This window comes from Lampetra planeri, chromosome 37 (genome assembly GCF_965212315.1).
Source record: "Lampetra planeri chromosome 37, kcLamPlan1.2.h2, whole genome shotgun sequence".
NCBI classification, from domain to species: domain Eukaryota; kingdom Metazoa; phylum Chordata; class Hyperoartia; order Petromyzontiformes; family Petromyzontidae; genus Lampetra; species Lampetra planeri.
In genome coordinates, this window is record NC_136143.1 from 8006743 (window position 1) to 8150921 (window position 144179).

Sequence of the window (144179 nt, forward strand, 5' to 3'; positions counted from 1 at the left end):
TTGACTTTCGTGCGGGACTCATCGTCAACCTCGTTTGTACATGTTGCTATAAACTGGTGGACTGTGAGGTGCCATCAACAAGAAACGCGAATGCCAATGGATGGAAGCGTTGCGGCTCGCGCTCTCCCCCAGAGTGCCCAAATGATAACAGCTGTGCTGCGCCGTTCTGGAACGCCAGTATATCCCGTTGAGTCCATTATTCCGAATTCTAGATCTGAAGTTTTCGTGACTGCAAGGATCCACACTCTTTGGTTCTTTCGGTAAAGTCACGTAGATGAAATTAATCATAATAATCATATGAAAATAACTAAATTAAATCACGACGTTTCGGAGGCAACACAAGCTTCCGTCATCAGGTGGAACAGCCACAGCAAAGTTACTGTAGTGAATAGAGAGAGCTATTTGTGACAAGCGATTATATAGGTTAAGAGGGGGGAGGAGCCAGGGATGAGGGATGTGGGGGGGGGCGTGCGGAGTCAGGGGGGGGGGGGAGTTAAGCTGAGACAAGCTGATTCCGAATTCTTCACCATCACCACAACCTCCATCCTCATTATCATCAAACCGTCATCATCAAAGGTAATAAAAAAAAAACACGTTGTTCTTTATCATGTATTTTCTTAAATTTCTTATAGTAATTGTTATTAAACATTTACCATTCGCCCCCTGTGTTCACTCGTGACATAGGGGGAACGTACCCCAATTTTTTTCCAGTAAAACGACGATTCGACTTTCGCGGATTCTGCAAGAGCATACAACCTCGCGGAGAGAGGAGAGGGTTAATTGCACAATCTTCTGGCCCGCCTGTTAATGGGTGATAATTGGTGATTCGATTGAAAAGGTCAGTACGACACTTAGAGAATTTGGTTAAATCGCAGATAGCTGCCCAGATTTAGGTAGCGTTTGCTCGGTGCTCTGACAGAAATATCCCCCCCCCACTCACCACCACTCCTAAAGGCAATGTTAATTAAAAATGATCACATACTTAATGTGTCCAAGGTGGCTCAGGGAACAGATCACTTAGCCGTCACTGTTGAGGTCCTGCATCGCATACCTGTCAACACATACGGTTTATCCGTATTCTTGTACAAGGAAATTTAGTTTTCAGGTCCATACGGCGTACAGCCGTTTCAATACGGGCAAAATATATATAATTTGAGTAATAGAATTTTGTCTATTTGTTTGTGTTTCTCCCTTGTGATGGGACTTTGTGAGATGAACGCTGAGATTGATAAGGGCACGGGGTGACCAATACGGTCTGAATTGGTCTGTAATCAAGTAGGCACTGATAGGAGGTTGACAGCTTTGGGTTTGAATCTACCTGGGATTTAAAGCCAGAATCTCATTTATCGGGAAATGATGGTTTAATTTTGGCCACCAATGACTTGCACATTCGACCAACACGCAGAGCATACTTGCACCTGTCCCTGGCTTTTGCTGGCACCTAATGCTCCCACATTACATGTGCTCTGTCTTGTTTCGATTTGCATTTAAATCACTGTTCAACTGAAGTATAGAGCTTACTTGCACACGTATCTAACTTTTACCGAGCACTTCTTGACTCTCATATTTGCACCGTATCCATCCATCCGTGTTTTGTTTAGGACCGTTAAATACCGTGTTAATTGTGCAATAATCCTTTAGGGAACGCGTACTCTTTCCCTGCCATATCGACGTGTGTGTCTTTTGTTGCTGCTGCAGTGCATTACACCACAGATCCCCAGTGTAAAATAGCTAGGAAACTACATTAACGGGACCACCCCGTGTAATAAATAAAATAAACCCAAACTCATTCAATACGATTTTCACTTAATTTCGTGAAACGCCTGATCTCATCATGAGCGATCACAATCCTCGTACTGCTATGCAATTGGTATTTCTCTGGAGTTGGGCATGGGAAAGAGTGAGCCCGGCAAGTGTGTGGCAAAATAATCTCAATGGAATGGATCTCAGAAGCAGTTCTGTCATGTCTACTTACGCGAGCCAAAGTTCAGAGTGGACGCAACATATTTTGTTTACGAAGTCTGCACAGCCTGCGGCTTACGCGTATTTACGTTTTTTTTGGGGAGCTATGACAAACAACCACGAAGATTTCTCCCACCCCAAAGACACGCGCAGCGAGGTGGCTTTGTTGGTAACCAGAACGTGGAGGAAAAATGTACAACACCGGTGCAGTTTCGGGCTGTCATCTCCCAGGCCAGTTCTCCTGGGGAGCTGCCCGCAATGTTTTTTTTGTTGCTGCCATCTGGTGGAGTGAGCGAGCTCGGATGAAGCCACACGGCCTAGTTGTCCCCAAGTAAAACTCGCATCACGTGCCTCGCTTGAAACCGACAATCTTGATGCCGAGTGTCGCTAACCACTCCACCCCGACTCCCCCCCCCAATACCACTCCCCGCCCACACCACTCCCCCCCACCACTCCCCCCCCACCACTCCCCCCCACCACTCACCCCCCACCACCACTCCCCACCAGCACTCCCCTCGCACCACTCCTTCGCGCCACTCCCCGCCCCCCCACCACTCACCCCCACCACCACTCCCTCCGCACCGCTTCCCCCAACTCCCCCCCACCACTCCCCCCACACCACTCCCCCCACACCACTCCCCGCCCCCACTCCCCCCCCCACTCCACCCCCCCACCACTCCCCCACTCACCCCCCACCACTCCCCCCCCACCACTCCCCCACCACTCCCCGCCCCCCCCCAGCTGCTAACAAACTGCAGCCTCCACCAGTTGGCGCGCCGATCGCAGTCACTTGTGAACTTTGACCTCCACGGCGCGTGATCCCAATGTTCGGGTGCGGACTCAGGGGAGACGGGGTGGATGCTCCGGTGGGCTGGTACACGGGGCTCCTTTAAACGCACGAAGGGCACAGGGGGGAGGGGGTTGTACCGTACACCTATGCTCCGGCACACTCAACACCCCCAAAGGCGCTCCACTCTCCCACCCCCCCCCCCAAGTCAAGTGAGTGAGAGAGAGAGTTTCCACGTTCTGCAACTCACCAGACGCTTCGGCGCAACGCCACGAGCCCACTCGGTGCACAGAATGTTGGACGCTCTTTAAAACAACGGACGAATGCGGACAGCCCCCGAGATGTTTGTCCGCAGTGTTCCACTTTTGTGACCACCGTTTGCGTTACTTTTTTTCCTTTTCTGTTGCGTTTCATATATATAGAGAGAGCCCGCCCCCCCAGGTATTGTACACATGTGCACATTTCAACAGTTTTCACTCTCTCTGTTCAAAAAGTGAAAATATAAAGCTCTATCTTTAGTTCATCCGTAGTGAAAATTTGATTATTGCACTCGAGTGCTAGAGAGAGACAGAAATCGCATGGGGGATGAAACGAATGCGACGTTTGGTTTAATCCAGGGAGTTTTTTTTTTTTAAAGGTTGTTTCTTTTTAACCCGAGGAATGTAAATTGAGCTCCCTATCGCATGGAGATATGTTGGGCTGAGGATCACAGAGGGGAGAGTTTCCAGCGTGATGCCGGGGCCACAATGCGTCGCATTTACGTTCACTGGCGTTGCCGTAAATATGGGAAGAGCTGAAACAAAACCTCAACATCATTCACTCTGCTGTCGGTATTTGTCTTTTTTTTAATTGCGTTATATGTTTGCAAATCGTTGCAAACCATAACGTTTGTGGCCTTCCAGGAGTAATGTTTCTACGGGATGTCCCCTTCACGCCCCCCCCCCCACCGTCAATTCTGGATAGGAAATGATTTGGTGGTTAAGGCGACTTGTTTCCGTGTGTGTCTGTTCGATCCGTGCGCGTGTGATTCTGTGCATGCGGCTACTCAGTCAGTCAACCCATGGCACCTGGGTCTGTCCCGTGACCTCCTGTCAACGGGCGTTCGACACTTCACGTGGCTATAAGTGCACCTAGCCTGGCACAAGCGCCGTGGGGACCGCCACTTAGTGGCGAATGGCGGTTGTTGCTGTTGTTGTTGCGGCTACAATTTGACAGCCATTGAGGCTTGAAAAACTGCTCTGGGAGTGTTTGAGCACATAAACAAATCAATGAATAGATCGAAAATGTAATTGTGATGATAACAATGATGAATGTAATAGTTTCTACACATTACTGGAGAAACATAGTTCACGTATTGTAAATTAGTAATTGCACACTTGTTTGGCCTTTGACTCTCATGTTTGACGCTCATGTTCGAAATGTCACTCGCGGTTTCATTTTCCCACCTCCGTAACATTGCCCGGTTACCAGAGGTGTGGACTCGAGTCATGCGACTTGGACTCGAGTCAGACTCGAGTCATGATTTTGATGACTTCAGACTCGACTTGGACTTGCCTCATCTTTGACTCGACTTGACTCGGGACTCGAGAGCAAAGACTTGAGACTTACTTGTGACTTGCATAACAATGACTTTGTCCCACCTCTGCCGGTTACCATCTTCGTTGTCATGTGTCTCATGCCGAGCCACCGGTTCGTGTCTTTGTTGTCAATCAGAGTTGATCACTGGAATGCATCACTTGCTGTTGCTTCTACGAATGTAATTAACCGACCACACAGTGTGTGCAGAACTCGGGTCTTCTCGGGGGTCAACAAGAAGCCCAATCCTATAACTCCTGCGCGTCTGGCATCTTTGCATTGGTTGTGCATGAGATATAGGATTAGTTTTAAGATTATTGTACTCGCATGCAAGCCCCTTGTATGTTTTCCTGCTATGCACCAGCACGTGCCCTTCGTTCTTCAGACTCTGCTGGACTTTTACTGGGCCCTAAAACGGACTTTGTTCCATTGGTGGACAATGCACATTCTTTTTCGATTTAAAGCTTTCGTGACTGCAGGGATTCATCTTCTTGGTTCTTTTGGTAAAGTCACGTAGAAGGGAAATAATAAAATAATAAAAATAAACATAATAAAATAATTCTCACGACGTTTCGGCCACAACGCGACAGACCTGTTCTTCACCTGAGGACGGCTGCTTGCGTTGTGGCCGAAACGTCGTGAGAATTATTTTATTATTTTATTATTTCCCTTCTACGTGACTTTACCGAAAGAACCAAGAAAATGCACATTCTATTAATCTGCTCCAAGACTGGATTTTTTGCCCGAAGCTATCAGATACTTGGATACCGTTGATATCTTAAAATCTCATCATCAAATACATTTGAAATAACTGAAATTTAGACATTATTCGTTTTGCTCTGGAGTCGTCGTTTTTTTTTTGCTGCAATTTTATTTTGTTTTAGATTGTAGAGATTTTTGAGACGCGGGATTTTGTGAAGTGAAATATACGAAATAAATATTGTTATTAATCCTCAAACAATAATATTATGAGCTACACAGAAGAACATACATTTATATTTTTGGTATTTTACCAGATCAGGCCCACCGAGATATTTAGCTCTTTTTAATAAGCGCCCTGGCCACAAATGATATCTCCACGAAGCGGTATTATCATGTAGAAATGTATAGCAGCCAAATCATCTAAACGCACGTTTCTAAATGTGGAGGGAAACCCCAGTTGACCAGGATTAAAAAAATCCACGCGACAACGAGGAGAGAAAGAACACGCAAACTCCAAATATACAGCAGCAGCAGGCGTCAGGGTCGTGATCGAACCCACGACCTCCTGTACACCAGGGCGAGGTAGTAAACATCTCCTAGCCATCGCGCGCGCGAGAGAGAAAGAGAGGGAGAGAGACACTACACCAGAGGCGACCAACACCCCGCCAATTACTGGTAATTGGCTAAGAGAAGCGAGGCACCTGGCACAGGAAGCAGCTCCGTCCCCAGCTCGGGGCAGCAGCCGCAGCAGCGGCAGCAGTCGCCTTACTTCGAGCCAACTCGCTCTTCGCCTGCCAATATCTGTCGCACAATCCATGCAAATGCTACCGACCCCCCTCTCCCCGGATCACGGTTTTTTTTGTCGCCGCGTGAGGGCATCGAAAGCCGACAGCCACTTCAGAGGGAGGCCTCTCCGCTCCGGGGCCGCTTTGTTTTTTCTCACACTCCAAAACAAAAAAATGGAAATATGAAAACGACAAAAGAAAAATGGGTTCGAGTCGGTTGGGCTGAAATGTTTGCGGAATGTTTTTGAAAAGTTCTGCGGCAAAACGAGGCGGCCCGTGTCACCCTTTTAAGGTTGCCGCCGTCCGCGAGCCCTCGTTTAAGTGGCAGAGTCAAGCTGTCGCGTTTAAGTGGCATTCACCGTTATCCGCAAGGCTCGCCGTCAGTCAGCACTGACGAGCAACGGGGAGTGCTCGACGGCAGTTGGTTGTCCTCGGCAAGCGAAGGACGCTCCTCCGCATTGCCCCGTGGACATGAGACGCGTCGAAAGCTCCTTCGTGACATTTGCCGAGAGGCAGCGTCACGAGCGGACCTCGCACGAGCGGACCTCGCGCGCGTTAGAATGAGACGTGTTTACTACAAGATGGCCCAAACTTGACTTGAAGCTTTCGTGTGACTGCAGGGATTCATATTCTTTGGGTCTTTCGGTAAAGCCACGTAGATGGAAAAAAATAATAAAAATAATAACAATATCACGACCCCGTGCTCTCATACTCTGATGGTGCATTGTCTTTGAGTTGTGCGCCTTTTGGCGTCATCTGGTCCAACACCATGTGAGACTAGGCTCTAAGGAAAGCTGTCTCGGGTGTGGACCAATCAACCTCAAGGACAGTGCATATATTATCAGAGTTATGTTTTTTTTTTGCATTATGGCTGCAGGTATTGTGGTCTATGCAAACATGACTCCTTGTAAAAAAAAGTGTCAGTTTTGTTGCCAGAGAGAAGGGTAAAAAAACCAATTATCATATTTTTTACTGGCAAATGAGGTTCCAATGGTGAATATCACGACGTTTCGATCGCAACACATGCAATCGCCATCAGGTGATATTGTTATTATTATTTTTTTTATTTTTTCTATCTACGTGGCTTTACCGAAAGACCCAAAGAATATGGCCCAAACTCCCCATTACCTATCCCCGCCCTCTCTCTCTCTCTTCTTACATTCATGACACTACGTTTGGGATTGTTATTTAGAATATTTACCGGAACCTAAGCAGTCTAACGGCCATATTAATGTATTATGTCGTTTCACATGCTGAGAACAACATACTGTGTAACGTCCATCATGGAGGTTTATGGGTGAGATCGCGTATACATAAATGTGTCGTCAAATCCACCACCACCGGACACAGCCATTTAGAGAGCAAACCCACAGACTTAAAAAATTCTAGTTTTCTCTCCAACACACCGGTGTACTGAACTAGTAACGAATTGACATGTTTTCTTTACGCGACAAACCGTACTGATTGGCTGTGTCGGGGGGTGGTGGGTTTAACGACACGTGTTGGTCGCGAAAGCCTACGTGTTAAACAAACTGTGTAGCGTTATGTTTTTCAGAATGACGTTGCCTCTCTTATGCTGCTATTTCTTTTGCAACAAGAATTGCACTATATCTCTGGTCACGTTGCCATCACCTCTTATCAATAAAAAATAAACATCTTGACAACCAACATATACAAAATTTAATCCAGCATTCAAACGCCACCATCCTCTCTAAAGTGCTGTACCCATTGATCAAAGCTCGCAGACGTATTTCGACAGAGTTTTTAGTTTAAATCTACGAGTCATTATTTTTTTAATCTACGAGTCATTATCTCATGCCTGTTATTCACTCTCCGTCGTCATGAACTTCATCTGTTTTCCCGGCACACCCCCCACAAGTCATTCAAAAACAAAATTCCCTCGGGGGGGGGGGGTAGGTGACCCCTACACGCTTGAAGCCCTTCTCAATGCTTGCGACCTTGTGACCTCTGGGGCCCGGTCCCACAGAAGCTACGCGAGAAAGTTGCGTGTCAGCCCCTGCAGACCTCTTCTGATCAAATGAGAGAGCTACGTGAATGATTGCGATTGATGATTGCGCGCTGCTGTTACATTTCCACGTAATCGTCATCTCGCCACGGGGCGCCCCGATGTTATCTCCTCTCGACCGCACGAGGTTTGTGGGTTCGATCCCGACCCTGACGCCTGTTGTGTACGTGGAGTGTTCGTGTCTCTCTCTCTCTCTCTCCCCGTGGTCGCGTGGATTTTTTTCCACTCCGCTTCTTCCGGATTTTCCACCTCCACATTTCGAAACGTGCGTTTAGAGTTTTTGGCTGCTGCTTTAATGATGAGAGGCCACTTCGTTGAGCTGTCATTTGTGTGGCCAGATCGCTTCTGGTAATTTTTTTTTAAATAAAAAAGTCAATAGTTAAGTTTGTGCCCTCCCTGTACCTGGCAATTTAAGTTTGATAATTATCAGCGACGGCAAACATTACTGCCGAGTGCTACCTGAATCTGTGTGCCTATGTTTGTTCTCTCTCTATGTATCTCTGTGATATCTGTCTGCTTACATGTCTGTCTATATGTCTCTGGTTCTGTGTTTGATCTCTCTCTCAAATTTAGCATTCTCAGGAAGAACGTAATCAACCAGGTAGGGTGTTTGACTGTTATGTTATCCGACTCTCTGTTGTATTACATTCCATTTCTAAGTATACTAGATTTGTGTTTCTATTTCATTTATACCTGATGATGACTGCTTATGTTGCAATCGAAACGTCGTATGCTAGTATTTAATTTATTATTTTATCTTTATACGTGACTTTACCGAAAGAACCAAAGAGTAATTCCTGCAGTCACGAAAGCTCCAAATTAAGACTGTTCTAAGCCTTTACCAGGTTGACTTGGCTTTTAATCTATAAACGGTTCCCCCTGCACATCGCTTAAACACGGGCAAAGTTGTTCTCAATGTGGCACATCCATTGCTCACCGACAACGACGGATCTCTCAAATGAAATCAATTTACCGCGTTGCATCTTCCCGCGACGTACTCTTTCGAGCAAATCTGAATAAGTTCCTTTCAACTTTCCTTTCGGATTATTGCGAGAATTTTTTTTAAAACGTCATGTTGCGTAAATTGTTTATTTAATTATAATTTGGGTTACATCGCGCTTATGATTGACTTCGTTGCAGAGTGGGGGGGGGGGGGCTCTATGAGGACATTCGTTGCAGGATGGAGACAGAATCGTCGCACCTCTGATACGGCGGCCTCCCCCCCAGGTGCTCGGTGCAGCCAAGACGTGGACTATTTATTCTAGATTTGAAGCTTTCGTGACTGCAAGGATTCACATTCTCACTTGATACAGCTATCGTGCTGTGACGGTTCCACCTGAAGACGGAAGCTTGTGTTGCCTCCGAAACGTCGTGATTTTTATTTTATTTTTATTTTACTTTTATTAATTTAAATTTTTTACCTACGTGACTTTACCGAAAAAACCTAAGAATATGATTATTTATTCGTTTTCTCTTCTCCCCCCCGCCCTTCACTGGGACAAACTCCCCCCCCCAAACCCCGTCCACATTAAGCGGTCACCTTCGCTCACTCGTACCCGCTCCTCACTCAAAATTAATTTACTGTCCCCGAACTCACCCCACGACCCCCCTAAATCTCCTCCTGCTAACCGCCACCGTTACTGTCCCCTCTTGATATTCTCACTGTATGCCTTTCACTCATTCCCCATTCATTCAATAATTAATCATCATATTCTCAGTCATCATTCTCATTCAATAATTCATCATCATATTTTCATTGTATGGCTTTCACTCATTCCCCATTCATTCAATCATTCATCCATCATCATATTCTCATTCATCATTCTCATATTATCATTCAATCATTCATCATCATATTGTCATTATATGGCTTTCACTAATTCCCCATTGATTCAATCATTCATCATCATATTCTCATTGTGTGCCTTTCACTCATTCCCCATTCATTCAATCATTCATCCATCATCATATTCTCATTCATCATTCTCATTCAATCATTCATCATCATATTGCCATTATATGGCTTTCACTCATTCCCCATTCATTCAATCATTCATCATATTCTCATTATATGGCGTTCACTCATTTCCCATTCATTCAATCCTTCATCATCATCATTCACTCTCATCAATTTCGCTTTCACCGAATCCACGCATCACCATCATCACAGATGTGCCCCCATTGCTTCCTCTCATCTATTGCCTTCGCCTCGTCTCCACTGTGACACACTCACACGTTGCTGTTGTACCGTTTGTTAATTCGTTATAAAGTGCCCTGGTTAAGGCGCTACATACATTCCTTGCAGATAAGATTAGATCAGGGCTATGGTTAATCCTTCCGTTACATCCTATAAAATCCTTCATGTATTTCCAACGTTAACTGTAACTTTTATCCCTATCCCACGCTATTTTATCTCATCCTCTAATCTCGATGCTGTTGCCTGCAGGCTCATCATAGACTTCTGTTCGCCGCGTCTATCCCCGCACCTCGAGATGCCCACAGCCTTTGATATCTGTAGACTTTCCGCAGGGAACAGATCTTAATGTTTTTTCGACTCGTGCCCTTGTCTTATAGTTTCTCCAGAAATAGTGTCGACAAAGTGTGGAGCAGTTTATCATCGGAGCTTTCACTTTGTCTCAACTCGCGAAAGTTTCACATTACTCATTCTCCGTCTCTGCTCGGCGGAGACCCGTTCGCCCAGTTGATACCACTCAAAAGTACAGATTGCGCTTTGGAATACAAGGAGTTGCAAAACGCACTAATACTGGTAAGAACCTCCTGGTTACACCAGCCCCACAGGGGATTATTGTGTCCGTCCATCCGTCGTGCATCCAAAAATGGGAGGGGTGGGGCTGGGTGGAAAGGGGCTGGGTGGGGAGGGGCTGGGTGGGGAGGGTGGGGCTGGGTGGGGGGTGGGGAGGGGCTGGTCACCCCGTGGTGCCTTTAAACGTTTAACCTACTCATGCCGGCTTGTGCCCGCCCTCACAGTCGGCCATATTTGCGGAATACACCATGCCGCCGTTGACCCTGGCCATTGACCGAGCAACCCAACGTTCCTACCAGCTCCCTCCGCAGGAATGTGTTAATCATGACGGAGTCAAAGGTGTCCACAGAGCAGGGGGGCAGCGTCAAGCGTCACAATCTGCCGGAGGCGCTTAGGGGCCGTCCATAAATGACGTCACGCGATTTTGGACAATTTTTGACCCCCCCCCCCTCGTTACACGGCGTCACAAAAAATCAGACCCCCCCCTCAATTAAGACGTCACAAAGCTCTGCCCCCCACCCCCCAAAAAAATAAAACATGCTTCAAATCGCTTTAAACTATTGTCATTGTAGTGCGTATTTAATGTGCCGCTGCACTCTGATGTTGTAGGAGAAAACATTTATTAAAAAATCTATTTCATTAAGCAGAACGTGCTGTTTATATTTATTTAAAGTTGCGCATTTTGATGTGAGGTCACATTTCTCCAACCCCCCCCCCCCCTCGTCACACATCGTCACAAATGTCTGACCCCCCTCCCCCCCCCCCAGATGCGTGACATCATTTATGGACGGCCCATTACCAGCAAGTGCTGCACCGCAGTTCCTGTGCCCAATTCGTTGCCGTTGATGAAATTGGCGAAGCTCGCGACTTGGGTGGCAAAATCTGCGAGGCCGCGAATTCAAATCACCTGCAAGCCTCGCGGACACGGAATGCGGCTTTCCCAGAGTATGCAGCGCGCAGTGGAAATTGCCATTTGAAGATCCCCGCGTGATAACATTTCCGGGAACATCATCGCAACGCTCACCGGCCTCGTATTCAGCTTGCAGCTCACGTACGCCCCGCGGGGTCTACATTCGTGCACGTATTTGTACTCCATGAAAAGGCATTAACGAATTTAAGTGGTTACACAAGTTTTGAGCAAACAGAAACAATAGTATCCTATTGATTATTTTTCATTGAACATTTTGACATATGCCAGAACGTCCCCCCCCCCCCCGGGGCGCATTTCACCAGAACGGCGTGGGGACGCGTACGTGCCTGCCGCAAATGAACCACAATACCTCGCTGGTCTCCGTTCAAGGAGCATAAACCATCATCACGCGAGCTCCGCGCAATCCTCGCAGCTCCACCTGACGGTTCCACCTGAAGACGGAAGCTTGTGTTGCCTCCGAAACGTCGTGATTTTTATTTTATTTTACTTTTATTAATTTTTTTTTACCTACGTGACTTTACCGAAAAAACCTAAGAATATGAATCCTTGCAGTCACGAAAGCTTCATATCTAGAACATGGACACTGACGAAGAAAATGGAATAAATTTTTTTTTTATGCACAACGAAGGAGCATGGAGAGGTTTCGCTTCGTATTAAACGCTCACGAGAGAGCAATAGGGGCAACACGTGGGTCAGGGACCAATCACAATGCAGGGAGGTGCGTGAGCTTGTGACGACGATGGCCGATGGATGCGACTGGTGATGATGGAATGGCAACCGGAGGACGGAACGCATCCCAAGGGACGACCGCTGTGGAGATGGAGCGACGAGATCGGTTCGGATGCGCAGGAGTGCGATGGATGGTCAAACAGCAGTGGACAATATGGGATGACGACGGTATGGGGAAGGCGTCATCCAGCGGTAGATAGGCGATGCCTGATAATTGCATGACAAATCTATTTGAGTAGGAATTTACCGATAACTCCCAATAAAAATGAGGTTAGCGACAAGAACACCCACATTATCTGGGAGGGTTGACAGCACAAGTAGGTCAGTGTTAGCTGTCAAAATTGCTGCCCCAAATTATCCAAAAATAGTACCTCTCTGCGAAGGCTGCAGGTTGGCATGGGTGATGAACAGCAATCCGACAGAATAGATTTAAAATAAAGATCGTTATTTTGCCTCCAAATTTTATCCTTTTTTACTGTAATTTGCTTTGTGATGCAACAAAACCCAATATATGAATACTGTATAACTACATAATATAAAATATATTATTTACTTATTTATAGGACTCTTTTTCAGGAGGGTCCTGCATAGGATGTTTTATTTTGCAATGTTTTCAGCCAATTAATGATGAGTGGAAACCAGAGTACCTGGAGAAACCCCACGTGGTCGAGGGTTTGTGTGTGTGTGGAGTGTGGAATGTGACACCACCTAACAAACGAGCGTGCCAATTTTTTTTGTCACAAACCGATCTCATGCATCTGGGACAAATTAATTTTGCAGAAAACCCAGGCCGGTGTGGGATTTCTGCAACGAATTCGCCGTAATTCTGGAGTCCAGTCATTCTTCTTGTAAAGTTTCCGCCAAGTGCCCTTGATCAAGAGTCAGAGAAGGCACCGCTGCCCGAGTTATCCACACGTTGCATTTTAAGCATTACATAATTACATGCGCATTCCTCTTCATTCATCACAACAGGGGCCAAGAAGTCACCTTTATTACAGCCACTCCCCTTTGCGTGGCAAGCGGAATTGACCTCTCTTCACAGAGGTGCGATATCAACAATTCAATTACTGACAGCAAGAGCTGTCAGGGTCAGGGATCGAACCCAGGACCTCCTGTATACCAAGCGAGGTAGTTAACATCTCCTAACCACCGTGATGATGACGAGAGGCATAGAGAGATATACGTAAACTCCAAATATGCAGGAAACATTGTCAGGGTCGGGGATCGAACCCATGACCTCCTGTAAACCAGGCGAAGTAGTTAACATCTCGCCACTGCTCACCGTTAGACCACGAGCGTGCAGCGTTTTCGTTTCGCTCTCCGACACGGGCCGACAACGTTAACTCCGCACCCAACTCTTCACAAAATCCTACCGCGGTACGTTTCCAATATTGTTCGGTGCATTGATCTGTTGCACACTCGAAATGAAGGCCGTGGGCAGGTGCTCCTAATCGAGGGGTAAACACATTTATGGTGGTCAATCTGTGAGATGCAACAGCACGTGTGTCACACACAACAATTCTTCAACCGAGTCGCCATTAACCACGTGACTGGTGTACACGTGCGGTTATTCAATAACCCTGCCAGCCACCTACAGGCCCAACTCAGTCATTACATGCTGCTGTACACAACGTGCGTTGATGTACTGCACAGCAAATCAGGACTTTCACAGAACCACACTGTACTCCCTTGCTGCTCAAGGAAATAATTAAAAGAGCGATCCATTCCTAATGTGTCACACTACTATTAATGTGTATAAATTTGTATAAAAAAAAGCTCAAGTTGCGTGTCCTCGCTATTTGCGAATAGGCGTGCAAACGATCTTCTCCCCAAACGATTTGATCAATTGTCATTGTTGGGTGCATTCGAGCACCGCGTGTGGCCGCAGGGAATACACGCGGCACCACTGCAACATTCGCCAATTAAACAAATCTATTCTTCTCACACACTTTCGACGCGTTTAATGTGTAAAGTAAAGAATCACTTTTTAATTGACGGCCTGAATTAGCAAAAACGATGCGGTGTTATTTTGGTAAAAACATATCAACAACACGCGCTGCTGCTGTTGTTATTGCGTTGAACGATTATTAGTTACAGCCTTCCTTTGTTCATACTCCATCGAGTACGCAAATGTGTTGACATTACACAAAAACCCGTCCAACGATTCTAAAAAGAAAGACCACATTTTCTTGGTTCTTTCGGTAAAGTGACGTGGAAGGGAAATAATAAAATAATGTGGAAAATTTGTTATTTTATTACTTCCCTTCTACGTGACTTTACCGAAAGAACCAAGAAGATGAATCCCTGCAGTCACGAAAGCATTAAATCTATAAAGACCACATTCTCCGCTACTCTCGCAAAAGTACGGGGTTGGCATTGGAACCTGCAAAACAAACTCACCATGAACTGAGGCCTCCCGATTCACCTCGGATCTCAGACGCCACAGCGAAAGCGATGGTCACGGCGCAGTGTCGTGGCCTCGATGTCTCTCAGAGAGCGGTGGCGCAGTGGTTGAGTGAATTTTTAGCCGTGGAGCCCTTCGCCAGAGTTCTGGCCAAAGGCTATCGTCACTGCTGAGCGATATCCGATTCGCTGCCTGGGCCCCCTCGCTCTGACCAACACGGAAAATCAGTTTAAAGTACGAATCAAATGACCATTGTGAGCAACAGGCTTATGTTGAGCAGTGGATTGACGATTGGAGTTTGTAAATTATTACACTACGCCCTGTTCAATTTTAAATTGGGGCGATGTTAACTACCTCGCCTGGTAGACAGGAGATCGTGGGTTCGATCCCAATCCTGGCGATGCCTGCTGTATATTTGGAGTTTGCGTGTCGATCTCCCCGTGGTCGCGTGGATTTTTCTCCGGGTCCTCGAGTTTTCCCCTCCACGTTAGAATCAACACGCTTTTAAAGTATTTTGCTGATGTAAAGGCCCCACATGATGATAAGTCACTTCTAAGAGGTATAATTTGTGGCCAGGTCGCGTCTAAAAAAGAGCTATATAGCTCGGTGGGCTTTATCTGGTCAAATAAATAGTAAAATAAGTAGTAAACAAAAAATGCACCGCATTCTTTGGTTGGAAGACGTGGACAGACGACGGGAGGTATAATGCCTGGAGTTAGACAAGACTTGCTCTTCAGAACTTATACTCAACTAAGGTGAGTTTTATTCAGTACAGCATAGCAAAGAGATCGAATGCCCAAATACAACTCAGCACACAGCTGAGTCCCCGCTTCTGTCAGTCGGCCACATTTGCTCAAATGTATTTTGCCGGTGATCAAAGGCACGAGGAACACAGTGTAGTTCTTAAGGAACTTTTGATGTTTTTTATTTATTTGCACAGACACACAAATGACCATGCGCCTTTAACACACGTGTGCGTCTCGTTTGAAACGTTTCGTTAGATGGGCAGAACATTCCTTTACAATTTATAATGGCCAAAAGCTACATTATTTGCAATTATGTTTCATGGTAATTTAATTAAGCGCATCGTTCATAGTTTTTTTTTTAAAGGGCATGTACTGTGCTGCAGAGTACAATGCAGCAATCACTTTGCCAGCGTGTTGCAAACATTGTGAACGTATCTCCAGCACGCAATGAGTTCGGTAGCTAATAAATAAATAACCCCACGTTGCACTTCAAGTGTTATGAATCATACACCCAAACGCACACTGTAGTTTTATATTTTTAAAACCTCGTAAAACGATACACATACGTTGGTTCTTCGTGTACCCTTGCTTGTAAACGAAGAGCATTGTTGCAGTCCGAGCTCTGCCCGTGCATTTGTGCGGGGATATAACTTGAGTTACCACCACCACCACCACCACGATCGGCTGGCCTGCTTTCCAACAACAACAACAACATTAACATCTATTATATGAGAAATCAACGACATGCGCGGCATTAACAGCAATGCTATAACATATCAACACGTACAGTGTGCAAACCTGGTGGCCAACTACAAGAAACGTCTGACCTCTGTGATTGCCAACAAGGGTTTTGCCACCAAGTACTAAGTCATGTTTTGCAGAGGGGTCAAATACCTATTTCCCTCATTAAAATGCAAATCAATTAATAACATTTTTGACATGCGTTTTTCTGGATTTTGTTGTTGTTATTCTGTCTCTCACTGTTCAAATAAACCTACCATTAAAATTATAGACTGATCATTTCTTTGTCAGTGGGCAAACGTACAAAATCAGCAGGGGCTCAAATACTTTTTTCCCTCACTGTACAATAATTTGACGTATCAACAACGACAATAATTGCAGGATTCGCTATTTGTAGCTGTGGACCGAGCGAGCGTCCTTGTGAACACACATCGAACTCTTGAATACCTGCCAGGTAGTTGTGCATGCTGGTTCTCGTCTGATCTATAGCCCATGGATGTGTTGATATACAACACGAGGCTTGTGACAATTCAGTGTTTTGATTTGAGAACATCGTAGTAACAAAGCATCGTCTCACGTTTGCCATCTCGCTTATTTTGTCTCCGGGTTATTCTGTCTTCGTTTGCTACACTTTTGTCCACTCCATTCGCCTAAATGTAACAGCGTGCAATTTAACAGACGTTGCAAATCATCGATTGTCAGGCCCACCACTCCAGACGCGCGTTATTAGTGTAAAGATGAATGTGTATCGACGGCTTGTTGCGTGCTTTAACTCCGCTGACACCTCCACCTGGGCAAGTCCACGTTCAAAACAGGGAGAGGCGGGGATGTCTGTCTGTCTGTCTATGTAGAAACTCCCGTCTCTCCACGTCTCGCAGACATTCATCGAAGGTCAGTCAACAAGTCAAACGAGCACACAGGCGTTCGCTCTCCTCCATGCGGCTTCTATCCAGAGGGGACAATTCAACATGGACTCTGGCAGGAACCGGTGCATGCACAAGATTATCACGATTTGTGCCCCACTAATGTGTCTTCATTTCATCAACCTACGGTGATGAGAGGATGATGGGACGACAGACCCCCAACTGGGATTTGAATTTCGTCCTCCACACGACCACACTGGCTTGAGAACTCTAATCGCAAGCACCACCTGACTACATACGCTACAGCATGTACGTAAAAGACAACGCCGTACAAATGTGTATGAAACATTTGGAAAAAGGACACTGAAGTTGCACTCACGTGCAATGTACGTTGAAAAACACACGAAGATGAACGTTATGCATTGTACAAAAGCTCTCAGCCTTATTCAGACCACCAACTCAAAAGGAACTGAACGTGTGGCCATCTTCTCGTCTGGACCACCAACTCAAAAGAGACAGCTGCATTTTTTGAGTGCCAACACAGTGATTTAATTCACCATGAAGCGGCTGCCAAAACGCAATGGGAAGTCTCTGTGGGTCCCATCTGTCTATTCATTCATTTAAAAAAATGCGTCCATTCTGCTGGTCAGTGTGGCATTTCTCTCATAAACAACCGGACAACAGCGTGCTTAACCACGTAGCCGTGTAAATTTGGATCTAAAGCTTTCGTGACTGCAGTGATTCATATTCTTGGTTCTTTCGGTAAAGTCACGTAGAAGGGAAATAATAAAATATAAAACAATAAAAATTATCATGCCGTTTCGACTGCAACACAAGCAATCGTCATCAGGTGTGAAATCCACAGCAAGAAAATGTTCTTGCTGTGGATTTCACACCTGTCGTGAGAATTTTTATTGTAAAAAGGTGTCAGTTTTGTTGCCAGATAGAAGGGTAAAAAACCAACTATCATATTTTTACTGGCAAATGAGGTTCCAATGGTGAAATTTTTTATTGTTTGATATTTTTATCATTTTATTATTTCCCTTCTACGTGACTTTACCGAAAGAACCAAGACCACAGAGCCGCGGTTTATTGAATCGCGCGACAGTCCAGGGACACAACGAGTGTCTCCTCTGTCGGGGGGGAGACTTGAGAAAAATCCATTGACCGTTGCTCCGCCGCGAGTTACGGCCTGTGCCGAGTGGCGCGTTAATGAGTCACACGTTCGCCCCTCGCGTGACGCCAGAAAACCTCCCATCGGTTGGGGCTAATGCCGCTTGTCATCGCCGACAATTAGCAGTTCCATTCGAGAAGAAGGCATCTCCCCCCGCGTTAATGGCCCCTTGAGACCCCCCCCCCACTCCAACCCCAGGATCCAGGATGCACCACCGGCGGTGATGGATGGAAATCCACGGTAGTAGCTACACGGCGCTTTCAGAGCGCGGTCAAACTCTGCCGCCGCTGTCGAGGGGACTGGCCCGGTGACGCCTGTAACCCTTCCGCCGACAGTGGTGTGACCAAGCAAGCAATTGCAGGGCTGCACCTTTACCCTTGAACTGAGAATGCATTTAGAGGATGCTTCAAAACATTTTGTTAACACTTATATGGGACTATCGTTGTTAATGGAAAAAGAACGGATAATACACTGTAACATGATAACAAATCTTGATTTGAAGCTTTCGTGACTGCAGGAATCCATACTCTTTGGTTCTTTCGGTAAAGTCACGTAGGTTGCTTGTGTTGCGATCGAAACGTCGTGATCTATTATTTTTGTATACCTACGTGACTTTACCGAAAGAACCAAAGAGTATGATAACAAATGCATGTTAATAGCTTCAAAAAGTCAAGGAGTCTCCCACTTAAATTTTGATTTAAAGCTTTCGTGACTGCAGGGATTCATATTCTTCACGTAGAAGGGAAATAAAATAAAATAATAAAAATATTAAACAATAAAAATTCTCACGACCTTTCGACTGCAACACAAGCAATCATCATCAGGTGTGAAATCCACAGCAAGAAAATAAAAAAAATGATGATGATGATTGCTTGTGTTGCAGTCGAAACGTCGTGTGAAATTTTATTGTTTTATATTGATATTATTTTATTATTTCCCTTCTACGCGACTTTACCGAAAGACCCAATAATAAGTCTCCCACTTGTTCGCCATCATTGTCAACGCGTGCCTGGAATCTTCTCCAGGTGGTCTCCAGAGCCCTGGAGGCCCATTTCTTGTGGTGTCGTTGCAATTCTCAGAAGCGTTCACATTATTTGGAAGCACCCCGCATTACTCAAATTGCCAGAAAGGTAGTAAGGCGACACGCAGACTAACCTCCATCAGCCCCTTCTGAATGGAATAGTGTTTCCCCCTCACACGCGTGTGTGCTCCGGTCTCCTTCCACACGTGGACGCACTCACGAAGTGGTCGATCACACCTTAGTATATATGTAGAACCGCAGAGCTTGAGGAGGAATTTGGCATTGGCCTGGTGGCCTGGCTTCCTTTCCCGCTTTGCCAGCTTGCGAAAAACTGTGCGACATGTAACGAAGTATTTATTCATTTCTCTGCCAGATATCCATTTTGTAACTTTTAGATAGAAAATATTTTAGTTTAAGACCCGGCCTATTCATTGGCACAGGTAAAAAAAAATACAAAATAATCGCGAGCGTCATTGTGGAGAACACGAGCAACACATTCAATAACACAGGCAATCTTCTTAGTTTTTTCGGTAAAGTCACGTAGAAGGGAAGTAATAAAATAAGAATTTTTATTTTAATTCTTGTGTTACTTCCCTTCTACGTGACTTTACCAAAAGAACCAAGAAGATGAATCCCTGCAGTCACGAAAGCTTTAAATGGAAACACAGGCAATGTACCCTCCACTCAAACTCAATGAGTAAATAACGGCAGCCTCACTCACACATCCCATCAGCCACACGACCCCTCTGGGAGCGCATAACTTAGCAACAATTGGCTCGATGCAAGCGAGCTCTGGACCCGCCTCGGCATTTACAAACCAACGCGGCTGAACTTGCCAGAAAAGCACCGTCTCTACGAGATATGGGCCCGAGTTTGACACACACACACAATAACAACAACACTAAACAACTATTGTGTTACAGGGCCTTAATTAAAGTTCCACCGAGACCTTCATTAAAGTTTTACCCACGCTTCACCAACCACCACCGATGGGGCATAAGTGCAAGCCCCCTATGTGCCTGCGGGGTGGAGCAAACCCATGAACCACATCCTAGAAGCCTTCTCAATCCACAAACACAGCGGAGGCCTACGCAGCCTCAACACGCACAGCACCAGAAGCAACCGCTTGCCCGAGGGACTTTGCATTCGCTAAATAAAAATAATAATCAGTAGATCGAACTGTGGCAGTTGAACCAATGGGTGCAAGTTTCTTCAAATCCTCCCCCCGGTTGCCCTTGTCCAGCCAGGAGTGTCAACGGGGTTCACCACAGGTCAAGTGTGGTATGGTAAAGTGTCACCTGCTCCCACCTGCCGTCAGAGATGTCCGGTCAGCGTGGAAGAGGAGGACAAAATAGCCACGAAATAGCGAGGCGCTCTCCAGCTCCCCCCCCCTCCCCCCAGTGGAGGTCTCTCTGCCAGCAGTGGTGGGAGCAAGCAATTGCAGGGGCTGCACTTTTACCTGTCTATGTACTACGTCCTTCATAAGGGCACAATCTGTAGATGTTATTCTGTTGTTGCAGAGAAAATAACACTGCTGAGGCAGGAATGGAACTGCCGCTGCAGTTGGACTCAACGTTGATGGCCATTTGGTGAATCACGGCCTCAGGTTGAGGAGGCTAAAAAACATTCCACCGTCGTGGGTGTTGCAGTCCGAGGTGGTCATTGCGTGCGGGTGGATCCACGGAGTCGTCGTGATACCGTGGTGAGTGGCTTCATGGTCAGCTCTTCTCCAGTCGGCGGGCGAGCGTACCCAGTCGATCATCGTCGTCGTCAGATGCTGTTTTCCAAGTTTCAATCGTCGATTGCTCCAACGAGCACGTGGTCGCCTGGAACTGACCGACGGTGAAGGTGTCCTTTGTCTGCATTCTCAACCTGGAGACATGGTCTTCAACGGGACGGTGTTCTGACAACTTGATCACCGCTTGAATGAGTGAATGGCTCAACGTTTATCGAGAGAGAGAGAGAGAGGGAGGTTGGATAAAATAAACCAAGTATGTCTGCCTTTCATGCGGAGTCGTCGGTTTGCTTAAGCTTGTCTTTACTTTGTTTCAATTATTAAAGTGCAGTTACAGTTGTATGTTCGCACAATGTGTGCAGGGTGCTGCGATACTTTAAAAAGGCACTTAACAAATGTTGAACAATGATTAAAATCAATACTAGGGTTAATATGAACTGCTATTCAAAAGTGTTACACAAGCAGTGCACGGGATGTATTTAATGCGTTATTATGTGCCGGTTTTACACCTGAATAATCTAATTTATATTGAAAGAGTGCCTTCACTCAAGGCGCTTACGGAACGGTGACAGGATGGAATGATTCAGGTGGCAGGGGGCGCGCTAAGAGGTATCGAGGATTGGGTGACAGCGATAGAGGGGCGCATAGGGAGTACTCAAGGTTAGGAGGAGGGAGATGAAGGGGTGGGAGGGGGGCGAGGGGAGGGATGAGAATGGGCAACAGAGAAGAGGTGAGGCTTGACGAGAAGGACGGAAGGAGGTTAAGGAGGGGGGCTGCTGAATGTACAGGTGAAGTGTTGAGTCTATGGGCAGTGTTGAGTCTATGGGCAGTGTTGAGTCTATGGGTAGTGTTGAGTCTATGGGCAGTGTTGAGTCTATGGGCAGTGATGAGTCTATGGGTAGTGTTGAGTCTATGGGCAGTGTTGAGTCTATGGGCAGTGTTGAGTCTATGGGTAGTGTTGAGTCTATGGGTAGTGTTGAGTCTATGGGTAGTGTTGAATCTATGGGCAGTGTTGAGTCTATGGGCAGTGTTGAGTCTATGGGCAGTGTTGAGTCTATGGGTAGTGTTGAGTCTATGGGTAGTGTTGAGTCTATGGGCAGTATTAAGTCTATGGGCAGTGTTAAGTCTATGGGCAGTGTTGAGTCTATGGGTAGTGTTAAGTCTATGGGCAGTGTTAAGTCTATGGGCAGTGTTGAGTCTATGGGCAGTGCTGAGTCTATGGGCAGTGCTGAGTCTATGGGCAGTGCTGAGTCTATGGGCAGTGTTGAGTCTATGGGTAGTGTTTAGTCTATGGGTAGTGTTGAGTCTATGGGTAGTGTTGAGTCTATGGGAAGTGTTGAGTCTATGGGCAGTATTAAGTCTATGGGCAGTGTTAAGTCTATGGGCAGTGCTGAGTCTATGGGCAGTGCTGAGTCTATGGATAGTGCTGAGTCTATGGGCAATGCTGAGTCTATGGGTAGTACTGAGTCTATGGGTAGTGTTGAGTCTATGGATAGTGCTGAGTCTATGGAGAGTGCTGAGTCTATGGGTAGTGCTGAGTCTATGGGTAGTACTGAGTCTATGGGTAGTGCTGAGTCTATGGGTAGTGTTGAGTCTATGGATAGTGCTGAGTCTATGGGTAGTGCTGAGTCTATGGGCAGTGCTGAGTCTATGGGTAGTGTTGAGTCTATGGGTAGTGCTGAGTCTATGGGTAGTGTTGAGTCTATGGATAGTGCTGAGTCTATGGGTAGTGCTGAGTCTATGGGCAGTGTTGAGTCTATGGACAATGCTGAGTCTATGGGTAGTGCTGAGTCTATGGGCAGTGTTGAGTATATAGGCAGTGCCGCTTCATGTAGAGGGGACGTTTGTTCCAGTGGCGGGGTGCGAGGGGGGAGGGTAGATCTAAAACGAGATTGTGCACAGGGAGAAGGAGGGACAGAGAGAGAGACAGAGAGATGATTGGGAACCAAGAGGACGAGAGGAGGGGACATGGAAGGAGATGACAGAGGCGGGATGAGGTGGGGCGGGCGCCATGGAGCGATTTAATGATGAGCGTCAGAATTTCTCGCGAACGCAGATCAGGGCATCCAGGGGAGCTGCCGGATGGCTATCCTTCACTGGTTCTCCCAATGCCTCCTTTATGCACTGCACCGACCGGCTCTGACCAGCACGGTGAAGTATGGATAAGCACCTCTAAAGATAAAATAATAAATTAAATAATAGCATATTACGACGTTTCGATTGCAACACAAGCAATCATCATCAGGCATAAAAGAAATAGCAACACAAATCTAACTAGAAAACTATAGACAGACATACAAGCAGACAGTCTATAGTTTTCTAGTTAGATTTTTGTTGCTATTTCTTTTATGCCTGATGATGATTGCTTGTGTTGCAATCGAAACGTCGTAATATGCTATTATTTAATTTATTATTTTATCTTTAGACGTGACTTAACCGAAAGAACCAAAGAATAATTCCTGCAGTCACGAAAGCTCCAAAATTAAGATATGGATAAGCAACCTCCTGTGGCCCTACACATATAGAGGAGGTCTTCATCCATCAGCGGATTGACTGTACATTCTTGTTCTACACAGTGGGTTTGATTTGGCCACAGTCAGAAGGCTGCGAGGTCAAATCCGAGTCAAGAGCCAACTCAGCCCATCATCTTTCAGCGTCATTAAAGCGGTTACCACTTTGTGGGACGGTCATCGATGGATGGACACGTGTCTCGATTGGGGGCCCATTCCTTGGTGCCACATTAATGTCAACCACTGTCTCAGGCTGGCAGGAGAGATAAGCACAACCCAGCACTCGCATGAGCATGGAGACGCCTCCTCACTCGAATATGTTGGTTTTACAATCATCCAAATAACAGAGATATCTGTAGGAGCTGTGCAAGAATGATAGGGTTAGCTGATTCAATATTTCACAGTCATCAATTCTGACGTTTTTTCCCCCCCAAAGCAATCTTTTTTCAAACGTCACAAAAAGTATGGGTTTTACAAACGGAGATTGCGAGTCTGTGAGTGGGTGATATTTGGGTCATAAGGGCTCTAGGGTGGCGAGATGTTAACTCTTTTGCCTGGTATACAGGAGGTCGTGCGTTCGATCTTGACCATGATGCCTGCTGTGTATTTGGAATTTGCGTGTCCTCCCCGTGGTCGCGTGGATTTTTTTCTCCGGGTCCTCCGGGTTTTCCATCCACATTCATGAGCACGCCTCTAGAGTATTTGGCTGCTGTACATTTCCACACGATAAGCCACTTCGTTGGGCTACTACTTGTGGCCAGATCGTTTCTGAAATAGAGCTATCTAGTTAGTGGGCCCAACTTGGTAAAATAAAAAAAATTGTTACTTAAAATAGTTAACTGTATAACATGTGCCCTGTACCCGGAAATTTATGTTCGATTACCAAATAAGGGGAGCAGGTCCATTGGAAGTTTAGGGCATCACTCTTTCTGAATACGAGGAACATTTTGAGCCGTCAGAGGGTGCTGGCTGGCTTTTTGAGCCATTCGAGCTCATTGCGTCTAATTTTTTGGGGGTGCTTTTTGTGACTTTTCATTGTAACCTTCAAATGCCGGTAAATGCGTTTCGACAGGCAATGCGAATTACACGTGCGAAGTAATTTGGCGTGTACATTTAGTGCATCGCAGTTGCATATGTAAAACGTAGCGAAGCATTAAACAACAAATAATTTTTAATATTACGTGGGAAGGGGAAATTTTTTAAATATACAATTGTTCTAACTAGATTCTAAGCTTTCGTGACTGCAGGAATTACTCTTTGGTTATTTCGGTAAAGTCACGTAGAAAATCAAATCAAATAATTAATAGAATACGACGTTTCGATTGCAACACAAGCAACCGTCATCAGGTAAGAATGAATGAGAAAAAATAAACATAGTCAACTTAGAAACACGATGCAACACAACACAGAGGACCGGCCAACACAACAGCCAACACCCCGTCTGGCTGACCACGCTCCTCCAAAGAATGACGACAAACAGAAAGACAGAGCCACTGTAATGTGTTCTCTTTAGCAAAACAACCCGTGTCATTCTACATGTCACGGCGAATTCGTCCGACGTGGAAGTAGAACATCGTTCTAAGCGTCGGTAAGACAAGTGCGTGACAGAAAGTATGTTTAAGCAGAATAGGTTTTCCCCCTTTTTTCTTGTTGCCAGAAAAAAATAGGAAGACCTATTCTCATATTTTGGTACTGGCAAAGGAGGTCCCATGATGTGTTTTAGCATTTAAGATTACCCTTGAATGATTGGAACGGTGTATGACGAACAGCCCACAAATTACGCGGCTGTATTTAGCATCGTTGCTGGAGGAAATATTTAAATCCCTGGCAGTGTACGTGATGAGCCTTCAGCTTAAACAATGCGGAGGATATCTCACAACTACAAACTAGAACCCCAATTACGGCACATTACCTTGGTGTGTTTGTGTGTGTGTACGGGAAATCACACGCGAATGTTTAAAAGGCGTGCAAGCATTCTGTGCGCATATGTGTATCATAAATCGGGCAAGCATCCCCAGTGCACTACCCTCCTAACAACAAATCTTGAGACTCCGTGATGATTTCACAGATAAATAAGGGACATTACAGTATTAATATTGCGAATCGGTTTGTGGCTCGGGTACCAACATATACACACAATTGCGATTAAAATCACAGTACTCTCTACTCATTTGAAGGCATAGTTTATATTCTGAATTGTGTGCGATTAGTTGATAACACGCGTGTGTGTGTGTGTGTATTTACTTATGTGTGATGATGGAGAGCGGTGGTATAGCGGTTAGCGCGCCGCCCTATGAACCCGGCGACCCGAGTTCGATTCACCGCTCACGGCCAACACCGGTGATGGTTATTTGAACCAATTCCTGAGCTGCCCTTAGGCCGACACAGCTTCAAATGAGTACCTGGCTACGATGCATAAACATCGCCTCGAGGGAGACAAATGCGGCTGGGCGTTGTTGCTGGCCCACCCCCACCACCTCTTCCGTGGTGCCGGGGGTTCAAAGGTGCTGCTCGCTGACAGCGCTTGCCCCGGCTGTCCGCTCAGACCACCACGGGGAGATCTTTTTAAATCCTTTATATTAAGTTCGCTTGCTTGCTTGCGTGCTTGCGTGCTTGCGTGCTTGCTTGCTTGCTTACGACCGTGCAAATATTTCGGTCGTTTTTTAACCCACTTCCGGTGATCCAATCGAGCTGACATTTTGCACACAGACTCGTTGTGCGTGACAATTAATTTTCGTGAAAAAATTTTGTTCAGAAATTTTACACTGTTTAGGGAATTTTTTTAAATATTTAATTACCAATTGCTTAATGGTGCCAGACAATCATCTGACCCATAGGTGGCAGCCATCTCAAGCCAGAGGACGAGAGGACTCTAGCCGCCCGTTTCATGACGACGCAAATGTTGACTAACCACATGGCATGAAATCCCTGCCCCCACGCTGTACAATGGAGACTATTTATAGAGCAGTTAAATTGAAGCCGCCAGGTTCTTGAAAGTGGTAAAACGGGTCAAAACCGATGCCACGCATGTAAAGGATTTATAGTGAAAAACTTTGTTTTTACGGGTTATTTATTTTTTCTTTGTGCGCGCGCGTGTGTGTGTGATTGTAAGACAACAGGAGGTGCCTGGTCATGGAGGCTTGACCACACACCTCCACTCCCTCGTGTGCCCCCCATCAGCTGCTCGCGAACAACACTTTGCCTGCGGGGGGTGAGGGGGGTCGTTGTGTTTGATTACGGCCGTGTGGTCATGTGCCGTGCTGGTTCTGGCTATTGGGGCTGTGTGGGTTGCGAGGGTTCGCTGGTTTGGTGACCGTCAGCACATCCAGTGATCCTGGCGGGGCGGGGGGGCGTTGAAGACGCCGTATGACAATAGTTTGCAAGCGTTAGCCACCTCGTGTGCGTTGTCGTGCCAAATTGTTTTGTTGCGGTTGCACCCGAGTCAAGAGCCGCATGGCTCACAGGGTTATACCTAATACATGAAACTGAAACAAGATCACACATCGTAATGGGGGGGGGGGGGGGGGGACTGGTGGCACAGCGGTGAGCGCACTTCACGGATAACATGGCGAACTGAGTTTAATTCAAGGACCGAGGCTGACATCAGTGGCGAGTGATATTTGAATCGATCTTGCCTCTCCCACCTCTCCCCTTCACCAACATGCATTGACCGGTATGGTGAAGTATGGTCAAACAGCCCTCATGACCGACACGGCGTGGGGGGAGCCTTGATTCAGCGCTGAATTAAAACAATAAGTGCAGTGAATTCATAATTATTTTACTTTCAACCTAATCATCAGTCACGCTCAATCCACCGCTGGATGAAGGCCTCCTCAAGGTGCCACACCACCTCTCACGAGCCTGCGATCCACCCAGTCCCCCTGCACACACAACACACCGATCTCATCTCCTCCATCTCTGAGGGTCATCGTCCTCTCGGACGCGTTCCGTCCCTCGGCTCCAATTCCTCTATTACTCTTTGGTGATAATAATAATAATAGGGGGTTTCCCCCTTTTTTCTGGCAACAAAACTGAAACCTTTTTACAAGGATTCATGTCTGCATTAACCACAATACTTGCGGTCAAAATGCAAACAAAAAACACACTATGATAATGTATGCATTGTCCTTGAAACTGATTGGTCCACACCAAGGGACGGCTTTCTTTTGAGCCTCGGCCAAATTTTTATATTATCATAGTGTGTTTTATATTATCATAGTGTTTTTTTTGCATTTTGAATGCAAGTATTGTGGTTAATGCAGACATGAATCCTTGAAAAAGTTTTCAGTTTTGTTGCCAGAAAAAAGGTGGAAAACCCCTATTATTATATTTTGGTACTGGCAAAGGAGGTCTAATGATGTAGATACTCTGTGGTTCGTTCGGTAAAGTCACGTAGGTATAAAATAAAATACATTAAATCACGACGTTTCGACACAAGCGTCCGTCATCAGGTGGGACAACACAGCAAGAAACAATTGCTGAAGTGCGCAAAAGGGGTGCTTGTATCAAGAGGCTTTGTAGGTAATTTATTTTATTTTCTACCTACGTGACTTTACCGAAAGAACCAAAGAGTATGGATGCCTGCAGTCACGAAGACCTGAAATCTAGATTTAATTCCTTTATTATTGTTGACCACCATCCATCATCCCTTCCGTTGAGGCGTCCTACCCATGCCCACTTTAATTAATAGTTTGAATTCTGGCATGAACCAACACCCGTTCTCGATTTCCACGTGTACTTCTTTTTGTCCCTCAATGTTATTCCGAGCATCATTCCACGCTTCTTCGGAGCACTTTTCAGAATTTGTTTCGATATTTTCCGTGAATAACCGTGTTTCTGAACGCATGCGTCAACCCGAGGCGTGTGCACTGATTAAACGCGTCCGGGCTGTGGACACACAATGCGATGGATTTATTCACGATCCAGTTTGCGGCTGTCCAGAAACACTCCACTCTTCTCTCGTCCACCTCTTGATTGAATAATTTTGATGTCTGCCCGCTTTCAATCGCTGCTCTAGGTGCACACACACACACGTTCCAGGAGCGTCCCTCCGATAGACATCTCCACCTGTGTAGGGGACTTGCTGTGCGTGGTCTGCGATTTTCTCATTTATCCTCAGCACGACTTTGCAGCCTTTTCTCCGCGGCTCTTCTAACATTTCCCTGAAGTTCATTCCCATTTTGACGCTATAACCGACTATCTCATCGGCGTATCCGAGACAGCTCATGTTTTCTCCGCCGAATGTGTTATTCTCCTTGTTTCTGCAGTCCAATTTCCGGAAAGGTCTTCGATTGTTGTGAATAACTTTGGTGAAAGCGCGCACGCCTGTTAAAATGTCTGTTGGTACTTTATTCATGCATTATTCGTGTGGCTGTTCTATGTTTGAACACAAGTTGTATTCTATCTAAATATATATATAGTTTTTACTCGGGAATTGATTTGTAAGAGCTTGTATGATTATGGAAATTGACCGCCATTGTTCATGTACATATTATGATCAGGAGCGCTGTGTGTGCTCCATGGTAGGGACACTTTGATGAACCCTCTTCACTGGCACATGTCCCTGCCTGTGGTTAACAGGCTTCAGAGCCTTGTACACCCCAGTAGCTGTTCTGGATTGAAGCACCGATATCTGACAAGATGGCTCACAGGGCCATACCTAAATAAATGAAACTGAAAAATGAAACTGAAAAGACGTGAGGCCAATCGTTGTTCCCTCCACCAACCCACATTCACGGGCATGGTGAAGTATGGTCAATCAACTCATCCCCAGTCATTACCGATGCACTTAAACCACAGACCCCAGTCCTCAGCGATCTCTGAATCCACAAAAATGGTGTGAGCTGTGAAGGTGAAAGAGCAAAGAGGGTGCTAGGAATCACCGGATATGAAGGAGGAGGGGGCAATTCCAAGCTTCTGAATGGTGGCAACCTTTCTATGAAGGAGAGTTGATAATGATTGTGGAGTGGGATTCTTGATTTCGTCGGAATAATTAATCTGATAAGAGTTACCAGCTCACACTAATGCTCTCAAACCACGACAAGTTGCATGGCATGCAAGTATTTGCTCCAATAACACACCACGATTAATGTGTGTGGGCCAAATGTACGAGGAAACTAACCAACTACGAACTGAGAGTGAAGCGCATTTGAACATCTTAATTGAAGACCTTCATGCGAAATAGGTCAGCGATGCAGGGACGAGATATCTCGATTGACGAGTTCGGCGCTGGGGTGGAGAGACGATGGGGGCGAGCGTCTGCTCGAGATGACATCCGTCAAAGGCACGACGAAGCGAAACATATATATGTTTCGGAGAAAGAAATAAAACTCGGAAAGGGACGTGAAAAAAAAATCTCAAATGTTGACATCAGGACCAAGATTGACGTGGATTCTATTGGCAAACCCCAGCTCTTCAAAGAGACCGTTCGTCCGTCCTCAACAAATTCCAACGCAGAAGGCGATCGGAGAGACGGGCGGCGATGAAAAGTTGGCACTTCCAAGGTGAGCCACAGGGGGAGGGTAAAACGAAGTACAAACAAGACCAAGATGGGGGGCATGATACAGATCAAGCGCAGCACAACACTGATTGGAAGATATTCTTAGGTTTTTTTCGGTAAAGTCACGTAGGTAAAAACATTAAAAAGTAAAATAAAATAAAAATCACGACGTTTCGGAGGCAACACAAGCTTCCGTCTTCAGGTGGTACCGTCACAGCCACGACAGCTGTATCAAGTAAATGAGAGATTGCAGGAGTTACCACTGCGTTTATATAATGGTTGGAGAAGGTGGTGGGGCATGGGCCGCATACTTATTATTAATATCTTCTTGGTTCTTTCGGTAAAGTCACGTAGAAGGGAAGTAATAAAATAATATTACTTCCCTTCTACGTGACTTTACCGAAAGAACCAAGAAGATGAATCCCTGCAGTCACGAAAGCTTCAAATCGAAATTTATTATTAATATGGTAAGGTGAGGCTTGAGGTGCGGTTTGTGACTCAACCTGTAACAGGGAGACCACCACTAAACATGGTAAAACAGTAATGGTTGTCTGTCAAATAAGATTGGCAAATAAGTGTAGTTAAATATTTTTTGCATGGTTAATCACATCTTTCCAATGATTACTCAGTTTGTAACCGTCATCACGGTTGAAATTATGTCTGTGTTTGTATATTTGTATGGCTTCGTGTACAAACCTTTGATGGTAGCCAGGAGGTTTGCAGAGAACCTTGGTCTCGGAAAATACAATTTCATGAGAGCCCACCGAGTTGTAGCAATGATCGGCAGCCTTTGTTATGCAGTCTATTCTTAGTCTCAAGCCTCACCTTACCATATTAATAATAAGTATGCGGTCCTTGCCCCACCACCTTCTCCAACCATTATATAAACGCAGTGGTAACTCCTGCAATCTCTCATTTACTTGATACAGCTGTCGTGGCTGTGACGGTACCACCTGAAGACGGAAGCTTGTGTTGCCTCCGAAACGTCGTGATTTTTATTTTATTTTACTTTTTTAATGTTTTTACCTACGTGACTTTACCGAAAAAACCTAAGAATATGAATCATTGCAGTCACGAAAGCTTCAAGTCTAGAATGATTGGAAGATTTTGACTTAAAGCTTTCGTGACTGCAGGAATTCATACTCTTTGGGTCTTTCGGTAAATTTCGATTTAAAGCTTTCGTGACTGCAGGGAATCATCTTCTTGGTTCTTTCGGTAAAGTCACGTAGAAGGGAAATAATAAAATAATAATAAAATAATAAAAATACTTGAGGACGGCTGCTTGCGTTGTGGCCGAAACGTCGTGAGAATTATTTTATTATGTTTTATTTTTTATTATTTCCCTTCTACGTGACTTTACCGAAAGAACCAAGAAGATCTTTCGGTAAAGTCACGTAGATAGAAAAATAATATAATTATTTAAAAAATCACGACGTTTCGATCGCAACACAAGCAGAAAGTTCGTGGAGCAGGTGGTATAACTGGACATTGTTAAACAACGGGACCCTCTGTGCACTTGTTCACGAAACATTTGCACGGAAAAAAAATACTGTAATCACAGACTGACGTCTCAAATCATCCCTTTGTTAAAACGGGGCGAAACATCAGACTTGAATAACTACAGTTAGATCAGCCTCTTATGGTACACGTATAAATTGCGCACATATATAATTGTAAACAGGTTAATAAACAAATGGACAAACCAACGGAACAAGTGTAGTATTTTACTTTAATAACCTTTGGGAAAAAAACCCCTTTATGTGCAAGAGTCGGAGTACTCAAATACAACACACGACTTAAAACAAAGGCAAGCTACTCTCTTAGTCTTATCTACTCATAGGGGGCAAGTAATGTTTGCGAGCACCTATTAAGGCCGATATACATGTTAAACTTCTTTCGCACCGTACGTAGCCATACCGTGCTAATCGGAGGTGCGGGTGAAGGATGATAATCTAAACACAGAAAAAGAGTTCTAAATAAAAAATGTTTTTCTTCAGTCTAGATATCACACACTCGAGGGTGCTGTGGGCAGCACCACGCCACACCGCCATCGTCCTTCTGAGTGCTTACGGGACGGTCACGCACCCCATCAGAGGGAAAGGCCTAATTTCTGGCCGAGTTCACCTCGGTGATGCCCAGCACAGGTTCCCAGCGGCCAGTGATATTGGCCACATGTGATGTTACCCATATCAACACGCGCCCTCCTGTGTCTTGCCACATTGGTGTACTTCCCGCAGGACTCAAGAAGTGAACTGACACAATTACATAAAATAATTATTGGTATGAAAAAATAATAAGTTTTACCCTTTCTGGCAATAAAAAAAAACAGGTGTTAAGATGTTCAAACACCAAATAGACACCCTTCGCAAGGAATCAAGGACTGCATTAACCACACATGGCATGTGGCAAACATGCAAAGAAACTGATGATATATGCATTGTCATTGAAACTGTTTACCACGTAGTCGGCTTTCGCGACCAATATCATCCATACTATAGAGTTTTATGGGGTTAGATCGCGTAAATATAAATGTGTCGTTAAACGCGCCACCACCCGACACAGCGAATTAGTAATGTTGGTCACGTAAACTAGTGACGAATTGGCATGTTCTGTTTACGTGACAACCCTTACTAAATTGGCTGTGTCGGGTGGTGGCGAGTTTAACGACACATTTATAAATTTACGCGTTATAACTTGAAAACTTGTGAAAGTTATATTTTTTAAACTAACATTTGAGCAAAAATTATTTAAATCAATGCTTGATCGAATATAAACGTTTCACTAATGTTACACGCTCAAAAATAATGGTTTAAGAAGTTACAATAATTCTGGATAAACAGATGGAGCGACAAATTCTCACTTCGTTATAGTAGTACGATGATTACAACATTAATAATTAGTATTAACTCGTAGATAACTCGTTGCTCTTTAATGGACAAAAATATACGGCTTTATCTTTCATACTCTTCTCTCAATTCTGTACTCGGAGCCGTAAGAGTAATGGTTTCAGTTAGGTCATTAAACAGCCAAGATTAACTTTTTTATATTCTCCAGGATTAAAATATTATCCGAGAAAAATTATTAAATTAATAGGACCACACATTCTTAAGGTTGAGAAGTGTTAAATGGACCGTGTCAGTCTTTTGTATTCGTTAAAGTCGCACGTTTTCGGTGTCGCCATCTATTAGATGTATTCCAAACTCCTTAAAATGTTACAAGGAAGAGGCCGTTCAGCCAGCTACCCGGCTAGCTTCGCTGGCGACGACTCACAGCAACTACTAAACAGCGACGTTATCGCCGGGGTAGACAGCCCGGAAACTCGAGGCATAGATGATTAGTATATCTCAATAGCCGTGTGAATTGTATTTCACTTCCACGGAGCTCGACAGTTTCACACCAGCGGCGCCACCGGTGATTTCTCCATTCGCTCGTTGAATGAGCCTTTATTTTAATACGAGACCCGCAATTCCCACTACCACCAACTCGACACTTGGCCCAACGACCTCTCAAATCACGGCTTTGTAAACAACCCCCAAGCATGTTCTTAAAAAAAAAATAATAATGTGAAATTGTATTCGGATCGTCTGCATGCCTTCAATATGATGGTGCAAAAAACAATGCCATTACCCATGGCTGTCACGATGTCGCCAAGAGGTGGTCGAACAATGGATTATTGAAGCAATCTGCGCAGATATTTCAGTGCTACGCCTCTACCCCCCTCCTCGTATTCATGGCTTTCTTTTGTTTCTCTGATTTCTTCGCACACGAAACCAAACATTAATGGAATTGACCGCACATCTCCCCAACGCAGGAGGAGGACCCCTCTTGCAAAAAGGAGCAATGGGACTCAGTCTGGATTTCTCGTGTAAACAAAGGACATTGCTGTAGTAGTAGTAACAATATTTTTTTTATTATCATCATTATAATAAATAGACCTCGCCGAAATGGTGTAGGTGCATTCGTGAACATAAACGGTTAAATGGGCAGCTGCTGCTCGCGCGCAGAGACAAGGTCCTGGGGCTGGTGGCAGCTCAACTCTCTCCGGCAGGGTGCCGAACGGCGCCTCGTCTGTCGCCCCCGCCCGCGACGTTCGTCTCGTCCACGCCGGTGGCGGTGACGGTGACGGTGGCAGCTCTGGAGGCGCTGAGAGTCCGCGTGACCGCGCTTCGTGAAGCTCTCGGCGGCTGTTAGCGGACGGGCGGTGCGGGCGGTGGGACGGCGAAGGATGGAGGAGCCACGCGCGCGGCAGCCGCTCCGGATTCCGGGACGATTTCTCGAGTGCATCGACGGCATCTCGCAGTGAGGTAGAGACGCGCCGTCGCGTCTCGCCTGAGCTCCTACCGCGTAACGGGGGGAAGGGGGGGGGGCACACAGAGGCTACCGAGCCGAAGCAGCAAGTGTGTGTGTGTGTCTCTCCCTCTCTCTCTCTCTCGCTCTCGTCCGCATCTCCGGGAGCGGGCGGCACAGCGAGCCCGGGACTTTAACGGACGCCAAGACGCAGGGATAATAACAGAGGGATAAGGTGAGCGTGGATCTGTCTGCGTTGCTCCGTGCAGTTGCGGTTTGCCCGCTGCTGTTGCGTGAATCTGTTGCCCGTCCGTGCGTGTGTGTGTGCGTGTGTGTAAGATCGCAGGACTGATTGTGTTTCAACAGGCGTCTCCTTTCTAAGATAGCACGTTTTTTTATTCTTCTCCTCTCCATCCCTCTCGTCTGCACGCGCCAGGCAACGAGCGTGCCTCGTCGCGTGTCGTGATGGTGATGAGATGGCAAATTGTTCTAAATTTGTAAGGGGGGGGGGAGGCTATGAAAGTGTGGATGTGTGCTTTGTGTGTTGTTCTCGTCGTCGTCGCCGTTGTTGTAGGCGTGCGTATTTATTGCATTTACGCGGACGCGTGCCGTAAGCCCCGATTGCGGTTTTGAGCGCCTGCCTCTGAGGTTCACGGACTCCGGTTCTAGTCCGGTCTGGGTCCGTTTGCTCAATTCAAAACGTACCGCGTGTACTCGACGCGCGATCCGTGTCGCTGATGCACGCGGCCGTAATTCCGTACTCCAGTTGCCGTGGGTAATTGTTAATTTCGCTGGGAGTAATCACGACGTCGAACCACCCATGTATGCTTGTCGTTACCAGGCGTCCCTCTTGAAATACACCTGGGGCAAACGATCGCAGGGCGATGCTTGGTCTACAACGAATATATATATTTACATATACAGATGATATATTGTTTGTCGGTCTCTAGGCAGGAATGAAGACGGTGCAGACTCTGTGAAATTGCTCACATCCGTAGGTACAAAATGAGGGAGCCTTTCTGTTGTGCGGCTCAGATAGAATGCGCATTGGGGCGACCTGCACAGTCACGAGCGAAGGCGCCCGTGCTGCCGGCTGGCTGTTGCCGAGGATGACTGTAGCCTGCTTGTTGTGTGTGTGCGTGTGTGTGTTCCGGACACGTGTGTGCATGTGCGGCGACACTCTGCGTGACGATAAACAGGTTAGTTCACTACTGTGCGTGCATCATCAGCATCATCATCAGCACAGTCATCGCTATCACCTACGTCTTATTATTCATCATTGTCCTCCACTTCGTCATCATCATCATCATCACCCCCTTCATCATCATCCCCATCATCATCATCATCCCCATCATTATCATCAGTAGCATCACTCTTACCATCAACACCATCTTCATCCTCATCAATTATCAGAGTTATCATCATCCTTGTCGTGACAATGAGATTGTTTTTATCGTCATTGGTTTGAGATGTTGCAATTAAACGCGCAATAGATGCAAACTCGTATGACGATGATGGTGATGGTGATGATGATGATCATCATCACTATCTCGTGGCTGTGCCGTCTTCATCATTTCTCTCCCGGCGTCCCCGTGCACGCGTTTTCCGTCCTTGGCTGCCCAAATCTGTCCGGAGCTCTTCACCACAGCTCGTCATTCGGTGCGGAGCCACAGTGTCCAGCAGCAGCACACACACATCCACGCGTTCGGTCTGAATAGTGAGCGTGATGCCACATGTTCACGTGCATTGCCCCAAGGGATGCTCCTCTTCCCGTGTCTCTTCGAGTTGTTCCGAGGGCGGCTCTCTACCCACGCAAACTCCACGAGTTTTTTCCACATATTAACGATATCTTTAGCGGAGTGACCATAATTTTTCACACGCGTGTCATATACGATTAACGTCACGTGTTGCGTACGTGCAACGAATAGCACCTGTGTACACTACAGTGATGCACTCAACTCACTATCGAATAGTCTAATGTGTAAATACAAATCTGGCGGATGCTACGCACTAGCCCCTTCCAGAGTCGACAAACATTGCCATCAATTCGTGGAAAGTCAGAGAACGTCGTCTCTTCACGAGACTCCCTTCCCTCCCCCCGGCTCCGTCGTGGGAATGTGGAATTTCCACCGTTGGCTGAGGTCCAGCAATGCAAATGAGCCTTGCCTCGCTGCTCGCGTGAGCAGTGAGACACTTGACGTTTGAACTTGACTCTGCCTGCAAGTTGTCTTAGTTATCGAATATTTAATTTAACACCACGTAAGAGTCAAATCACATTTAGGCCATCAGCGATTGTTTCAGCAGACAACCCCCCCTGCACCGGTTTTGCCTTCTCTGAGTCTCATCAACAGAGCGTGGACTGTTCAACGCATCTTAATAAGCTGTCCGATCATACATTTGTATATCGGCCAGATCAATCGAGACACGATGGACCACATTGTAAACCGCCGTAGTCTGCGCTCCTTCTACAGAAAAGAAATACATTTCGATTTAAAGCTTTCGTGACTGCAGGGATTCATCTTCTTGGTTCTTTCGGTAAAGTCACGTAGAAGGGAAGTAATAAAATAATAAAAAATAAACATAAAAAAATAATATGTTTTATTTGTATTATGTTATTACTTCCCTTCTACGTGACTTTACCGAAAGAACCAAGAAGAGAAAAGAAATAGCAAAACGTCCAGGAACTCTTTCTCCCGAAGCCCCCCTCCTCGCGGCCAAACAGACCTCGCCACTGGCATTTAAGCTCCCGAAGTTATCGCTGCCATCATGCTCAGGAAGAGAAGAGTGCCAACACTCTGGGCCATTGATAGTACAGAGTAACAGCAACGTGGCACAGGACATGCGTTTGTGCGGTAGATGTGCGTGCTGTCGTCTGGGATTTGCGTAATGCACCTCGCACTAGCCACATGCTCCAGGGGTAGCTGGGCCGATATGGGTCGGCGTTCAACGATTCGCAATTGCTCACTCACGATGCAGGGTCGCGAATTAATTTCATTAAATAAAAAAATAGATTTTAAAAATGCTGTTATTTGTGTTAATATAGCGGCCTCTATCGGCTGGAGTGAGTCACGCGAACCCACTGCGTACAACATCGATTCTCACGCTCTCTGTCCAAGGCACATATCCTTAGCTTAATAATCGTTCTAATTAGATGAATCGATGTTTTGCTCCCCTCTTAGATTCTGGTCATCACACACGCATGCATCACACATTCCTTGCATCACATCCTGCTGCATCACACGCCGATGCATCATCACACACGCGTGGAGCGTACAGCATTGGCCACGGGGTGTTCGTGCAGTCGCATATTTACCCAGGCGATGGTCGCGTGGCTCGCAGATCACGACACGGCACTAATGCGCCCTCTCCCCGTTATGGAATGTTTCGTTCGCCAGACGAGGTTACCCATTCGTGGCTCATAATTCGCACACATTTGCCTTGATGAATGAAACAATTTACGGGCCTCTGGCAATCCGCAAAACCGGGTGATGGATGGCCTCCTAACGCCGTGGTTGTTTGACCGCATACTTCATCGGGCTGGGCATGGCGAGCTGGCGGTGAAGGGTTGATCGGTTGATATGTAGAGTCTCACTGACCTTAAACCATGGCCGGGAATCAAACCCTGAGGTCGCCGGATCACGGCGCAGTGCGCCTGCCTCCTGCCGCCTTACGGCTCGAACCCCTTTTTTGGTTTTCTGTTTTACGAAATGACAAGGGCGAAGCGCAGCCCCGCAATTGCTTGCTACACAGCCCCGTTGGTGGAAGGGCCTCCGCACTAGAACGAACTCGAGCAGATGGGCGGGGAGGGGGTGCTTGGTCTACTCTTCCGCGTTCAACCAGACGTTGTTGAGTGAAGGTGCGGCGTGCTCACACTTTACAACCACCACCACCACGCGACCTGCCACCGATCGACTGCCCAATGTCAGCTGCTGGCTGGACAGAGATGCGGGCTTTGAGCAACCTGCTCGTGTCACAACTGCCGCGCCGGGAAATCGAATCGAACCGGCGACTTCTCAATTATCCAGGGTTCCTTTTTGTAGGCCAACCGGTTTGCAAGACAGCGCCCGTATGTTATCGGAGCAATGTTTTGTTTGCCTGTTCACCACACGTACTGTGTGTGGTAAATGCGGACTTGATCCCTTGCAAAATGTCTCTATTTTAACGTCTGTTTTGTTGCCAGAAAATATAAAACCTGTTCTTATTTTTCAGACTTCTCAATTGCAAGTCCGGTGTTGCTAACCGTCATAGGGACGGCAACTCCCCGTTTAAACAATTGGAAACTTTATAATAACTGGCAGAGCACCATACAGCAGGGCTGTATGTGTTTAGCCTACTTGGGATGGCTTGCTGAGTTTGAGAGTTTGCTTGTGCTGAATCAATGCTGCTGAAATAAATGTATCTCACTCCCAGAAGAGGGTCCCCGTTGGGCCGATTGGGTCGTGGAACAAATACTTAAAACGTGTCTGTGGAGAGTCAAATTATGGACATCAACATTGAGCAGACGTTGTCTGCTCACCTTCGACGGGGCGATGGCCGTTAGCTAGTCCCTCTATTGCGACGCGCACGGAGAGATGGTGTTGATCGGATCTATTCAGTCCCCAACTTTCTCTGTGACCCAGTGCTGCTGCTGCTACTGACTATACCGCAGCAGCAGCAGCAGCAGCTCGTGGCAGTATTCGGGCCGAGTCTACCTAAAGGGAGACGCGTGCTCGCTTCAGATAGCAGCTACCACGGGTGTCCGTGCCCTGGAATCGAACCAGGATCGTAGGATGAAGGCGGAGGCAGTTTCTTCCACGAATTCCCACGTTGCATGTCCCGCGGTATATTGATTAGAGACGTTAAACAATAGCCTCTAGATCGGTTAGCGTTTTTAAAATCGATTAGCGGTTCAGAAAAGCAGGAACCGGTTTTATACCGAAGTTGGTTTTTGTTATGCCGCTAATGGAGAGGGAATTTCTTTTTTCAATCAGTAGCTCGTAGTGGACCTTTTACACGTACTCACGAAGGCAAATTACTCGGTTCACGAATAATGAGGATATCTCAGCTTCTAGCCCAAGACTTTAAAGTGGAACTTTAAGGCCGACCCTGCCCCATGACTGAAACCAATCAACCTCCTGGATGGCAGTAGCGTCACTGGTTGTGGGATTCACGTGGGCAAATTTGCTGTTGTCGGGTGTCTACTGTTACAAGCGTAGAGGGTTTTACTATAAACAGGGTGCTTCAAAAAGATGTTAACACTGCTGAGAATGTGCGACAACAACCACAAGAAATGTGCCCCTTGGGGCTCTGGAGAGACCACCTGGAGAAGATTCCAGGCACGCGTTGACAATGACGGCGAACAAGTGGAGACTCTTTGACTTTTTTGAAGCTATTAACATTACATTTGTTCATAATAAACGTGTTTTGGGTTAGATCGCGTAATTTATAAATGTGTCGTAACCCTCCACCACCCGACACGGCCAATCAGTAAAAAAGTGTCACGTTGACAAAAGACATAGTTCACACCTTTTAGCCCACCGTTGTGTTGAAGAGTGAATCCACAACATTTACAATTTTTATTTTTTTTACCATTTTTTAGCATGTTCCAGTTGCATTATTACCCGTTTCTTTTCCCATAAAAAAAACGATAGTCCCATATAAGTGTTCACATTGTTTTTTTAAGCACCCTGTATGTGCGCACGTGCCGCGTGTCAGACCTCGAACCCGTCTGGGACGTTATAATTCACATTTGCATCACCCTGCGACTGCCCGCCTTATTATAAGCAAGCGTTGGACACGTGCGCGCCGCGCACCTTCACAAACCCACGTCATCCGAAACCTTTGTAACGGACACGCTATTTATAGCAACACGGAAAGTCATCACTGAGCGCCGTCGTGAGCAGGGAAGAGAATGTCGCGGGGGGAGAGGGAGAGGTTTTTTGTGAGTGGAATTAAAAGTTGATGCGGGCGATCGGTGGCGCGAGAGTGATATTCGCAAGAGTCGCCCTGATGACACGGGCGTCGAGGCGGGTTAGGGCACGCACGCACGCACGCTGGGTGTTAATAAATCACTGGTCAACAAAATAAAAAAACAGTTTTTTCTGGCCTGGACTTTTGCAGCTGTTTTAGACTAATTTCAGGGTGCTGATTCCAAATGTGATCTCAGATTTGCTCTATCACATCTCCTTTTATGCTATCGGCATACCCCATTTTCATTGATTTTACCCGAAATTAACTCTGTCACTAATGATTGCAAGTTGTTGCGAGTCAGTGACTGCTTCAGTGTTAAAACATGGTGCTGTATTTTTAGGATAGTGTGTTTATAATATCATTTTATGTAGATATCCACATTTATTTAATATTTTTCGTCTGCAGTTTTATTGAAAATGCAATATTTGATATCTCAAAAACCTGATGTGATAGACAAAAACTGATGCCAGATTTGGAATCAGCACCCCAAAATTACTTTAAACCCGTTGCAATACCTTATGCCAGAAAAAGTGTGTTGACCAGTGAAGCGGTCACGTGTCGCTTTGCTCAGACACAGATTCACGGGAACAGCGACCCGAACAGCACCACGGACAGCAGCGTGCACGTGGCACCCCACGCCCCGTGCTGTGTCCCCCCCTCCCCACCGCACCCCAAACAAAGATAAAGATCCCCCGTATAGCCTTAACAGTCTGTTGTTAGCGAGTAGCACCTATGAAGGTCGGCACGGCACACCAGGGGGTGGGTGGACGACACCACGCACGGCCGCCTTTGTCTCCCCAGTGCTGATATTTACACACCGATCCAGGTACTCGTTTAAGGCTGAGTCGACCTAGTGGGAGATCCAGGACCGATTCAGATAGTCGTCACTGGGTGTTGGCCGTAAGCGGGAATAGAAATTCGGGTCGCCGGGTTTGCAGTGTAAGCGCGTTAACCGATGCGCCACCGCTCCCCCCCCCCCCCCCACAAACAGTGCCCCCCACAAACAGTGCCCCCCCACGCCATGTCCCCTACATACCGTGTCCCCCTCCCCCCGCATCACACGCTGTGCACCCCTCCCCCCCCCCCGCTCGCTCCACATTGGGCATCTGGACACGCACTGCCTGTGCCTGTAGCCTCGCACCTAATTCAGACGTCTATGCTCGCACAATGATTGCGTCCCATGTTGACTCGGCTCGACGCCGATTGTGGATGGACTTCGTAATCCATCCCTCAAATGACACCCTGGGAGACGTTGTAATCGCTGATTGGGTGGCAGCAGCAGCAGCGGCGGCGGCGGCATTGTCTTGTGCTCACCGAATTGGGCCCGAATGCTAAGCGGTATCGAGCCTGGTTACTGTTTGGATGGGAGAGTAAGTACCTGGAATACCAAGTGCCATATTGGCGTCGGATGCGAGGTGGTCAGCAGATGGTATTACAGCAACAGCGTGGAATCTGTTTAACACTTCGCGGGGCTTTCGCGACCAATATCATCCATAATAGAGGTTTTTGTGGTTAGATCGCGTAAATATATAAACGTGTCGTGGGTTTAATGTGTCGTTAAACCCGCCACCACCCGGGTGGTGACGGGTTTAACGACACATTTATATATTTACGCGATTTAAAACACACAACAAGCTGTATTATGAGTATTATGAGTGTTCAATATTTTTTTGCAAAGCTCTGAGCGTTACGCTGGGAAAGCCGTGGGGGTTTTTTTCTCTGGCCACTCAGTTCACGACTCTCCTGAAGGGGAACCTCGAGGCTCTGGTTGGCTTCCCCGAGCGAGACAATCCAGAGCATTGATGTTATTATGTTAATTCGTGCGATGCAGTTCGCTATATATATTCTTTTTTAAGCTTAGGATTTGGAAGATTTCCACTGATGACCATAATGGTCTCTACCACCCATGTGTGTTTAGTTATTAACTGTGTGGGGTGAACGCTGAACAGGAAAGAGAGTTGTAGTATTATTATTACTACACGAATGTTAAACTAATTTGCACATGTAGATATGCTCTTTTGCAGTATCTTTATAGCGTTTGGTGGTGCACTGCTTTTTCATTAAAATGTGTGTACTGTTTTCTCTATGCTATTTGCGTAAACACAAGGCGATATACCGTACTATCCCAGATGCACTGCATAGGCAAGTCCTGTTCGCTGCACTACTGGAATCAATGCAGTGCGCTCACTAACCACTTCACCAACGCTGCCCACATTTGAATGCATCGAACGAACACCTCGTTCGAGACGCGCACATCGCACCGCCTGTCTCTGGCATCAACCGCATCAGATCATCAACAGGCCGATGTGCTCACATCTCCTTCGTGAGTGCAAAAATAAAAGACATGCGGCACAGCAGTGCGACTCTAGCCAAAAAGTCTATGGACCGTATCGTAAGCCACCGTAGTGGCCGTCCATAAATGACGTCACGCACCTGGGGGGCGGACGGGGTCAGACATTTGTGACGATGTGTGACGAGGGGCGGGGGGAGGGGTTTGAGAAATGTGACGTCACATCAAAATGCGCAACTTTAAATAAATATAGACAAGAAGTTCTACTGAATTAAATAGACTTTTTAAATAAATGTTTTCTCCTACAACATCGATTGCAGCGCCACATTAAATACGCACTACAATGACAATAGTTTAAAGCAATTTGAAGCATGTTTTTTTTAGAGGGGGGGGGGGGGCAGAGCTTTGTGACGTCATATTTGAGGGGGGGTCTGAATTTTTGTGACGCCGTGTGACGATGAGGGGGGGGGGGGGGTCAAAAATCGTCCAAAATCACGTGACGTCATTTATGGACGGCCCCATAGTCTGCGCTCCTTCAACGGAGGAGGAGCAGCGAATCCACGCGAACTCTCTCTTGAAGCTCTCTTTTGGCAAGCAGACCTAGACGCAGGCATTTTGCCGCTGCACATCATATTGCTGCCACCATACACGAGAATCGAATGTCTACATGTGGACGTATTGGGGGGTACACCGATGCAGCATAACACACTGGAACCTCATAAAACCGTCTAAAATCAGCATTTCAATCAGCAACTCTGTCGTATCGGGTCTTTAATTGACTCTGCAGCCAAGTTTGACGCGCTTCGAAGGTTTATTCAGTCTTCTGAGACTTGCAAAAAAAAAGGGGTCAATATTGACCGTTGATTTGGGTCCCGTTGAACCGAGGAACCGACCGACCAAGTCTCGGGCACGTGGAGTAAAATGTTGTCCCTGGAACTACGGAGCCAGCCAATTGTTATCAGGCTGGGTGCTGCTATACGGTAACAGACTTCGATGTAAAGCTTTCGTGACTGCAGGGATTCATCTTCTTGGTTCTTTCGGTAAAGTCACGTAGAAGGGAAGTAATAAAATAATAAAAAATAAAACATAATAAAATTATTTCATTTTATTATGTTTTATTTTAATTATTTTAAAAAATAAAACATAATAAAATTATTTCATTTTATTATGTTTTATTTTAATTATTTTAAAAAATAAAACATAATAAAATTATTTCATTTTATTATGTTTTATTTTAATTATTTTATTACTTCCCTTCTACGTGACTTTACCGAAAGAACCAAGAAGAGGTAACAGACTTGCAAAGCTTCGTGGCTTAGCCGCTCGTGTAACATTCGTCTTCCGACTGCTTCGACATCACGATAACCGACTGTGACGCACGCCTGCAAAAATTTAGCCACCGGCCTTGCGAATAGCTGGAAATATATGATATAATGATTGCGTAAAATACCGCCGATACGTTCACATGCGGTGAGATTCATATTCTTGGTTCTTTTGGTAAAGTCACGTAGAAGGGAAATTATAAAATAATAAAAATAAAACAATAAAATTCTCAGGACGTTTTTTTTTTCTTGCTGTGGTTTTCACACCTGATGATGATTGCTTGTGTTGCAATCGAAACGTCGTGAGAATTTTATTGTTTTATTTGTATTATTTCCCTTCTACGTGACTTTACCGAACGAACCAAGAATAACACATTCCTGCGGAGGGAGCTGGTAGGAACGTTGGGTTGCTCGGTCAATGGCCAGGGTCAACGGCGGCGTGGTGTATTCCGCAAATATGCCCGACTGTGAGGGCGGGCACAAGCCGGCGTGAGTAGGTTAAACGTCGAGTTTTATAAGGGCACCACGGGGTGACCAGCCCTCCCCACCCAGCCCCACCCCTCCCACCCCCCACCCAGCTCCACCCTCCCCACCCAGTCCCTCCCCACCCAGCCCCTCCCCACCCAGCCCCTCCCCACCCTCCCCACCCAACCCCTCCCTCCCCACCCAGCACCTCCCTGCACGACGGACGGACGGACACAATAATCCCATGTGGGCTGGTGCAACCAGAGGTTCCTACCAGTATGAATCCCTGCAGTCACGAAAGCTTTAACTCGAAACGCGGTGAGATGTTTTGTTAATGAGAGAGTACAATTGTAGGCACGTGACCCGATGGCCAGTGACAATCGTCGGGCAGCCGTTGTCCACGTCCCAGGCAAGGGCTCACCACCTCTGTCGACTCCGCAAGGGCGATGAACTCGATGGACAACAACACCGCTCAGCAGCGCGTCAAACAACGCTCGTGGCTGGAGTTTTTTTTTGTTTGACACGTAGGGCAATCTTTGCGACAGCCCGCCTTTGGATTTCCCCCAGGATTGAGGCGTCCGCCACCGTTTTGCGGCACGTCCTGGCGAATCTCTCGGTCTCTTTGGGCCATTCAAAGTTGCGGTTTACAGAAATTTCATTTGTGCAAAGACACACTACGTTTTGCGCCGTAGTTCATCCCTTCTTCCAATTGTGAGATAGTCTTTAATCACACGGTGCGTTCCGGATTGTTTTGTTTGTGTACCTCGCGGGGTGACCAGCCTTGTACTCAGCGATATCTCGTGTTGGGGCGATGGGGCGTGTGCACGTCGTTTGCTCGACCGAGTGGTGTCGGTGATGGTGAATGATGATGATGAGTGCAAGATCCGATCATGAGCGTCCAGTGGTCGCCGACCAACATTGGCATCCGGTTGCCGAACGAATTACATTATATAAGGGTCGCACTCATTACACACCACAAAGTGCTTGCCACAGAAGAAGCACACCACCTCGCTGATCTCGTCAGGGAGCATAAACCATCATCACGCGAACTCCGATCAACCTCGTAGCAGCAGCAACAGCGGATGTTGGCTGCTGGCCATCGAACAAAGACGACGGCCATCGAATCGCGAGGCGCTTGCAGATGCGCTTCCGCGGCCGTCTGGAACGCGCTCTTCCTTCCGATATCAGGAAGCCATTGGAGCGACGCACTTTCAAATCTCGATTGAAAATGCATTTCTTTAGAACTGCTTGTTTTGTTTAGTTTGCTGTCCTCCCCCCCCCCACCAACACGGGACCTCCGATTAGCAAGGTTGGCTACGTACGTTGAAAAAAGGAAGTCAACACATGTACATAGAGTCCGAGCCAAGCCGGGAAACGTCCCTGTTTATCCATCTACCGTGGAGGTTGCGACCTCCTGAACATCGCAGCAATGGCTCTGTGCGAGCCGCGGCGGCGCTGATGATGCGGGGACGATGAGCTGTACTGCTGAGAGAGAGAGAAATGGGGAGCCTTGCCCGTAGTGTCCTGGCGTTACGTAATTGTGCACACACAGTGGACACGTGACAGCAACGGCCCTTTGAATGTTGTGCTTTCAGCTAATAATGCACTTTGCATTTTGGAGTTGGCATACACAATGGCAGAAATCGTGGGTTAATTTACATATTTCTGCATGCTGTAATATCGCTTGTATTGAATGTGTAAATAAGGCGTGGTTAAAAATTGGCTATGCTAAGTTACAATTGTGACGATTAATCATTTGTCAACAGCAATGTAAGTGGTGAGCAGTACCTGGATTTGCATACAACGTTTTATACATTTTCTATTTTTTGTAATTTCATTTTGCTTCATAGCCAGATGAGAGGGCCTGTTGAGAGAATGCGTGTTTATTTTGGGTTTTTAATGACATGCGAATGAGAAGGGAGCAAACAAACAAAAAAATCAATGAAAATCCCTTGGTGACTCCACAGTAATGTGTTGGAATGTAGTTGTGGCCAATGCATTTCATTCACGAATAACTTGAATTGTTGAAGGATTACTTTTCTTTTTTTATACAAGATAAACACACTATTTTAAACAAGGGAGAAAAATCATACTTATGCATGGATTCTCTACTGAATTCCAACATGTGTTTATCCTCAGATTGGTTTATTTTGGTATGAATGCGTATTACCCACGGTTACATAGCTCAGAATAAAAGTATTGACATCAACAACGAACATTTGAATAAAAATAAAAAACTATGGCATGGGGAGGCTTTTCATGGAGCAATTAATGTAAAAAAGGGTTAAACATTTATTCGAGTGTAACTGTTCGTATAGTTCTGAATTGTGATGTATGCGCAACAGAGATGCGGGGGAAGGACAACAATCTAAACACAAAAACAGTTAAAAAGGAATGAGTTTGCAGTCTAGATTTATAAGTTGATTTATTTCTGTAACTTGTGGAGGATAATATATTTTACACATGTTTGATTGGTATATTTTGATGAGTGTTCTTTTTTTTAATGCGTGTGCGGCACATTGCACAAGGGGGAAAAGCCTTATCTGGTTAGATTTATGTTTTCCCTGTTTGAGGTGTCCAGAGAGTGTGTTGGTTTGTATGATGTTACGGAGCTTCTCGGCAGTTTATTGTATATTTTTAATTTAGATTTCAAGCTTTCGTGACTGCAGGGATTCATATTATTGGTTCTTTCTGTAAGGTCACGTATAAGGGAAACAATAAAATAAAATATTAAACAATAAACTTCTCGCGACATTTCGACTGCAACACAAGCAATCGTCATCAGGTGTGAAAGCTACAGCAAGAAAATTTGAAACAAGTATAACCCGTAAAAACAAAGTTTTTCACTATAAATCCTTTATATGCGTGGCGGCTAGAGTCCTCTCGTCCTCTGGCTTGAGATGGATGCCACCTATGGGTCAGATGATTGCATTGCACCATTAAGCAATTGGTAATTAAATATAATATTTTTGTCCTGAAAAGTGTAAAACTTTGGAAAACATTTTTCACGAACATTAATTGTCACGCACAACGAGTCTGTGTGGAAAATGTCAGCTCGATTGGATCACGGGAAGTGGGTTTAAAAAACGACCGAAAGATTTGCATGGTCCTAAGCAAGCAAGTGAACTTAATATAAAGGATTTAAAAAAGTGGTGGTTTTTCCTCAACGTCAGCACCACGGACAGCGATTTGGCAGTTGTTCAGATGGACGAGTCCATCTATGTTCGGAAAAGAAGTGTGCTAACCGCTACACTACCACTCCCCATTATCAAGCATAAGCAAATACACACACTGTTATCAACTAATCGCATAAAATTCTGAATATATAATATGCCTTCAAATGAGTATAGAGCAGCACACACGCAATGTTGTCCCACGTCCGACCACATAGCCACATAGGAGTGAATTCCAACAGCATATGGCAATTATTTTTCAGGAGAAATACTTTCCCCGCATATACACAAAATTGCACAAACGTAACCCGCATAAAGCGAGGGAAACCTGTTCAGAGAAAATATTTTATTTCAAAGCCTCAACATGCCACCTTAGCAAACTCAACACACTCATTAAATAAATAAATAATCGTTTCCTCTGTGGGCTATGGACCTATCACTTTCATAACATTCAATCAGCCGTTGCGCATAGAGGGCGTCATTAGAGTCCTTGAGGACTCTTGTTTCAGGAGGTCCCGTCAAGTTTTCACCGGAGAACTTTTTTTTGTTACTTGGAACATTCTAGATTTAAAGTTTTCGTAACTGCAAGGATCCATGCTTTTTGGTTTTCTTCGGTAAAGTCACGTAGATGAAAAATAAAAAAATAAAATTGAAAACAACTCAATTGAATCACGACGTTTCGGGCAAACACAGCGAAAAAACAACCGCTTAAGTGTGTCTAAGAGATGGCTGTGACGAGGGATTATATAGCTGGCGGGGTGTGGGCTGGGAGGTGCGCATGGAGTTCAAACTGAAGCTTTATGATGCAGGGGGCGGAAGTTGAGCTGGTTGATAAGAAGGCGAAGTTAAGCCGATTAATGACATCCTTTGTTATGCTGCAGGGGAGTAAATTAGAGTTGCTAGGGGGAGCTAAGCTTGCACGCTCGAAACAACGCGCGGCAAATTTCCAAATTTACTTGGAACAATTCTAGATTTGAAGCTTTCGTGACTGCAAGGATTCATACTCTTAGTTTTTTCGGTAAAGTCACGTAGGTAAAAAATGAAATTAAAATTAACGTGACGGTCCCACCTGATGACGGAGACTTGTGTTGCCTCCGAAACGTCGTGAATTTTATTATTTAATTTCTATAAATTTAAATAGATTTTTTTACCTACGTGACTTTACCGAAAAAACTAAGAGTATGAATTACTTGGAACAAATAAACAAAAGTATCCAGAGCGCAGCGAAGGTCCACGGGTGTTGTGATCCACAACTTTGAGTGGGGCTGCAAACAGGAAGGGGGCCCACATTTTGACTTTAAATTTTCGTGACTGCAGGAATTCATATTCTTGGTTCTTTCGGTAAAGTCACGTAGAATTTTTTTAAAAATAAATTTAAAATAATAAAAGTTAAAAACCCAAAATTTTCAATTAATGTTTATTTTTGTATTTGAATTTTATTTTATTCTTTTTAAAACCAAGAATAGGAAGGGGGGCCCAACGGTGAGCAGCAAAAGCGAGGGGGGCCCTCTTTTGGGAGGCGGGGGCGAGCGCGTGCCAAATGTTATCCGTCAACGCTGTAGCAATCACTCCGTACGTGGCCATTTATTCGCGCGTGCTTGTAGATCGGACGCCACGTTGAAGGAGGGTGCTCTTCAAAAGCCCTTGCCTGCTGCGTGCCCCGCATGGAACGAACCGTCCTCTGTTCAACCATAGGCTCCCTTTGTCTCTTTGTTTATGAAACCGAATGAGCTCTCGCGTGCCTTCGGGGCGGGGGGAGCGGGAGGGCGATGGGATCGGACATCGTCGCCCCGATTAAAAACGCACACTTGCGACGATGTGACGCAACGAAATGGGCTGCGCGTTTATTTTGTTGTTGTTTACAAATTCACAACAACAACAACAACAAACCCTCAAACAAAACTCGAGCCGACGAGTGCTCGAGTCCCACTTCCTGTGTTGTCACGTGCGTACTCACGGGGGAGCGGTGGTGTAGCGGTTAGCGCGCTGCGCTACGAACCTGGCGACCCGGGTTCGATTCCCCCCACGGCAAACACCGGTGACGATTATCTGAACCGGTCCTGGGCCTCCCCTAGGTCGACTAAGCCTCAAATGAGTACCTGATGCGATGTGTAAACATCGCCGCTAGGGAGACAAAGGCGGCCGGGCGTGGTGTTGGCCACCCAACCCCCTCGTGTGCCGTGCCGGCCTTTATAGGTGCTCGCTAGCAGCACTTGCCCCTACACTCTATTAAGGCTATACGGGGGATCTTTGTCTTTGTACTCACGAAGCCACCTCGCCTCCCTCCCCCGCGTGTTCAACCGCGCATCTCCTGCCACCCGTGCCTCTGGTCTCCTGCTTCTGCCATAATTAAAACAAATTCCGCGCCTGCACCATGCGTGTTTTTTCGTGTACGCTCTTGCCGATTAAGCCTCCCTTCTCTGCCTTTCCCCTGGGTCCCGAGGGGGGGGGGGTCCTCGGTAAATGCCTCGTTGTGGAACACTCGACCCCTTATCACCATTCATTCGCGCTAGCCTGGGCCCTCTCTCCACAAGTATTCATTTCAATCCGCCGATGCCACCTGCGTCCTTTTTAGCTCAGCACGGCACGCGTCTCTCATGATGCAGGGTGCTTCAAAACAATGTTGACACTTGCGAGAATTTGCAACAACAGCACAAGAAATGTGCTGTCTCCGGGGCTCTGGAGACCATCTGGAGAAGATTCCAGGCACGCGCTGACAACGATGGCGAACAAGTGGAGACTCGTTGACTTTTTGAAGCTATTAACATGACATTTGTTATCATGTTACTGTGTATTATACCGTTCTTTTCCCATTAAAAAAACGATAGTCCCATATAAGCGTTAACATTTTTTGAAGCACCCTGTTTTCGCGTGTGTGTGTGTTCCGCGCCATACTACTCTCTCTGCCTTTATTCAACTCTGTCTCTTCGTTATAACCACTATTTTTTTTATCTTTGTTTTTTACCAAATCAGTAATCGGGAGCGCGTACAATTTCTCGACAAGCCACTCAACCAACAGAGCCCGATTCTATCAATTCAATGACGGACGAGGGTTTACTCTGTGCATCGCGGGCCGTGAAAGACTCTTTGACCATACTTGACCACTCTGGTCAGTGTGGGTTGTTGTTGACGATACGGTGGAGCGCAGAGCAGCAAGGGTATTGCTGCATCCACCTCCCACAACCCCCCACCATGTTGCCCACAAGACGAGGCTTGCTTGTACGTGGTGCCCACACGACTTGCAACGAGCCTCAATTCTGCAATGCTTCCAGTAACTCTCCTGCCCTTGTGTTAGCCCGACGAGAGCCCACTGAGGTTGCAAAGTAAACTGGCACACTCGTACAATTAAGTAAAATGACCAATTTGTAGCCATTCGTTTTTTGACACGTGAAGTGTGGTTTTTCTGCGTGTGTGTGTATTGTGTATGTGGGGAGCGGTCGTGCCACGAACCCGGCGACCCCAAGTTCGATTCCCGCTCGCGGCCAACACCAGTAACGAATATTTGAACCGGTCCTGGGCCTCCCCTAGATCGACTCAGCATATAATGAGTACCTGATACGATGTGTAAATATCGCCACTGGGGAGACAAAGGCTGCCCGGCGTGGTGCTGGCCACCCACCTCCTCGTGGGCCGTGCCGGCCTTCATAGGTGTTCGCTACAGCACTTGCCCCAACAGTCTCTTAAGGCTTTTGCAGGGATCTTTGTCTTGTGCGTTTTGGTGCGACTGGAACGCGACTGAGCAGTTCGAGGCAGTCACCCTCCAACAACAACGGAGCGCAGAGGAGCGACGCTCACAACAACGTAGCGGAGCTCCGGGCAGCTAAAATACAGCAAGTCAGCACAGTGGGGAGCACAGGTGATGCATTTATCTATCAGTCATCTCAGTCAGTCAACCCACGGTACCTGGGTCTGTCACGTGACCTCCTACCAGCCAGTTTTGGACACTTCACGTGGCACTCAAAGTGCACCTAGTCTGGCACTAGCGCCGTGGTGACGTCATCGCCACTTAGGTGCTATTGAACCTGACCTGGACTTCTTCTGGGTCAGCTCGGCATACAATGAGTACTTGGCGTGCCATGTCGACGTCACCGGTGGAGAGTTAAGTTATTGCCAGACCACCCCCTGGTATTTTGGGATCTTCGTGTTTGTGTCCGGGTCATGCCCATTTGCTTCTATCGTGCGTAAGTGTCCTGGAAACGGACTCACCCTGGAAAGCATCTGATTTCAAAAAATAAAATCAGTTCTATTGCACGTATGTTGAACTTCTTTCGCACCGTACGTAGCCGAACGCGCTGGAAACTGCTCGGAGATGAATGCAATCACGATGCTTTGATTAGATGTGTGCATGCGGGACCGGTGGGGGAAGGGGAGTCATGTGTTTAGAGAGAAGAGCGCATCTTGTAATTGCAATGTTCCAAGTTTATATCATCTTTTTTAGTTAGATCGCGCAAATATGAATGTGTCGTTGAACCCTCCACCACCCGACACAGCCAATTAGTAAGGTTTGTCACGTTAACAGAACATGCCAATTCGTCACTAGTACAGCACACCGGTGTGTTGGAGAGCAAAGCCACAACATTTACAATGAAAGTATTTGCTTTTCATCTCAGCCTTTCGTTCTTCTCGGCTTGATCAAACGAGTAACAGGCTGTGGAAAGGCAACGGCAGCTGTCTTTCCTTTTTAACAGACTTGTCCTCTCCATGGAAATGTGGAATTTTCACCAGTGGCCCAGGAGCTGTAACCGGGAGATGAGTATCGCCCATTTCTCATTTGAGTGGAACGCGACTTTGGACTTTATTGGTTCGTGTCTTCACTGACCACGATCATGTTATGATTTGCTCTCTGCTAACATAACCTGGCCGGCATTGGATGTTCATACTAAAATGTATGAACTGTATCGTGGTGACTTTGCAGTCAAACTTTTGTACAAATCGAACTTGTTGCTGGTGCGGAATTCTGAATATTGCTCCGTTTTCATTCACTAGCCTTTGCATTTTGCTGCGGCTGTTCAGCATGTTTTTTTTAACGATGAACGCTTCCCGTTGCTTGATTAACATGGAAGTAACTTCAAATGTGTGTGACAGCATTGATTAATCAAAATATTTGTTTTAAAAAATAAAAACCGTGACACCGTGTTTACGTAAACATTACTTTTTTCATAACCGTAAAAAAAACCTTAAACAAAAACAAAACCCATCGTCTTAAAAATTCCCTCTCCGACGACTCGGCAGCGATTACATCTCCTCTTGCCACCTGGCAGGGAGCGGGGGGGGGGGCGTAGGAGGGGGGGCACGGTGGGGGGGGCGTAGGAGGGGGGGCATGGTGAGGGGGCATGGTGGTGGGGCGGGCATGGTGGGGGGCATGGTGGGGGGCATGGTGGGGGGGCATGGTGGGGGGGACATTGTGTTGGGGGGGCATGGTGGAGGGGGGCACGGTGGGGGGGGGGCATGGTGGAGAGGGGCACGGTGGGGGGGCATGGTGGGGGGGGCATGGTGGGGGGGGCATGGGGGGGCATGGTGGGAGGGCATGGTGAGGGGGCACGGTAGGGGGGGCATGGTGGGGGGGGGGGGGTCTTCCCCCGTCACCGCTGGGTAAGAGGCTCCGGCCGGCGTGTGTTGTTTGTTTATTTTATTTCTCTCGAAGTTCATGAGCGCAGTGCCCCGAGACACTGGCGGTGTTGACCGTGGGACCGACCGCATCAGAACGTCAACGGGCCGGCGGGCGCCACTCCTTCTTCTTAAATGGAACGTTCAAAGGCACGGGTCGTGCGATTGTGGTCACGCAACACAAACTATGGACCCATATAAGAAAAATCGCTGTACAAGGCGGTCCGGATGTCTTGTGACCCCCTCATTTAATTTTCTAAAACTTCATATATATTCTTCTTGGTTCTTTCGGTAAAGTCACGTAGAAGGAAAATAATAGAATAATAAAAATAAAGCATAATTATTTTATTTTATTATTTCCCTTCTACGTGACTTTACCGAAAGAACCAAGAAGATGAATCCCTGCAGTCACGAAAGCTTTAAATAGAAATTCATATATATATATATTTTTTAAGTTAATTTAAAACAGAAATAAATATGCAAACAGACAAAACAAATTTAGGGGTCAGTTAATTTGGCGGGGGGGGGGGGTCACAACGCATCTGGACCGACTCTGTAAGTCTGCGCTCCTTCCGACGTTATTTAGGAGCAGCAAATCGAGAAAATAAAAACTCAAACTCTCGACGAACGAAGTCCACCCGTCGTGGCCAATTCCCCTTTAGCTGACCAACATATTTTCCGTCGTCGTCGTCGAACGCGAGGCGAACTCATCAAATGAACACAACCCCCCCTCCCCCCAAGCGGCCGGCTTACAATTACCAAGCATTGTCAAAAGTACGAACTTGCAACAACAACAACAACCACGGCAACAACAACAATAATAACCGCGTGACGTGGCCCCCCGGCGCGTGTACAGGTGTGGCCGAGGTGAGGGTGGCGGCCGGCTCGGCTCGGCCCGGCGCGCGTGGAAAACCCGCACGTGTCGTGCACGCGCACCCGTGGCACGCGCACCCGTGGCACGCGCACCTGTGGCACGCGCCCCTGTGGCACGCGCGGCAGTCATGCCGATGCACCCGGTGAGCACGGGGCTCATGTATCGCGGCCTCTGCAGCATCCCCGAACTTCCCGAGGGACCGCCCGACATCTCGGAGGACGAGGTGCAAGGTACGTGTGCGTGGTGTGTGTGTGGGGGTGTGTGGTGTGTGTGTGGGGGTGTGTGGGGGGGGGGGTGGTGTGGTGTGGGTGTGTGTGTGTGGTGTGTGGGGGGTGTGTGGGGGGTGGTGTGGTGTGGGTGTGTGTGTGGGGGTGTGTGGGGGGGGGTGGTGTGGTGTGGGTGTGCGGTGTGTGCGGTGTGTGTGCTGTGTGCGGTGTGTGTGCTGTGTGCGGTGTGTGTGGTGTGTGTCGCAGGGTGGTGTGGGGGTGGCCTCAACAGTCTGTTAAGGCTATACGGGGGATCTTTGTCTTTGTTTTTTGGGGGGCACGGTGGGGGGGTGATGCGCACGTGTGTGTGTGTGGTGGGGAGCGGTAGTGTAGCGGTTAGCGCGCTGCCCTTCGAACCTGGCGACCCGGGTTCGATTCCCGCTCACGGCCAACACCAGTGACGATTATTTGAACCTGTTCTGGGACTCCCCTAGGTCGACTCAGCCTCCAATGAGTACCTGGTGCGGGGTGTAAACATCGCCACTGGGGAGACAAAGGTGGCCGGGCGTGGTGTTGGCCACCCACCCCCTCGTGTGCCGTGCTGGCCTTCATAGGTGCTCGCTAACAGCACCTGCTCCAACAGTCTGTTAAGGCTACACGGGGGATCTTCGTCTTGCACGTGGATGCGAAAAATGCATCAAATGTTTCTGCGTTCCTCCGGCAGCAACGTAAGAGGACCTTTGTGCCATTGCCTTGAAAATGGTGCTTTCCTGGATGTATTATTCGTGTTGTTGCTGTTGCTGCTGCACTATAATAAACATTGTCCTTTGCACGTTTGCCGATGTTTATTGGGAGACATTGCCACTTGTTTAACTCAGAAAAGCCTCATTAGGCAGGACACGGAGAGCCAGATTCTCATCTTGGCAAAACAGCCTAAACGAATGAGAGTATTTATGCGAATATTGCTCCACTTTGATAGCAACGCATCTTTTATTGAAACATAATGTTGCAAATGTACTTTCATCAAGCTAGTCACGTTAATTTGTAAATATATATGGGAGTCAGAACGTAAGTTAATGGCACGTGGCAGAGAACAGGGACACACATGCGCCTGGAATTCCATCGCTTCAAATATGTCCTCGGTTACCCTCATGTCGAAATCACCACGTGATGCTAATCTGTCGATTCCTTATGATAACTTCACTTGCAATTGCATTTGACATACATCCACATCTGTTTACTCATTGGTGACAACAGTCACGCTGTATCTGTTTAATGTTTCTAAGACGTATTAGGAACAATCTGAAACATAATCTGCCTGAGCCGACTAATGTTTGAGGGAGTTTATGATCTCGAACATTGATTTATGTTTGTGCTATATAAAAAAGAATTCCATTTCTCATGCGGCAGAAATTGTTTTGGCTCCCATTCAAAAATTTGCTTGAATCGTTGTACTTTGATTTCGAATTGTTTTGGCTTTTTTGTTATTCTGATGACCACCGCCCTCCGCCCAGGTGACTCTTGCCGATGAGACGGCACCCCCAGTTTCTCCTGAGTTCTCACCTCATGACTAAACAACAGCAACAACAGCAACAACACAAACAAACAAACGTTAATTCTAGATTTGAAGCTTTCGTGACTGCAAGGATTCATATTCTTAAGTTTTTTATGTCTGTGTTTGTATATTTGTATGGCTTCGTGTACAGACCTTTGATGGTAGCCAGGAGGTTTGCAGAGCATCTTGGTCTCGGAAAAAAACAATTTCATGAGAGCCCACAGAGTTTGTTATATAGTCTATTCGTAGTCTCAAGCCGCACCTTACCATAATAATGAAAAGTGAGCCGTTCCTGGCCCTTCCCCCCCCCCTCAACCATTATATATACGGAGTGGTATCTCTTGTAATCTCTCATTTACTTGATACAGCTGTCGGGCTGTGACGGTTCCACCTGAAGACGGAAGCTTGTGTTGCCTCCGAAACGTCGTGATTTTTATTATTTATTTTACTTTTATTAATTTTAATTTTAATTTTTTACCTACGTGACTTTACCGAAAAAACCTAAGATAACAAACGTTACATTTTTAGCGCCCTGGGGGCAAAAGGGCCCACATGTTGTGATGGGGGGGGGGGCTCGCGTGAGGACACGCCAACGTGTGTGTGGGGACATTCGAATGCTTAGTGCGCGCACGGCAACGCCGTAAATATCAGAGCATTGCCCCATATGTCAGCCCATCATAGAACACGTGGGTGCATTAAAGACGCCTGTTAAAGCCTAAGAGCGTGTCGTGGAATAGCGATGTGATTGCTGGCGAAGGCACGCGCGTCACTCGGCAAAGGGGGGGGGGGGGGGCGATGTCCCGGGCACGAGCCAAGGTGGCTGCACGAGAGTTGGGAATTACGTCCACGGCAGAAGTTCAAGTTTTAGACAAAGACAAAGATCCCCCGTGTAGCCTGAACAGACTGTAGGGGCAAGTGCTGTTAGCGAGCACCTATGAAGGCCAAAACGGCACACGAGGGGGTGGGTGGCCAGCACCACGCCCGGCCGCCTTTGTCTCCCCAGTATCGATGTTTAACACCGCACCGGGTACTCATTTGTGGCTGAGTCGACCTAGGGGAGGCCCAGGACCGGTTCAAATAATAGTCACTGGGTGTTGGTCGTGAGCGGGAATCGAACCCGGATCGCGGCGTTCGTAGCGCAGCGTAGCGCTACCCGCTACACTACCGCTCCCCCCACCACCCCCCCCCCCCCCTCTTTTTTGCATTCACAGAATTAGCATCATCCACACGCCACAATTATTGCCCGCGCGACAGCGTCGTTGGCCTTATGGATCGTGGCGTACGGATGTGCGCAGAGGTGGCAACAGTCGTGCCACCTTTTCGATTTAAAGCTTTCGTGACTGCAGGGATTCATCGTCTGGGTTCTTTCTTTCGGTAAAGTCACGTAGAATGGAAATAATAAAAATAAAACATGATAAAATAATTTTGGACGAGACAGACCTGCTCCCCACCTGAGGACGGCTACTTAAGTTGTGACCGAAACGTCGTGAGAATTATTTTATTGTTTTATTTTTATTATTGTATTATTTCCATTCTACGTGACTTTACCGAAAGAACCAAGACTATGAGTCTTGCCACCGTTCGTAAGGGACAGTTCTCAGCGAATCATTTCCCCTCACTGTGGGATTTCGCAGGGCACAGCGCTTTGTTTGTTTCTGTTGTTGTTGTTGTTGTTGTTGTTTCTGTTGTTGTTGTTGTTGTTGTTGTTGTTTCTGTTGTTGTTGTTGTTGTTGTTGTTTCTGTTGTTGTTGTTTCTGTTGTTGTTGTTGTTGTTGTTTCTGTTGTTGTTGTTGTTGTTGTTCTCCTTCTTTAACTAAAAGCGGAAGTAAAAAAAAACAATTCCCTGGAATGAGACGGAGATGTTTGGCTATGCGACCGACGCCCACGCAGGAAACGGTTAATGAATTTAAAACGATGCAATTCCAATGTTCAACGAGACAGGCCCCCTTTGCTTTCTCTGACACCCACCCACCCTGCCACTCACCCCCCTCCCTTTCCCCCACTGAGTTTCAATATCGAGTCGTGGCCTAATCTGAAGGTTACCTCGCAATAGTGAAGCTCCCCAATTCAATTGAACTAAATTTGCACGCAAAAAAACTCTCCTCCCCCCCCCCCAAAAAAAAATTTCGTACTAAAAATACGCGGCCACGATACGATCTGGGGGGGGGCCCTCCCCATCCCCCACAGTGACAGGTTCCTGCCCCCGCTCCTGAAGGGGCCACCCCACTTACAAATTGAAAATGACTGTTGCAGATGAATAGGGCCCTGCTGGTGGGGGGCTAACAAGTGTCTGTTCCTGCTGCTGCTGCTGCTGCTGGACCACTTTGAGGGTTGATTAAGATTGGAAGCTCTCCGTGTTGAGACACTGAGTGCGGGCTATCCACATGCCGTGGGTCTCAATTGAGTGTGATTCCGGTCTCTGTATATCTCCCTGCACGTGATACCAAACCCCTTTGGAAAAGAGCGATTGGATATGGCCTCGCGGTTTTGAACGGCGATTAAAATGTCACGGTCACTGAGCCTGTACAATTATTTGAAGGTGCAGTTTACTTTTTTGGATTCACGTGTATTCAATTGCAATTGTGGTCTAAAATGTTCTAAAGTATGGCCCTCGTTTCATGCTTTTGGTTGTCATTTTAACGCGGCCTCATTGGTGGAATCTCAATCTTGATGTCATTCAAGTAGGCAGATATTTATAGAATCTGTAAAATGCAATGAATTACAAAGTTACTGCTCTCCACCAACACAAATACATTTTAAAATGTGTTGGTGTTAATGTAAGTAAATTAATGCGTAACAATATTTTGGCTCAGTTTCATCCAAAACGTAAAATGAAATAATAAAATAATATAATCCACCGGCCTCTTGGCCTTTTTCGCTCTTGTCTTCGGGAGCATTTGCATGAGCAGAAAACTCCGGACCGGTTTCAACCTTGTAGCCGATCATCAGCAGTGTGCCCAGAAGGCCCACCGCCTGATAGACCAAGATTTTGAATAATTTCGTTGGTTACGTGGTGGAAATAAAGTGTTTATTTATTGTTCTGTTATGTCATTGCCCACATCCCACCACCACCAGCACGCACATTGCAACATATTCACCCCGGATGCACGCAGTGTCATCGGATGCCGAAAGCGAATCAGGCCTGAGCCAGATGAACACATTGATTGGGGAGACTGCCTCTTGTAGGTTTGTGCTTTTGCGGCGGTTAGAAAATGCCAGTGCAGCCGTGGACTCTTGAATATACCAGTCACGCACAAGTTAGCCCTGCACTTAAAATCCTAAACCATTACCAATGAACTTGGCCAAACATCCCAATGACAGAAAACCCTCCTGCCAAACAGCGTCGAGACCCCCCGACCCCCCTCTGTGCTGCGTTCATCCTTTAGCGAATTGAAGGCCGCACCCCCACGCGGTTTTGCAACCGCTTTGCCCCCCCCCCCCCACCAACCGCGTGATGGCTTTACGCGGCGTTCGTATGCGGTGCGGTGCGCGTGCAGAGATCCGGGAGGCGTTCCGCGTCTTCGACCGAGACGGCAACGGCTTCATCTCCAAGCAGGAGCTGGGCATGGCGATGAGGTCGCTGGGTCACATGCCCAGCGAAGTGGAGCTCGCGATCATCATGCAGCGCCTCGACATGGACGGTACGCGACACGCCACAAACAACAACTGTGACACTCACAAGAAGTGATTGCGTCGCAGCGTATGTATATGTTACGCACGTTGAACTTCTTTCGCACCGTACGTACGTAGCCACCCGCGCTAATCGGAGGTGCGAGGGAAGTACTAAAGATCAATACCGAAAGAGAAGATGACCGCACGTAAATACATTGTCTTGGGCAGTGTATCATGGCACAACTGACACAAACTGGATTATGTTGTTGTCGTTGTTGTTTAACGTCCCGGAAAGTATTTGCTTATTTCCCACGAGAGCTTCCAGTACGATTTAAAGCTTTCGTGACTGCAGGGATTCATCTTCTTGGTTCTTTCGGTAAAGTCACGTAGAAGGGAAATAATAAAATAATAAAAAGAAAACATAATAAAATAATTCTCACGACGTTTCGGCCACAACGCAAGCAGCCGTCCTCAGATGAAGACCAGGTCTGTCGGGGAGACAGCTGTCTGGTCTTCACCTGAGGACGGCTGCTTGCGTTGTGGCCGAAACGTCGTGAAAATTGTTTTATTATGTTTTATTTTTATTATTTTATTATTTCCCTTCTACGTGACTTTACCGAAAGAACCAAGAAGAAGCTTCCAGTACGTCAATAAGAGGAGGATCACGGGGGAAACCCCAGGAGGGGTGGCAGCCCTAGGCCACACGTGACCGCGCACCCCAAATTCCCGCCTGCCCAACGCCACCCCACGTGGCTCACGCGCAGAGAGGCCGGGGCTGACTCACTCTCTAATGGGTGCCGCTGTCCACACAGAAGCAGCAGCAGCAGCACAGACAAGCACAGACCTGAGCCCGTTCGTCGCTCATCGCCTTGGTCATTAAAATAGAAAAACACGAAGTCAGGTGGAGAACCTCGTCGGCTTTGCCGGTCAGGGGGCTCTTTACTCAGATGCCGCCGCCGCCGCTGCTGCTGCTGCTGTACGTTACCCCCTCGTCTTTCTACCGGGTTTCGAAAGAAAAAAAAACAAATTGTGGCCGGTGATGGCAGCTTTGGAGCGGTAATAAAATTTGCGAGGCTGTCAAATTTTTCGGGGGTTTTGCCCAACGCGTGACCGCCTCCCCATTGGTGCCCCTTGCTGCTGATGGCAGGGACGTAAGTGCGGTGGCCAGCAGAGGGAGGGGAGCTGCTTACCGGAGTGATGGGCTGGTGAAATGCACGGGTGTTGTGCGTGGCGGTGATGGTGGTGGTGTGTGGTGTGTGTGAATTTGACTTAATGTGTGATAGTTTTGTCTGTGTGTGTGGGTCATGTAGCCCGCATGTCCAGTCACGGTATGCTCAAGCAGCTTCTGTTCGGCTGAATAGAGGTGGCTAAACGGGCGCGACACGGGCTACAGAACACATGGACTGATGTGGTACAGAAGGATGTGGAGCTAATCTTGATTTGAAGATTTCGTGACTGCAGGGATCCATGCTCTTTGGTTCTTTCGGTAAAGTCACGTAGGTATAAAAGAAAATAAATTTAATCACGACGTTTCGATTGCTACACAAGCAATCATCATACCTACGTGACTTTACCGAAAGAACCAAAGAGTATGGATGTGGAGCTAATTGGACTTGCCGATGACTGCTCCCAGCAATGTCAAGATGGGCTGCTGTGGAGGAGGTTTGTGAATGATTCTGCGGGAGAGTTGGAGGCAGTCACCCTCCAGTAACAACGGAGGGTCGAGGGAGCGACGTTCACGGCCAACACCCTGTGACGATTATCTGAACCGGTCCCGGGCCTCCCCTAGGTCGACTCAGCCTCAAAAGAGTACCCGGTGCAGTGTGTAAACATCACCACTGGGGAGACAAAGGCGGTCAGGCGTGGTGCTGGCCACCCACCCCCTCATGTACCGTTCCGGCCTTCATAGGTGCTCACTAACAGCACTTGCCCCAGCAGTCTGCTCAGGCTATTCGGGGGACCTTTGTGTGCAGTGCAGGAGACTTGACAGGCGTGAATATGACCCTGGCTTTAGAGTTCAGAAATTGAACCTTGACCTCGGGGCCTTGCGAGTAGAACACCGCGAGGGTCGTGGTGCTTTGGAGCACTTGCACCCACCAAAACGGTGCTTTACTGATTCGCGCGACACTAAAGTTGGTCATCTGTGTGGCTATGGTGTCCGAGAACAGTGTTTCTCGACAGCCGAGCTCACCTTTGTCTCGCGTGTCTATAGCGTATGCACGTTGGACTTCTTTCGCGCCGTACGTAGCCAACCGCGCTAATCGGAGGCGCGGTTGACGGAAAACAGACTGAACACAGAAAACGGTTCGAAAGGAATTAGTTTAGAAGTGATCTAGAATCTTAGCAATCAACATACGAACGGGGGTGCTTGTAAGGCTTGGCTGAAGGGAGACGTGGATGTTCCGGCTAGCATGGGTGGTGGTGGTAATACGAGCACTGAAGTGTTGTGACACCGTTGGGTCAAAGGTCAACGATCACCACCGATCTATCTTAGAGTTGTACCCCTGCATTGTTGATGTCCGTGCAAACATGCGGCGGTACAAGCCAAAAACGCATCGGAGAACTAATAGGTTATCATAGCAAGAGACTGGCCCCCTGTCATAGGAAGGTGGACTGGCTGGGGAATGCCCTACGCAGGTGCGTGAACGGAGAGAGCGGCTTTGATTGTGAAGCCTGCTTTTGAGTTGACACTTAATGGCGTGAGCCATCACGAATGTTTGGTAACCATGAAGCATTGCTGCACCACCCTTTCAAAGAGACATCAAACACCGCTTCTGACAGTACGGTGGTGTCATGGGGAAAATTACGTAGCTCCTAATTGTGTATCTCAATGGTCTTAGATCCAATAGAGATCTCGAAATTATCACAAACAGTCGACTAATGACTTTGGCTGCAAATCGGCTTCAGTTTGTTGTGAATTATACATCAATATACGAATTTACAGTCAATCCACCGTGAGATGAAAGGCATATCGCTTGTGGGGAGTTTTGACCATACTTCACTACGCTGGTCAGTGCAATTTGGTGATAGGGTTGTGGGGGCGGTGGGGACGGGGAGGGGGCACAGGGACAATTTATAGATCCCTCGCCACTGATGTCGGCTGTGGTTCGGAATTCAGCTTGGGTCGCTACGTTCAAATCTCAGCGCGCGAATCACCGTGCCACCTCTCGCTCCGCACGCCGTTTGATTTTGCCATGGGTAAGTTCTACACACACAAAGAAACATTTGTTGATAAACTACAGCGTTCAAGGGTACCTTCTCCTGGAAGAAAAGGTAGAATTGTCACGTCGGTCCACAACACTTGCTGTCGTGTGCGCGTGTGCGGCGCGTCATTGCGAATTCAAGTCACGAACAAATAAATAAAATGTTGCTCATTGGCCTTGACGTTGTCGGCACCGATTGAAATGAAATGTGCCCTTCATTTCCAAATCGCACTGCATTTCCCCCAGCCCAGCCCTCGCCGCTACGTTTGTTTCGTTGGAGATGCCGTGACGGACGGCCAATGCCGCCGAGATAACCAACCGGCGCCGTTTACGATACAGTCGTCCAAACTCCGTCGGCTTGCCTCGCTTCCAGCACGTCAAAAAGAGGAGGATCATGGGGGAAACCTCAGGAGGGGTGGCAGCCCTAGGCCACACGTGACCGCGCAGCTCCAAATTCCCGCCTGCCAAACGCCTCCCCACGTGGCTCGCGCCCAGAGAGGCCGGGGCTGACTCTCTTCAAGCTCACACCAGAGAGGGGGGAGGGGGGGACATCGAATTGTCCGGTGAATTGCCATGCAACAGTCACACAACTCCCCAGGCAGGGCGCGTGATCACGTGCCCTCGAGGCGATGTGGTTCTGAGGGCGGTGAGTGGCCACAAGGGGCAATTGAGAGGTCACTCTCTGAATTGCCCCCTATGCACTCGAGGCGATGTCGCTCCGCATGCAACGCTAGGGCAGAGTTTAGTTCTAGATTTAAAGCTTTCGTGACTGCAGGGATTCATACTCTTAGGTTATTTGCGGTAAAGTCACGTAGGTCAAAAATTTAAATTTAAATTAATGAAAGTAATAATAGAAATGTACTGTATCAAGTGAGCCTCACTTGATACAGTAAATCTAGCTGTGACGGTCCCACCTGATGACGGAGACTTGTGTTGCCTCCGAAACGTCGTGATTTATTATTTTATTTCTATTATTACTTTTATTAATTTTAATTTTATTTTTTACCTACGTGACTTTACCGAAAAAACCTAAGAGCAGAGTTGAGTTCCTATCCTCGCTTCATCGGGAAAACGCGTCTTTGCGTGCACGTCATGTGACAGTCTGCCTCAGCAGCAGACCACGCTTTCCCACCTGATGATGGACGCTTGTGTTGCGCCCGAAACGTCGTGATTTATTTGATACCTACGTGACTTTACCGAAAGAACCACTTTAACTGGGTTTCTTTTGCGACATCCCAAATTGGAAACAAATCCGAAGGGGATAACACGCTTCTGTTACCAAGGAAACTAAAGGAAAAATAATTTTTTTTTTAAAGTACGAGAATGTGAAGGTTAAGATACAAAACAATAAAAACCTTGCAAACGCTTGTTCACGAAATAATCAGTAGCTGAATTTTTTTATCCCGATCGTCAAATTTAGATTTGCTTACTCCTGTGAGTGCCATGCATTTGTATGAATCGTATTAGATTTTGAACACAATATGTAATCATTATGAATAAAGTGGCTCTCCACTGTTAAACGCCGCTATTGTCATATTGTTATGAGTATATTGGCACTTTCAAGTATATTTTTGGTTTGTTATTGCGATATTCATGCTGGAGAGAAAAGTAACATCCGAATACAAATTGGGCAGATGACGTCAATGTTTTTCTTTCGTATGGATTCATAGAAGCAGACTGAATATGTAATTGTAGGGTTGTTATCCACTCAATAAAACGATGCATTTTGACCACCATTAAATAACCACGACACTTTTTTTTGCGCACGATAATAAGGAAGTTACCATCGACATTTCCCACTTTTTAATCCCAGGGGAATTCAAATGAGAAAGCTTTTTTTGTTTTCCTATTTGTACGTTTTAACGTTTTCCTAAAAAAATAAATCTAACTTTGTACAATAAACTTAGGGTGCATTTATGTATTTCAACGTTTTAACGTTTCCCAAAAAAAAGATAACTTCGTACAATAAACGTAGGGTACATTGATGTATTTACTTAACTTACCCGTAATGTTATTGGCCGCGACGCATGTGTTGCCTAGGAGACGGAGCCGCGATGCATGTGTTGCCTAGGAGACGGAGCCGCGCCTGTGCGCGCGGCTCCGTCTCCTAGGCAACACATGCGTCGCGAGACACGTGTCGAGAGACGACATGTGTGTCGTTCGCATTTCAAATCCTGTTGCAGCAGTGTTACGTAACGCATACCATATATATTTAAATGCTGTGCGCAGCGAAGCTGTGAGATGATGAATACATTTGAAATGCTGTGCCGTGATAATATTGCATTCGTAATTTATTTTAATATTGTACGGTGATGTTATGCAGTCTGTGTAACATTTTAAATGCTGTACGGTGATGTGTCGTCTATAGTACATTTAACATGTTTTTTTTTTACAGTGATGAAAGACAGTCTCATTTCTTGTTCGTCTGCATATTTAATATCTTGTATAGAATCGTCAACTAATTTGAAGACTCTATCCCTCTCATCAGTTACGCTTTATTGCATTACCACTGAATTATTCACATTTTTCTTTTCCGGCGAAGCGGTGGGCGTGCGTGATTGGTATCGGTTGGCGCATTTGGCTACGAATGCGCATCATTCCTGAGCCCCCCATCACTAACCTGCTCGCACCGATGTGGTGAAGTATGGTCAAAGGACGCTCACGGCGCTCAGACACTGCTAAGATCCCCCCAACCCCCGTTCAGATCCACGAAGATCCCGGAAGCAATCCAGCTTCTATCTTGATTTGAAGCTTTCGTGACTGCAGGAATCCATATCTCTTTGGTTCTTTCGGTAAAGTCACGTAGTTAGAATCAAGCTTCTCTCAAACGTAGTGAGTTTGTCGGTCCTTTGCGTCAATCATTGATGATTCAATGAAAACAAAACACTCACCACTCCCACGACGTTTGTTTCTATTCAAAAACGTTTGCTGTCCTGTAAAAGTTCTGGACGCGCCGCCTGTCCGCTATGTGGAACTGAGCGCTACGTGGAACAGTGGTTCTTATAGCCTTAGCTGCAGCCTTGCATCCCGTTGGGTCTCGATCGTAAAACCCCAAAAAAGCGATCGTATTAATAAATACATAGCTTTGATGAAACAGAGCAGTTGTACTTACCACGTACTTAAGTTGTGTTTTCGATGATTTACCTTCTAAACAAATCTGGCCGTAAATTTCGATTTAAAGCTTTCGTGACTGCAGGGATTCATCTTCCGACTCTGTCTTCTCGACAGACCTGTTCTTCACCTGAGGATGGCTGCTTGCGTTGTGGCCGAAACGTCGTGAGAATTATTTTATCATGTTTTATTTGTATTATTTTATTATTTCCCTTCTACGTGACTTTACCGAAAGAACCAAGAAGAGAAATCTGGCCGTGTCTCGCTGCCCCCAGAAAAGGCATCTCGCAACCCTAGGGCTTGCGTGCACTGCAGGTGAAGAACCGCTGGTGTATAGGGCAACGTGCCATCTCCTTTAAGCTGCAAATCACAGACTTAGTGTACATACGGAGGACTTCCTTTGCGCACATCACAGAGCTATATATCCCAGAGACAGACAGTAAAACTATAACAGTAAGAGCATCTCACACCCCCAGGGAGTGCGTGCACCTCAGGCTAAGAACTGCTCAGAGGTCCAGGCGTAATGCAGCAGGAGTTTTACCGTGAGCTCCCTCTGGGTGGGATTGCTGCTTGTGAAGGGAGTTGCTCTGCCATCAAAGGCGGGGAGGAGAGGGTCACGGGATTGGAAGCCATCTTTCGCACGCACACACACACTCACATTGGCCCGGGGTAGTACAATGAAAACATTTTCACCACGTGGCTTTTTTTGGGTTGTAGTTCTGCGTGACCTCTGACATTTCACTCCGCGCTCTGGGAGTTTCTTCAGGAACCGAATAGTCATTTTTTGGTTGCCAGCACGTGGGGTCGAAACGCCGGACATCGTGCCGAACAACACATCGGAGAGTTGTGCTACACACCTGTGGTGCTCTTCATTGACAGTCCAGAGCCGGTCGTGTGGAAAGTCCACATTTGTATGGAAGGGGCGGCGTATCCGTGGCGATACTCGCTATTGATGTCATAAAAATGGTACTCAAATGATCAAATCCCGACAGTTTTTACCTGTACTCGTTGGTTCTTTCGGTAAAGTCACGTATGTGAAAAAATTATGAAATAAAAATAAAATACAAATTAATTAAATCACGACGTTTCGATTGCAACACAAGCAATCGTCATCAGGTGTGACAACCACAGCAATATTTTTTTAATTACTATTTTAAATTATTTTTTCACCTACGTGACTTTACCGAAAGAACCAAAGAGTATGGATCATTGCAGTCACGAAAACTTCAAATCTAGTTTTTTTTTACCTTTCACGGCCGTGTGAAGGCACGCGACAACCAAATGCGCGCATCGCTATGCACGCCCCGGGCTCCATACCGCAGAACCCACACGCTCGTTACGCCGTCTTGAGCAAACGGCACTCTCGTCACGAGTTTCCAGGATCGCGTCGGGCGCATGCTAATTTTGCAGACAACGGGCAGGCTACAAAGCTGCGCGACGCGCCTCGATAATTATCCAGAGCGAGTTGTGCCCAGGTAGTATGTGTCGGTGGATCGTGCAGAGATGGGATGATCGTTTTGGCCAGTGGCGACACGCAGCTGTGATGGAATGCGGGCACCTTAGGGCACACACAGAGTTACAGGTCGTTGTCACTGTGCAGTGAGTCATTCAGAGACACTATTTAGGAGGCAACGATGTTTATTCATCACAACAACAACAACACGCGCTTTTTTTTCTTCCTGATAACGAATGCTTGTGTTGTGATCGAAACGTCGTAGTTTTTTAAATATTTTTTTGGGGTTATTTCCTTTGAACCCATCTACGCGACTTTACCAAAAGACCCAAAGAATAGGGATATTTGATTTGAAGCTTTCGTGACTGCAGGAATCCATACTCTATGGTTCTTTCGGTAAAGTCGCGTGGTATAAAATAAAATAAATCACGACGTTTCGGGCGCAACACCAGCGTCAGTCATCAGGTGAGAAAGCATGTTTTTTTTGCTTTCCCACCTGTTGACGGATGCTTGTGTAGCGCCCGAAACGTCGTGATTTATTTATTTTATACCTACGCGACTTTACCGAAAGAACCAAAGAATAGGTAGATTTATTTTCATTACTTCGGTTTTCCAAAACCGCTCCAACCTATTATTGTAAGACTTTTTTGATTGTATCACTTCGATTCCTGTCCAATGTCAATAACTGCCCTAGGTATCCATACTCTGCTGTGCTTTCCAGGCGTATTCCTCTAACTAACTGCATTTTTCTTTCATTGTTTCGAGAACTTGTTGAGCGTTACTTTTATCTTGCTCATAATTATCCTGTGCCAAGCTTTGGCAGCGTTCTTTAGTCGGTTCTCACACTCTTTCCTCTAGTTCATGTTAATTCCTTGTTATGATCACGGTATCACCACCACTACCACCACTCACTCTAAAACATGCTCACATGCTGACGTCTGCTTTGTTCGCCAGTTTCAGTGAAGTAAGCATGGCACTCACCCCCTCGTGTACCGTCTCGGCCTTCATATGTGCTCGCTAACAGCACTTGCCCCAACAGTCTGTTAAGGCTATACGGGGGATCTTTGTATTTGTCTTTGGTGCGGTATATAAAGTGTGTCAAGGTCACGTGGAGTATAGAGTTTGCGGGGTGGAGTTTCAAGATCAGAGATGTAGAGTTGGGGTGAAACAGGACAGTCTGTGCCCAGTTTGCTTGTTAACATTTAATTTTTTGGAAGAGCATAAACTGCTCTTTTAATTAAAGGCATCTCATTTGAATTTTCTGTAGAAAAAAAACAAAACTGTGCAGATCGGTCCAAAGTGTCTCCCCCACACCCCCCCGCCCCATTTGGCTCAACGCGTAATAATTACCGGAGTGAAAATACACACGGCTCCTTGTAAGTGAGCCATGCATCGAATTAAGGCCGCGATCTCAAAGTAATATTTATCTGTGTTCGGGGACTGGAAGCGGTTGACGGTGTGAAATAATTCCAAGAAATATAACAAGCTCGACAAAGTTGCATTAAATGTAAATGTGTTTTTTTTTTAAAAAACACAGAGTTCCCTTGCTAGTAATGTCTGATGCCAGTAACCGCAGACACATGTCGATAAATATTAAACGTGGAAAATGACCACGACCCCAGTATCAGGCATCCGTGAAATCCCATCACTTTGCACTTTGATTGCCTTACCCTTGGATATTTTGATTTATTGACGTCACCAAATCACATTTCAATGCACCCGATCTTGTTTAATCGCAGGTACCAAGCAGAAATTTGGCCTGATATGCACTCGTATCGGTGACCACCGGTGGCTTATCAGGTTCATAATAAACGTTGTTGGGTTAGATCGCGTTATTTATAAATGTGTCGTAACCCTCCACCACCCGACACGGCCAATCAGCAAAACAAGTGTCACGTTGACAAACGACAAATTGTTCACTACTTTAGCCCACCGGTGTGTTGAAGCGTGAAACCACAACATTTACAATTTTTGAGTAGTACGACGTTTCGCTGGTAATTGCAGCCAGCATCATCGGGCAATTCGCCAGAATGGTGAGGCTCTGCTCTTGCTCCCGGTCTTAAATAGAGCAGCAGCAGGGTGACGTCATCATTTAACTCATCAGGTGCAACGATTTGAGCGGGGGGGGGGGTGGGGTTATTGTAATTATATACTAGATTAGTAATCAGGCAATTGTTAAGATGTGAGTTGTAGATGAGTAATCAGTTGTAATGTGTGCTATTGTAATTATATGCTATGTTAGTGATCAGTTAATTAGTATTTGTTTCCCCTATAAGGAATTGTAATATGTATTATTCAATAATACGCTTCCAGGCCGCACTGAGGAGGGTTATGACACATTGATAAATAACGCGATCTAACCCAAAAACGTTTATTATGAATAATATTGGTCGCGAAAGCCTGCTACGTGTTAAACTGGCTTATCAGGTGTTGTCGATGTGGAGCTGCGAGGAGGTCACGAGATGCCGGTGTTTATTGTCTCTTCCTATTCATGCGTCGACTTTTTTTTCTCCGGGTTCTCCATTTGACTCCCACATATCAAACACTCACGAATGGAAATAGACCAAAAACATCCGGCAGATTCACTGAGGCTTTCCTGGGAAGATACTTCTAATAGTATTTGACATTATTATTTTTCTTAACTGCATATATGGTAGCTTTATCTTGATTTGAAGCTTTCGTGACTGCAGGAATCCATCCGAAAGAACCAAAAGAGTATGGTAGCTTTATGTTATTGGAAAGTCCTAAATGTTACGTGGAAAATATGCTATTTTGATGTCCCATTCTCAAAACCTTTTCACATACCTCGTCTATTTTCACACACTGAATAAACAAGAGCGCATCTCCTCTGTGTTCAACGCGATGATGATTCATGTGTAATTTGGACACTGCACTACTTCTGAGCTGAGCTCATCATTGATATTCAGAATGTGTCCTCTTCTTAGGTTTTTTCGGTAAAGTCACGTAGGTAATTTTGATGTTTTACCTACGTGACTTTACCGAAAAAACCTAAGAAGATGATTCCTTGCAGTCACGAAAGCTTCAAATCTAGAATTCAGAATGTGCTCAGAGGATGGAACATAGCTTGCCACTCGCCCGCATGTATGCAGTAAATTCACTCTTCCTCTGCGACGCCGTAGATTGTCCCAGTTGTGATATTATTTAAGAATGTATTCTTTCTGGTCTTGTTTGTTCCGTCACTCTTGTGTTTTTTTATCGTGTGTATTCTGTCTCATTTATTACACGAGCCTAAAGGAAAATGCACAATCATTTCCATGAATGGAAAACTATATATTATAATTTTACATGCATGCATCAAGCGGGTAGGATTCATTTGTATTCAATGCATAATTTGCATTGCCTATAGGCCACCGTGCAGACAGTAGGCATGTTATACCGGTGCTCCCAGATTTACGGACGGTCAATTTACGCTTTTAATAGTTTTTTTTGCGTAAGCGCAATGGCCAAAATTGTGGACACTTTTCGATGGACAAACTAGAATTTAGCCGCGTGAACGAAATGCCACCACGGCCACGCGCCACGAGGTCATCAAACGAGAAGGCGTCATCACGGTGTCATCAACGAGAAGGACACTCCGGGAGGTGGCATCATCATCACGGTGGTGTCCCCTGCAGCAGGATCTCTTGGTGGGCTTCTGCGTGTAGTGTTGTAAAGGACGGACTTCTAAACTTCTTTATGGCACACACTGTTTATTATCTTAATACACAGTCCCTATCACACAGAGGGGTATATGGTCCCCTCACCCGTTACCCTGAGGAGACACAGCCTCCGGACCTTGCAGGCTATCTAATCTCCCTGCTATCCCAGCGTCCTCTGGCTGGACCTAGGGGATCTCTCCCCGACCACTGGTTACACTGAGCCCTAGCCCTGATAAGGGCTGGAGGGCTTGGTCCAGGGTCCTAGATGTCTTCGGCCGACGTGGGTCTTTGTGTAGCAGAACTGGCCAAGAGCTCTCAGCGCTCTGGCTTTTATACCTGTTCGTGGCCGGGTTGTCCAATCCCCTGCCACCTTGTGGGACCCTCCGATTGGTCCTTCCCAATCTGGCGTTTGGATCCTACCTCACCCCAGTTGACCCTGACCGTTTGATTGAGCGGGAGAACCTTGTTTACGATCCGCTCTCTCACAGTTTGCGAACACGGAGTAGTTAACACCACTACACGCGCAAAGGTTTATTATTTTAGTTTTTAAATTAATTATTATTAGTAGTATTCAATCGTTTTAACATTCATGTTCTCCATCTTGAGGTTCGGAGTAGAGTGGGAATGGCTGTCCGAAACATATGCTTATGTTTTGTCTTCAAGAAATAGGAGAAGCCATTCCAATTTAAGACATTTCGTTTTTCAACGTGTTTTTTTTTAATGAACGCATCCCTACTATGGGAACCTTATTTGCCAGTAAAAATATGATAATTGTTTTTTTACCCTTCTCTCTGGCAACAAAACTGACACCTTTTTACAAGGAGTCATGTTTGCATAGACCACAATACCTGCAGTCATAATACAAACAAAAGACATAACTCTGATAATGTGCACTGTCCTTGAAGTTGATTGGTCCACACCCGAGACAGCTTTCCTTAGAGCCTAGTCTCACATGGGTTTGACCAATCAACTTCAAGGACAGTGCATATTATCAGAGTTATGTCTTTTGTTTGTATTATGACTGCAGGTATTGTGGTATATGCAAACATGACTCCTTGTAAAAAGGTGTCAGTTTTGTTGCCAGACAGAAGGGTAAAAAAACAATTATCGAACGCATCCCTTTCGTAAATACCTTGACCTCTCACGGCTGTTTGGTAATATATGTGGGGCATTCCTCAAACGTTGCCACCCGTTGGAAAGTTGATGTTGGGCCATTGAATGTTAATTTAGCAGATTGGAACCATTGTATACTCCGTTTAACACGTAGGCTTTCGCGACCAATAACACATTCCTAAGGAGGGAGCTGGTAGGAACGTTGGGTTGCTCGGTCAATGGCCAGGGTCAACGGCGGCGTGGTGTATTCCGCAAATATGCCCGACTGTGAGGGCGGGCACAAGCCGGCGTGAGTAAGTTAAACGTTGAGTTTTATAAGGGCACCACGGGGTGACCAGCCCCTCCCCACCCAGCCCCTCCCCACCCAACCCCACCCCTCCCAACCCCCACCCAGCCCCACCCTACCCACCAAGCCCCTCCCCACCCTCCCCACCCAGCCCCTTCCCACCCTCCCCACCCAGCCCCTCCCCACCCAGCCCCACCCCTCCCATTTTTGGATGCACGACGGACGGACGGACACAATAATCCCCTGTGGGCTGGTGTAACCAGGAGGTTCCTACCAATATCATCCATAAACTAGACACTCCTTGCATGCCAATACAGATCACCATACATCAATTGGGGATTACGTGTACGCAGACAATAACAGGGTACTGCTATTTTATTGCACGCAAACGACAGGAGGTACAAGAACAATCTGCATGCATAATGTCCGTTGATTACCATATGAATAACTCAACCGGCAATGGATACCCATTGTAATTTATATTCATTCATTAATCCCCCCAACTTCGCACGTGAAGGGCTCACAAGTGACGTCATCGCACCCACCCCTCTAAGGAACGAAAGCGGAGGAATTCTCCACGAATCTGGCTCTCGCCTGATGATGCCGGTTGTAATTACTGGCGAAACGTCGTACTCAGATTGTAAATGTTGTGGCTTGGCTCTCCAACACACCGGTGTGCTGTACTAGTGTAGGGCTGTTACAGAGAGCCCGTTATGCATGGCAGCCTATGGTAAACAAACACAGTAGGCGGGGCTACATGTGTGCACGAGCAGGTGCCCTCTGCGACGTCCGCGCCAGACACCCTGGGGGGTCGATTCGGTCATTATGATCCCCCGGGGCCCCACCCCTCGGGGAGGGGTTGGGTATAAAAGGGGAATGTATCGAGGGGCTCGGGAGTGTTGTGTTAGCTAAGAAGAGGAGACGGAAGACGTCCTAGATAGAGCCCTGGTCTCCCCCTGGCACGCCGTCCTTATCAGGACCGCGCAGGCTCGAGCCAGTGGCGTGGTACCAGAGCCAGAGCCAGTGCTGGTCTGGACTCTGGGTACCGGGCCCGACAAGTGTGCCTCCAACTCCGGTGTGAACGAGTCATAAGCGTTACTACATCTGGCGTCAGAAGTGAAACAAAGTACGAACATGGATACACGCCGGACGACTCGAGTCGGAGTACCAGGAGCGGAGGACACCGCTGCAGTTGGAGAGCCCGAGACGGCTGAAGATGCCATCGAGCAGCCGGGGCTGGGTGCATCCACGCCACAGCAGCTGGAGGAAGGGGAGCCGTCGACGGAGGGGCTGAGGCAGGCGCACGCGAAGCTGGCCGAGCTGCTGTACGCCGCAGCCGCCATGCTCGATAACATCACACGGCTGGGGGCTGCGGGACCGCCACGAGGCGACAGCAGCCAACGACCACAGCGCCTTCCCGCCATTTCAACGGAGCAACATTTTGAAACTCCCGCCATCGCCGCAGCTGCTGTTGAGGGCGTGGCCGCTCTAAGCATCGCGTCCAACGGCGGGAGTACAGTACCTGCCGCGTCACCACGGGTGCGACCGGCGATGCCATCGCTGCTTCGGGCCGACGCTGAGTCGAGTGAGGGAGACGAGGGAGCGCGATCGTCCTCTGCAGCCGCTGCCTTACATCAGCGACTGCCGCCACTCAAAGAATTTGTGGGCGAGGAGGGCGACTGGGGCGGCTTCCAGCGGCGCTTCCTCGCTCACCAGGAGATGGCACAGTGGACAGACGCCGAGGCTCTCCGAGCACTGCCAGCACTCCTCGACAGCGACGCCCTCGCCACACTAACATCGGCAACGAAGGAGAGGCGTTCCACGCTGCGGGAGGCGATGCAAGTGCTGTCCGCTGTGTATGGGCCACCATCGGACTGTCGTCAACTCTTTTACGATCGCCAGCGGGGGACGAAGGAGTCGCCCCTGGCGTACCGTACAAGCCTCCTGGCGCTGGCAAAGGAAGCCTTTCCACGAATGGACGACGAGGGGATCGACGCCATGGTGACAGAAAAGATACTTTTGCTGGCGGACGACTTAGACATCGTCATTGTCGCACAGGACGATGCAGAAATGTGCTCCCTCCAAGCGGCCCGTCTCCTCCACGCAAACCTGTCCTCTCAACGACGGAAGGCCAGCAAGGCGGCGAGTGGGCGCGCCGTCGCTGCGGCCACCCTCCCGGCGGAAGAGGTTTGCGCCATCAACCATCGACGGCAGCACGGAGCGGGAGCGCGGGGGGACCGGGCCGGTTCAAGCCATCTACAACGTCCATCGTCGCCACCAGCGCTTCCACGCTGCTACAACTGCGGCATCCGGGGCCACGTCGCCTCGGGGTGCCGCTCTCCTCGGCAGCGCGGGACGACACCTCAACGGGACGCCGGCCCTCGTCACAAGCTCCACCATCATAATCCGGCGAGTCGCGGCACCCCTCACGTTTGGCCCACGCACACGCCCGTCGCACACTTAAACACCGCAGCGAAGGGGGGGCCAATATCGCGTACCATGGCACCAACACGCACCGCTCTGGGTACTCACATTGAACCCAGCCAGTGGTCCGTTTTGGCCCATCGGGTTGTAGCCGCGTCGTCGGGGTCGTCGGCCGTTGTGGGTCACATCGATGGGGTGGAGGTTCGCATCTTGGTCGATACAGGAGCATCGGCGACCATTATTTCGGAGTTGATTTATAACATTCTCCCTGCCCAGAGCCGTCCTTTGATGCCTGTTAATGTGCCATTCTTTGCTGCTAACGGGGGTTCACTTGGCATCATCGGACAAATTCGAGCCCAAATTTGTGTCGGGGATATTAAATTATCTGGGCCGATTTTTGTTTCCTCCTCGCTGGCGGTTCCGTGCCTGCTGGGGACGGATTTCCTGGCCAAAATGCCGATTAGGATATTAATCGACCAGGGATGCATTGAGCTCCCATCGGGCCGACGCATGGCGTTTTTGCCATCCCCCGCTACGAGCCGGACGGCGTTCGCGACGGTGCCGGCGTTCGTAGATAGAACGGTGCGCGTTCCTCCGGGGGCGCAAATGTTAATTCCTTTGAGACTTCGGCGGCCCTTCGCTAAGGGCATTGGGGCTCAAGGGGTTTTGCTGGGACCGTCTAGGGCCGGGGTCAGTGGACCTAATTTACTCCCGGCCCAGACCATAGTGAGAGGGGATGGAGAACCCTTCATCGCGGTCCTCAATGTGGGCTCGCAGACGGTGGTGGTCCCACAGGGGACCGTGCTTGCTCACGCAACGCCGGTGCCCTGTGAGGAACCCGTCGCGAGTCATGTCGGCGCTGCCCCTGCACCGCGACCACATTCAGACAGCGATGAAGGGTGGCTCGAGGCGCTTTGCGCGGGATCGACGGACCTGTCAAATTTAGAGCGCCAACGTCTTAAGACACTACTGAGGGAATTTTCCGACGTTTTCAGTCGGGATAAATACGATTTGGGCTGCACTCATCTGCTGCGTCACCATATTGATACGGGTGACAGCGCGCCAATACGCCAAAATCCTTTTCGGTTGAGTCCCGCCGAAAAGGACCATGTCAAATCGGCTGTTGATGACATGCTAGCCGCCGACATAATTTCTCCCTCCAACAGCCCTTGGGGAGCGCCGATCGTCCTGGTTAAGAAGCAGGACGGTTCGTTGCGGTTTTGCGTTGACTTTCGGCGCCTTAATAAAATTACGGTTGCCGACGCATACCCGCTCCCACGGATGGACGAATCGCTTGACGCCTTGGCGGGAGCGCGATTCTTCTCCACATTGGACTTACTTTCGGGATTCTGGCAGCTTCCTCTGGACGATGATTCAAAGCCTAAAACTGCTTTCCGTACTCCGCACGGCCTGTTTCAATTCAACCGGTTGCCGATGGGCTTACACTCAGCGCCGGCAACTTTCCAGCGGTTGATGGAATTGGTTTTGGCTGGATTGCAATGGGAGTCGTGCCTGATTTATTTGGATGACGTCATTGTCTTTGGCAAAACTTTTGAGGAACATCTCCAGAGGTTGCGGGCGGTTTTCCTAAAGATGCGGGCTGCTAATTTGAAATTTAAGCCCCAAAAATGCCATTTGTTACGCGAGTCGGTGCGTTATTTGGGGCACATCGTGGGGCGCTCAGGTATTTCTACCGATCCCGCCAAAACGCAGTGTGTAAGCTCCTGGCCGACTCCCACCTCAGTGGGAGAGGTTAGGAGTTTTATTGGGTTTGCGTCGTATTATAGACGCTTCGTCGCTAATTTTGCGACTATCGCCAAACCCCTACATGCTTTAACATCTAAAGGGGTTCGGTTTTGCTGGGGTCAGGAGGAGGAGGCTGCTTTTTGCTCCCTTCGGGATGCTTTGGTAAACGCTCCTCCCCTGATTTACCCTGATTTTTCAAAACCGTTCTTGCTCGACACCGATGCGAGCAACACGGGTATTGGGGGCGTGCTCTCCCAGGTGGTTGACGGCGTGGAACATGTGGTTGCGTACGGCAGTCGGGTGTTGTCTCCAGCGGAGCAACGGTATTGTGTCACCCGTAGGGAACTGTTGGCAATTGTCCATTTCGTCCAACAGTATCGCCCATATCTGTACGGTCGGCATTTCACCGTCCGCACAGATCATGCGGCACTGCAGTACGCCCTGAGGGTTCAACAGCCATCGGGACAATTGTCCCGATGGTTGGAGGTCCTCCAGGATTACGATTTCCAAACCACATACCGTAAGGGCGTTCGCCACACCAACGCGGACGCTCTGTCACGCTTGCCAACCACCTCCGAGTGTGCATGCCTCCTGGGGTCTGGACGTTGCAGGCCTCCAGGGGACACATCGGTACCTGTCTTGGCGGCCGCCAACGACGACGATGCAATGGTTCCTAATTCGATCGAACAACAGGGCAAAGATTCCCTGTTGGGGTTGCCCGTCATTGAATGGGGGCGCCTCCAGATGGAGGATGTCTCCCTCCTCGGGTGGCGACGTCGCGTTGGCAGTGCGGCGGGGGGAAAAAGAGGTGGTTCCGACGCATGGGAAATGTGCCAAGGTCTGCTAATGCATTGGGACGGGAAGTCACGTCGACATCGGCTGGTTGTCCCTACTGGGTTGCGGGGTAGGGTGGTATGGGCCGCTCATGAGCGCCTCCTACACCTGGGGACCCAAAAGACTCTCGCCTTGCTGCAACTTGATTTTTACTGGCCTGGCATGACGAGGGATGTGGGGGATTTGTTGGGATCGTGCCCTCAATGTGCACAACGCAAACCGCCGGCACGGGAGTCTAACCCGCCCTTGCAATCGATCAAAGTGTCCAGGATAAACGAGCTGGTCGCTCTGGACATTTTGGGACCATTCCCCGCCACCCCCAGAGGGAATAGATATTTGTTGACGGGTGTCGAGTATTTTACACGCTGGCCTATGGCCTGGCCTTTGGCCAACCAGTCGGCAGCAGCCATCGTGGAGGCCTTTGTTCAGGGTTATGTCCTGGACAAAGGTGCTCCGGAGAGGCTGCTGACCGACCAGGGCAGAAATTTTTCCGGTAAACTACTCAGACAAGTCTGCGATCTCCTGGGCACAAAGAAAATTCGGACCTCCCCATATCACCCACAAACTGACGGGATGGTCGAACGTTTGCATCGCACCATCTCGTCCATGTTATCACAACAAGTTTCGGACTCGCAAACGGATTGGGACCTACAAATTCAGGGGGTCTTGGCGGCGTACCGGATGGCACCCCATGCGGCTACGGGGTTTTCTCCCTTTTACCTCATGTACGGCCGAGAACCAGACCCGCCTGTTCGTGCCCAGTTGCGGATCCCCGTGCCGCAGGGAAAAACTAATCTGGCTGACCACGTTAAATTTAATCTGGACAAATTGACCGAGGCACGGGATGCTGCAATGCAAAACTCTGACCTCCGTCAGAAGGCAAATGAGCGCCTCAGATTGAGTCGAGCGCACATGCTGCAGTGGAAGCCGGGGGACAAGGCATGGTTGCACTGCCCCCAGGTGCCACTGGCAACCTCCTCTAAACTTGTGCGGCCGTGGCGGGGCCCTGTGGAAGTGGTGGAGGTGTTACGTCCGCAGTGCGTGCGCATCAAGTGGGGGAAGCGGCGATGGTTCGTGCACCCCTCCAGATTAAAACCCTTCGCTGCGGTACACAACCCCACTTCACACGCGCGTGGCCAAACGTGTGGGGGGTCGGCCGACTTGCTGGGTCCGTCTCTGTCGCTCTCACCTAATGCCTTGCCGGCTGTGCCACCTTCAGGGGCATCAGGAGTGACGGGCTCACGCCCGATCACCCCTCCTGCGGATACCGAGGGTCACGCGGAGTCAGAGGAATGCTCACCTCAAGACGGACAGTCGCCACCTGATGGTCCGCCACGCGGGGTTACCCCGTGTGAGGGGCCCGCTGCAAGGACGCGCGCTAAAATGCGCAAACTGTTGTGAGGCCGGAAAATGTGTACATAGCTGTTGTGTTTATTGGCTGTTGTGTGGATGGTGTGTTTCCCGCTCCTCGGATGTACATATGTTGGGTTCACCGTTTGTTGTGTGTGCGGGGTGGGTTCCCTGCTGGTTGTATATAAGCTGTTTTTTTTACGGAATTCGTATTTATTCGGGGGGGTGCGACGGGTTGTTTCTCATCTTGTTGTTGTGTCTTGTTCTGGTTCCTGTTATGGTTCAAAAATAGTGAGGCACACGTCAGGGGGTGAAGGCACCTTTATTGTAAAATTTTGTATGTTGGCAGCCGGGACGGCTGCATGCTATGTGGGGGGGAGTGATGTAGGGCTGTTACAGAGAGCCCGTTATGCATGGCAGCCTATGGTAAACAAACACAGTAGGCGGGGCTACATGTGTGCACGAGCAGGTGCCCTCTGCGACGTCCGCGCCAGACACCCTGGGGGGTCGATTCGGTCATTATGATCCCCCGGGGCCCCACCCCTCGGGGAGGGGTTGGGTATAAAAGGGGAATGTATCGAGGGGCTCGGGAGTGTTGTGTTAGCTAAGAAGAGGAGACGGAAGACGTCCTAGATAGAGCCCTGGTCTCCCCCTGGCACGCCGTCCTTATCAGGACCGCGCAGGCTCGAGCCAGTGGCGTGGTACCAGAGCCAGAGCCAGTGCTGGTCTGGACTCTGGGTACCGGGCCCGACTGACCAGTGTCGGGCCAAGATAGCCTCCCCTAGCCCATTAGAGGAGGACTCAGAGGCAGGCTAGGGTTAGCCTAGAGGTGTGTCCTCAGATAGACGGGTGAGGGGGCCGATACCCCCTCAGTGTGTATGTCACAACGTGTGGTGTTAAATAAACAAGTGTGCCTCCAACTCCGGTGTGAACGAGTCATAAGCGTTACTACACTAGTGACGAATTGACGTGTTCTGTTTACGTGACAAACCTTACCTCATTTACACTATGAGACCTCCTTTACCAGTGGCAAAATATAGTGATAGGTTTTTACCCTTTCAACTGGTACAAAACTGACACCTTTATACAAGGCATCATGTTTGCAATAACCAACGCCCGCTAACAGAGCGGAACCTTCTGTATTTCCGAATAGCGACATTTGCAAGTGCGTGTGCTTAATGCAGACTCGATTCCTTGCAAAAGGGAATCTATTTTGGTGCTTGAACGTGTTACCACCTCCTGTTTGATTGCCAGAGGGTTAAAACCTATTCTTACTTTTCATACTTTGCAATGAATGGCACGGCCGTGTCTGATTGAGGGGGGGGGTCATCATGCGAACCGGATTTTGATTAAAAAAACACATCCAGACACTCCTCTTAAAGCCTGATACTCCATATTTTTGCTCGGGTTTCCAAGATATGCCTGTCCATAATGGTGATGGCAACGGTAACTCTCCCGTGTGGCGGCAGCAGCGGCGGTGGTGGTAACAACGATTGCCACGTGTTCCAAGGCAGGGCTCGGTAAATCTTGGCCCTCCTTAGTCCATCCATCATTCCTCTTCATCCCTTGGCCTGGGTAGGCGTTGTGCAGCCGTCGTCCCGGGCTCACCAAGGCAGTGTTTCTTCTTAACCTGGGGTGCACGCTGCATCTCCTGGGGATGCGAGATGCCCTTTATTGGGGGTGCGAGACACGGCCAGATTTTTTTTTTGAGAAGGTAAATAATTAATCGAAAACACAAATGAAGAACGGGCACGTACGTTAAAACGTACTTTCATTCATCAAACCAACGTATTTATTGACATTACTGCGTACATTTTGTTTAACTATTGAGAACCAAATGGGTGCAGAGGCTGCAGTAAAGGTGAAGAAGAACCACTGCTTCTAGATTTGAAGCTTTCGTGACTGCAAGGATTCATATTCTAAGGTTTTTCGGTAAAGTCACGTAGGTAAAAAAAATGAATGAAAGTAAAATAAAATAAAATAATTTAACGACGTTTCGGAGGCAACACAAGAATAAGAACCACTGCTCTCTGGCCAGTCTTCTCCCAGCCCCGATAGCCTCTTTCCCCAGCTATCGTTGCTGCACGCAAGGTCAACAACCACCCCACCTTGTCCCTTTCGCGCCCCCCCCGCCCCCCCCCCCAGGGCCACACGTCTTACCTCTCCGTGTCCCCCTGAAGAAATTCAACGTGAGCACGGGGTTCATTGTCACGATCGTTTATATTAGCCCACAAGTTCGCAACGCAGGCATCAAATCGCGCCGTACACACACACGGGTCAACAATTGTTGTCTTCGTAATAAACCAATTTCGTGTTTTTATAGGAAAGGAAACAAACAAATACGTGCGTGTTGAGTTTAATTCAACTGAAAGGAAATGCTGCGCATCATCATCACACGCAACGCAATAAGAGAGGAAAGACCCGGGCAATTATGTTGGATTTAAAGGGCGGAATAAATAAATAAAAACACAGTTAAATGCCTCGGGGCTTGGCCGAAACCTTTCACAAACAAACAAACAATGTCTTCCTCTCTCGTGAACATCGGCCTCCTCCCCAGGCCCCACACGAGCGTCCCAAGTGTCCACTCTCCCCTCGCACGCAAGTAGCCATCCGCAGACGCTCCTCTGCCCGACTTTACACAAAAACTATGTTCGGGTCACGTTACGTCGCAGGACAAGACGAGTTGGGGGGGCCTTTTGGCACCATTCACCCTACGGTACCATCGCTGTCAACCCATACGGTTGACCCCGTACGCTTGTCCAGGGAAATTGAGTTTTCAGGTCCGATCAGCGTACAGCCGTTTCTATACGGGCACAACAAAATGTGTCTGTGTGTTTGCGTTTCTCCCTCGTGATGGGGCTTTGTAGGATGAACGTTGAGATGTATAAGGGGCACGGGGTGACCAATAAGGTCTGAATCGGTCTGTAATAAGGTAGGGCACTGATATGGGGTTGACAGGCATGGAAACCCACACGCAGAGCCTAGACTGCTTCCCATGTTATGTGGAAGCGCTCTGCCCATTCTCAAACCTCATAGAGGCCTCCACCCCCAACCGTAACCCAAGCCCTGTCTCCACCCCTCATATTGTACATCTTTCTTAATCCCATCATCATCCTACTCCAGTACCTTCTCGCCTTTCCCCCTCTATCTCCACGACACGGATGCCACGGTGGCTAAGAAATATGTTAACTACCTCGCCTGGTTTACAGGAGCTCGTGGGTTCGATCCCGACCCTAACGCCTGCTGTATATTTGGAGTTTGCGTGTCTCTCCCCGTGGTCACGTGGGGTTTTCTCCGGGTCCTCCGGTTTTCCCTCCACATTGAATAACATGCAGTGTTTATTGCATTTGCACGCAAAAAATTGTCAGAGTGATAAACCACTTTGTAGATCTGTCACTTGTGGCCAGGTCACTTCTGATAAAAGAGCTATGTAGCTCAGTGGGCCTTACCTGGTAAAATAAAATAATTTGTTTAGTTGTAGTTTTGAAGGCAACCAAAGGATTGGCTCTTCTCAGTTCCAATTGAAGAGCATTCCACACACACACACTCCAGAGGGATGTAGGGACGTTCAGCGTCTCGTGAACACAATGTGCCCTGTTGAACACACGGGTAAAGTGTGCTGGACAGGAGACTTGGATCAATACCATGTGCAGGGCCGTATAAGAGTCACCGTGTGAATTTAGTGGGTGCTTGCTTTTAATTTAACTTGTTGTCATGAGAAAGGTGTACCAGCCTTTGCATAAATTTGAAGGAAATAATAATGCAAGGTCCTTTGGCAGTCCACTGCTGGAAGAAGGCAGCCTCCCATTGCCGTGTAGGACATGAGGGTTCATCTTCTTGGTTCTTTCGGTAATGTCACGTAGAAGGGACTTTACCGAAAGAACCAAGAAGATGAATCCCTGCAGTCACGAAAGCTTTGAATCGAGACATGAAGGTTGTTTTACTGGTAGGAACCTCCTGGTTACACCAGCCCACAGGAGATTATTGTGTCCGTTCGTCCGTCGTGAATCCAAAAATGGGAGGGGTGGGATGGGTGGAGATGGGAGGGTGGGGAGGGGCTGGGTGGGGAGGGTGGGGAGGGGCTGGGTGGGGATGGGAGGGTGGGGAGAGGCTGGATGGGGAGGGTGGGGCTGGGTGGGGGTGGGAGGGGTGGGGCTGGGTGGGGGTGGGAGGGGTGGGGCTGGGTGGGGAGGGGCTGGGTGGAGAAGGTGGGACTGGGTGGGGAGGGGAGGGTGGGGAGGGGCTGGGTGGGAGGGGTGGGGCTGGGTGGGGAAGGGGCTGATCACCCCGTGGTGCCCTTATAAAACTCAACGTTTAACCTACTCACGCCGGCTTGTGCCCGCCCTCACAGTCGGCCATATTTTGGGGGATACACCACGCCGCCGTTGACCCTGGCCATTGACCGAGCAACCCGACGTTCCTACCAGCTCCCTCCGCAGGAGGAATGTGTTTGACTGAATTTCACCACGCAGGTCAGCGCAGGCTGGTTAAAAAATGGTGGGGGGGGGGGGGGGTGACAGTGGGGGCGGGGTCAGATTTCACTCGCCACTGATGTTAACAGTGGCCAACGATTAAATCGAGGTTGCCGGGTTCATAATGCTGTGCACTGACCAGTCACTCTGTTGCACTCGGAGAGAAATATGAAATGTGGAAGGAGAAGACCCAACGCATATCCCAGGGGGCTGACATTCAGCACCGCCATCTCACGGCCACTTCAAAGCCCCCATGACTACAACACCTGGCAAGCCCCAGGTGGTCACCCATACTAATGACTAACCAGACTCCAACGTGCTTAGCTTCTGAGATCCAACAATATCTGGCGTATTTTTCGGCATTTTTGATGCTGGTCAAATTGAAGTTGGGTGGCCAGGTAGCCAAGAAGAACGATGTCAAGTATAGTTGCCAAGGGGCTCATTAATTACACTGGTCAACACACTTTTTCTGGCATAATGTATTCCAATGGTTTTAATGTAATTTTGGGGTGCTGATTCCAAATCTGGCATCAGTTTTTGTCTATCACATCATGTTTTTGAGATATCAAATATTGCATTTTCAATAAAAACTGCAGAAGAAAATATTAAATAAATGTGGATATCTACATAAAATTATACTATAAACACACTATCCTAAAAATACAGCACCATATTTTAACACTAAAGCAGTCACTGACTCGCAACAACTTGCAATCATAAGTGACAGAATTCATTTCGGGTAAAATCAATGAAAATGGGGTATGCCGATAGCATAAAAATGAGATGTGATAGAGCAAATCTGAGATCAGATTTGGAATCAGCACCCTGAAATTAGTCTAAATCAGCTGCAAAAGTCCAGGCCAAAAAAAAATGTTTTTTAGTTGTTGACCAGTGTTATTGATGTTGAGGGGGCACAGCGCATGACCCGTTTCCCTCGTCCGATAGTTGGGGAGGGCAACTGGTCAAGCTGTTCCCGGGCTCTCACACCCATCGATGTATAAGGTTTTGATTTTTAACAGCAGCTATTGACATATATAGCTGTGATATCTGCCAGAGTTAATTTACAGGCAGGCTCGAAGGTGTCATTGGACAGGTTTGGATGCGATAAAAAATTAACCCGTAAAAACAAAGTTTTTCACTATAAATCCTTTATATGCGTGGCGGCTAGAGTCCTCTCGTCCTCTGGCTTGAGATGGCTGCCACCTATGGGTCAGATGATTGCCTGCCACCATTAAGCAATTGGTAATTAAATATAAAAAAAACATTCCTAAAATGTTGAAAATTGAGGAAAAACATTTTCACGAAAATAAATTGTCACGCACAACGAGTCTGTGTGCAAAATGTCAGCTCGATTGGATCACGGGAAGTGGGTTAAAAAACGACCGAAAGATTTGCACGGTCGTAAGCACGCAAGCAAGCAAGCAAGTGAACTTAATATAAAGGATTTAAAAAGCCGCAACAATTGCTCACGTGCTTACGTAACCCGCGCCCACCCACCCACTGTGCCCTCGTTCTGCTGGTTCTCATTGTAAATAAATTGTCAAGCGTTCAGTCGTTATATCCTTGCGTCATATTCTTGCTCCGGATCTATGGCTCTTGGTTGGCGCACTACGCCCGCACACTCTCACCATCGCCTCTCTGCGCACGTGGGAGTCTCCAGGCGACGCTGATTTGCAGAGGTGTGGACTCGAGTCATGCGACTTGGACTCGAGTCAGACTCGAGTCATGATTTTGATGACTTCAGACTCGACTTGGACTTGCCTCATCTTTGACTCGACTTGACTCGGGACTCGAGAGCAAAGACTTGAGACTTACTTGTGACTTGCATAACAATGACTTTGTCCCACCTCTGCTGATTTGACGCCGTGGTGGCGTCCATTTATTCACTCGCCCTGTGGCGTGTTCACACTTCTCGAGACCCTCGCTCCCTCTCGGTTGCCCCACGTGGCTCCGAGCTGTGAATCACGTGCTCTCTATTGTGTGTCTAGAGGCAGGGGCAGGGCCTATGAAGCAATCGCGACCCAGTGGTGTGTTCGTGTCGCTATTGCGCAAACTCTGGAAGCTATTTGCAAGCAGCCATGCAAATTCCCGCACGCATCCGTCGCAATTCTGACTGAAATGGGTTATAATTCTCATGTATGCCTGTGTTGCAAAAAATTATTGGCCCAAGCAAGCATTTTATACAAACTCAGTTATGTAAATGTGACCATGAAGATTTGTGTAATTAGCCACCTAATGATTGCAGCATATATTGCCCGGTATTGCTATTCCAAACGGAATGGTACTTCATAATGCCATATTAATATCATTGATGTTTAAAATTGTAACTGCGTAATGAGAATTAATGTCGTTTACAACAAGCACGATATTAACGATAGCCAGTAGAATGAGGAGGCATTGTAAGTGTAATAAATGGCTGGTGCGCTTCATGGAAATAAAATAGCCCAAACAAATGGACGCAGTCTGCAGAACGTGCAGTGCTCACGGCTTTTCGAAGCTCAATTCCACAATCATAACTCGGCTTCTCGATGGCATTGGAAGGCAAGGGTACAGGTCGGCACAAACTACGGCTGCACGGCTTTAGTTTGCATACTCTCAAATAAATCTGCTCATCTATTTGAGGTGTATCTTAATGTCAGATGGCGTTGGGTCTTTTGATACACTTAACTTGTATTTAAGGGCTGGTCTTTTGGAATTTTTCCTCACTTGATGCAGTAATTTTAGCTGTGACGGTCCCACCTTGATGACGGAGACTTGTGTTGCCTCCGAAACGTCGTGATTTTTTATTTTACTTCTATTATTACTTTTAGTAATAAAAAAAAAGAAATTTATCTACGTGACTTTACCGAAAAAAAAACCTAAGAGTATGAATCTTTTGATACACACCCATTGTTTTGCCTATGGCCAACTCGATGCTGACTGGCCTGCACTCATCAGATCTCAAAAGCTAAGCAGGGTTTTTTTTCTCGTGAGCCTGATTAGTTCTAGATTTGAAGCTTTCGTGACTGCAAGGATTCATATTCTTGGGTTTTTTCGGTAAAGTCACGTAGGTAAAAAAATTAAATTAATAAAAGTAAAATAAAAAATAAAATAAAAATCACGACGTTTCGGAGGCAACACAAGCTTCCGTCTTCAGGTGGAACCGTCACAGCACGCTTGCTGTATCAAGCAAATGATAAATAAATAAATTTACTTGATACAGCTATCATGCTGTGACGGTTCCACCTGAAGACGGAAGCTTGTGTTGCCTCCGAAACGTCGTGATTTTTATTTTATTTTTATTTTACTTTTATTAATTTAATTTTTTTACCTACGTGCCTTTACCGAAAAAAACCTAAGAATATGAAGCCTGATTAGTACTTGGATGGGTGGCCCCTAGGCGAGGGCATGTCAAGTGTTGTAGGTGTGCGCCTGCGAGGTTGTCCCGGCAATGCTGAGTGTGACTTCCTCGTGCACTCCAGGCACACCTACATTGTCCCACATGCGGTGGCGTAGCGACCAGCGAGCTACGCTACAAACACGGCGACCCGCGTTCGATTCCCGCTCACGGCCACCAACAGCAGTGACGATTATCTGAACCGGTTATGGACCTCACCTAGGTCGACTTAGCATCTAATGAGTACCTGGTGTGACGTGTAAACATCGCCACTGGGGAGGCAAAGGCTGCCGGGCATGGTGTTGGCCACCCACCCCCTCGTGTGCATTGCGTGCGCCTTAATTATCTATTGTTATATTAACTATTTATATCTCACCAGGTAGAGCCAAGTGAGTTGTTAGCTTCTTTTTCAGAAGCATCCTGACCACAAATGATAGCTGAACCAAGTGGCTCATCACGTGGAAATTTATAGCAGAAAAATCATCTAAACGCATTTTTTCTAATAACACAGGCATCAATCATGTAAAATTAGTTAAACAAAGGGGGAGCGGGTGATCATTTCAGACCCAGGAACGCAACGCTATTTTTCCCACGAGGTATATTATATGTTGAACGCTGTTTTGCCCAACGCGGAATTTTCCAGGAACGTAACCCCTGTATATAATTGTAGATAATTTTGACAAAAAAGAGCTATTATTATTATTATTATTATTTTTCTTGCGGTTATAAAACCAGAACTAACCAAAAAACATGTGTTTATTTCAGCACCACACCTGGGAATCCCAGCTCTGATATCTGTAACTGTCTGTGTTTAAAGCATCTCACTCACGGTTAAAAAGATTTGTCATCTCGGTTGCGGATTGTCTTAGCCCCGCATCTACGCGTGTGATAACAAAAAAAATCAACGTCGTGTTGGAAGTGACCATAACAAAAGACGAAGTTGTAGCGTTCTCTTCTGAAGATGTGGAGACATTTGGTATTAAGAACAAATTTGTTGGCTTGGGTTAAGGTGACAAACTTGCAGTGGATGTGCCCGCAGGGATAGATTTAATTTGCTCCTTAAATGAGTTTTCCACACTAAGATGTCCCCGCACAGTGCTATGTGCCAGGCATCAGCACTGTTGCTGTTCAATTATTTTTTATTTTTTATTTTTTGGGTGCCACACAAGCTATTAAGTCGTGTCCTGCAGGAATTCAGTTTACAATGCTGAGATCCACTGGCACGTTATTTAGATTGTCTCTGTGGGACCTCCTTGGCACAAAAAGATCTGTTCAAGCACCGTACGAGTTTGGAAAAGTTACTTGTTTTTAATCGGCGATTTATGGTAATTTTGCTGTTCATTAATTATCAGTGTCATCAGGAAACGAAGCGTAGCATTCTCATTCTCTTTTTGAATAAATAGACACGTTAAGCAGATATCACAGAAGTACTTCGGAGCCCCCTTTAACTTACCTTCTTTGTCCGCGAGCTGGAAAGCACTGCACTTTTCCCAGTGCCTCACTATGGAGATTCTCATCGCAAAACAGACAGAGACGTTTAAATCTCAGAGTTGAATTTTCCAAAATGAAGTGTGTGCACAAACTATTGACTCGACTGAAAACATCAACTGACGACAATTGAGAACCCGGTTTAATAACATGCATCTATCATGGGACCTCCTTTGCCAGTACCAAAATATACTAATAGGGTTTTTCCCCTTTTTTTGGCAACAATGGGGGCGCCTTTTGGCGTCATCTGGTCGAACACCATATGAGACTAGGCTCTAAAGAAAGCTGTCTCTGGTGTGGACCAATCAGTTTCAAGGACAATGCATAAATTATCAGAGTAATGTTTTTTGTTTGCATTTGACTGCAAGTATTGTGGTTAATGTAAGCATGATTCCTTGCAAAATGTGTCAGTTTTGTTGCCAGTATAAAGGGGAAAACCCTTATTAGTATAACATGCATCTACTGGACATCTGTAAACAAAAATTTGTATAGCTCATTGGATTCCTCCAGTATTAATACATATTCTGATTCAGATTCTGATCATGTACAGGGTCGTCCAGATCTCTTGTGACCCGAATTTAACTCTCTAAAAGGTTTTTTTTTTAAGTAAGGCTTATTTAAAACAGAAACGAAATATGCAAAGGGAGAAAAAACATTCGGGGTCAATTCATTGTGGGTCACACCGCATCTGGCTGACCCAGATGTCTTGGTGACGTCACCCCGTGGCGGTGACGTCATCGTACCGAGAATCGAGTGTTTCCTTCCCTCGCTCGCATTGGCTCAGCGTTCAGTGACCTCTAAACGACCCGGTGACCTCTACATGCTTGCACACTTACGCGTTTGGAAACTGGAGTGGCCCCGTGGCCCAGAGGTCGGACAATTCTTCTCTGACACCCTGGGACCCCCCGGGGTTGTGACGCAGATTTTAGCTCGCTGTCAGGATGTGGTGCCAAGCAGCCCGTGCTGGGGCCACGAGCAGCATTCTGTGCACCGGTGTGGACCAGAAGCAAGTCACCACTCGACGTGTCCATGTCCACAACTGAACGCTGCCATGCGGTACATCACTGAAACCCTCGAGTAGCACCCCCCCCCCAACACCCCGGCTGACCGGTCTGTCACAAATCTCTCTCTCCACCCAGCCGCCGCATGTTTGCGCTGCAACCCTTCGGGAAGTCCCGGCGAATCGAGGGAAAGCAGTCGCCCCGTTTCCCATTCATCAAGACCTCAATCGCGTCCCTTCGTCATCGCTTGAAAGTCACGCCAAGCCCTTTTGGACCCGTGCGCTTGAACTTCAACCCCCGGTGAAGCTTGTGGAGTTGAATGGAGTTCAAAAGAGCTCACAAATACCTTGTGAAAGGTTGTGTGGGATATATGCCGCATATATCCCACGAAAGAAACAGATATATTGCACATATGCAACGTGTATATATATAAAATACCTTTGCATCACGTGATAAAAGCAGCCACCCTGCAGAGCACTGAGAGGTTGATCTCTGAAGTGCGACACGGGTGCGGCAGTGACTGGATTTAGGAATTCGCTGTTTTTCGCTTTAAAGTATTGTCATTGTAGTGCGTATTTAATGTGGCGCTGTACTCTGATGTTGTAGGAGAAATCATTTATAAAAAAGTATATTTAATTAAGTAGAACGTGTTGTCTACATTTATTTCAAGTTGCGCATTTTGATGTGACGTCACATTTCTCAAACTCCCCCCCCCCCCCTCGTTACACATCGTCACAAATATCTGACCACCCCCCCCCCTCTCTAGGTGCGTGACGTCATTCATGTACGACCCCTAAGGATAAAACTACGCACGTCCCATCCTACTCACGGACGAGTTAAAACTGTATATGACCTTCATATTGTCTTGAATGAACGCATAGAGCACACCGTGAATTCGTTAAAAGTTAAAATAGTCGAAACAATCACTGTCACAATCAGGACACGACTCGAAACCCGACGCCTTAATCACCGCACACGGCACGAGCAGTGGTCGTGGGAGAGAAAAAATAATTTGATTCTTGGAAACGGATGGTTACTCGGCTTATACAACTTCAATTGAATACGCCTCCATTCGTCTTACTTCCTCGCAACGACAACAAAAACCGACCCCCCCCCCCCCCCCATTTGGGTACAGTCCAGTCGCCCTTGGCCTCGATCTCCTGGCAAGGCAATTTGAAACAAGGGTGCAAGGTTCTAGATTTGAAGCTTTCGCGACTGCAATGATTCATATTTTTAGGTTTTTTCGGTAAAGTCACGTAAGTAAAAAAAGTTTAATTAATAAAAGTAAAATAAATAAAAAATAAAATATAAAAAAAATCACGTTTCGGAGGCAACACAAGCTTTACTTGATACAGCAAGCGTGCTGTGACGGTTTCCACCTGAAGACGGAAGCTTGTGTTGCCTCCGAAACGTCGTGATTTTTGTATTTTATTTTTATTATATTTTACTTTTATTAATTTAAATGTTTTACCTACGTGACATTACCGAAAAAACCTAAGAATAGGGTGCAAGGTTCTTAACCACCCCCCCACCCACCCCGGTCCACCACCACTAACCAACCTCTGTCATCCCAACAGTATAAATGGGCTCAGCCACAATTCATCAATGGGCAGGGCACGTGCATCTGGTGGGTTAATCTGCGGTTACCGTCACCTCTTCCGAGGCTGTCTGCCCGACCAGCGTGGAAGAGTAGGCCAAAACACTTCCTCCAAATCTTGATTTGAAGCTTTCGTGACTGCAGGAAGTCATACTCTTTGGTTCTTTCGGTAAAGTCACGTAGGTATAAAATAAAATCAATCACGACGTTTCGGGTGCAACACTCATCAGTGTGCGCTTGTGTTGCGCCCGAAACGTCGTGATTTATTTTATTTTATACCTACGTGACTTTACCGAAAGAACCAAAGACTATGACTTCCTCCAAAGCTTCAAAGCTTTGTGGGAGGTGCATCTGGCGGCAGTAGCACGAGCAAGCAATTGCAGGGCTGCGCCTTCATCCTTTACGCCTGCACCCCCCCCCCCCCTCACCTCTTAGTCTTCTCCTCCATCCGTAGCTGCATCGCGAGGCTGTGCGCGTGTCTGGACGTCCAGTGTTTGGGGGGGATGCGCGAACACAAACGGCCCACTTGGAGTCCTCAGAAGAGCCGGGAAATGTGCGCCAGAGGTCGCAAACGAGTTTTGATTCCTTACCCGTACCCGGCCGCACCAGAGTCGCAATCGGGTACCCGTACCCTACCCGATACCCGGCTACCCGTACACGGACGGGTATCGGGTAGGGTACTGGTACGGGTACCCGATTGCGACCACTGGGATGAAGCCATGTTGCAGGCGCGGGTGGGTTGATTCTAGGAACTTGAATTGTGAGAAGAGACAAGACGTTGGGAAATGAGTGACAAACGGTTACTCACCAGTGACTCACGGCCTACCCGTACCCGTACCCGGCCGCACCAGGGTATCGGGTAGGGTACGGGTATCGGGTACCCGATTGCGACCTCTGATGTGCGCTGGCATCACGCACATGTATCTCGATCCGTGCGCGGCTCGGTGGAGCCTCTGTGTGGAAGAAAGAACCCTTGTTTAACAATGAAAAGAGCAAGGACGGCTGGTTTGTTGGGTGTTAATTAAGATGAGATTAAGATGCTGTTTGGAAGCGTTAGCCTAATCTCCCTTCTTATAAATGCTTTGTTACTTTTTGGTCCCGTGGGAATTTCGCGTAAGTCGTCGCATTTTTTGGGCTGCCTAGTTTAGGAATGTTCCTGCAGCTTAGTGGAAGAGTGGGGCTCGCGGTAATCATCACACTGCGCAAAAAAAGCCAGAATCCTGAGTTCGATTCAGGCCAAATCCTAACATCCGGTGGCGAGGGATATTTGATATGGCCTTGGACACACTCCTTCATCAACCTGCATTGACCAGAGCGGTGAAGTATGGTCATACAACCCCTGTGACCGACGCGACAACGACGAGCCCTTCACCTATTAATATAACATTTTAAAGCAATGTAAATAAGAGTTACTATTTATTGCACACACAAAATCATAAGCTTTTGTATCGGATAGCTGGAGAGTGCACATGTACGTGTGGGCATTTAATAGGTGCTCACTAACAGCACTTGCTCCATGAGTTCGTTAAGGCTCCACGGGGGATCTTTGTCTCTGTGAACTTTTAGTAATGACGCTGACTCGATGCTTGCTATGGGCCAAATGGCTTTGAAATAGCGCTCAGTATTATGCTGCAAATTAGAGTTTGTTATACCAGACTGTATTTATTTCATTGGATATATATACTTGGCAACTATAACTTTCTCTGGTTTATGCATTGAAATTAAGTCCGTTGACATAGGCACGCGTAACAATACGCCTTTAATTGGAAAGAGGCGTATAGCAACACGAAACAGCCATTGTTAACGCCTCACACCATACACTTTATATTTTTTTCCAAATTATATTGCATGCATACACACACACACGCGCGCGCGTAAAATATATTATTGAAATGTTGGTGCGCAGTTATGCATTAATGCTGCAAATACAAGAGCTGGACTTTCTAAAGTATTGCAATTTGGCCTGAAAAATGTGCTACGCATCATAAATGCTAGCAGTGTGATAAATTATAAACTTAAAGGACTAAGAAGAAGCCCATTTTTTCCAAGTGCCTACGAATAATATTCCATTGCTGAAAAAAAATGGCCAATATTTTTATAGATTACGTTTTTGTCGACAGCTTGGCACGAAATTGGCATTTTCCACATGTGTCTGTTGCGTCCATACCAGGGTCCAGAACCAGCACCACTGAGGCTCTGTGGCCTTGTCATCATTTAACAACTCCTCTCTCTCCCTCTCTCTCGCCCCTCGGAGATTTTGGTGATCGTCACAATGTCAGGGTCACAGTTTTGTCCATTTCCTGTAGTCCGTTTCACGTCGTTCAGTCGTCTTATTTTTTTGTTGCATTCGCCTTAAAAGTGTAACATTTTTTTATTTGAAGCTTTCGTGACTGCAGGAATCCATACTCTTTGGTTCTTTCGGTAAATTCAAGTAGGTAGAAAAATAATAGATCACGACGTTTCGAACGCAACACAAGCAATCGTCATCAGGTGGGACAACCACATCAAGAAAACACTGTAAAGTATTTTAAGAACAACATTACATGCATAGAAGGACTGTTCGATCGATGTACTATTAAGAGCATACACATTTAATCGATTAATTATTACATGATGAGGCCCTCAAAGAAGCACATTGCACATTATAATTAGTCCAGTAACGTCACCAACGGTCGTCCAACCGCCTGGTTAGCGCACCGAGCAATCGCTTACGTGTCTGCAGAAAACACATTCCTCCTGCGGAGGGAGCTGGTAGGAACGTTGGGGTGCTCGGTCAATGGCCAGGGTCAACGGCGGCGTGGTGTATTCCGCAAATATGCCCGACTGTGAGGGCGGGCACAAGCCGGCGTGAGTAGGTTAAACGTTGAGTTTTATAAGGGCACCACGGAGTGACCAGCCCCTCCCCAACCAGCCCCACCCCCTCCCACCCCCCACCCAGCCCCTCCCCACCCAGCCCCTCCCCACCCAGCCCCTCCCTCCCCACCCAGCCGCTCCCTGCACGACGGACGGACGGACACAATAATCCCCTGTGGGCTGGTGGAACCAGTGGGTTCCTACCAGTATAAAGAGTACTGCACTGAGGTTATGATTGAAACTTAAAGGAAGCCCAGTGAAAGCATTGTTCCTTGTTGGACGCTAAAACGATGTTCTGCTCGATCTTCATCGGGGAATTTACAGCCGGTGAAATGCGACTTGCACCGATAACCAGCGGTAGAAAAATATGAAAACGCAAATCTGTTCGTCACAGATTCTCCTCACGTGTTTGCCTTGCATCTGCCAGTGCAACTTAAAAACAAAACACTTATCTGCATTTTGCAAATGTGAGCGGAGGTAACCACTGCCAAGTAAAAGACGCTGCGTTACAGAGAGCCATTCCGACTTCGGGACGAACGACACCCTGTGACCTACTTGACTCTTAAAGTCGTAAAAATAATGTTTAGGTGTAAAAAAAAACCCCGAAGTTTTCAATGCACACACTTTTATATGCACACTAAAGTACAACATAAATTATTTTTTACCCCAGAATTAATCGCATTTGATGTGCTCAATAAAAGTGGGTGGCTTCCTTTCGATATGTTTCATTTTCTTTATACAAGGCACCCACTTTATATTCAGCGCACATCAAACGTGATTTATTCTGGGATCAAAACGAATCTATTTTATACTTTTGAGTGCAAGTAAAAGTGCGTGCATTAAAAACTTGTCGTTTTTGTCTTTTTTACCTATTTCGGCTCTAAAACAAGAACCGTGCAGATATTTCTAATCCTGAAATAATTCGCACATCCGGCCGCGATGCAATACACTTGTGAGTGCAATTATTTGCTAAATACTCTTAGGTTTTTTCGGTAAAGTCACGTAGGTAAAAAATAATAAGAATAAAATAAAATTATAATAAATTAAAATAACTCAATTAAATCACGACGTTTCGGAGGCAACACAAGTCTCCGTCTTCAGGTGGGACCGTCACAGCTAAATTTACTGACAAAAAAAACATTTGAGCGCCATTTTTTTCGAACGTGTTTGACTGCCCTTCATCGCCATATACATTCATTAAATAAAAAAATGTAACTGCCATAAAGCAAAAAAAAAAGTGGATTACATTCAACAAGATAAGATATAACTATTCTACTGGTCTATTGCTGAACCATAATCAATGTTCCGCAAAAGCAATTATTCTGGTTATGACCTCGCAGAGTCTCTGTAGCGAGGTCTATTCATCATTCTAGATTTGAAGCTTTCGTGACTGCAAGGAATCATATTCTTAGGTTTTTTCGGTAAAGTCACGTAGGTAAAACATCAAAATTAATGAAAATAAAATAAAACAAAAATCACGACATTTTTTGTTGCCTCCGAAACGTCGTGATTTTTGTTTTATTTTATTTTCATTAATTTTGATGTTTTACCTACGTGACTTTACCGAAAAAACCTAAGAATATCTATTCATCATGTTCAATAAATGCTCCTGAGTCTGGTGATATGATTGCCAGCAGCTTTCCAGCAACACGGTGAACTGGCAACTTTTGCCATCCATGTTACTGGCTTGTAAAACAAATAGTTTAGGTGAGAATATTACTACATTTACGAACCGATTTCATCGTCGGCCATCATCGATTCATGGCTGGATAAAAGCCTGCCTTCGTTGCCACCATCTCTCACGAGTCTGTGATGTAACGATCAATCTTAATCTAAGTTGCCTTAATCGAAGTTGTCTTGTGGTTATTGTTGTTTGACTTGCATCCCACTGGGATTTTTGCACACAGCGTTGGTGTACGGTGCTTTTTCTGCAATATTTTGCTGTCTTTTCTTGGATTTTCTGTTTGCACATAGTCACTTTAAGATGTTTACTTGTTCATGTTTTTGTTTATTGTTTGTTGCGGTTGCACCCGATTCAAGAGCCGAATGGCTCACAGGGCTATACCTAATACATGAACTTGAGCTTGAACAATCCAGCATCTGTACACGAGCTGATTTCAGCTCTTCATCGCCTTCTCAGTGGATGCCCTCTCAGATGTGTTCCATTCTTTGGCTCTGTCCATCTCGCCATCGGCATTCATTCCTCCTAGTCACGTGTCCTTCCCAAACCCACTTACTTTAACACAGCTACAATTATGCTTATAACCTGCGTATGAGCTCCAATCCACGTGTCCCCTATTCCTGCCTCGCAATTCTTAGCATGCACCATCCCCATGCTCTGTTGCACACTTTGGCTCTTGCTCCATCTTTTATGAGCGACCGTGTTGCCGAGCAACGCCGCGGGCAGAGGTCGCAAACGGGTACCCGTACCCGGCCGTACCCGTACCGTACCCGTACCCGGCCGGGTACGGGTAGGGTACGGGTATCGGGTACCTGATTGCGACCTCTGGGATGAAGCCATGTTGCAGGCGCGGGTGGGTTGATTCTAGGAACTTGAATTGTGAGAAGAGACAAGACGTTGGGAAATGAGTGACAAACAGTTACTCACCAGTGACTCACGGTCTACCCGTACCCGGCCGCACCAGGGTCGCAGACGGGTACCCGTACCCGGCCGGGTACAGGTAGCCAGGTATCGGGTAGGGTACGGGTATCGGGTACCCGGTTGCGACCTCTGCGCCGCGGGCAACGATTCAACGTTGCCTTCTCGAGGCACGTGTGTGTCGCTTTTATTTAAAGTCCAGTTTAAAAAAAAAGAATGCACTCCAGCCTGCTCTTGCCTGCCTTTGCCTGCTTGTTTACTTCGTTTTTTTTTCATTCTGGTCCATCCTCAGCAGCTGTGCCACATCTGACAGATGCCTCTAGTTACGGAGAAAAATGTGTTGTACCATGACCTTTGTTTTTCTCAGTTTTTATCCTCTGAGCCCATTTTTTTTTGTATCGTTCTAAGCATATCCTGCGGTTAGTTTTCACTCGACGTTATAGATTAATAATACGTCAGCAAGTGCGAGATGGTTCTCATCAACGTTTTCTCTATTAAAATGCATGCCTTTGTTTCTGCAATCCAATGTTGGGAAGATATCTACCGATAGTTTACGAGCTAAATTCTTGAAGCTCACTTTAATCTCTGTAACTAAATGTATTTATTTATTTTTCGATTTAAAGCTTTCGTGACTGCAGGGATTCATCTTCTTGGTTATTTCGGTAAAGTCACGTAGAAGGGAAATAATAAAATAATAAAAATAAAACATTTCAGACGCTGTCTTGCCGACAAACCTGTTCTTCACCTGAGGACGGCTGCTTACGTTGTGGCCGAAACGTCGTGAGAATTATTTTATTATGTTTTATTTTTATTTTTTTATTATTTCCCTTCTACGTGACTTTACCGAAAGAACCAAGAAGATGTATTTATTTACTTAGCGAATTCCATTTCACGTGAATTCCCACAGTCAAAACACCAGATGCATTTGACTGGTCGAATCATCACGATCCCAGGCCGACACGTGACCATAGTTACACTGAAAATCAATTAACACGTTTAATTTGTAACAGATGCTGATTGCTTGAGCACGATCATTTATCAAGTGACGAGGCACAGCGCTTGTGCGCAATTATACAGCCATATAAAAATAATCTAATATCACATTAACATCAAACGACAAATATTAATTTATACAGTGAGACAATCGTTTCACGTTGGTGACGTGTGCTTATATAACCTATGGATGGTGTATTATTAGAAGCTTGTAATTTTCAATATATCTCTTTCTCTATGTGAACCGTGTCCTTTCAAGAACTTTACATTTCATATTCCCAGTGGTAGCCAATCGGTCGAATTGCCTATCTAATTTGCCATTTTTGACTATAATTATTCTTATGTAACTTTTTTTTGTACCTTCAAGGCATAATACATTTATGTTAATAATCGTGTCTGCCCATAACATTTTAACATCCTTCCTTTAAAAAATCCACACATCTTTTGCTTCTGGTTTGCTCTACAGCGCGTTCATAATTGTCCAGCTATCGCATCCATGAAGGAAAACAGACCTGCAGCATGTAGTAGCACTGCAGTATTCCAATTCTCGTTGTGTGTAAACTATTTTATATGTTTAAACACAGATCGCATTTTTTGAAATATATCTGTGAATAGCATGTTATCTCACGCTACCTAAATTGTTAAAATGCTCCACCTGCTTCGAGTTAGTGTCACTGACATGTAGCTCACATCCAGGTAGGAATCTTTTATTTGATGATGGCTGTTGTCTGCTCCATCATACATTTAATGTACGTATGTGTGTTGAACTTCGTTCGCGCTGTACGTAACCAACCGTACTAATCAGAGGTTGTGTCGGTCCGCGATCAAAATTAACTCCCAGCATCATTAATTCTACACATTATTGAAATATATACACGTACTTTTATACATATACATGATGCACTCGTACTGAACTTTCAAGAGTTACGTCTGGGCGGCAACTGCCATTGGGCAACGCACAATTTGTCACTCAAGAGGATTTCATTCCATTAAAAAAAATAACCAACACCGTTTCTTCATTGTGATTGGCTACTTGTGTCACAGGGGAGCATTATGGCCAAGGCTGGATTATGGACCGGGCCAGTTGGGCCAGTGCCCCGGGGCCTCGGACTGCCAGGGGGCCTCCAAGCCTCAGGCCACGTGCTGTGCGTGGCCCAAGACTTCCAAATGAAGTTGAACGTCAGGGCCCTCAGTGCGCAGGTCTGTCGAGAAGACAGAGTCTGAATGAGTCTGAATGACTCTGTCTTTCAGACTCTGTCTTCTCGACAGACCTGTTCTCCACCTGAGGACGGCTGCTTGCGTTGTGGCCGAAACGTCGTGATAATTATTTTATTATGTCTTATTTTTATTATATTATTACTTCCATTCTACGTGACTTTACCGAAAGAACCAAGAAGGTTGATTTGCAGCTCTATCAAACATTGTTTTACTCCCACTGAGGTTGGCGTAGCGATCGCGATTGCTGAACTACACTGATTTTGATGGGTAAAATGGGCTTTTGAAGGGAGACCTGAAAGAAATCATTTCTGTTTTATCATCTGGGGTTGATCCCTTGCGGCAATATGACTATAACCTGTCAAGTGAAAACGCACGAGTGTCGTGCCTTCACTCCGGAGACGTGATACTGATGGTGCTAATTTGGACAATAATCGGTGGTGATAACATTAAAAGAGATGCAATTTTGCTGGTATAGGCTCATTACAGTCACAGGATGAGCTGTGGAATGTGAATTCTGGATTTAAGGGTGCGAATACGCAGACCCGCGTGGTGACATGTCATCTTTAAATGCATTCGTTTTGAAATATTGAACATTTGTTTGAATTTTCATTGAACATTGATGGCGGGTTCCTCCCACCCCCCACTCCTCAAGCCTGTGAATGATCCCAAATCGTTGCATGAACACGTGGATTATTTTAAACCGATTGAGATGTGTGTGGTGTGGGTCTGTGTGTGTGTGTTAAGTTGACACAGTTGGCACAGTAGGGGGCACAGGTGATGCATCGGCCAGTCATCTCAGTCAGTCGACCCATGGGCACCTGGGTCTGCCCCGTGACCTCATGCCGGCGGGCGTTCAACACTTCACGTGGCCTTAACGTGCACCTAGCCTGGCACAAGTGCCGTGGTGACGTCACCGCCACTTAGTGGCGAATGGCGGTTGTTGTTGTGTCTGTTTATACTTGAACCTTATGGCGGGACCCCGGGATCCCATAAGCCCCCGGCTCTCGCATAAACATTACATTACATTTTTACTTTAAACTTTCGTGACTGCAGGAATTCATATTCTTTGGTTCTTTCGGTAAAGTCACATACATGGAAAAATAATAATAAAAAATAAAGTGAAATAAAAAATAAAAACAATTATAATAAAACACTAATGTAGACTGTAGCCTGGTTCATCTTCTTGGTTCTTTCGGTAAAGTTACGTAGAAGGGAAATAATAAAATAATAAAAATAAAACATAATAAAATAATTCTGTGAGAATTACCGAAAGAACCAAGAAGATGAATCCCTGCAGTCACGAAAGCTTTAAATCGAAATGTAGCCTGGTGATGAAGTTTGGTGAGTGTACTGGCAGTCTATAATGCAGACTGTAGCAATGGTTATTAATCAGTCTGTAATGTAGACTGTAGCCTGGTTTTTAAGCTGGTGAGCGTATTGGCAGTCTGTAACGTAGACTGTAGCAATGGTTATGAAACTGGGTGAGTATACTGACAGTATATAATGTAGACTGTAGCCTGGTTCTTAACCTGAGTGAGCGTACTGGCAGTCTACAATGTACACTTATTATTGGTTATTTCAGTAATAAAAATAAAAAACAAAAACCACGACGTTTTTATCGCAACACAAGCGATCCTCATCAAAAAAGGGGGGTTAGCCTCTAAAGGCAAAGTGTTTATAAAGGTTTAGAGATGGGCGTAGCCCAAGTGTGTCAGCAGCATGGGCGGGGGAGGTAATGTTAATGTCAGTAGAAAACCAGCAACTACACCAATCAAAGGGTCGCCAGGCAATCATTGCACCTCGGTCCACACACCCGCACTGCTGACGGTGGAGGTTGACAAGAAAACACAAATCAGGTCATGACCCAAAGTGGTTGATAACATTTTTCCAATGATTGCTGAGTTTATAACCATCCTCTCGGTTGAAATTGTGTCTGTATATATGGATGGCTTCATGAACGAATCTTTGTTGATAGCAAAGTACCAGCCACATTAAAATAATTAGCCACGGCAGAAACATTGGTCCTACCGTGTTTCAAATTTGCCTTGTGCTCATGAACACGGTCCGAGACGTGTCGTTTGGTTTCCCCAATGTAACTGCTGCTGCTGCTGCAAGATACGGCTTAGTTTGCAGACGCCGGGATATTGCATGTCAGGAATCTTGTCCTTCACAGATGGGATCAGATCACGAATTTTATGTACTGTGTTAAATCGGACCTGGATCTTGTGTTTGTTCATGATTTTGGAAACATTTTTTGGTTACCCCTGCTATGTATGGCAAGATTATAGTTTTGAATGGATCCTCAGATGTCTTCTTCCAACCGTGAGGAAGGAGCCATCTGATTATGCCTTTAAAACTGCAAACTACTTACCTGCATCTTCTTGGTTCTTTCGGTAAAGTCACGTAGAATGGAAATAATAAAATAATAAAAATAAAACATAATAAAATAATTCTCACGACGTTTCGGCCACAACGCAAGCAGCCGTCCTCAGGTGGAGTACAGGTCTGTCGAGAAGACAGAGTCTGAATGACGTCAACCCAGCTGGGTTCAACCCAGCTTAAATATACGCTCCAAGCCTGGTGGTGTTTCATTCAGACGCTGTCTTTCCGACAGACCTGTTCTTCACCTGAGGACGGCTGCTTGCGTTGTGGCCGAAACGTCGTGAGAATTATTTTATTATGTTTTATTTTTATTATTGTATTATTTCCCTTCTACGTGACTTTACCGAAAGAACCAAGAAGATAATCCCAAATGTCCTGTCGCAGGCAGCTTTTCTTTAAATCCTTGGTGTGACCCTTGCATTGCCCTAAGGGGGTGAAACAAGTTGTAACCGGCAGCGGGGTTTGATATTTTCAGCCTAACCACCAACGAATGCACAATAAATTAATCCCATATTGATGTGGCCACTTTATTACACCAGCTCCAGGATTATAAGAACAAAAACAAACAGAATAACTTGTTTTCTCTCCAGCTAAAGTGCATTTAATTTAATATGGAGGTCACGTGTATTTACAAAATATTAAATCAGCGTGAGTCGGCTAAAGAAATGTATCAACATAATGAACAGGAACAGGGCTGGTCTGCCTGTCCGCTGCTTCCTGTAGAGGTGCGTGAGTAAAAGTCCACCTCATTCATGTGCAGCTGCACAGATTTCATTCTTGGGTAGCTGCACAGATTTCATTCCTGGGCAGCTGTACAAATTGTATTCCTTTGCAGCCGCACATGTTTAATTCCTGGCCAGCTGCACAGATTTTTATCATGGGACTGAAAAATCTCAAGCAGAGTTGGTTGACAACGTGAAGTGACGAGCTAGCGCGATTTATGAAATGGTCAAAGTTAATTGAAAATGACAGGAGAGAAGAAAACAAATAATCGTCACAAATCTGCCAAGTAAAATAATGTAGCGGCCATCGCGTCAATGGTTCTTGTGAATGTGTTGCGGAGGTCGCAACCGGGTACCCGATACCCGTACCCTACCCGATACCCGGCTACTCGTACCCGGCCGGGTACGGGTAGCCGTTTACGACCCTGGTGCGGCCGGGTACGGGTAGACCGTGAGTCACCGGTGAGTAACCGTTTGTCACTCATTTCGGGTAGGGTACGGGTACGGGTAGCATTCGGGTACCCATACCCGGCCGGGTACGGGTACCCGGCCGGGTACGGGTACCGGTTTGCGACCCCGGTGCGGCCGGGTACGGGTACGGGTAAGGAATCAAAACCCGTTTTCGACCTCTGCTGTGTTGTGCCGTCCTCAGGTGATGGCCAGGTGAACTTTGAGGAGTTCATGACCCTGCTGGGCCCCAAGCTCACGGCAGCTGACAATCCAGACGGATTCCTGAGCAGTGAGTTTGACACCATCTTCTGGAAGGTAGGGCCTCAACTTCAGCCTGTTCAACCAGAGTTATGGTTAACCAGGACTCGCATCTCTGAGTCACGTAGAGGTGGGAACATTATTTGAGCTTTGGCCCTCGAAAGATGGGAAACATTTGCCAAAGTTACGGCTTACCATTTGTGGCACCAGATACGATTTATACAGCGGAACTTTACTGTAGTTTGTTAAATCTTTAGTTTTAGAAATTTACTTAAAATGTAGCTATTTCTAATATAATGAATCATTATAATCAAGATTTAAAGCTGTTATGATTACATCGATATATATGCTATACAAAAAAACATTAAAAGTAAGTATTCTAAATCCAATGCAGAATATTGTGCAAAGGAAAATTTAAAGAAATTGCATTCTCGCTTGAAATGATGGGGGAAAAAGGCACCGTTCTTCAGTTGATAGCTAAAATAAATAAATATTGTGTCACATCTTCTTGGTTCTTTCGGTAAAGTCACGTAGAATTGAAATAATAAAATAATAAAAATAAATCATACAAAATAATATTTTATTATTTTAATTCTACGTGACTTTACCGAAAGAACCAAGAAGATGAATGCCTGCAGTCACGAAAGCTTTAAATCGAAATATTGTGTCACAGTGACCCCTTTTTGCACGCGACCTTCCAGATAATCCGGCATCAAGCTGACGACCACGAAGACGTTTCTGAAATCGCCCGCAAATTGCACGAGAGCCCTTTTTTATTTCTAATCCACAAATCTTCGGTCCGTCGTGAAAGCCCCCTCGTCCCACTGCAAAGGTCAAGCGAAGGCCCGGTGCAACTGGCTGTCACTTTACCAGCAGGGCAGTCGCCGTGTCTCTGTGCAGGCAGCATGCTGAGCACACGATTTTTCCAGACAGGGCAGAAGTAACAGTAAACGTATATACGAAAAACGTGGACTTTGTAAATGCGTCGGGCAAAGTTTTTCCTGCTAATGTTCCGTATTGTGCACGTGTATGCCATGCTGTAATGAAGACACGCACACACGTAGCATGCAATTTCGGTGCGGTTTGTATAATTAAATGGGGAGATTGAAAAGCCTGAATGGAAGCACGCACGTGCCACTTGGGAGCGCGTCTGGGTATGATTTATAGAGATGCACCAGATCGCCCTGTCCAACTTGGCAGAATGTCACTGCTGTTGTTACATTTTGTGGTAGATGTTATTTACTTTGAAGAGCCACGGTTAAGCTGTCTGAGTTAAACGTTGCGTCTCTCTCAACGTGCAATCAAACGGCTTGGCTTCAATTACACAAAATAGTACCGCAATAACATTTTTATACGACATGATGGTTAAATTGTTACATTTCTTAAACGCAATATACACTTCAGTACACACGGTCCATTTGATATATATATATAATGGCATGAACTTAACTTACCATTAGGTGGTGATTTAAATGAAGTGGTTGATCTCGCAGGTCACTGCTGGGTAAGTGTGTGTTACTGTAAACAACGGTGACTGCTCAGAACATGTAGGGCAGTGGTTCTTAACCATTACTGCAGCTAGATTTGAAGATTTCGTGACTGCAAGGATTCATACTCTTAGTTCTTTCGGTAAAGTCACGTAGGTAAAAAAATGAAATTGAAATTAATAAAAAATAAAACAATAAAAATCACGACGTTTCGGAGGCAACACAAGTCTCCGTCATCAGGTGGGACCGTCACAGCCAGATTTGATGCAGCAAATCTGGCTGTGACGGTCCCACCTGATGACGGAGACTTGTGCTGACTTCGAAACGTCGTGATTTTTATTGTTTTATTTTGATTGATTTCAATTTAATTTTTTACTTACGTGACTTTAACCGAAAAAACTAAGAGTACATTACTGCAGCCTTGCACACCTTTAGTTCGCAATCTTAGAAAAATGTACAATGTTAATAAATGCATAGTGTTTGATGAAATAAAGTAGTTGTACTTACGTGCCCGCGCTTAATTTGTGTTTTCGATGATTTACCTTCTAAACAAATCTGGCCGTGTCTCGCGCACCCCCAGAAAGGGCATCTCGCAACCCTAGAGGTCACGTGCACCGCAGGTGAAGAACCGCTGGTGTGTAGGGAAACGTGCCATCTCCTTTAAGCTGCAAATCACAGACTTAGTGTACAGACGCAGGACTTCTTTTTTGCGCACATCACAGAGTTATATATCCCAGAGACAGACACATCCCCCGGCAGTAAGAAACAAAAACACAAGATACAATGCAATGTACGGCTTTCCGATGTATTGTCGGGTTTGTACCGCTTGTTCTGTTGGCATAATGCCCGGCGTTTTCACTCCACGAGCCGACGGGCTTCCATAGAAACTGGATGCAGCACAGCTGCAAAGGCCTGTGTAATAGTAAAGCAGTGTATGGTGTATTCTTAGGTCTTTTCGGTAAAGTCACGTAGGTAAAAACATTAAAATTAATAAAAGTAAAATAAAATAAAAATCACGACGTTTCGGAGGCAACACAAGCCTCCGTCAAGTAAATGGGTCATTTACTTGATACAGCTGTCGTGGCTGTGACGGTTCCACCTGAAGACGGAAGCTTGTGTTGCCTCCGAAACGTCGTGATTTATATTTTATTTTTATTTTATTTTACTTTTATTAATTTTAATGTTTTTACGTACGTGACTTTACCGAAAAAACCTAAGAATATGAATCCTTGCAGTCACGAAAGCTTCAAATCTAGAAGTGTATGGTGTCTCTCTCGATACTTAGTGATAATGTGTTTGGTCATATAATTAGACAGACGCTGCCACGTGGTGCAGCAACTAAAGCTGGCCTTTTGCAGAAAATCTGACACTGGTACATATAAACAATTTCACCTCTTATAAAATACATTTCCCTGTCATGTATCTGCACAGAGCGTACATGTCATTTATCTCTTTACGTGTTATGATTAAAAAAAAAAGTTTATTTCATATTCAACTTATATCGTCTACACGTAAGATTTCTGAAGAAAAAAATAAATGTATTCGTAGGATATAACTGCTAAACAGCGATACGTGACCACTTGCCCAGCACATGCATGGTGACAAAAGCGAATACTGTTTACAAATGATGATAGTAATATCATTTTGGAAATTTGACATTGAGCGATTGCTAGAAATTGATTTGACTCGGACCTACATTCACCGAAGTGAACTTGTTTCGAGGAACATTTAAGTACCCGTACGTTTTGGTGAGAACAACAAAAGAATGATCTTGCATTCACAATTAACGAGTCTGTTTTCGCAGCTTCTTGTAATCCTGGCATGGTTTTCCAAGTCGGGCCGCATGTTGGGCATTCCTTCTCTGGATATTTAAACTATATTTCAACTATTTTTATTTTACCAGGCAAGGCCCACTGATATATATAGCTATTTTTCAGAAGCGACCTGGCTACCAATGATAGCTCAACGAAGTGCCCTATCATGTGGACATTTATATAAACCAAATACTCTAAACGTGTGTTTATAAATGTGGAGGGAAAACTGGAGGATGGTGAAAACAATCCACGCGACCACGGGGAAAACATGCAAACTCCAAAAATGCAGGTGTCAGGATCGGGATCGAATGCATGACCTCCTGTATATCAGGCGAGGGAGTTAACATCTTCCCACCGCCACATAGACAACTGCTTACAGCCATCTTCGGGAGCTGAATTGAGTATTCAACTTGAATTGATTATTCAACGTATAAAGATGGTCGCGGCATTGTGTGGCAAGAACTTAGAGAGAGAGAAAAAAATGCTCAACATGCAACTCACCCAGAAATTCACACTAAAACCTTCCATCCCTTGAAATTGGGAAAGTCAGCATTTTACTGTGAAGAAAACAGGACTGAAACACGCGCGTCGCTAAACATTGCCAATATTTTTTTTATTTAAAGCTTTCGTGACTGCATGATTCATATTCTTGGTTCTTTCGGTAAAGTCACGTAGAAGGGACATAATAAAATAATATAAGTATAAAACAATAATGTTTTATATTTATATTATTTTATTAGAAGGGAAATATAAAACATTATTGTTTTATATTTATATTATTTCCCTTCTACGTGACTTTACCGAAAGAACCAAGAATATATATTGCCAATATTGTTTGAAGATATGACTCTTTTCCTCTGAAAAATTTCCAGAAGCTTCCTTCCCACCCAAAAATGCGAATCCGGGCCCTGCAAGTGTCACATTACGTGAGTCAGTGGCAGCCGCATGTCAGTCATGTGATCCAGGGGGGGGCAGCCCCACGCCAGTCACGTGACCTGCAGCTGCACTGAGAGTAGCTCTCGTCGTCCCCTGTGCCTGTGTTCCAGTTCAACGTGCAGCAGATGACGCTGGAGGAGCTGAAGCAGGTGATCTTCAGCGCGTTCCGCGAGCAGGTGACGATGAAGGACATCGAGACAATCATCATGAACGAGGAGGGGAGCAACATGGAGAACTCGGAGAACTACTGTGCACAGGTGGATGGTACGTTGGCCGGAGGGGATCGTTATGATTTCATTCACTCGTCGGGTGGATTATCTGACGGTGGTGACAGCTGAAAAGAAAAAAAACCTGCCCTAATCTTTTAAAATAAAGTTTGTAGTATCTGCATCATTGCATCAGACAGAGCAATTTTCATTTGGAATTGCGGCTAGAAGTGTATTATTACCCTGTGTTAGAGATCGGGCCTGGAATATGACATCTACTTTTGAAGTCACTTCGACAAGCCGCTTTCATAATGCCCTCCCACACATTATCATGCCCTGCATGTCAATCAACTAAACGTCTCAAATTGCCTGAACAAAAAAAAACATGTATCGTGATGATTTATGCGTGTATTCATTGGTGGTGACCTGAGCTGAGACCATGATGAACAGCTTACGCTTAACCAATCACAGATGGCTCTGCTCGTATTCCAGCCCAGGCGGGATGTCAGCCAGAGTCCAACTCAGTGCTTTGGCCCTTGAGCCACGCAACTACATCGCAGCAGCTCATTTTAATGCAGTGGACCTCATTGAGCTACTGAGACGTGGATCCCCTTGATGATTTAACTTCAGGAGGGAACGCTTATTGAGCCGTCGGTAATATGAGCACTTGACAAGATAACACGATGGGGCATGCCAACGTTTTGTTTGAACAGGCGAGATGTTTCGACTGCAGCAAAGGAGATTATCAGCCATCGTCAGTCGAAATGTGCCCAACATCATGGGGGGGGGGGGGGGGGTTACGTCGGTGGAGAACCCATCAAGGGATGATGGTAGGAACAAGGTGGACAGTTCATGTAAACACATCCCAATTTCCAATCTGACTCAAGGAGCAGTGCATTCCGGATGCTGGTCGGCAGACAGCATTCACACGACTCAGGTGTGGGGAGGTGTGACACAGAGGTGTGGAATGAGAGACAGAGTTTTTGTATTTACCAGCACATTGTATTTGAGAAACAAAATTGCTCCCACCAAAAAGTAGTCATATTTGTGTAAATATTAATTAATTAAATGTATAGTATTGCTTTCCCAAACTTGACCTTGAAAATGTGTAGTAGATGATGTTGTTGTACGTTGTATGTGTGATTACCACGATGTAGTACCCTCTTCAAATATTTAACGTGTTCTGCGCATCTACAGTAAAGAGTGCCATTGACATTCAAATCGTTCGCGGGGCCTCCGATTGTAAATAATTGTTCCGGTGTGAACCATAATATATTCATAAACTCATTATTTAGAGGCTGAGAAACTGATTTCTGGCAGTTAAGCGAGGGTAGATATTGAGCTCTTTACGATCCGACCGAATGAATAGCTCACAGACAAGGCAAAGCCTCATTATTTAGACATCACTGCTCAAATTAACGACAGCTGCAATGTGAGCGATAACAACAATACATTATGGATGCACTTGACCCGACTTTATGATTTGCCCAAGTGCTGAACGTGCTGGTCCCGTCTTAGAGAATTGCAGAGTCCATCTGTGCTCCAGAACTGGATTAGAATGATGGGTTAGAGAGACGGGGATTGCATCTGCTACTGCGCGCGGCAGAATCGCCTGCCATGAAGAGGCTGTCCCACCTGTAAACCCGGCCTGGATCGCACCGGCAGGGTGCAGTGCGAACACTTTATCTCTCTGATGTTTTGCTAATAATAATTTACTACGTATGGCGCTCACGCCGTGCTTTTACTGGTAGGAACCTCCTGGTTACACCAGCCCACAGGGGATTATTGTGTCCGTCGTGCAGGGAGGGGCTGGGTGGGGAGGGTGGGGCTGGGTGGGGAGGGGGGGGGGCTGAGTGGGGAGGGTGGAGAGGGGCTGGGTGGGGAGAGTGGGGAGGGGCTGGGTGGGGAGGGTGGGGAAGAGCTGGGTGGGGAGGGTGGAGCTGGGTGGGGGGGTGGGAGGGGTGGGGCTGGGTTGGGAGGGGCTGGTCACCCCGTGATGCCCTTATAAAACTCAACGTTTAACCTACTCACGCCGGCTTGTGCCCGCCCTCACAGTCGGGCATATTTACGGAATACACCACGCGGCCGTTGATCCTGGCCATTGACCGAGCAACCCAACGTTCCTACCAGCTCCCTCCACAGGAATGTGTTTTCAAACGAAGGTGCTATACGTTCCACCGACAGTCTGTGATAGTTCTACAGGCGTGGAGGGAGGGGGCGATGCTGCTGTGAGTAAAATCCCAACTGAGTAATTTGTGGGTGATTTATTTTTTTCTAATATTGGAACATTTGGACCCGTGACCATGGCTCACGATGGGCCCACTCTTTTGGAATGAGGTCACGGGAGCCTTTACGATCACTGTATAGCAGGTGGCGCGTACACAGCTGCAGTGATAACCAGGGTGGCCTGCCGGAAACGAACTGCAGGCATCAACAGCAAGTGACGAACGCGCCGTCGCTTGTTGTCCTTCCCCCACACCGCCGATTAGCACGGTTGGCTACGTACGGTGCGGAAGAAGTTCAACATATGGTGACGTACACGTGACGTGCTTTTTCGGTTCTTCAGCGCGGTGACCAAACGTTTTCACTCCACGTGCTGTGAGCTTCTCCGGGAACTGAATTCCACTTGAAGAAGCTCCGAGCACGTGGAGTGAAATCTCGGGGATTGACCGTGAATTCGGTTGAATGCCATTAAATACAGCTCCTGAAGAAAAGCTCCCAGCACCACGTGGCCAAATGTCAGACCTAACGAGCAAACAGCACACGACACAACCCGAAAAAAAACACATCGCAGAGCCAAACATCGATTCAACAATAACCCACGTCGTTGGAAACGCTTTGCATAATGCACTCGCCCCAATTAACTTTTGTTTTGCAAAGGGTTTTGCTTCAAGGCTTTTAGAATGTTCCAACGAGAAAACTGTGGCTGTAAGCATTACAATGTATTTGGGGAGTTTGCTTCAATCATCGTTCACTAAAGTGGAACAGAAAGAACATACTTTTGTCAAACTTTATAAGACATAGCCAGGGGTACAGCTGCGAGAGTACAAAATTGAGGCATTGACCCGGATGTTTGTGCGACAGAGGAGGCCAGAGGCTGCAAATGCTCTTAGCCAGCTGCCGAAGATGGCATATTGCATTGTGTTGTCATTTTAGTGCACTCGTCGGGACCATTGCTACAAATGGCTCCCAAGATCTGGTGTCAAGCCAGCAGCTAACGTGGAGATAATGAAATGCTACGAAGCTTCCCATTGCTACACCGACTCGCGTTGGTTATTCGTGGTGTGTCACGTGTTGCCCTTGCTATGCTGGCGATGAGAGAACCACGTGACTGGGTTTATCCTGCTTCATAAGTGTGATTGCCAATTAACAAAAAAAATTCTTAAATCTAATCTTTCTTTTTAATGCTGCTTGCGTTGTGGCCGAAACGTCGTGAGAATTATTCTATTATGTTTTACTGTTATTATTTTATTATTTCCCTTCTACGTGACTTTACCGAAAGAACCAATAAGATGGTTCCCAACCTCTTTGAGCGTGCGGACCTCTTTTGAGCCTCCGAACATTCCGTGGACCACCACCAGACGCAGATTCCACTAGTTAATTGAAATTTGTACATTTCCTTGGTGAGGATGCTATAATTCGAATTGTTATTTTCTTGTTTTGCACGGACCCCTCCCCCCCATGTATTAGCAGCCTCACGGCCCACCACAGCTCCATGGACCACAGTTTGGGAACCACTGCCCTGAGTCGACTCACATCTCCCTTCTCCCCGTCATCTCCCTAAATAAAACTCCCCTCACACCCATGCCCCCGATTCACTCGTTCACCAGAGTTTGGACGCTTTGCTCGAAAGGCGATGTTTTGTACAACCTCACCAACAGACGTGCTGACGTTATCTGTTTGTGTTTTCACATCTGCTTCTCCTATCCCCATTGGTGGTGGCGCATGCCTGTAATCCATCACTTTTAGGGGCAGCGAGGGTTTGGTGGGTCACACAAATGTTGTGAAACTCCCTTTCCGTGGGCATCGAGGTGCCATAACCCTGGCTCTTCAGGCGTAGGCGGTACAGCAAATTCTAGATTTGAAGTTTTCGTGACTGCAAGGATTAAATACTCTTTGATTTTTTTCGGTCAAGTCACGTAGGTAAAATATTTCAATAAATTAACTCACGACGATTCGAAAGCAACACAAGCCTCCGTCATCAGGTGTAACTGCTCCAGTAAAATTGCTGTTACACCTGGTGACGGAGGCTTGTGTTGTTTCCGAAACGTCGTGAGTTAATTTATTATAATTTCTTACCTACGTGACTTTACCGAAAAAAACATAGAGTATTCGGTTCATCTATTTTATTACTTCCCTTCTACGCGACTTTACCGAAAGAACCAAGAAGATGAATCCCTGCAGTCACGAAAGCTTTAAATCGAAAGTATTCGGTACAGCAAGTGGACTAATCGCCATCTGCTTCCATCTGTACGGGGATATAATGTTGCCTTCCCGCACGTGTGAGCTTTCCCGGGGCGCTCCGGTTTCTTCCCACTGATATAATGAACACACTCGTCGTTAATTTATTGAAAGCAGCTTACAATAAAAAAAAGACAATGCATGACCCTCCTGAAGGATTCATACGACTCGCTGCGGCTTTAATGGATAAATCGGTAATTCCATTTGAACAATTAATTTAATGCATTTCTACACCCCCTCGCAGTTTTGTTTGACCTGGAGGACTGCAAACAGCTGAAGGAATTGCTTCATGGAGTGGACGCGCATAATCTAAACACGGTGCGCTTTGTGAAGTGGGGGCGGGGGGGTGAACAGGGTGGGGAGACTTTGTTTCAAGGGGAAGGGGAGTGGTGGGCGATGTCTCTGAGCCAACATCCGTGCCCCTCCCCACCACCACCACCCATAACTGGGAGCTGAGACGCAATGGGATCTGGGAAAGGGTGCAAAGGGGGCTTTTTGCATTTAAAACTTTTCTGCCGAAATCTCATCTCACCTTCGTATTTACTTGAATGCAGATGAACAGGCGTGACGCTCGTGAGATGTATATTGTTTGATTCTTCAGAGCTGTTATATAACTTACAGATATGAAGAAAAATGTGTGCCTTGGACCTTGAAAGTGGGTTTTTTTTCCAATAGTGGCTCAATACATCCTTATTTTCTGTTTTATCCCACGGACATACCTTGCTAGAGCCCTCCATTCACAAAAAAATACATTTTATATGTATTTTTACTTGGCCCATAATACAAATAATGTATTCGGAACGTACGTTTAAAAAGTACAGGAGTCAGCTTGCTGTATGTTTCCTCGCGTGACCTTGCATTGCCAAGGGCATTTTCGCAAAGTGCTACACAGCCCAGAGCACACGAATTCAAATTCATTGCTGACTGCGTCCCGGAAAGAGAAAGTTAAATCAGGCCTGAAACATTGTGCTCATTTTGGTAAAATGCATTTCTGAACTTTACTCAGATTTATATTATTGTGACCTTTTGAATACGCTGTGGTAAAATTGTGCGCAAGTTAAAAATGAGTGGGTGGCTCAGGCGTAATGCCCAATGTCACAGCACAGGGACAAACGATTTTGAAATATTTTTCCTGGTTCAAGTGCTTAGATGATCACTTGAAGTCACCCCATACTTTTAGGTTTTTTCGGTAAAGTCACGTAGGTAAAAAATAAAATTAATAAAAGTATTAATAGAAATAAAATAAAATAATAAATCACGACGTTTCGGAGGCAACACAAGTCTCCGTCATCAGGTAGGACCATCACAGCTAGATTTACTGTATCTTGAATATGTTTGCCTCACTTGATACAGTAAATTTTGCTGTGATGGTCCCACCTGATGACGGAGACTTGTGTTGCCTTCGAAACGTCGTGATTTTTTATTTTATTTTATTTCAATTATTACTTTTATTAATTTTATTTTTTACCTACGTGACTTTACCGAAAAAACCTAAAAGTATGGGGTGACTTCAAGTGATCATCTAAGCACTTGAACCAGGAAAAATATTTCAAAATCGTTTGTCCCTGTGCTGTGACATTGGGCATTACGCCTGAGCCACCCGCTCACCTAAGAGTATGAATCCTTGCAGTCACGAAAGTTTCAAATCTAGAAGTCACCCCATCTTAATAAGTGACTTGTTTGATTGTTTTCAGGACTGTCAGTAATTGCCGAACAAAAAAACCCATCAAATAATCACAGTCATTTATTTACAGCTAATAATCCCTTTAACCCCAGTTCTGATATATTTGGATGAATATTTCATCTCTACACATATTAAACAAAATTAAAATCTTTCAGGGAGCCGTGCTTGTGGATGTGATAAGAGAGACCTAGCTAAAAAGTGGAAACTGCTGGGATCATTCCCAAGAGTGACTCCGATCAATGCTCTGTGGTCTCGTGAAGGTGTGTAATGAGGACCTCTGCACTCTTTCGTGTTTGTGCTGATATCTTTATTAATGCACAATCTGTACGATCAATAAACAAGGGCAAAGCTGGCACGATTTGCTAATTGCATTAGAGTTTTATTGGCCAAACCCATGAACAATCTCTTATCATGATGTTCCTTATTTTTTCTTTTATTAGTATTGTTTAAAAAATAATAATTCTATGAATGTTCTTCGTGGAAAGTTGGTGATAAAGTATATTAGTGAGGACATCGCGGTTGGAGGAGGTGGTTGAACGCATCATCATCATTATCATCATGTGTTTGTGGTGCAAATGTCTAAACTCGCCAAAGGCGACGGTGTTGTTTTCGCAGCGAGCTCGCGGTATTACGCGCGAGCACAGCACGTGGGTCGCCGCGAGCCACGCACGCGGGTCGTAGTCGGGACTCGATTTGTGTCTGTAGAAGCCGGTACGCCGCCGATCGGCGAGGTGGGACGGAGCTGATCGATGGAGAGACTCTTGGAGACGAGCCGGCACGTTGGGCTCATTTTGTACAATTTGTCGGGGCGAAATTGCGTCTTGATTTTGCCTGTGGACAGCGCAGATTCGGGCGTCGCCGGCCCAAAGAGCTGGAACACGCTACCGGCTCACGTTCGGGTCCATCCCCGAGTCTGAGCCAGTTCTGCAATAGATTCTCAATGCTCCGTGGTTAACTTCTTCTTCTTCTTCTTCTTTAAACCTTGATACCGCGTGCAATTACATCCATCGGTTAAGGAAATAATCTGGCACGCCCGTGAAAGGGTAATGAACACGGTAGAGTGGACGACCGTTTTACTCAAACTTAATTTGGAGCTTTCGTGACTGCAGGAATTACTCTTTGGTTCTTTCGGTAAAGTCACGTATAAAGATAAAATAATACATTAAATACTAGCATACGACGTTTCGATTGCAACACAAGCAATCGTCATCAGGTATAAATGAAATAGAAACACAAATCTAGTATACTTAGAAATGTAATGTAATACAACAGAGAGTCGGATAACATAACAGTCAACACCCTACCTGGTTGATTACGTTCTTCCTGAGAATGCTAAATTTGAGAGAGAGAGATAAAGCACAGAACCAGAGACATATTGACAGACATATAAGTAGACAGATATCACAGAGATACATAGAGAGAGGCACACAGAGAAACCACGCCTCTGTGTCGAGGCCTTAAATAGAGAGAGGGGGCAGGGGCGGAGAGAGAGGGAGGGGTTAGAGATATTAGCCTGTCAATGAGTGGCACGGTGAGTGGCACGGTGTAAAAGCTTGAAAAAATTTGGAGACAGAGAGAGAGACACACTGAATTAAATAACCTAGCAAATTTTCGAAATGTAATACAAACGTCGTATGCTAGCATTTAATTTATAATTTTCTCTTTATACGTGACTTTACCGAAAGAACCAAAGAGTAGTGACCGTTTTACTATTTTATTGTTCCATGCAGCGTGACCACGTCCGTTTGCATTGCCCTCCCTGGGGCTGTACTCCCAGAGGGGGATGGGAGGGGGCATTTGTGCATAGAACATAAAACGGTGGAAGTGGCCAGTGGATGAACCCAGAGAGTGCACTCGTCCGTGCACTCGCCATCACCCCGAAGGAGATCGACCTCGTGGGCTTCTCGGAATCTAACCAGAGTTGAAGCTCGAAAAAGCTTACGCACGTGGGAGGCTGATTGAGAGTACTGAGGTATTGTAGGTGTAGCCGGCGCCTGGCTCTGTCTCTGTCTCTCTCTCTCTCTCTCTTTATCCAGCCGTGAGAGCAACAGGCCGGAATTTAAATAAAAAAAACGCTTTGGAAAATGTGTCAGATGTTATGGTGGCAAGACGGGGCTGTAATACGATTAAAGCTGACTGAAATAAAAACGACGCTTCAGCCAGGCAAAGAAAGGGAAGAAAGGGGGCATGACATCGTGGGCATCGATGACGTGTTATTGATTCTGCTAAAAGATTTTGCCGGCAGAATGTGCAAAATGTTCATGCAAAATTTTACAAAAACTGAAAATTGTTAATTACAATCTGCCGACGACGCCGCCTCTCGCCGCTCCACGCTCTTGCTCTTAAACATTGTTAGAGGCGACCGACATCAAAAACACAATCTCATTAAAAACCCTTCACTTTTGCTCCATTGACCGCGGGTTTTAAGTTGCAAGATGGTGGGCCCGAGAAGCGGGCGAATTGACAGGGCAGAATCGATGTTTTGGGGGCAGAATATTCTTTATGGATCACAATTAGCGATCCAAAACACCTTAAACACGCCCCCTTTGATGCTATAACACCATATACGGCCAAAGACACGCACACTTACAAGTGTCCGCTTTAATTTCATGTCAGCTGTTATTGTATTCCAGCGCCACGGTGACTAGGAGATGTTAACTACCTCGCCTGGTGTACAGGCGGTCGTGGGTTCGATCCCGACCTTGACGCCTGCTGCTGTATATTTGGAGTTTGCGTGTCTCTCTCATCATCATCACGGTGGCTAGGAGATGTTAACTACCTCGCCTTGTATGCAGGAGGTCGTGGGTTCGATCCCGACCTTGACGCCTGCTGCTGTATATTTGGAGTGTGTGCGTGTCTCTCTCATCATCATCACGGTGGCTAGGGGATGTTAACTACCTCGCCTGGTGTACAGAAGGTCTGTGGGTTCGATCCCGACCCTGATGCCTGCTGCTGTTTATTTGGAGTGTGTGTCTCTCTCCCCCTGGTCGCGTGAATTTTTCCTCCGGGTGCTACGGTTTTCCCCTCCACATTTAGAATCGACACCACGCGTTCAGAGTATTTGGCTTCTCTAAATTTCCACGAAGCACAGCGGGGCCTTGCCTGGTAAAGCAAAAAGAGTCAATGATGGGTGCCCTGGACATTGCGTTCTAGCTCCACTGCGACTTTCTAAGCGCCCTGTTAGGGCCACAAAAAGCAGGAGCACACGTGTGGTTCTGGTAACGGCTTTACTTAACTTTTAAGAAGGTTCCTCTGGGAACGCACTTAAGCGATCGACTTTGACCACGATGGGGGGGGGGGGTCTCCCTCTCACGGTGTCACGCGGACCTCACGTGGACGATGTCAGCACGTCCAATAGATCTTTCCCCTTGCGGGTGCTGACCTCTTCATGGGTCGTTGCGACCCCTCGTTGTTATCAGGAAAACAACGTTTTCCGCACTTCGTATCCTCGTGAAGGATTACACTGGTCAACAAAAAAAGACACATTTTTTTCTGGCCTGGACTTTTGCAGCTGTTCTAGACTAATTTCAGGGTGCTGATTCCAAATCTGATCTCAGATTTGCTCTATCACATCTCATTTTAATGCTATCGGCATACCCCATTTTCATTGATTTTACCCGAAATTAACTCTGTCGCTTATGATTGCAAGTTGTTGCGGGTCAGTGACTGCTTTAGTGTTAAAATATGGTGCTGTATTTTTAGGATAGTGTGTTTATAATATAATTTTATGTAGATATCCACATTCATTTAATATTTTTCTTCTGCAGTTTGTATTGAAAATGCAATATTTAATATCTCAAAAACCTGATGTGATAGACAAAAACTGATGCCAGATTTGGAATCAGCACCCCAAAATTACCTTAAAACCGTTGGAATACCATATGCCAGAAAAAGTGTGTTGACCAGTGTTATCATCATCATCGGGTCCTTTCCGTGACCGGGGGCACGTGCGGTGACCCAGTCCATCGCATTGACTTGGCGGCGGAACGCGGAGTGAGCACGAGGCGCTTCGGATTTCACGTTTTGCCAACCTCCAACTTGTTGAAGGGTGTTATTCGATTCGGTAGCTCAACACGAGCTGGTCATCCACGCGGATTATAAGCAATGTGGGTCTCATCTTCTTGGTTCTTTCGGTAAAGTCACTTAGAATGGAAATAATAAAATAATAAAAATAAAACATAATAAAATAATTCTCACGACGTTTCGGCCACAACGCAAGCATTCGTCCTCAGGTGTAGAACAGGTCTGTCGAGAAGACAGAGTCTAAATGACACGCCCCAGGCTTGGAGCGACTATTTAAGCTGGGATGGAGGGGCGAAGAGCGTCTTGACAAAATAATTTGCATATCAATAGGAATTTAGCATATTTATGGGAAATGCAGATATGCGATTAGTACTAATTGTGAAATGCGTAGGAGGTTTGGCGAGGGGTTTAAATCGAAATTCAATGTGGGTCTGTTTGGTCGGTGTGCTGCACGTCCAGCTAACAGGTCCTCTGGTTGCTTGAAGTCCGGTGCGACAAAGGATGAGTGGCTTCACTCCCTTCGCTTCATTGGTTTCGATTTTCTGACTTACCCTCTGTGGTTGCAGCTGATTCACGTGTTGTCAAAGCCAAACGGAGTACTTCAGCATCCGAGTTGAATCGGCACGCGTTTAGAGTATTTGGTTGCTTCTAGATTTGAAGTTTTCGTGACTGCAAGGATCCATACTGTTTGGTTTTTTAGGTGAAGTCACGTAAATAAAAAAAATATAAAATAAATTTAAAATGAAAACAAATAAATTAAATCACGACGTTTCGGGCACAAGAAGGACGCTTGTGTTGCGCCCGAAACGTCGTGATTTAATGTATTTGTTTTTATTTTTAATTAATTTCATATTTTTTTACCTACGTGACTTTACCGAAAAAAACAAAGAGTATTTGGTTGCTATTAATTCCCACGTGACAAGCCACTTATCGTTTGTGGCCAGGTCGTTTCTGAACAAGAGATATACAGCTCAGTGGGCCTCACCTGGTAAACAAAAAAAATAGTTTCAAATAGTTTAGTGAGCGCGGTGCGCTAACCGCAACACGACCACAGATACAGCACTCCTGTTCACCCTCTCAGTGCTCCACGTGGCTCTAAGCTGTAAGCCATGTGCCGACCTTGCATGTGTGTCTGGAGGAAGGGACGCGGACTAAACGACCTCCCGTCCGCCACAAGCCAATCGCAACCCAGCGGTGTTCACGCCGCTATTGCACAAAATTCAGTCCCATCCGTGCTGCAACTACTGAACGCAATTCCTACACACTCGTTGGCAAAGGGCGCGATCACATGCCACACAACCACACCCTGTTGCACCTTTACCGACACTCCACTCCTCCGTCATCCACTTGTCATATGAATTATTGAGCGCGTGCCCGCCAGCCAAGTGGAGTTGGCGCAGAGCGTGTCCGCTGTGAGCATTTGTTGTCTGACCGCGAACACGTTGAGCGTAAAACAAAAAAAACGTCTCTTTCTGTTGCAGTTTACCCGGGCAGGCGGAACAGGCAAACGTGCGTGCGCAAGAGCCTCATCTGCGCGTTCGCCGTGGCGTTCATCATCAGCGTCATGCTCATCGCCGCCAATCAGATCCTGCGCAGCGGCATGCAGTGAACCCCGGCTGCCGTGGGTCGGAGGAATCGACGTGGACCAGCATCCGTGGTCTCTCTCAAGAGGCCCGCCGAGCAATTCAAGCCGAGGGAGGCGTCATCAACGGGACCAGCGCAACATCACCTTCGTTTTCCTAAATGTGTATGATTAAGTAAAGTATTTATTTTTAGATTTATAACGAAAAACACGGAAAAAACATGCTTTTGGTGAAACGCACCGTTGTGGCATACTTGACCTGAATTAGACTCTTTGTTTTGCGTGTGCTCCGAGCAAGGAATCTGAGCGAACGTGAGAATGCTGGCTGCCTTGGTGGCATGGAATATCTCGCGCTAAACAGCTCTCATTGCCCAGAGCCGGCGGGATCACTCTCTGTATTCCACAGTGGTTTGTCCACTATAAACAAGACAGGCAGCGTGCAGCTGTGTTTATCTACTGACAACAACTGCTGACGCCAAGGACAGCGTTTGCGTGGAAATTGCACACTTTAATACACCGGGAAAACAAAACAAAAAGAAGACGAACACGTGTGGATTGGATGTATGACTTATCTAAGGGAATATGCAATGTTTGTATATAAGAGCGACTGGGATTTCACACGGTGAGGATGCCGAATGCAGTTGTTTCCACAGTGCGCTGTGTTGACTGCATGTGCACACTGCACAAGTGCATGCAGCCCACTGGATCCCCGGCTCATTGCTTCGAAGCTACGAGGTCTACATTTCAGGGCCAGTCATGCAAATCATTTCTGCTCCACAAACAGCAGCAGGTGCTGGAGGTTTGCTGTGCCCAACGCTACTTGCGCTCATGGCAACAACAAAAAAACAACCTGCGATAGGATAACTCTTCAAGAACACAGAGGATTGTGCGTCAACGTCATTTTCTGTTTTTGTTTTAATCTTTTCTTAACAATCGTGAGTTATGCTCATTAAATGAATTATGATTGCTTAACCAAACCCGTCTCTTTGGAGACACAAGTGTATCTTTCTATAAAGCTGCCCTCATTTCACGTTGATCAACTTGACCGCGCCTTATCGCATCCAACAGCGCGTGAGTTAGAAAATATCAGCAGAGCTTTGTTGATGTTGTTGTTGTTGGTGTTGCTGCTGCTGCTTTGGATGCGGCTCTGGAGGGAAGGGAGGGGAAGGGGGCCGCGTCCACTGACCGCTTAATAGAAACAACCTGGGCCCAAGCAGCGGGTACCCTTCCACCCGCCGACTGTGTGCATCTCTAAACTTGGAGGAGGTCAAGCTGGCGTGCGAGAGGTGCCGTGTTGGTTGCTTCAGAATTTGGTTGACGAAAGGCAGTCAGTCAGAGCTCATACAGATCCCGCATTTTGTAGAACAGCACAACAACAAAAAATCCATGTTATGTTTCTCTCGGCTGTTATGCCGTGGAAATCTAAATACGTGATAATGAATCTCACCGGCGTAATAAGAAAGCGTAGAAATGTAGTTTATAAAAAATATATATATAAATGACGTGTGTTAATAACACACGTGTAGTAGTAATAACACAAATGGCAGTACATTTCGCCACTTTTATGAAATACTCGTAAATGCAACCCAGAGAATGTTCAACAGACGTACGCATAAATACCGTAAGTTACAAGTTTCTCCACTTCATACGTGATGCTCATTAGAGTTACTTTGCATTGATCCCAGTTGAAAAAGTAACGTCTCTGAAATTCCCGACGATGTTTCCACGCGTAAAAAAAAACCTGGCACCCCGTCAAGGTCTTTATCGAATGCCCCTTTGGAAGATTATACGACGAAAAAAATTGGTTTGCAAACAACAAAAAAGAGATATGTTGCACAATATTTTGTAGAAAATAATAAGTGTTAGCTGTTATGTGTTTTATTTGTTACGATGTAATATTATCCCATTTGTTTTTGTGTTGGGGGGGGGGCAGAAACCATCAGCGGTGTTTATCGGGTTGCTGAAACGTTGACGAATCCAAAAAACGTTGACCTAGTTTGTGAAACACAGCGAGTGAAGCTGTCAATGACAGATTAGGTGTAGAACAAACAAGCAAACGCACTTGCAAAGGGTTTATTTTATTTAAATGGGAAAATGTAACGTCAATCAATTAATTCAAACAAAAAAATGACCACAACAATTTGTTTCTCAGTATACCAAGAGCAATATTGCTTTTTGTTCTGTCTCTGGAACAAAATTCAACGTTCTTTTGTTCTATTCATTCACACTAGGAAATCCTCCTAGGACCGGTCAAACAGAAAACTTACAACACGTAGATTAGATAAAACTATAGACTATGAAATGTTCGGATGATATGAATAGATTTTTTTTTAAAGACACACACACACACATTTTATTACATAACTCTTTAAAGAGATGGCGATTCCATGAAATGACATTCACGTGAACTGCTGTTCATGGGTATTTCTTGGGGAGGTACTGTAACAAAGCATCAGCAGGAATGTTTTAACTCGATGGCTCAAATTGATTAGAAAAGCTCTTTTTTAAGTTCAGTTGTAGCCTAGGATTGCACTATAACTTAACGTGACCATTTCTTATTAATCAGGTTGCCTGCACCTGTATATATTGTATCATATTGACTTAAACAAAAAAATCCATGCAATAAACATTTTTTTTAAATAGCTGCCTGACTTCATAATGATGTAGGGTTAAACATGTTTTAAAGATTAAAAAAACAGTGCAAATAAGTAATACATCGCACTGTGCGCTCACTCAAAGATGAACTTTGTAGGCTTTGCAAAATATATAGACAGAGAATTCATGCTTTGTAATTTTTACGTACTGTTTTTGAGCTTTGAAAACACGGTGCGTGGAATATATCCATACAATGTACATGTAATACCCTACAGTCTAGTGTATATACATGTACATTTCAAGTATGTGCATATATATATATGCTGCGTGATGTGAATACATTGTGTGCTTCGGGGTACACGTACGAAAAAGGGCTTAAAACAGTCAATTGCACCACCTAATAGGTATGTATCAGCAACGTCTCATACTTGTGCATGTTCGTTCTAAGTGAACCCTTCACAGTATATACGCAGCACGTGTACATAAATCACACCAGCCATTGTCAAAAAAAACGTGTCCTAATTTGTATCCACGTTTCCAGGACAGATCTCTTTCTTAGCCGACGCTATGGTACGTGTTTATATATATTTATGTGTGTGTGTGTGTGCGCTCAGTGCAATAACAAGTGTGTGTTACTGCTGCTGCTGCTGCTGCTAATGACGACGACTTAGAGACACGTGCTGTGTGTGTGTGTATCCACGTGACCCTCTCCGCGTGCGTGGTGAAGAGCGATGGACACTTATCGGTGGCTCCAATAGCTGGGACCCTCTCGTTACATTCCCCGACACGACGATCGGATATGCATTCTGTGTTTCCAATATTACGATTGTCAACCTCCGGTTAAGACTTTAGCGATGTGTACAATAGCGAGGCTAGTATTACACTTGGGGGGGGAGGGGATAACTTAATTGCGGGCATTCATAATTATATGCACCTAATGCTCACTTTTCCCCCCCATGAATATGTTGAAATTAAGCATTTATAATTCACGACGACATTAAATGACGTATACATTCAATCACGATCTCATTCAGTCTTATCGCACACTGCTGACTCGACACGGGGAATCTGCGTAGCTCGTTCCGCGCGTGTGTTTTAGACCATCGCCGCTCATCCCCTGGGTCTCACACGTTTAAGAAGTCTCGCCAACACCATTCGACGGTGCAGCGAGTGACACGGGGCCCTCCCGCAAGGCAGCAGCGGCGCCTCCGCTCAAGGCAAAACAAACACTGCCGTGGGTTGATCGGTTGTATGATGACGCCCTTCAATCGAGTAAAGCCTCGCGGCTTTTCAGGTTGCGAAGTTTGACCCATTTCGTTCAAAAAAAAAAATTGGGCACGTGGGAAGAAATCCGGAGCGCACACGCGTACGCACGGAGTTAATCACTCAAAATGCGCCGTGCAAAATCCCCCAATTCCTGGCCACATCACGACTCTCTAAAGCTTTACGTGCAACGTCTGACATTTTCTCGGCACGTGTTAGCTAGCCGGGCGCAATCCTGCTCGCAACACCTCGAACGAGATTGGCAGCATTCAGGGTACTAATAGGGGTTTTCCCCATTTTTTCTGGCAACAAAACGGACACCTTTTGCAAGGAATCATGCGTACATTGACCACAATACTTGCAGTCAAATGCAAACAAAAAACAATACTCTGATCATTTATGCATTGTCTTTGAAACTGATTGGTCCACACCAGAGACAGCTTTCTTTAGAGCCTAGTCTCATACGGTGTTCGACCAGATGACGCCAAAAGGCGCACAGTTCAAAGACAACGCACTATCAGAGTAATGAGAGCTCGGGGTGAGCGGCTACATCATGGGACCTCCTTTGCCAGTACCATTAGTACATTTATATACTATTATATATAATATACTAATAGTATATTTTGGTACTGGCAAAGGAGGTCCCATGATGCATTCAGGGTGTTGACGTCAGGTGGTTCGAGGGCCAAGTGATGAGCGAGTGGCGTAAGGAGTTTTGAATGTTTGCTGCAAGGCACTGGGGTTTGGGGAGCTGTTGTATTCAGACGCTGACGGAGTAAGCGAGCGACCCCGTGGGAACAGCTTAGGGGTTTCCCGTGACACGGCAATGCTTAACCACTACAAACTACTACGCTGTGTCACGTGATTCAGGGTTCATGATCACCGTGTCGTCCGTTTTTATTCTTTTAAATATCGTTAAAGTAGTGATTATCGTTTTTTTTTCAGATTTCTATTGCCTAACAATTTTTCTTCTGAAATAACAAAAGCACAATTAGAACGTTTTTTTTTTACAAACGGAATAGCTCTTACCCATTAAATTAGCGATTTGACAAAAGTTTTCTGGAGTATATGATTGAATGGCAGTGACAGGACCGCGTAGTTTTCATAGTTCACTCAATGGCTTAATGATTTACGTGTAAATTTCGATTTAAAGTTTTCGTGACTGCAGGGATTCATCTTCTTGGTTCTTTCGGTAAAGTCACGTGACTTTGCCGAAAGAACCAAGAAGTCACGTGACTTTACCGAAAGAACCAAGAAGATGATTTACGTGTAACTGACAGCATGCGCACTAGAAGCATGACAGGCTGCAACGTTGCAACGTTTAAAATACATAGGGGCCGTCCATAAATGACGTCACGCGATTTTGGACGATATTTTTACTCCCCCCCCCCCCCTCTTGTCACACGGCGTCACAAAAAGTCAGACCCCCCCTCAACTATGACGTCACAACGCGCTGCTCCCCCCCAAACCATATTTCCATTTTGAAAATAAAACATTCTTCAAATCGCTTTAAACTATTGTCATTGTAGTGCGCATTTAATGTGGCGCTGCACTCTGATGTTGTAGGAGTGTTGTTATAACAATTAGTGTTGTTATAACAATTCTATATTTATTTAAAGTTGCGCATTTTGATGTGACGTCACATTTCTCACCCCCCCCCCCTCGTCACACATCGTCACAAATGTCTGACCCCCCCCCCTAGGTGCTTGACGTCATTTATGGACGGCCCCCCACGGCAGGATGACGATGTTGAGTGACCTGCATTTTAAGAACGTTCAAGTAAATCTCCATTTGCACCGGAAGTACAACGAAAAGCATCGTAAAAACTAGACAATGAAACTGAACGCAACATTTTTTTTGCACGTGTATGGAAAACTCATGTCGTAGCAATTTTCATATCGTGGCAATTGATATCGTGTCACGAGCAACGATGTTGAGGTAGCCCCCTGTGAAAGACGCAAGCCCACAGGGGCTGGCCAACAGCTCTCTCAGCCAGTGAAATTGTCTTGTAGGAACCCAGCATTGCTGAATCATCAGTGAATCATCCACCAATTAATCGCAAGCTGCCTCCACGTGCCAATCATCAATGCACCCATCGGGCACGCCTCATCGCCTGAGACTGGGGAAACCCAATTTACAGTGTTTAGTCATCTCAACCTGGAGATCCATGAGCGTCCACTGCATGGTGCAGTGTGGCGTGTACTCTGTGGGCAACTCAAAAGGTGTAACTTCAAGGTGCCATTTTAATCTCGCAACATTTGCTGACAAGTTTAGCATCGTAATAAAGTCACGCGTCCCTCTGTAAAATGACATCCTCTGGCGTGGCCAAATGTATACACGGAATCGTACGCATGATTTGATGCAGTAGTCTGCGAAATGCCGCTCTTTTTTCCCAGAAAGGACCTGGTGAGCCCTAGTGTTACTTACGCCTCTTCATCCCCTGTGGAACGTAAGGCTACGAGCCCCTGTGTACTTGGATAAATCAGTTCCAGTTTACTTACATGGGTCAAATGTCCCTCGATTAGTATTAGTCTTTTACAACTTTTTTTATTTCGCAATTTTTCAAGTTGCTAAAACGATCAAACACATTTAATGAGATATAACGAGACTCCACATTACCAGATTAGTTGAACACCAGGGATCATTTCGCAAAACATTGATACTCGTGCTAAATATTATTGCCAACTTTACACATTTTACGTCGCTCATAGAGAGAGGAAATTGATTTCACCCAAGTTACTAGCGTCAAATTGCTTGTTTGTAAGTGCATTCTTAATTCTTGGTTCTTTCGGTAAAGTCGCGTAGAAGGGAAACAATACAATAATAAAAATATAAAACAATACAATTATCACGACGTTTCGATTGCAACACAAGCAATCATCATCATCAGGTGTGAAAACCACAGCAAGACAATTTTCACACCTGATGATGATTGCTTGTGTTGCAATCGAAACGTCGTGAGAATTGTATTGTTTTATATTTTTATTATTGTATTGTTTCCCTTCTACGTGACGTTACCGAAAGAATCAAGAATATGTGGAATGGTTAGTTTATATATTTTCCAGTGTGGTGGTCTATTTGACATGAGAGCTCGACATCCCGAAATCCAGTGTTGCATTGAGATAACTTGACATTGTATTTAATTTAAGAAACTGATACAAATGGCGAAGAGCTCCCACGATGTAGCTGCTCACCCCGAGTTATAAATCTTCTGATAGTGGTACAGTATTGTCTTTGTGCTGTTCGCATTTTGTCGTTCTCTGCTCTGACACAGCTGGTGAAACTAGGCCACAAAGAAGGCTGCCTCTGGTGTAGGCCAATCAATTTCAAAGACAATGCCCATCTATTATAATTATTATCAGAGCATGTTTGTTTGCACATTCACCACCAGTACGTGTGGTTAATGCAGACTTGATTCCTTGAAAAAGGTACCCATTTGGTGTTTGAACATCTTAACACACCTGTTTTATTGCCAGAAAGAATAAAACCTTTTCTTGATGTTCATACTTTAACGCAAATTAAGTTTTAAAAACAACGAACGGACACCGTGAACTGTCAGGTTTGGAGCAATGTCAGGGGTAGTTTTACTCGTAGAGTCAAAAGGCAATTCATGGTTTGTTAGCAATAACTTCAATATGTATTTTTAAAAGTAATTTTTGTAAAAAAAATTCTTTAGATATCATCCTGCGTTCGTTCGTTCGTTCGTTTCTCAATCTGCTTGTCCTGGTGAGGGTCGCGGCGACGGACCCCAGCACTACATTACTATATAATATTACACTACATTTCGATTTAAAGCTTTCGTGACTGCAGGGATTCATCTTATTGGTTCTTTCGGTAAAGTCACGTAGAAGGGAAGTAATAAAATAATAAAAATAAAACATAATAAAATATTTATTTTATTTTATTATGTTTTCTTTTTATTATAATAATAAAAATAAAACATAATAAAATAATTACTTTATTTTATTATGTTTTCTTTTTATTATTTTATTACTTCCCTTCTACGTGACTTTACCGAAAGAACCAATACGATATTACACTACACTATACACTACATTACTACACGATGCACTACCATACACAGACTCTAGCTCTATTCCTGGGGAGTTCCCAGGCGTTGACCAGGCCAGCCGAGCCACGTCGTCCCGCCAGTAGCAGCGTGTCCTGGGGTCTTCGCCCAGTGGGACGTTGCTGCTGCCCGGTAGAGTTCCAGGGGCAGCATCTATTGGTACTAATCAGTGCCGGATTAAGCTAGTGCGGGGCCTGTAGCATATTTTATAAAGGGGCCCTAAATTAAAAAAAAACGCACAAATATTAAAACACAATTTTCTTTTTACTTGCATAGTAAAGTAATTGTATTTTTTTCATTTGCTATACAGCCAGATAATACGACAAATCGCTAACCTTAAACACCCAATCGTTCATAAAAGTTGAAGGCGGTATAGTACTATAGTAATTGAGCAAGTGCAGAATCACTGAACCGGAATTGATAGCTTGAAAGCATTTAGCGCGGGGTCCTTGAAAGTGCAGGGCCCGTAGCATATGTAGCTACTTTTGCTACGAGGATAATCGGGCACTCGTACTAATACAGTAATAAGGAGTAATGCCCATTTTCTTTTTGTGAGCATAATTGGCATTCACTGTCGATGCACTTCCACTTTAGAAATCTTCTCTTGCTGTGGGAATTCGTTAAAATCAGGTGGTGGTGGCAACTCTCACATCCTCAATTCTTGCATAAAATTGGGGGGGGGGGGGGGGGAATGGGGCTACGAAGCCGAATTTAACTTTTGTGTGTCGAGAAACGTTCGGGAAGCAATTACAACTCCAGATGAACGCAATTTCTCGCGAGGCGTCTTATGAAGAGCTCGGCTTTGCATCGCACCGTTTAAACGTCCGATTCGGTGCAACTTCTCCCGAATGAAATGTCAAGCGTGAGTTTCACTTTATAATTTTTTTTAAAACAAAACATTGAGTTAAATAGATTCCGAGTGACAACGACGATGATGGCACAATAACGGCGAGCGACAGGTTTCACGTCACACGCGTGCAGAAATTTCCACACAAACAACTCTGCCGCAACTCTTGGGCGATACTGAACGGTCGCCGTGCAATAGCGACGATTCAAATGGAAATATATTCGTACATCAAGACCTGATCACACTTTTATTTCAAGTACATTAATATACATCAGTGCTACGATGAGACACGTTTGCATTGTTTAAAAATGGAATGTTCATATCAAGGGTCTTTCTTTGAACAAACAATCCCACCGGATGTTTGCTGTATAATTTGCAAGACTTCTGACAGCAAAAAACCCGTTTCGAGAGGTTATTACGTTAGTTGTTCTGCTTTTCGTCGCGAGGCTAATATATTATTACGTATCTCTGTGTGCGCGTGTGTCCGAGTTCGATTCCCGCTCGCGGCCACCAACACCAAAGACGATTATTTGAAGCGGTCCTGGGCCTCCCCTAGGTCGACTCAGCCTCAAATGAGTAGCCGAGTGCGGTGTGTGGGCCACCCACCCCGTTCGTGTGCCGTGCCGGCCTTCATAGGCGCTTCTCGCTAACAGCACTTGCCCCAACGGTCTGTGAAGGCTATACGGGGAGTTTTTTGTCCTGTTTCTGGGAAAAGCGAATGGACAATTGATTATCAGCTGACAGATTGGCATCTTTTTATTAAATCCTTTATATTAAGTTTGCTTGCTTGCTTGCTTGCGTGCTTGCGTGCTTGCTTGCTTACGACCGTGCAAATCTTTCGGTCGTTTTTTAACCCACTTCCCGTGATCCAATCGAGCTGACATTTTCCACACAGACTCGTTGTGCGAGACAATTAATGTTCGTGAAAAAAAATTCCCAAAATTTTACACTTTTTAGGCAAAACATTTTATTTCACATATATTCAAATAGAACTCATTCATGGCTTTGGCTGAACGTCACAGTATAAGAGCCCAGAGCGTAACCCCTCCACAGGCTGTGGCGGAGTAGCGCAGTTGGTAGCGCCCTCGCTTCCCATGCCAAAGGTCGCGGGATCGATCCCCGCGTCCTCCACAGGCGAATATATTTTTAAATCCTTTATATTAAGTTAACTTGCTTGCTTGCTTTCTTGCTTGCTTGCGCGCTTACGACCGTGCAAATCTTTCGGTCGTTTTTTAACCCACTTCCCGTGATCCAATCGAGCTGACATTTTCCACACAGACTCGTTGTGCGTGACAATTTATTTTCGTAAAAAAAAATTCCCAAAATTTTCAACATTTTAGGAAAAAAATAATTAGATTGAATTACCAATTGCTTAATGGTGGCAGGCAATCATCTGACCCAATAGGTGGCAGCCATCTCAAGCCAGAGGACGAGAGGACTCTAGCCGCCACGCATATAAAGAATTTATAGTGAAAAACTTTGTTTTTACGGGTTACTTTTTTAACACGTAGGCTTTCGCGACCAATATCCATAATCCAAGTTTTTTGGGGGGGGGGTTAGATCGCGTAAATATGTGTCATTAAATCCACCACCACTCAACACAGCCAATTAGTATGGTGTGTCACGTAAACAGAACGTGTCAATTCGTTCCTAGCTGGAGACCAAAGCCACAACGGTTTGGCACCGTGTCTGCTAGCATTGTGATTTGAGACTGAACCAGTTGGTCGAGTTGAGACCTTGTTGAACACCGAGAGACAACACGAACAACAAACGTTAGGCCACTGGTGACATGGCCAAATGTACACAGACCCCCCCCCCCCACCCCTCTTAGCCTTTAACAGAGTGTTGGGGCACGTGCTCGAACACCACCAGAACGGTACACGAGTGGTTTTTTGAGTTGGCCAACGCCTACCACACACCACGAACAGATCGCATGTTTGTCTCCTGAGTGGCGACGTTTTACGCGCACCGCACCGGCTCCTCACTTGAGGCCGAGGCGACCCAGGCACCGGCTTGGAAAAATCGTTACCGGTGGCTGGGTGGCCGTGAGCGCAGCGCGCTAACCGCTGCGCCACCGCTCCCCCGCAATGTCAGCGCGTGGCATAGTCTGGGGCAGAATTAACAAGTCCTGGGGGGATCAGCTGCTGCGGGAAAGATGTTCTTCATGAAGAAGTCGCTGTGATGATGGCTGGGCGGTGGTGATGATGTTAAATGTGCATCGAGATGCCCCGAGTCTCCAAAAGCAATAAAGCAATAAAGATCCGCTCATTATTTAAAGTCCGTTGTAAAGTCATCAGTGATAATTGTATACAGTTGTAGATCGTAATGACTTGTCTTCAATCACAAGTGTGTTTTTAATAATATAGTAAAAATAAGATAACAGTATCGTTCCTTTGTTCATCATAAAATATAGTTTTATACAGTACATCGGTTGTATATACTGCGTGTATACTTTATGCATATGCTGTACATTTAGACACGTGATGTGCATCGATGTCTCGATTAAAGCTCACGATTTACGCTGATCACGACACGCGCATCGCATCGGGCCTGTCAGTACTGGTGATATTGCAGTCGTATTACTCTACTTCTAGATTTGAAGCTTTCGTGACTGCAAGGATTCATATTCTTAGGTTTTTTCCGGTAAAGTCACGTAGGTAAAAAAATTAAATTAATAAAAGTAAAATTAAAATAAAATAAAAATCACGACGTTTCGGAGGCAACACAAGCTTCCGTCTTCAGGTGGAACCGTCACAGCACGATTGCTGTATCAAGTAGAGAGAAATTCCAAGAACACAGTATTTGAATTTCTCTCACTTGATACAGCTATCGTGCTGTGACGGTTCCACCTGAAGACGGAAGCTTGTGTTGCCTCCGAAACGTCGTGATTTTTATTTTATTTTAATTTTACTTTTATTAATTAAATTTTTTTACCTACGTGACTTTACCGAAAAAACCTAAAAATACATATCTATGTATCCCGTTACAGTAACATCACTGGCCAAACGTCCTTCAAGAGGATACAATAATAACAGCCACTGCCGGATGCTGAAAAGTATCAGTGATGACTTTCGGTGGTGACCCTACACTCGTGTTATATTAGTATAATTTATGGGCAGGCAGATAAAACAAAATCAAAGTAACGAGGCCACAACCATTTTTTGCCGTTCGCATCAATATTGCATCTCCGACAGACCTCGGATTGGGCCACATTAATCATTCATGATCAAGTGGGAATCCATTGTGCCAGTGTCCTGTGCGTTCTTGGCCCTATTTAAACAACAACAACACCAACAACAACAACACAATCCAAGTGCGCTAATGAGCGCTGCTTCAGATGTTTATCTTTAAGTTTGTCTGCTTCCTGAACTTTGTTTGACCTTTGAGAAGTTTGCCCGTAATTAATGTACTTGTGTAAAAAAAAAAATTCCCCCAATATATCATTAACCATGGGGGCTTGCTGTGTAGGATCAGGCGCAGAAGACGAAAACTCTCAGAGTGTGTCCAGGAGTTAATTGTATATGTATAATATATGTAGGTGTTAAATACACATAAAGACGTGCAGTCAGGCATAGATGCGGTGTGTTTCGGGAAGAAGTATTCCGTGTTGAAACGATACAAGTACATTAATTCTTACACAGACACCGATTCTCACACTCACGATTTCTGCATCAACTCACATATGTACGAATGGATCTTCTTGGTTCTTTCGGTAAAGTCACGTAGAAGGGAAATAATAAAATGATAAAAATAAAACATGATAAAATAATTCTCACGACGTTTCGGCCACAACGCAAGCAGCCGTCCTCAGGTGAAGAACAGGTCTGTCTGAAAGACACGAATGGATGTTGACAAAAAAAAATTCATGCTTTATCTCTGCAGCTACTCGAGGCACTAGAATTCATTGTAATGTTAAAAACAATTGATTCCTGAATTGAATCAGAGCCCAGAATTGCGGGTAATGGAATCCACTGAGAGGTAGCGAATTGTTCTACCATCAAGTGACAGCTCGCATTTAACACAGATGGAGAGTAGCTTGGCAGCATCGGATGGATGTGAAATCTTCTGCGAAACATCACAGCTGGTCAAGAGAGACAGACTGAGCAGTCGTGCACTCTGCACGCAGCGAGTTGTCTTTTAATCTCCTAAACCCTGGGGTTCCATACTCTTAGTCACGTAGGTAAAAAAAAAATAATAATATTAATAAAAATATATAAGAAATAATAGAAATAAACTAATAAATCACGACGTTTCGGAGGCAATCACGACGTTTCGGAGGATACAGCAATTGTGCTGTGACTGTTCCACCTGAAGACGGAAGCTTGTGTTGCCTCCGAAACGTCGTGATTTATTATTGTATTTCTATTATTTCTTATATTATTACTATTTTATTTATTATTTTTTATTTATTTTTTACCTACGTGACTTTACCGAAAAGACCTAAGAGTATGAATCCTTGCATTCACGAAAGCTTCGAACCTGGGTTTCCACTCACAGAATAAACTGGGTATGAATATTATGTATCCAAGCCACTGAATTTCATGTATGATGTTATGCAGCAGCACCAGTAGCTACGTGCCGTAAATCTCTTTATTTATGATCTTGTTCCAATGAACATGTCGAGACATTTCTCCGTGTTGGCTATTTTTCTTTTTGAAGCCGTGTACGATGTCTGCTCTGTAAACGGGAGGAAAAATTCCGGCGGCAAAACCTGGAATTCTCAAGCCCAATTCTCTGTGAGCCTGCTGCAGTCTTCATTGTTACCATTTTCGCCAACGCTGTTGCACGTTTATGTGCAGTTTTGTAACAATGCACGCGTCTGGCGATCGATGAAACCGAGAGTGTGCCCCTCGTGACTCGTGCAGAGCAGAGTTCGAGAGAGACCACGGGTAGAGAGTGGCTGTGTATTGCCCCTTGTGTAACGTGTGCATGTGTGTTGAACTTTTTTCGCACCGTACGTAGCCAAACGTGCTAATCGGAGGTGCGGTGGCGGGGACAACGGACTAACACACAAAAAGCAGGTCCAAAGAAATGAGCTTTCAATCTGGATGATGATTTAAAAGTGCATAGGCTCCAGTGGTTTCCTAATATCGGAAGGAAGAGCATTCCAGACGGCCGCAGAAGCGCATCTGAGAGTGCGCGATGTGGTGGCCGTCTTTGTTCGGTTGGATAACGGATGGAACGTGTGCGTGCCGTGCCTCTTCCAATGATGGTCCCCAAAGCTGCACAGCCAGTTGCATTTATTTAAGCTGCTACTTACAAAAAATTATTCAATCGTTCAGCAACCTGTTCAAGAAAGAAACCGAATGTATTCATGTGTCGCAGTCAAAAAAAGGCAAGCTGCAATGAGGTATTGGTGTTTGGGCACCACTAAACCAATGACTGGGTGTCCCCTAAACAAAATTAATCAGGTTTCATTCCATCAACTCTCCATTTCAATTTTACTGACATTCCCAATTCGCGTACCCATTGGAAAGCATAGATGATGTATGCACAAGGAATGGTGTCAAGAAACATTTGCCTACATTTTATGCGGAGGCTTTCATGACCGATATTAGAACCAAAATAGTTTTTTTTGGGGGGGGGGGGGGGTCAGATCCCGCGACTAAAATGTTGTGTCGTACACCCTCCTCCACCCGACACAGCCTATCACGTGATGAACAAAGGAGCCATTATATTATTGCTTCGGCTCCTCACCAGTATGTTGGAGAGCAATCCACTACGTTTAATAAGTGGGTACGGACCGTTATGGCTGGTAGTTGCAACCAGCGCCATCATCATCATCACCATCAGGCAGTTGCCAGAATTGTGAAAAGTCATCCAGTCTAGATTTGAAGCTTTCGTGACTGCAAGGATTCATACTCTTAGTTTTTTCAGTAAAGTCACGTAGGTAAAAAAAAAATGAAATTAAAATTAATAAAAATAAAATAAAAATAAAATCACGACGTTTCGGAGGCAACACAAGTCTCCGTCATCAGGTGGGACCGTCACAGCCAGATTTGCTGTATCAAGTGAGGCATGGATTCCAAGATGCAAGTTCTTAAATACAAGTTAAGGGGGAGGAGAGGGGGGGAGCTTATCAGAATGTGGCTACCATATTTTATTTGTTATTAATTTTAATTTCATTTTTTTTACCTACGTGACTTTACCGAAAAAACTAAGAGTATGTAAAAAGTCATCCAGTCTTGGTGCCTTTAAAAAAAAATGCAATTAACGCAAAAAAAACTGGGCGAAGACCCCAGGGCCGGCCCAGTACACGCTGGTGGGACTATGTCGCTCAGCTGGCCTGGGAAAACCTGGGAATTCCCCAGGAAAAGCCAGAGTCTGTCGCCAGGGAAAGGGAGGTCTGGACCGTCACTACTCAACACGCTGCCACCACGACCCTCACCAGCGCAAGCGGATTGAGAAACGAACGAAACGAAATTCATACAAACGATGAAAATGAAAAGTAATCAAAACAATTAAACTCCCGTGTATTGCGGGAATATAACAGAACCATCTTATACGTCTAATTAACTTCGACTAATCTGTTTCACCACGTAAGTATATATTATATACCGTCACATTAACTTATCGAACATAATGTATTGTTAAGATAACGTGACATAATTCACGTGCATACATTTACACTCTCGGAATCACTTCCTGTCACTGCCTGCTCCCATGTTGGTGCATATCGATGACATCAGCGCCCCCCCTCCCCCCCCCCTTATTTAAGGAACAAGACTGGAGGACATTTTCACAATTATTGAAACTGCCCGATGATGCTGGTGGCATTTACGGACGAAACGTCCGCACCGAGCTCGTTAAATGTGTGCCGGATCGCTGTACCAACACGCCAGAGTATGTACATTGTATGCATGCCCATGTGAACCAAGGTACCGATGGAAATCTACCTGAGCTCAGGTCGTTATTCACACATCCAGCGCTCTCTTCCTGCTCACGACCAGAGCGGTATTTCTCCACTCCGGTCCTCACATTTTCATCATGATTACCACTCTTTCATATGCATACACAAATTAAGCCACTGTCAATTGAATGCACCTGATAGATGGTTGGTGATCGCCAGAGGTCGCAACCGGGTACGCGATACCCGTACCCTACCCGATACCCGGCTACCCGTACCCGGCCGGGTACGGGTACGGGTAGGCCGTGAGTCACTGGTGAGCAACCGTTTGTCACTCATTTCGGGTAGGGTACGGGTACGGGTAGGGAACGGGTACCCGTACCCGGCCGGGTACGGGTACCAATTTACGACCCTGGTGCGGCCGGGTACGGGTAAGGAATCAAAACCCGTTTGCGACCTCTGGTGATCGCTGAATGTATGCACGTACGTATGTTGAACTTCTTTAGCACCGCACGTGGCCAACCGTACTGATCGCAGGTGCGATCAGTGCGATCAGTACGGTTGGTCACGTGCTGAAGCAGTCATGAATTGGCACGTCTTGTTCATCACCTGACAACTTTATTAAATTGGCTGAGTCGGGTGGCGGAGGGTGTTCGACACACATTTCACTCGATAGATAAATTATGCAATGTCCATCAATATTTGCAACAATGTAGGCAATCGCGAGCAATCTGGCCGCGAAATAAAATCAGGGTTGGCCTCGTGCGCGTGGCCCAATTCGTGAAAGTTTGAGACCATTTCTTCAACTGCAGTCCTCCCACTGGGCACTTTTGTCAGCCGTATGTGTGTTTAACAAGTAACACAACGATTAATTCGCTGACCTGGAAAGCCCAGAATGAGCGGGAGAAAACATATTGTCCTGGTGCATTAAAACATTAAATTGCATTGACCAAATCATACAGAGCGGCTCAATCAGCATCATATCCACATCTCGTGTTCTGGGGACCTGAGACAGAGCACATTAACAACGTGTCGGTGGTTACCTGAATATGCAATTGCTGTAACACGTCGGTGCTTTTGTGTTTTGTGTGTGTGTTTACCATACGATGTACAGTACAATAACTATATCGTTTCATCGTGACCTTCGTTTATGGGCATTACAGTACATTGTTATATTTCCAAAGATATCCTTGTTTTGTTGCGTGCATTATTAACAATAAGCAATCGCGTATGAAGGAGGTTGGGGGGGGGTCTACATGTATATCTCTCCACTAAAGAGTCCACTGAAAAACAAATAAAGAAAACGTTCATTATCGTTCACGGCGTGTTGAAGCTAATACAACATTCTAGCAGTAGATACGCCGATCCCACGAGTCAAGCGAGCAAATGGAGTGGACTTCAATTCCGCTGGTTGCTTTGAGCCACTGCTGGAAATTCAATTTTCTCATGAAAAAAATCGTTTCTATATCTGGTATTTGCACGATTCTTATAGCCGTCACAAGGGTGCTACGTTCCAGGGACGAGTATAATCTGCAGCGGGTTTCACGGGAGTGGACGACACGCTATGTCATTTGCGAGTTACTTTCCAATTTGGCAAATTTGGACCGTGATGCCGACAAACATTGCCGACTCTTTTTGAACGTCACTGGATCATTGACATCCGCCGTGGAGCGGCCGGTGAATCATTGTTTTGATAAATACGCCCACAATATTCACCTGCAGCGTGATTGCTGGGCATTGAACTGCAAATTCTTGCAACGAGCGGGAAATTAGTTCACTCTCTGCCACGTCACACCCCAAACCGCCCCATGACCAGGGCAGTCTTTTCAGAACACCTCAAAACCATCACGTGGCCGGGACAGTCTTTTCAGAACACCTCAAAACCATCACGTGGCCGGGACAGTCTTTCTACAACACCTCAAACCATCACGTGACCAGGACAGTCTTTCCACAACACCTCAACCATCACGCGACCAGGACAGTCTTTCCACAACACCTCCAATCATCACGTGACCATGACAGTCTTTCTACAACACCTCAAACCATCACGTGACCAGGACAGTCTTTCCACAACACCTCCAATCATCACGTGACCAGGACAGTCTTTCTACAATACCTCAAACCATCACGTGGCCAGGACAGTCTTTCCACAACACCTCAAACCATCACGTGACCAGGACAGTCTTTCCACAACACCTCCAATCATCACGTGACCAGGACAGTCTTTCTACAATACCTCAAACCATCACGTGACCAGGACAGTCTTTCCACAATACCTCAACCATCACGTGACCAGGACAGTCTTTCTACAACACCTCAAACCATCACGTGACCAGGACAGTCTTTCCACAATACCTCAAACCATCACGTGACCAGGACAGTCTTTCCACAATACCTCAACCATCACGTGACCAGGACAGTCTTTCCACAACACCTCAAACCATCACGTGACCAGGACAGTCTTTCCACAATACCTCAAACCATCACGTGACCAGGACAGTCCTTCCACAACACCTCAAACCATCACGTGACCAGGACAGTCTTTCCACAACATCTCCAATCATCACGTGACCAGGACAGTCTTTCCACAACACCTCAACCATCACGTGACCAGGACAGTCTTTCCACAACACCTCAAACCATCACGTGACCAAGACAGTCTTTCCATAACACTTCAACCATCACGTGACCAGGACAGTCTTTTCACAACACCTCAAACCATCACGTGACCAGGACAGTCTTTCCACAACACCTCAACCATCACGTGACCAGGACAGTCTTTTCACAACACCTCAACCATCACGTGACCAGGACAGTCTTTCCACAACACCTCAACCCATCACGTGACCAGGACAGTCTTTCTACAACCCCTCAACCATCACGTGACCAGGACAGTCTTTCCACAACACCTCAACCATCACGTGACCAGGACAGTCTTTCCACAACACCTCAAACCATCACGTGACCAGGACAGTCTTTCCATAACACTTCAACCATCACGTGACCAGGACAGTCTTTTCACAACACCTCAAACCATCACGTGACCAGGACAGTCTTTCCACAACACCTCAACCATCACGTGACCAGGACAGTCTTTTCACAACACCTCAACCATCACGTGACCAGGACAGTCTTTCCACAACACCTCAACCCATCACGTGACCAGGACAGTCTTTCCACAACCCCTCAACCATCACGTGACCAGGACAGTCTTTCCACAACACCTCAACAATCTCATGACCGGGACAGTCTTTCCACAACACCTCAAACCATCACGTGACCAGGACAGTCTTTCCACAAGCCAACCGCTATCCATCCTGTGGAAAAGCCTAGGGCTAAGAAATAAATTATGAATTGCAGCCACTGATGGATATTAGTGCATCTCTATCAGATTGCAATAATTACGTGTTGATAGTTGAGTTTATGGGTGACACACACTTGTTTTGAATGTGGTTTCTCGGTGGGTGAATGCACAGTAAACGAGTTGTTCTGCTTGGGTTTGAAAAAGCCTGATTTTGGAGTGAACTATTATTCCCTAATCAATACAAATTATTCTCTGTCCCCCTGTGTTTGACTGCTGCCACACAAATTTAAAGCGCGACAAACGTTGACATTTTTTGGTTGTCCTTTCGCCGCACCTTCGATTAGCACGCTTGGCCACGTACGGTTTGGTGCCAAAGAAGTTCAACGTACATTACGTACAAAAGTGTAACGATTCAATGATTGGTCTATCAAAATCAAGCCTTAGCGATACAGGGCATCGGGTCGTGCTCGCAAGAATGGGATTTTTAGTTGCTGTTGTTTTACGATCGTAGCTTACATGCGATGGGTTTTGCGCGACCCCTGTTCTCACCACAGTCCTCACCACAGTCGAGTTCAAATGTGTCATTGCGGCAAGCGCGCATAGCAACGACTCGCTCAAGAATAGTTTCAAGCTCGAAAAACGTCCCGAGACCCGGCGCATTATCGGTATAAAACGTCGACGTTATTTTGCCGTCGTAAACGCAACGGGAGAATTGTTGGCGGATAAAAAAAAACCCGAAACGGTAGATGTGAAAACTAAAATCTGCGGGACATCATGTTATTTATACTTACAATGGAACGTTCACACCCCCCTCCACCCAACACTGCTCGGTTATTCTGACAGTTGTGTTAGGTCTTTTGTATGCGCGTGTACAGCAAGATCTTTGAACTCCATTTAGATCCTTGGAATTGATTTGCTGCTGGCGTTTTTTTTTATTCCACCATGCTCTATGAGTGTGAGTTAAAATAAAAATGAATTGCTCTACAAGCTATTACATTTTGGTTTATTGAACATGCTGGGCATGGAGAATTAGGATAAAACATAACTATATGCTGATTACTGTACGAGACCTAAATTTAGACACGGGACAGGCATGAATTTTAATATATTACCGACTTGTCAAAGTCTACATTTTATCTCCTCATTACTGTTCATACTTGCAATTGTTGTACCTGCTTTGCATATAGATATGCTATATTTTCTATAAATTGTCTGAATTTTAAATTGATATTTAACACCAGACTGATTTGACCAGCAGGGTGAGGTATGGTCAATTTCCATGACTGCCATGGCACAGGCGAGCGGATGTCATCCGACACTGGAATGACATAGGGCTGTAATTATAATTAACTTCATACAGTCACTCATTTAAAAGTGTTTTTTTTTACCATTTCCATCAGTGGTCAGAATTATCCGCATTAAAACAAATCATTCAGTTGCATTGAACAAACGGAGCATGCGTGCGGTAATTTTGGTGTACATTAGGATTCACTCATTTTCTTGGTTCTTTCGGTAAAGTCACGTAGAAGGGAAGTAATAAAATAATAAAAATAAAACATGGTAAAATAATTCTCACGACGTTTCGGCCACAACGCAAGCAGCCGTCCTCAGGTGAAGACCAGGTCTGTCGGGGAGACAAGAAGATGAATCCCTGCAGTCACGAAAGCTTTACATCGAGATTCACTCATTATTACGAATTTCAGAGATGTGTCCTTGACTTGGCCCGCGTGAGGGCTTGTTGACCAGCATGGCTGCCCTGAGCGCAGACACTACAGGAGGTGCGCCAATGTTTTGCAACGCGTCGTAAAGCATGCACGTCACGGCTGACACACACACACATACACACGTGTGTCACGGGGCATATACCAGATGGCAACAAATGACGGGTATTACCAGAGGAATACCTTTAAGGGGGCACAGAGTTCTTTGTGTGTCGAGATCATCATTCATGGACCGGCTCCTTCCGAACTGCGTGCCATTGTTCCAAGGGACACCCATTGCAGCAGTGTCTGAATTATGCAGACCTTTTTTGTGGGGGTTTGTATTTTATATGTCACATGGGGTTGACAGCGGGAGCAGTGGTGCAGTGGTTCGCACATGGCACTGTGAACCTGGTGATTTCCATCCGTGGCAAATGTCAACGGTGAGTCATGCGCGAAGTTGTTTTGAGGCCCCCTCCTCCTCCTGACCAGTCCCAGCTGACTGGCATCATGAAATATGATCCAACCACCCCCAGGACTGACTGACATGGCATGGGGAGACCTTCATCCAGCAGTGACAACGTGGCTGTGAATTTGTATTCTTTTTATTATGATCACATTCTGGTGAGAGGGAGAAAAACATTAAAAGTCGTCGTTGAACGAACACTGCATATGAGGGTCGCAACAGTCCCACAACCTTGATACCAAACCACATTTCAAAAAGTCCACGCAGTCATTCGCGGTGCGTAGTTGCCGTGACTGCCAATGAAGCATCAGATGCATGCACGTGGATTTAAAGCTGGGTGAAGCCGGCTTAATGCCTACCGTACTATAATAGATAGTGGCGACTTGCGGAAGCCTTCAATCCAGTCGTGAATTGATCATGCCTGATGCCGATGATGTTGGTGAAGCGTTAAATCGCATATCTGCATTTCCCATAAATATGCTAAAATTCATCTTGATATGCAAATTATTTTGTCAAGGCGCTCTTCCTCCTCCCTCCCAGCTTAAATATACGCTCCAAGCCTGGGGTGTGTCATTCAGACTCTGTCGTCTCGACAGACCTGTTCTTCACCTGAGGACGGCTGCTTGCGTTGTGGCCGAAACGTCGTGAGAATTATTTTATTATGTTTTATTTTTATTATTTTATTATTTCCATTCTACGTGACTTTACCGAAAGAACCAATAAGTTGGTGAAGCGTTGCTGGCCAGAGGCTGACGCAGGAGCGGTGCTAGCTGGGTGCTGTCTTTTTAGGCCACCCAAGGTCACTCTCCAGTTTCGTTGACCCCCCCCCCACACAAAACATTTCTTCTGCTTGCTCCCTCCCCACGTGAGAGGAGCTGGGCCTGCCCAGAAATCATGTCCTGCTTAGTAACCAGGCCTGTGGCACGATGAAAACTGCAGAGTCTGATTAGGGGGGAAGGGGGGGCAGAGGGGCAGGAGGGTGGGAAGACAAAGAGAAGTTTGGAGGAAATCAAAACAGATCTTCACATCTCGCATCTTCCACCACGGAGCCCCTTCCATTATCCGCTTAAGACAAAGAAGTTGGGAGGAAATCAAAACAGATCTTCACATCTCGCATCTTCCACCACGGAGCCCCTTCCTTTATCCGGTTAAGACAAAGAAGTTGGGAGGAAATTTAAACAGATCTTCACATTTCGCCACTTCCACCACGGGGCTACTTCCGTTATTGACGTCCACTCGTCACCACCTGAATCGCCGACATCCTTCACCTGTAGCAATCGTCGAGTGTTGCCTCGACTACCGCAACTCCCGGCGTGGGTCGATCTTCATCGAGTAGCCTCGAGAAACCATCTCGTCCCCATTGACCTCGGCACCTGTCATCCTCGGTTAGATTCACGTTGCCAGCAAGGCTCAGCACTACACATGCACAATCGACTCTCGATTATCCGCGCTAATGACCGGGAGGACAACCACGGACAATTCTGAATCGCGGATAAACCAAACAGAATCATTTTTGCGCGTGTTCAGTGAAAACACTTTCCTGCTCCCGCACAAGAAGAATCTCAGTGGACAGCAGAGCCACGCCAATCACAATCAAACTCCGCCCACTGTTGTAAAGATATGCAACTACTGTACTGTAGAGGCGTTCGCATGGATTTCGGTTTAACTGGAGAAATTTTGTTTTGGTTTAATCACGTGACTTGTAATGAAACATTTCCAAGAATACTAATGCACAACTGTTTTTAGATTATTAATTTGGGCTGAAGGGTAAACCCACGAGTTATTAATTTATTTCAAAATCTCAGGTACGTGGTCAATCTGCAAATCGGATAAACCGCACACGGATAATCGAGTCGGCTGTATTTATTTTCGGTTGTCCACCATATCCACCATGTCCGCCACCCTGCTGCCACAGTTCATGGTGGAACTCTCCACAGCGCAACTCACAACACAATCTCTACAGCATGGACTAGGACCGTCACTGTCAGACGTTGATTTTGTTGTTGTTGTTGTTGCAGTCCTCTCCGGCTGGAACACTGCACCGCCGCATACAGGCGCAGCAGTAATTCTGTCTACCTTTAAGCGACGATGAAAGTCTCCCGGTCTCTTTCGCCGAAGCTTTCGAGCGAAACTGGGCTTTGGCTCCGCACCTCAAGAGTTACGGCCACATTTTTCAGTCCGTAAACAAAAACATTGCGTGTGCGTGCGCGTTATAAAGTGTGCATTATTTTCAGGTGAGAGAATAGCGTCACGTGGATCAGTGGGGAAAACAAATTATAGACAACTAAAGCCTTCATCCGATGCGTTGGTCACAGTTGATGTTGCACCCCATTCATTTGCGATGTCTTTTTTTTCTCGGTGTCTCTGAAAACGATCGCCAACATGGCATGGCGTTTGGGCGTGACACCCCATTCGAATGTTTGTCTGCCTTTAGCAGGTGTTGAAGTGAGCACACTCACTTTCTCAACTCCATCATCATGTCAGTAGTGTTATTCCTGGTAAATGCATGTCCTTAAAGTATTCATATCCCCATTCCTAATATGTCAGGTTTACAGTTCCTATTTGTTTTTTTATTTTGTCCCAGCACCCACTGAAGACGATGAATGGTGTTAACGTGGGCGCGTGCGTTGTGTGTGTGCGTGAAAGACACAGCAGCAGCAGCGAGGTCATGCATCGGTTGGCCAACACAGAGGTTTAAAATACTTTATTGTAGAATGCATCTGTTAAGAATAGCAGTGGTGTCACCTATCAGGACACAGAGGCACATATCACAGCACAAAGATGCATATCTACTCCATGTGTCAGGCAAACACGAACATCCCACAGGGACACGAGCCGAGAACACGAAGACACCGATTTCCACCAAAAAGTCTTTGGGGTTGCCGCAGACGATGATTGCTGCGCTTCATGCCGTGACGGAAAGATAATTATCGGCGCGCAAGGCTTGTCCGTGGGTCCGGCCTTCATCCCAAAAACCAACCCCTGGGGGGCCCACATCGTGTCCTGCGCTCCACCGCGCAGTTTCATCGCAGGGGTTTACTCGCCCGCCGCTGAAAGGAGAATTGACTCAGGCAGCATGTAGCACGTCGCCAACCAATCCAGCGGGCCGTCCAGCCGGCCGCCAGCATGAATAACAAGGCATTGCAGACACACACACACAAATGCAGGATAGTGGCACCACACATAAACAAAACACGTCTCTGGCATTGCGGAAATAAGAGTGGAACCTCCATCATCGTCGTCGTCGTCGTGGTCTGAGGCACAGCATCTCAACTCTGCATCTGGTCACTGCTGCTTGATAAATAACAGCTGACACATTTCAATGGGGGGGAGGGGGGCGCGGGAGACATTAGCATCGAAATCTCAGACCGCATTCTCGGCACTAACGGGTGCACCGTTTCCCAAAATGGCGCATTCAAAATGGACCCCCCATCCCTCCCCGAAACTACTTTTATATCAAAGCAAATTCGGTAGCATTCTTTAAAATAAGCATGCTGAGCCGGTGAATATCGCCTACGTAATATTGCTCATCCCTGCACATCCCTGCATATCCAAACTTCGCGTTCCAATCTACAATCGAGGATATGAAACCACGTGTGGTCAACACCGAGTGCAGCACTGTCGCTGCGTCCAGCAGCGAATCGGCAACGACCCACGGTGACAGTGAAGGTGATGACACTTTATTTAACACCATTGGAGATTTAATCTCACACGAAGGTGGCCACACAACCTCGAACACTCTGCCCTACACTGTGCCACTATCATTCAATGCAGCGCCCTATTTTGTTTTCTTGTTCATGTTTTTATCTTTTGTTCGTTGCGGTTGCACCCGATTTAAGAGCCGAATGGCTCACAGGGCTATACCAAATAAATAAAACTGAAACTGTTCGCGCAGGAGACCACGCAAGAGTTAGATAGGCTACTGCGAACCATCCGTCCTTTCCTGCCTCAAAACGCAATTACAATTACCCTCATTAAAAGTAACTAATGACTGCATTCATTAAGGTAATTAATTCATGAACTTGATAGATTACTTAATGATGCGCACCTGCGGGCAAGCCCACCCCAGCAGAGATCCTGCACTGGAGTCCTGCACATGTCTGGAGGTGCAAACAACTCCCCACATATTCTTAGGATTTTTTCGGTAAAGTCACGTAGGTAAAAAATTAAAATTAATAAAAGTAAAATTAAAATAAAATAAAAATCACGACGTTTCGGAGGCAACACAAGCTTCCGTCTTCAGGTGGAACCGTCACAGCACGCTCGCTGTATCAAGTAAGAGAAATTCCAAGGAAACAGTCCTTGTATATATACTGGTTGAGGGTGGGAGGAGCCATTGTGAGGTTCGGTGCGGTACACATTTCCTTCCAAGGCCCTATGCCACATCCCCTACCAAGTTTGGGACTTTCTCTGCACCCTACCTGCTCCCCCCCCCCCCCCACTTCATGGCCATGCTGTCCCTCTCCTGGCCCCCCAAAAAACAACACCACGCACCAGGCAATTGAGAGAATGAAGCCATCGTGACAGCAGCCAGCCACTCCATCTCGGATCTCGACAGGGAATGCGTGTCGATGCAACCGAGCGAGGCTCGTGGTTTATGACGCATGCCCTGTGTACATTTGGTTTTCGTGCACTTAGCCTCGGTGTCGTCTCTGCGCACTAACGCCACTTAAATGTGTATTTTGTTTCGGATGAAACCACGTTGTTATTATTATTATCATTTTGTGTTTCCCTCTCCAGCATTTCAAGCAATGATGCTGAATATCCACACACGACGTTGAGATGTGCGGCAGGGGGTTCGAGGGGGAGGGGTGGGGGTTGTGAGACAATAAAAAAAAAATGCTTTAACCGGTGCGCTCGATTATAAATTGCTGCCTGAAATCTCATCAGCAACCTCACTGGCAGATACCACCATGGGCATTGCAGGGCGCGCGGGCGGGCGGGCGGGCGGGCACTCTTTGCGGAATGCTAATGTGTCGAGGGGCAGTCCACGCGGCGTTTTCGAGAGGACAC

The 144179-nt window shown here is 46.2% G+C and overlaps 2 protein-coding genes across 2 annotated transcripts; both read left to right on the top strand.

Annotated features, from left to right (window-relative positions):
• Positions 1–54048: 54048 nt before the first annotated feature.
• LOC144731019 (calcium-binding protein 7-like) lies at positions 54049–118102 on the top strand. Its single transcript, XM_078611982.1, has 5 exons — positions 54049–54151; positions 59180–59323; positions 101827–101939; positions 106230–106383; positions 117975–118102. The coding sequence occupies exons 1-5, from the start codon at positions 54049–54051 to the stop codon at positions 118100–118102; spliced, it is 642 nt and encodes a 213-aa protein (XP_078468108.1).
• Positions 73179–79443, top strand: LOC144731017 (uncharacterized). Its single transcript, XM_078611978.1, has 2 exons — positions 73179–74528; positions 78343–79443. The coding sequence occupies exons 1-2, from the start codon at positions 73254–73256 to the stop codon at positions 78355–78357; spliced, it is 1290 nt and encodes a 429-aa protein (XP_078468104.1). The 5' UTR covers positions 73179–73253; the 3' UTR covers positions 78358–79443.
• Positions 118103–144179: the final 26077 nt, after the last annotated feature.

Coding starts and splice junctions, on each gene's coding strand:
- LOC144731019 (XM_078611982.1), top strand. CDS start 54,049: ATGCCGATGCACCCGGTGAGCACGGGGCTCATGTATCGCGGCCTCTGC. Junction 54,152..59,179: donor CTCGGAGGACGAGGTGCAAG/GTACGTGTGCGT, acceptor GTGCGCGTGCAG/AGATCCGGGAGGCGTTCCGC. Junction 106,384..117,974: donor CTACTGTGCACAGGTGGATG/GTACGTTGGCCG, acceptor TTTCTGTTGCAG/TTTACCCGGGCAGGCGGAAC.
- LOC144731017 (XM_078611978.1), top strand. CDS start 73,254: ATGGATACACGCCGGACGACTCGAGTCGGAGTACCAGGAGCGGAGGAC.